The sequence below is a fragment of the Neolamprologus brichardi genome, chromosome 22 (assembly GCF_056152115.1).
Source record: "Neolamprologus brichardi isolate AB-2024 chromosome 22, ASM5615211v1, whole genome shotgun sequence".
In the NCBI taxonomy this organism is placed as follows: Eukaryota; Metazoa; Chordata; class Actinopteri; order Cichliformes; family Cichlidae; genus Neolamprologus; species Neolamprologus brichardi.
In genome coordinates, this window is record NC_142124.1 from 8,768,987 (window position 1) to 8,896,455 (window position 127,469).

Sequence of the window (127,469 nt, forward strand, 5' to 3'; positions counted from 1 at the left end):
GTTCTAAAATGTTTTTGCAGTACTTGCAGTGGGATGCAAAAGTTTGGGCAACCTTGTTAATAGTCATTATTTTCCTGTATAAATCGTCTGTTGTTACAATAAAAAATTGTCAGTTAAATATATCATATAGGAGACACACACAGTGATATTTGAGAAGTGAAATGAAGTTTATTGGATTTACAGAAAGTGTGCAATAATAAAAAAACAAAATCAGGCAGGTGCATAAATTTGGGCACCACAAAAAAAAGAAATGAAATCAATACTTAGTAGATCTGCCTTTTGCAGAAATTTCAGCCTCTAAATGCTTCCTGTAGGTTCCAATGAGAGTCTGGATTGTGGTTGAAGGTATTTTGGACCATTTGTCTTTACAAAACGTCTCTAGTTCATTCAGGTTTGATGGCTTCCGAGCATGGACAGCTCTCTTTAACTCACACCACAGATTTTCAATAATATTCAGGTCTGGACTGAGATGGCCGTTCCAGAACATTGTACTTGTTCCTCTGCATGAATGCCTTAGTGGATTTTGAGCAGTGTTTCGGGTCGTTGTCTTGTTGAAAGATCCAGCCCCGGCGCAGCTTCAGCTTTGTCACTGATTCCTGGACATTTGTCTCCAGAATCTGCTAATACTGAGTGGAATCCATGTGTCCCTCAACTTTGACAAGATTCCCAGTCCCTGCACTGGCCACACAGCCCCACAGCATGATGGAACCACCACCATATTTTACTGTAGGTAGCAGGTGTTTTTCTTGGAATGCTGTGTTCTTTTTCCTCCATGCATGACGCCCCTTGTTATGCCCAAATAACTCAATCTTTGTTTCATCAGTCCACAGCACCTTATTCCAGAATGAAGCTGGCTTGTCCAAATGTGCGTTAGCAAACCTCAAGCAGCTCTGTTTGCGCTGTGGGCAGAGAAAAGGCTTCCTCTGCATCAGTCTCACATACAGCATCTTCTTGTGTGCACCGAATGGTTGAACGACTTCATCTGCTGCAAGATGATGTTGTAGGTCTTTGGTGCTGGTCTGTGGGTCGACTCTGACTGTTCTCAACATTCGTCGCTCCTGTCTATCTGAGATTTTTCTTGGTCTGCCACTTCGAGCCTTAACTTGAACTGTGACAGCTTAAATCTCTGAGACAGCTTTCTGTGTCCTTCCCCTAAACCATGATGGTGAACAATCTTTGTCTTCAGGTCATTTGAGAGTTGTTTTGCGACCCCCATGTTGCTACTGTTCAGACAAAATTAAAAGAGGAGGGAAACTTACAAGTGACCCCCTTAAATACTCTTTCTCATTATTGGATTCACCTGTGTATGTAGGTCAGGGGTCACTGAGGTTACCAAGCCAATTTGAGTTCCAATAATTAGTTCTACAGGTTTTGGAATCAATAAAATTACAACAGTGCCCAAATTTATGCACCTGCCTGATTTTGTTTAAACAATTATTGCACACTTTCTGTAAATCCAACAAACTTCATTTCACTTCTCAAATATCACTGTGTGCGTCTCCTATATGATATATTTAACTGACATTTTTTATTGTAACAACCAACAATTTATACAGGAAAATAATGACTATTAACAAGGCTGCCCAAACTTTTGCATCCCACTGTATATCCATGACTTACAGCTGTGTTCTCATCAGATCTGAACTATCAGATGGACAATTTGTAGACACCTGTCTTAGTTAATTGTATAAATATCCTAAAACGTTTTCAAATGCTATAAAGAATGAGAAGTGCTCTTTCTGACGTGCACAATAACAAACTAAACCCAAGTAAATGAGGAAAAACTGAGAAGAACTATTTGATGAAAGTGCACCAGACGTGATTTGTGTGGCCAGTAGTTTAAAAAGAAAATCAATATTCTCACATTAATGTGATCATTTCTAAACACATTCTTTTCCCTGACCGCTTTTTTTAACCTTCAGAAGCACTTTAATGTTTTCTGTGCTTACTTCTGTACATTTGAACAGAGCGGAGCACTTAGGCTCTTCTGTCTCCGTTTATATAAGGAGATGTTTATTTATCAACCAATGACTTACAGCACTTCAGCTCTCTTGTTCCTGCCTCACTCGGGAGCAAATTTTGAGCTTCTAGGTGTTTAGCTGATGCTTGCTACTGTCACTGTGCTAAAAAGGTGCTCCATTTTTTGTTTCTCTTTTCTTTTTGCATTGCTAGATGACACATGACCAGTTGTGTTAAATATTACTCAGTGCTAGGCAACTAATAACTTACCCAAGTTACATAGCAGTAGTTTTGTTGTACCTCGATTGAAGTGACTGATATTGAAACAGATTGATCTGATGTGTCGTTGGAGTTTTTCTAAAAGAAAAAAAAGCATTGGATGATTACCTGTATGCTCAAACTATGCTTGTTTTATTGGTGAACCTGTGCCTTTGGACCGCGATTAACAAACCCCTGGTGGTCTGAAGCCAACACACAAGTGCATTAAACCTGCAGTCTTTCTAATGGCCACTAGGGGGTGAAGCGTCTGGTTGCTAAAGGAAGTTTACTGAATAACAGACTATGAGGAAAATCTCATTCATTCATTCGATACACATTTTTCTGATGAGTTTATGGTCTCGGTTGCTAGTTTCAGGTGAATATAACGTGTTGTTCATTTTACGTGAGGGTGAGTGTTCATGTTTCTAAGTCATATTCAGTTTAAAAACACAATGCTGCTTTTCTTGAGGCTTCACAACACGACCTCAGTAACCATGGGTGATGGCACGCTGTCTGTCTTTTATATAAAGTCTAATTCCAGCTAAGTCGAAATCACAGTTTCTGTAACACAAATACATTTAAAACCACTTTAAAGGTGTTTTTCTTTTGGTTTTTTAAGAAACAAAAATTCTAATTCTTTTATTTTTTTCCCATAAAACAAACAAACAAACAAACAGTAACTGTACCATTACTCAGTTTCATCAAGAACACAAATGAATCCAAGAAATCTGCAGCGGTTCTCCTTTTAGTACAATAAATCATTAGTCCCACGAGCATTATCCGGTCCATCAAAGCTCCTTGTGCAGCACATTAACTCTCTGCTTTTGCTGGTCTGGGAAACAAACCACAATAACTCTTTCATAAATGTTGCAAGAAGAGTAAAACACAACCTGCAGTGCAGCACTTCTTCCCCTCCCCACAAAGTGAAAAGCGTGAGATGAAAGAACTTTTCTTAACATGTCGAAGTCATCAGACCATCACATTCATCACTGGGTCACCCTCCATCAGCAAAGTACTTCCTGCTCCATGGGGAGAAAAATTGATAGCACATTGTCTGTTTGCTCAATGGCTGCCTTAGATTACATGGTAAAACATATAGTTTCTTTTAAAGAGTCATTAAAGCTTCCTCCATGCGGCTCACATTTAAAAGCACCGACTGCACTTTCGTTTCCTCTTGTTGTACATAGAGTAGAGTAGATATTTCTCAGGTGAGGGATATTTTAATACAAAAATGGAAACATGGGCCAATTACAGGTTTGGGTGCTTGAAGTGATTTAAAACATGCATGTAATTCATCTTAGGTAGTCTGAAACTTTAGCATCAACACTGATGAAAATGGCTTAAATAAGTTAAATAATTGCTAAAATTCGAATGCATAAAATGTTTTGCTGGTTTGAAAAGGTTCATAAACGATTCTACAACTACATGTGGCGACATAAGTGAAGGATTCCAAACTTCACACTTAATTTTTCTAAATAATTTATTTAACATGAACATTTCTTAGCAGTGAGGCGAATCGCTTAATTGTCTAAACTTAAACTAAATGCTCCAGTCCCTTTGTATATAATTAATGGACAGGCGTTTAATTTTGCCAACAGACCAACATTTCAACACTACTGTGTCTTCAGATGATTGAAATGTTGCACAATTAAAAAGCTGTGACCTCATATGTGCGCCCTTGTCCCTTCTTTCCTTAAGTTTGGTAATATCCAGCTGAGATGCACCTGATACACTTTGGTGGAATACAGCTTTAGTTTAATAATAATTTGATTGGATAGGAGTTTTTGAAAATTCTGGTCACAGATTTTAAATCATTTTTCATCATTTGAGCCTCAGAAACAAATAAATGCTATTTGCAATCTGTTACAGAAACGTTGTTTTGTTTTTAAATGTAAACACCTAAGGTTCAACACTCAAGTTCATACATGACTGAAACTCATTTGCTCTCCAGTATTTAGTCTCTGTCTCCATCTAGTGGCCAGATGGTAAACCTAACAATGAATATATATCCTTGGCTGCCTCTGGTTTCTGTTAGAAAAATCCAAACAGGAACACTTTTAGTATTCATTGTCTTTTTATTACTCCTTAATCAATACCAGTTTTTATAAATAACAGACATACGGTTAGAAATTGCTGTGTCAGCCATGGAAAGAAAGATCATAAGAAATTCGACAGAAAACAGGAATCAACAACTGGAATTGCAGCTTGTAAGAATGAAAATCACAATTTCAAACATTCAATGCAATTTGCATCAAAGTATTTTTCCCCCAAAGAACTACAATGATAAAACTCATTCCTCCTTAAAAAGGGATGAATGTCAAAGTCCACTGCAGGTCAAAGTCAAACAGGAGCAAAAGAGTCAAATTGTCAATAAAGCCCTAAAAGCTTTCAGCCAGCAGAGTTTAATCAGGGCCCTTATTATAGTTTGCCATCACGAAAAAACTTGTTCTCCAAGAAAAGCAGCAGGATTCAAGTACAGATATGGCTGTGGAGGCAAAAAAAAAAAAACGAACAGGAACCTAAACCTCTGAGATGCAGATTGAATACATGAACATCATAATGAGGCACAGAGCTGCCACGCTGACAGGAGGACTGACGGCCACAGACGCACACAAGTGTGAAATGATACAATCAAAGCCAAACATGGAAACATTTAGGAGTTCTGATTTTACACTACAAAGACTACAGATTGATGTCTTAAAAATGTAAAGTTCACTTCAAAGCCAGTCCCAGGAAGCTTTGGCCCTCAACACATCAACAGCATTTTCTCTCGAATGATTTTTGGTTAATGCACGTCTGTATGAGATTGAAACACAGCGAGTTTTACATTAAGTCCAGTAACAATCAAAGCTGCATGTAAAGACTTTATTTACAGTAACACAAGAAACCAGCGAATCATCCTTTTCTCTCTTACTGCAGCTCGACACTGTTCAAACACACCGCCCAGCAACTGTAATTAATACCATTAATAAAAAAAGGTGACACCTATAATAAAAAAGTTTCCAAACGCCACATATAAAAATCTAAACACTGAAAGTAATGCATCCGAACTGTATAAAATGACGAGCTGATGTATTTAAATGCTTTAAAACAAAAGAAGGCAGGTCGACCCCCTTTGGGAAAAAGTGGGGTCAAGTGTTTCGGGCCTTCCAAGTGCAGTCACTTATACCACGTCCCTCTCCACGCCTGTACCCCTCCTCTGACCGTCTTTTATTATGTGCTCAATCTTTTCAAGTAATTCCATGTATCAGTGGCAAACCCCCCCCTCAAAAAAAACCCAACAACTTTGTTTCAGTTTTTTTTTTTTTGATTGTTCCAGTGTTTCCTCTGTCCATCACTGAGGACCAGTGTGTACAAAAAGTGCGAAAATTACAAAGCTCATTGCTGCACAGAACTACAAACCTAACAAAAACATAATCCCAGTTTGGCTCATGAGGAGAGCTTGGAGTAGCTTGGTGGTGAAAATTTGCGCTTCAGGTATTTGATTATGTAGAGAGGAAGACAGCTGACGAGTGTGATGGCGGACACCTTCCACAGGAAAGGCCAAGTCGTGATGAAGGACAAGTCTGGGAGAAGGAAAGAGGACAATCGTCAGAGTTCTGTCATAACTCCACAGGAAATTAGGAAAGGGTAAAGACTTTATTACAGCGACATGATCGCGCTCTAAAATTATGTTGGTGATTGCGTACTGGTCAAAGCATGAAAATAAAAACGTAAACACGTGAGATGAAAACGACCCACACGACAAAATAAACCCAAGAACATAAGATGATGCAAACATACAGATGCAAGACCAGATATATAATATCAGAGAAAGATGAAGGAGAAAGAAGTGAATTCACAGGCTGTACACCTACCAAGAAAAGCTCCCAACGACACCCTGCCTATGCCTGTTGCCGACACATAGAAGCAAAAGAAGTGCAGCAGAAACAGTGAGTGCAGTGCAAAAAGGTTAGCAGTGAAGACAGAAATAAAAATAGGACAGACAGAGAGAGAAGAAAAAGACTGAGGAGGGAATAAAAGCACAGAGCTGAGGGTTTAAACAACAGCGCAACACTTGGGTGCCAAGTAGTGTTACATCAAACTAAAAAGAGCGGGCACAGCGAAGAAGAAGGTGGTTCCTTGAAGTACTCAGACCAATCAATACTGGACGTATCAAACCAAAAGTAAAAGCCTCACACCGACTGTTAAAGCTGTTCACAAGCAGGTTAGTTGACTGTTTAGCAACTGAAAAATAGCATATTTGCATCACTCTTCATGGTTGTTCAGACTAAGGTTCAATTCAGCAGATTAAAGTACAACAATAAGTTCTCTACAACCTTTCATGTAACTATTTGATAGGATTTTTAAATATAAAGATATTCTATTATCTCCTAAAACCTTAAATGTTTAAAAGCTCAGTAAACCAGTAGTGAAAAACTCAGAGGAAAAGTATACCTACCAAAGTACTCGTTGAGGAAGGCGAGTGAGGCGAGGTAGCAGCCCAGGCTGAAGAACTCAGCCACCACCATGAGCCAGTGCCAAGTGCGGATCGTCAGCGCCACCATCAGCAGCTCAGTCAGGATGAGCGCCGTGAAGGAGATGGCAACCACGTGAACAAACTCCGACTCAAACAGCACCAGCGCGCCGTACATGAGGATGCCCCCTGGTGGCGCCAAAGGAAACATGCGGACTTTAAAAACTTTTTTGCGCGATTAGGTCTGGTCTAAGTGTCTGGGCTTAACTAAAATTACATTACTCATTATTCATTCAGGGCTTGCTGTGCACCAGATCTCCCTTTAAGAAATCACGATTGTTTTCTAAAGATTAACTGGCCCAGTCTATCAGTTTCATCAACAGTGGTCTGGGACACTGAGTTAAGGATTATGGTGTCTGCAGATAAGGACTGATTCAATAACATTATTTATGAGGCTGAAGGATCCACAATGACTTCCAGTGTGTCTCACTCTTGAGTGTCCAGACACACACTCATCCTTGGGCGCCTGCTGTATCTTGATAGCCTTTCATTTTATCATAACACTACACAAATTGAGCTTAATAGCCTATAACTGATCACGTAATTGCTTTTTCATATTGTCTTAATACAGCGCATTCCACCGACTCAAAGTCTGCAATAAATTATGCCCGATCAGTTCCTAATATTTTCTTCCTTTCATATTGCTTTTTTTCCCTCTCCACATACCGAGTATTGGCCTTTAATTAAAAACCTCGAGCTGTCAGGAAGTCACGCTTGAGCAAGAACATAGATCTTTCTCACTCGCTGCATGGCTTAGCGATTACAGAAATATCGATTTACTGGACAGACAAAAGCTTGCATGTAAAAGCGGATGGCAGTTGGAAACCTTAGATACTGAGAAACGGACTGTGCAAGGGTTTGAAGGGGCCCTGGGACTGTGCTACTAAACAATGCACAAATGATGAAATGGTGGCTGAAGAGTTGCTCTGACAGTTTAAAGATAGAATCACGCTGTAGATGGTTCTGCTATAACTTGAAAGTTGATTTTAGGAAGCAAACGTGAGTGAATGATAAGGAAAAACACACCTTGATAGACACTGATCAAAACCCAAATGAGGAAAGTCTTGAAAGACAATGAACGTCCCTGAAAGAGAGAAAAACATGTTTTTACTTGTTTAAATTCTAATGAAGGAAAGCTGTCAAAAACAAAGATTAAAAAAAATGGGATTAAACCTTAGTGAGGTCCTTATAAAGCTCTGGGTAGAGCAGGGCCATTTCTGGCTTCACATCTTGGTCCAGGACCAGGGAGAATACAGGAAACATGGTGTAGATAGTCGCATACCTACACACAAAGTAAAAAAAAAAGAAAGAAATGAGAGATGAAGACAGGAGACGCAACAAAACTGAAGGTTATATGATCGAATACTGTAGAAGCTTGCATCAGGGTTATGCTGTTGTGAAGCCGTCCTTACACTGGCCCCATGAGACTTCAGGTACTCACCCGACCATGAGGAAACCCTGGTACAGAGGCACGGAGGCAAAGTAGAAGATGGAGGAGAAGACGGCCTGAGGACAGGACACAAAACTGGTGTCATAAAGTCACCGAATGAGGAATTTTAATGCCCCCGCTGTGGGGAATTTGTAATTTCGTTTTAACCGCAAAACAACTTTCATGATAAACTCATTAGGAACAATCAAAAGCAAAATATAGGCTCAAAATATGTAACAAGAACCATACAGCATTTGTAGTGTTTTGTCTGTGTTTTAATTTAACTATCGCTGTACCTGCATGGTGGAGATGATCATGCCCCTGTGCATGACAAACTGGCCAAGCGCTGCAGAACGCTTGTAGCTGTTCCTGCCGTGAACCATGAGCAGGCGGCCAATGTGCTTAAACTGAGTGATGGAGAAGTCTGCAGCCAGCGACGCCTGCTTCCCTTCCTATGTGAAAAAAACAGAATAAAGATGCTAAGCTAAAGTAGAACAAGTAGAACTGTTTTTTTAAATTTCTTTTTTCTTCACATTTAAAGACATGCCACTTCGTTTTACCAGTTTTATAACTGAGGGATCTGAGTCAAGGTTTTTAGAGTTTTTATGACCAAATTAAGTTACTGGACCTAATCCAGGATAAGACACACAAGGTCTGAATGAAATGTGCAGCAGGCTTTACCTTTCCTTCAATCCCGATGCCACAGTCTGCAGCCTGGATCATACTGACATCATTTCCTCCGTCACCTGCCACAAAATTACAAATTACATGATGCAGTTTCTAGAAGTAGCAGCTGGAATGGGCACTTTTAAATCAGTGAGTTTTCACTGCCATCTTGTGGACACATGCAGTACAATACATGAATCTTTCTCTAACCCAACTAAAATCAGTGATGTTAAACGGTCACATCTGGGATGCGAAGGTTAAGGGACTGTGAAATTATGTTTTTCTCTGAAGCACTTTACAAACCAGTTCAGCTTTTATCCCAAACACGAGTATGAAATCGGTCTGGTTTAATTTGTCTGTTCACCAGAGTTTTATAAATGGTAAACACTTTCCACTCGAAAGGATGGGACTGAATTCACACAGATATTTTCTCCCGCTAACAGATTTTCCCAGGCTGTCTGTGGATCGTAGCCAAATGCCTTGTGGGCAAGCAGGTCTGCCGCCCCTATATCTGTCAACGCTTACCTATGGCGCAGGTTCTGTTGGCTGTGTGCTGTTGGAGGAGTCTGACGATCTGAGCTTTCTGAGTTGGAGAGCAGCGACAGCAGACCACCGCTGGACACTGACATGCCAGCTCCACAAACTCGTGCTCATAGTACCTCAGACACACCTGTAGCACCACAAAGGAAGTAGCATACATTAAAAAGAAAACTAACAAAAACAAAACAAAAAAACAAAGGTTGTGTGACATAAATTAACTTGTTGACCAGAAGAATGAAAACAGTGAGTGGAAATGTTAAATTCTTGCTTAACTTCTTTTTTCTTTTTTTTTAATTTAGCTCAATGTTCCAGTTGTTTTTATTATCTTTCCCTCTCCAACTCCTCCACTTCTTGGGTGAACTCCAAAGTGTTCGTTTTGGCTAAGAAGTACACCCTCAACATCATCGGCTGAGCAAGCGTCACTGCACTGTGCTGTAGTACCTCTAAGGAGTCTCCTGAGATGACCAGAGCACAGTCATGTTTCCTTCTGAAGGCGTTCAGCTCCAGATGGGCCTCTCCTCTGTTTGAGACCTGCTCGAGAGCCACACAATACAATTATCCACAAGATCATTTAGGCTTTTTGTTATCGCACATTTAATCTTAGTGAACAGCTATCTGTTTTGGAAAATGCAAAGTGGACAAGATGTTCGCTGCCATAAGTTTTCCATTTACTCTTTGAAGTTTACTTATAGACCCATTTCTACTAATCAGGCAGGCTTCTCTTACATGCAGGTAGACAGTCTGTATAGAGGCAAAATGCAATCGTGAAATGAAGAGCTAACATAATATATATGCTTTTAGAAAAGTGGATAGAAAAGTAGTTTTTAATACAGCCATACACACCTGCCCACTCCCTTAGGTCTGCCAATCAGCAGCTCTTTAAGGTGCCGAACACCAAGGGTAAATTTAGAGGTGACCGTGCTTTTGCTGTAGCTGCTCCAAAGTTGTAGCATGATCGGCCCTTGCACGTTAGGCAGACCTCTTCTCTTTCTGAGTTTAAATCTCTTCTTAAAACATATTTATTTGCTGAAGCCTTTGGCACATTTTAAGAGATGGACTATTTGTTTTACTATTTTTTCTAATTCTCTAATTTTTAACATGTTTTATTGTTTATGCTATTTGTATATGTGGTTCAGGGGCTTTGGAAGCTCATCTTGTAACCGGAAGGTTGCCGGTTCGATCCCCAGCTCTGTCTGTCCTGGTTGTTGTGTCCCTGGGCAAGACACTTCACCTACCGCCTACTGGTGTTGGCCAGAGGGGCCGATATGGCAGCCTCGCCTCTGTCAGTCTGCCCCAGGGCAGCTGTGGCTACAACTGTAGTTTGCCTCCACCAGTGTGTGAATGTGAGAGTGAACGAATAGTCGAATTGTAATGTTAAGCACTTTGAGGGTCTCGAAAAGCGCTATATAAATGCAATCCATTATTATTATTAACGCGATTTAAAACAGTAGTTTTATTTTAAACTTCTTTAAAAATAAAGGTGGTATGGTAACCATAATCTCTTATCCACCCTCCCTGAAAAACAGAGTTACACCCAGAGTGTGAAGCAGCCAACTAGCCGACAGGTCCTTTTATGCAAACACTTTATGTTTTCAAATAAAACAGCGTACCGGTCTGAAGACGTGGATGTCTTGGTTCCTGGAAACCAAATGAGAGCTTTTAGCGATGCACGTAGCCGTCTCAAGCTTGTCCCCAGTCAGCATCCAGATCTGAGAAGAAAACAACATGAAGAAACACAAAGTGTTACAGAAACAGCACAAAAATGGAGTAAAATTAAACAAATAAGATCTTCAGTTATCGCCAACACTTTATGGTTAATTAACATGAAAATACATCAAATTCTGATTAGGTGTAATATTATAGTTTTCCTGCTTTTTATCCCTCCTGAAGTAATTATTAAGCAACTTTCCTTCAAGGCATCAATATTGTTGTTTAAACATAATGCTAGCAAGCAGCAAAATTAATTTTTTCTTCAGTCTTGATTGAGAAAAATTAAGTGGATAAATCCAAAGCATGTTTTAATCTTTTAATTATTTCTTCCACCTTTTTCTTTTACTCCCTTGCATTAACACTACCATGTCACTATTACTTTAATACTTTTGTTGGACTGCAACAAAGTAAATAAATCAAAGTGGAGATGATCTGACCAAAAAAAGAAAAAAGCATCGGTCTGGCGTCCAGTTTTATTTCTGCACCGACCTTGATGCCAGCATTTCTAAGCAGCTCCAGCGTGGGCCTGACGTCCGCTTGTAGCTGGTCTTCCACACCAGTCAGACACAGAAGCTCCATCTCTCGCTCGAGACTCTCCACCACTGCTGCGACCTTCAGGGTTCGATCATGGATACTCAGTTTCGCTTGATTGTAGCGATTCTGCACAAAAAAAGGAGAAAGAACAAAAATAACGAATAAAATCATGAAGCAATTCAGAGTTTCAGAACAGCAAATAGTGGACACGCCTGTTATTCTCCCTTTAGAGTAGTGTGAACTGCAGAGACTACAAAACCAATAAATGTATTTACAGGCAAACATGAAAGTGATCTGAGGATTATGATGGGTTTGTGGTTGTTTACTAATGTCAAAGAATTCTTTTTTTATGAGTTACTTAAACATTTGTTTCATCTACTCTTCTTTCATTATTTTGTTTATGACAGTTATATCAGTAAGTGTGAGTTAAAAGTCCAGAGGAGCCACGAACTTCACCCTCAAAAATGACCGTACAGTGAAAACACACATTTAGATTTTCATTTGGAGGGCTGTCAAAGGAGACTATATTAGATTTAAAGACGTACACATTGTTCCTTATAAACCAACAACTGATAAACCCGCATACCTCAAAGTCCTGATACTGCTCCTCAGATAAACACTTCTTCGCCACCACCAGAGTCCTCAGGCCCTCTCTGGCCATGTTCCCACACTGAAAGGAAGGAGATCAGAGATCTACTTCAGTCAAGAGCGATGAAGCTTTTGAAAGATACTTGAGACTGAAACACCCCTGAAATAGAAGATGTTGTGTATTTACAATAAATGTTTGCGTATGTTTCCCTGAGATGAATTTCAATCAAATCTAGGGCAGATAAGTTCTTCTATTAGAGCAGCTGCTGTGCAAGTACACCATGCAGACACTACTGTCAATAACAGCATATTGTTACCAACACCAAAAGAAATCAATATTGAATAACATCCCCTGTGGTGAAATTCAGAGGACACAGTAAAACAAAGGGATGGATGGCAGTTTATTTTTGATATGAAACACCAATAGGGGCAATCTGTCCACTTGATTGGTTATTGACAAGCTGAGTAACTGCAGCGCGTTGATCTGACAACGGGATATTACGGCCAACAGGACATCATTAGCACCATTGTTCAAGAATATGACATACTGTAATTACTTCAACTTTATCTAGGTCACTAATTAAATCAAAAGCTGCCCCCGGTGCTAAATGACTCAATAATGCCAATATAATTATGAACATATGCGCACAAGACCTTCGACCACCAAACTGGTGTAGGTGGCCTGTTGATCTTTTGATGAAATGTCCCCATTAATAGAGATGCCATAAGCAGCTAAGCTCTCGTATATTTGTTATTCATGTTGGTTATTTTATTACTTTGCCAGTATTTTTCTCATTTGTTTCTACTTATGTAGAGTTCCCACATGTGACAATGTTTAAGACACTTAAACAGTAGATTCAACATGTATCATCTTTATTATAGAAAGACTACATTTAGTATACATTAAATCAACATGCCTTTTTAAGACATGAAATTGCATAACATATTTTTAAAGCAGGTGTTTTTCAGCATAACTTTTATTTATTTAGTTTGAGTTCAACAACTGTATTTAAAATCTTTTATATTTAAAGCTCCGCAATCCCTTAACTATTATGTTATGTGAGAACAGCATGCGTCAACAGTTCACACAAAAATGTTTTGAGGATGCACACAGACTGATTAGAGCACAATGTTTCTTGTCCCTGCTCCAAAACCTGTAATTATGCTGTCTGCCCATCATTTTACATAGACTGTAATTACAAGTAGCCAAGAAGAAAAACTGGTTACATCAGCCCTAACTCCAATTCTGAGTAAGAGATATTGAGAATTTCGGGCAGTGACAATCTAAAAGATCTACAAATCGGGGACCTATCTGGGAGTCAGTTAAACCAGGTTCCTTCAGCATAAGCAAAGTTATATTCAAGACCTTTTTAATGGTGTTTAGAATGAAACTGAATCTTAGAAAGACCAATCAGGTAACAGGCTTCATCTGGCAGCTGTCGCACTGCACCAATCCAAGCGTGCTGCCTTACAGTAACTGTGTGCAAACACATGGACCACCTAAGAGTGCAGGAATAGTGTAACCAACTCATCCTGCTCAGTTTAGGGTACATCATGTACAAAATAACAACCAAAATTTAACTAAATAACTTTAATGGAATTTGCGCTTCTTTGATCCAGTTCTGTCCAAACTATATTTAAAGGAAGCATCCAGTAAAATCTTTGATACGACTCAAATTTGTACCTCTTCTTCCAACCAGTCGTTATACTGGACGATGCTCGCCATGGCAACATCAGCACCCTTCATGTAGAAAGTGATATCCCCCGTTGACTCCTCCTAAATAGTTGGAAAATAAAAATAGCTACGTTTCTTCTAAATTTGAAGGCATTACTGTGGAAACTAAGCTAAACAGAAGCAACAATAAACAGAATTACACGATTAGGTTCAAACCTATCTTAAAAATTAGCCTTCATTATGTGCAGGAATATCAGAAACAGGCATGACTCAGACCACACAACAAGGAGGATATCATTATACACACCCGAACAATGATGCCCATCCTTTTGCTCTCAGAGGTGAAGGGGAAGATCTGCAGGATGTAAAAGGAGAGAATCTGTCCAGAGGGAGTCTTCAGCTGCAGGGAGGTCAGGTCTCTGTTCACCAGGGTCAAACCAACGCTTTCTGTCCACCGCACCAGCGCCACCTGAGGAAGATTCGATGCTTTGATTATAATAAAACATCAAGATACAGACAAGATATACTTGTTCACAATGTTTGAGGATCAAATGAAAATACTTAAAATCTTTATTTTAGGATGAATGTTTACTAAAACTAATAGGTTAATGAGAAAATCACTTTATGTAGGAAAGAAAATGATGAAAGTTGACAACATGTAAGCTGATTAAATGTACTTTCACATGCACTTAAAGGATGAGAGAGTGTTACGGCATCTCCAGAGCTGCTGAGCTCTTCCCATTCAGCTCCACATAAGTGTTTTTCTGTTTCTCTTTCCTCTTTTTCCCCTCAGCAGGAACTGCGGCCCCCGAGTGAGTGTTCAGCTGCACACGACTCAATCCTCAATGGGTTCATTTTCAATTTGCTCACTCAAAGGTTGTTATTATACTCTGACCTACAAATTAGAACTTCCTGTTAATACCCCATCATTTCTCCTGCTCCCCCTTTGAGCTCCGTAAAAAGGCTGCCTATATTTACTTAACACACATCTGTGTGCCATTATCCTGTGTGTGTGTGTGTTCACATAGCTGCACATGGACACACATGAATTGACACACAACATGTGCTGACATTAAACAGAGTCCTTTTAATCTACTTTATCAGCTCTACAAAAACTATTTAAAGCTTTGTCAACTTTGATACAAATTGCATGTGATTCAAACTGCGTGTGTTACAACATTACTAAAAAAACGACTGCTGCTGACTAGTTTACTGCAATGGCAGACGTTCTTAAACAACACGATCAATCATTTCAACTGTGTTCACAGTGTTTTAGCAGCCATGTAAATCACAATAGCGGCAAGTGGACTCTTAACAGTTAAATTATTTTTTCTGCTGTAATGTCACTGGCAACATAAAAGGGTGCACCCTCAAGAGCTCAATTTATTTTGGGATCATTTGACAAGCTTTAGATTTGAAAGAGTATCTCAATGGTCTCAAGACAGAGCAGAAATTGTGCATCTGGATTCATGAGAAACTTCTGTTGGTAACTTGTTTATCCCAAATACAAAACTATAAATAGTCTAGTTTGCGTCTTCTTTTTGCATTTGAGTAAAAGTTCTTGCATAACCAGTTTAACAAACCTTCACAGCCGTCCTGTTATTAAGCACACAGGGACACATGCAAACTTGTAGGGAAAGAAAAGTATATTTACTTGATTATCATTGTGGTGTAATCGACACAATTTAATTAGCGAGGAAGCATTGCAGTTTGGTGATTTTAGAACTGAATGAATTGAACCTAAATTATTTTTTGTAACTTTGGGAATTGGATTTACCTGAGAATCTGCAAAGCTAAATTAAAAAGCATTGTCCCAGCATGTTCATATTGTTTACATAATGTATCTCATCTTTTTTTGACACCGAGTTATCTTCACAAAGCTTTTGATTTTAGCTCCAAATAAAAATTATCAACACTATGACAGAGTCTAAGAAGTCAAATATTAATAGCCAGTGACCACCAGCTCAGCTGCTTTTCAACTGCAGGAACTGAATGGATCCAACCTGGTGTTTCCCATGACATGAACCTTAGGGGGAATTTCACAAGGATTTCTCTTGTTCTTGGCTTTTCAACAGCATTTTGCAAACTTGGAAGGATCAGGCACTGTCAAATTGACGTGCCTTGCATGTATGCCATTAAAAAAGAAGTAGCAAAGAAATATTTTTTATAAAGGAGAATATTAAATGTGAAATAGCAGCTGCTGTAATGCTTTTCTTTTCTTGTATTGGAGATGAAGTGACACAGTTTTCCTGATCTTGACAGCTGAATAATAATGGTCAACAGACTTCTCAATCCAGAAAGACCAAGTGAGTAATTTAATACGAGCTCCTGAAAGGTGACAAAATGTAGGAAAGAAAAAAAAGCCACACACATTTAAAGGCTACACTCAAATATTTTTTTCTAATCAGACCACAGGTCGGACGACCTTTGTTCTGATCCCAGTAGCTTCCACTTTATAATGACTGCTTATGATATCTGAAAATGATGAGCAGGCCAAACAAACTAAGAGAAGTATAGCGGCTGAGATCGGATGCTGCACTCAATGAGACGAAGGATTCAAAAGAAGAGGGAAATGAAAGGACAGAGAAAGAACAAAGGAGAGAGTGAAAGGGGAAGGGACAGTTCTACCAACAATCACAGATCTACACCTCTCATCCTCTCAGTGAGAAAATTAAATATTGATCAATCCAAGCAGTGTGAGACAATAGAGGGAGGAGAGACAGAGCAGAAAGGGGGGATATAAATAAATATACCCATCAACTTGGAGGGAGGTAGTGCAGGTAAAACAGAAAAATGAGATTTATCTTTTAATACACTTTTATCTTTATTTTGATTGCCAAAGGTGGCAGGGGGTAAAAAGAAACCAGTCTCACATAGGCTTTACGAACCTTCACATGTCAGTGGTGATAAACATGCCAATAATGCTGCAGTGGGCCTTTAAGGGTAGATTAGCTCTCCTCCAATCTGCATTAAATTACTATTAAAAAAACAAAACAAAACAAAAGCCTGACTTTTTTTGTTGCGTTTTATGTGTTCTCCGTGTAATCCAGCTCTCGTGTTACATGGAGAAAGAAAACACTGAGGATCCTCGTGGGGACCGGGCTGCATTCTTCCTTCAGTTACAGCAGTAAATTCTCAGGCAGCTAATATAGACAATTAAAAAGCTTAACCTCTAAAAAGAGTTCATGACCTTTGACTTTCTGCCAGTGAAATGATAATTATGACTAAGCAGGATTATTTAGGATGGCTAATAAATGACACAGAAAGAGATTAGAAATATTTTTACAATGACTGTTTCAAAAGCAAAATCTCCTTTTTCCGCATCCTTTTGTTTAGTATATGCATGTTTTCTCCCACAAAAATATTAAAAGGTGCTAAAATAAAGATTTAAGATGACTTTAAAATATATTATGGGTTTTCCCAAAGACTCTGAATGAGGTGGGAATCACCCAGAAACGTCACCCATGACAAGGGCGGTATTGTGACAATTTGTCACACACAGATTATTTAAACACATCTGTGTGACTGTAGAAAAAATGGACTCTAAAAAGGTAAAGAAAATAATTTTATGTAGTGCACTGTAATGTGTTCAATTCAGACAGTTATTCAATCTTAACAATGTGCTGATTTAATTCATTAGCTTTCTATTTTACGCTCCCTGCCAGCTTCCAACTCCAAATGTAATCTGCATCACAACAACTTAACCTCTGTTAACCCAAAGTAGTCATAAAATATTGTTTTTGACAAGTGAGGAAAACTGTGACCCACCCAAATTAGATAAGTCTGCTAAATATGAGGTGGAAATATAGCTATAATCTAATCTTTGACGACCAGGATAACCACTGCGCTTTATATCTACCTCATCTGGGCTGGAGGCTTGATACGTGCGGTTGTCATCACTGAAGTCCTGGTCGGCTTCTGCAGATTCAGTCTCCCCGTTTACTCCGGCATGCGACTCGTACACCGGTGTGACGTTGTGGCACAGGGCGATGGCTTTCACGGCCTCGTGGATCCGGCTGCTAACGCTCTTACGAACCTTTGGGCCTGATGCCTGGGTCTTCCGCGATGGCGTGGCACCAGTGGCACTACCACTGGGTGGCTGGGAAGTTGCCTGAAACAAGAACAAACAGTCTGCAGCTGACAACAGTTTCTGTCCAGACTTGTATTAAATATTTAGTTTTTTAAAAGAACTTCATAGATTTGGGCTCAGCTGTTCCTGTGTTATGGCACTGAGTAATGGAACAATGGCCAGCATAGTGTTGCACAGTTACATGAACCTTTGAGCTGTTGTATACAAAATGTCATCGCTTTTTTTATCCTTTTAAACATTTTTGTGAAATATTGAAATATGTGTTTGCAAGGTACCAGATTCAGTGCCTAAAATAACTGAATCTGGAGTATATTTATATGTCTATTTGTGTATATTTATCCCTGCAGACACAGTAAGAAACAGCTAGTTCTTATCAATCTGACACACCTCTTCAAGCTAGATGACACAGCGAGGGAGAGGACTGCAGCACAGTCTCTATCTTGTTATATTTGGTTTGAGGGCTTTTACATTTTCGTCTCTTTTGACAACAACCATCAGTTTAAGTGTGCGATTACTGAGCATGACAACAGTCCACAGAGCCAGCTGTAGTTGACAGGAAGACTGCACTCTACTGAGCATTAGACTTTGGCTTATTATTAGACTTGAGTCCTGCTGAGCAGAGAAAGGAGCTGACAGGAGTACAGTAAGTGCACAAACTTTATACAGGGAGAGATTATTATGTCATTCAGCCAGATAAACATAGTGTCACAGATATAAATGGAGGATTTCTTCTAAATGTACAACAGATACTTGTAGGCAAAAGTTATGATTAAATTAAGACCTTTAGGCGGGCTTTTTCAGACTATATTATAAATGATCCTCTTTAAATTTTACACATCACTGTGACAGTACAGTACAGAAAAAAGTATTGTATAGCACAAATGAGAGAGGCACTGCTGATCAGCACTGCTTCAGCTGTTCTGCGCTAAAAAGACTAGTCATTTTTCATTAGCTGAGATTAGACATGAGGGTGCGGGGCAGATGGTTTCAGCCTCGACCAGCTGTTTGGAGCTGGCTGAGAGCGAACAATATAATTCTGTCAAGACTGCAGCCAGATCTGAGCCACCCAGTGAGGAAACACTTGCTTACAGTACAGGGAGTCTCTCAGGGACGCTGCATGATGAATGGACAATATGGGCTTCTTTCCTGGAAAACTTATTCTTAGCTCAATATAAAAATTGATTAAACTGATCCGCAGAGAGGGGCAGGAATAAGCGGGAAAACACTGAGGGGAAAAAAAGTATTAATTTTAACTGGATACGCTCCCATACTGGGCACAAATTTTCAAAAGTCAAGTAAATTGTGCACCCAGTGTCCATCGTTAGACATATATGTTATAGTTTTAAAGGAATACTGAGCGAACACTCACACTAAACAATCATTATTCTGAAATTTACAAAAAAAAAAAAAAAGTATTTTTTTTATAATATGGATGCTAAAAAAAATTAGTGCTAAAAAAATGTTACATAGATTTTATTTTTAGTGAATTAAAATATTGGACGGTATTTTCATATACACAAATACACTCACACCAATTAATGCACACAAACAAATCAGCATGGAGGTGAGCTGAAGGCAACCAGACTTCTTTTTTAGGTTCATGAAGAGATTTCACCTCTAATCCAAAAGGCTTTTTTGGTTGCAAAAGCTGAAGCTTTCCAAAAAAAAAAAAAAAAAAAAGTCCAGATGCCTTTAACTCAGGTGCTTAAGACATACACAGACTAACAGTAGCTGGGTTTTCTCAACCACACGTCATTAAGGTTGCTCACCTGTGCGTATGACTGGACTATATGGCTTTGGATCTCATCCATGGTGTCTGTGCCATAGGATACTGTTCCCAGGTGGAGTCGCTTGAATATCATTTCGTTTTGTGTCAGAGTGCCTGCAGTTCAGAAGATTATTTAGACATTACCATATAAAACAAACAGAACATCCACTGCACCTGAATCACAATTCAACAAACTCTCAAAAGATAATGTTTAAGACCCATCGCAAGTGTAGAATATCAGTACTGTGTTTACTATCATTATATCATGTGTTTTAACAAGACAAGACATAAATAACATTTTCGGTACAAATCCGCAGTCTTTGTTATTGCTGCTCACAACTGTGATGAAATTCTCCCTGAGAGAAACTGAGCAGCTCCTAATTTGGCATCTCTGAACTCCGGCTTCTTGTATCATCTTACATATACACAGATACCCATCAAGCTACAACAGTATCAGATGCCTTATTTATTGTGCAAGCTCTAATCGCTTCCCAAAATTAATAGCTAAAATCGTCCTTGCTTTAAATGTGCAAGCAATCCTCTTCAAGGTTGACACCTTGCAAAGTTTGGATCACCACCCAGATCTTCAGAGTCAGGTCTGTGTCTACAGCACAGAAGACAATCGGTTTATTTGACTATGCTTCTAAGAACTTTATGCTATGTTTGTGCTCTATATAAATAAACCATGTCTCCACCTTATATCATCCAGAGTTTCTTATTACACAACTGCATACAATAGCAAAATTAAGAGAGATTCAGCCTTTCTGAAAACACACACACAGCACAGTGGTCGTCTTCATAAGACCGTTTCCAATATATCATGGGACCTGCAGGGTAGTGCATTTGCCTTCTCACTGACCTAATCTCATTACCAGTATGGACTGCGTGTCCTTTCTAACTATCAGACAAGACACAAGACTGCATACAAAAAGACTGAGCGAATGTTCAGACACTAAAAGCAAAAGAAAAAAGAAAAATCCTTGAAAATGGGGGCAATGGCCTTGTTTAATGGATGTTGGTTGCCAGAATGTGTGCTGATAGAGCGTAAAGCTGATTAGAGGGCATCTAACTTCCAAAAACATTAGAGGCACAGAGTTAACCAATTCTAATGGATTGATTGTTTGTTCTTTTTTCCATGTACTTTAACTACCAACCTGGATAAATAGGCTCTAAAGCTAATCTATTCCTACCTAGATCAGTGGGGGAAGACAAAGAAGCATATTAGGACCCCAGCAGGAGTTTATCACTCTGACACACCGTCTAGAATTAGAAAAGAGCAGCCATTTGTTTATTAGTGAAACACGCCACAATAGGGAAATAAGAAAACTTGAGGACTCCTGAGAAGCACCTGAAAACGCTGGATTTTTCCTCAGTTCTCCGTTTTAACTCACACATGCCCACAGTGTCAAATGTTTCTACTTCAGTTATCATCAAATGTGCTTAATTCATAAAGGAAAAATTAATGTGGCTGCATTAAAGACTCATTCTCAGTTTTTTTTGTTTTTGTTTTTGGTTAATGTGCTTTGATCAGGTAACATCACTTTCTAATCTGCAAGTAGGGATCTAGACACCTTAAAAATGTTAACACTGAAAACCCATAAATGCTATAATACACACACGTGTCACACACTTGGTGTAGACCTTCCACCTTCTTTGATGGCATGATAAGGCTTCCACAGTCTCTCCCATTTGAAGATGCACTGCCTAAACCAGCATCCAAATCATTTCTCCTCTTGAAGCAAATCATTTCAGTCAAACTCGGATTGTCAGTAAAATCTTAAACACTACCTGTCTTGTCTGTCAGCAGATAGACAAGCCGGCCCAGTTCCTCGGGGATGGTGCTGGTCCTCACAACAGTGCCGGGGATGTTTTCATCTTTCATTATCATCCAACCGTAGGCCGACTTTCCCATGTCCAAGTTTACACGCAAACTAAACAAAAAAACGAAATTAAATAAAATGACTGTAATCCACCACCAGTAAAACAACAAAACTGTATTAAAGACCAAATAAAAAGAAATGGCTACAAACAAAAAACAAAAAAAAACAAAACAAAACAAAACAAAACAAAACAAGCAAAGAGAAAAAAAAGGGGGGAAACAGATTAAGAGTTTTAAGAGTATCTTTGTCTCACCAGTCACAGTAAGGCTACATAAATTAAGAAAAAAGAAAACGCTGGCTAATTCTTTTTTCTTCTTAAATAACTTGTCCTTTTGTCCACTGTTCACCAGTATTAGTAAACCTTAACTGAATTAAAAAGATAACACTTTGAATTCAACAACTGAAGCAAAATAAATTCAACATACAAAAATCTATTTAACTTTGAACACAAAGATTTGATAGGAAATCTGTTTTGAATGTACTGTAAGATCAAGCTTCAAAATATTATTTTTTCTAAAATAATATTATTAAAAATAATATCATTATTATAACTATTTTGGTAAGAACATTTACACCTGCCTGTGTGGGAGGATCGTCTTCTGAGGTTTGTATTTGAGACTTGACCAGTATCATTTTCAAAGATCGCATAGGTCGATTTTTTAATGATTTTTTTTACGTTCATACCACATGTTCCTGATGGAAAGAGCTATAATTATTTGATGAGAATTACACTGTACCTGATGGGGATGATGTAGGAGAAAAGCACAACAAATCGGAAGAGATTGCGGAACCAAGGACCCACAAACCCTTGCAGTGCAACCATCACCACAGAGAGAACCACCTGGGCCAGGAACAGGGCTTTGGTGAGACGGTTCAGCTCCAGGTCCAGCAGGCCAACCTTTGGGGAAAAGATAGAGGTCAAAATGGACCGATTACAACATAGCTGTCCTGCTTCATCGATTAGAGAGGAATTTCTGTAAAATCTGATTAAGTGTGACATTTGTTTTTAGCAATTATTCTCTACTGTAGGACACTTTTTCAATTAACTTGAAATACAACGCCAGATAAAACATCTTATTCCTTTTCTGGCAACTTAAAAAGAAAAGAAAAGAAAGGGGTCTTTGCTACTTTCCCATCTGCTACCAAAACCTTACAATATGCGACACATGGGCAAAAACAAAGCTCAGCTGCAGGTTTTTAACATGCAAACTGTGTATACAGCATAAGTAAGTTTATTGGTGCTGCCACTTTGTGCTAAACTTCAAATTGCATTATTGTCATGCTTATTGTCTTTCAGTGCAACAAATAGAAGGTCAAAAGGCCTCAAAAACAGAGAAAGTTCCCATATTGAGATGGCTCTCAAGAAAAACAGACAAAAAAGGGGGTCAGAATTGTCTTTTATTTTTCGAGTGTATCTCCCAGCCAATGAAGCATGTGGGAAAAAGATGTCAAATAAAGAAGCGCCCTTCCCCTTTCTGGCAGTGCTCGCAGCAAAGCCCTGTACACAGAGGGCTTTCATCTGACGCACCACGCTTACAAAAACAGCAGAACATAACATCTCTCCTCTCTCAAATAAAGGAACTGCTCTGAAAAGGAGGGGAGGGGGCAGGCATATATAAAAAGCAGCAAAATTCCTCCACTGCCTAAACCCCCACCAAAACCATTCCCCTGAGGACTGGGAGAGCTGGGAGACCAGTGTGACTGATTTATCAGTTGGTGTTAAACTCCCAGTAGCAGACTGGGGAAAGGGGAAGGGTAAGGGGTCCGAGTGAGCGGGTGGGCATCTCCCCACCCCAGTGCCTCACTACATGGTTCATGGTTGAGCTATTGAGAAAAATAGCGGGTTTGGGTGGATTAAAATGAAGAAAAATTAAGACAGAGAGAACAGTGCACGCCTGAAAAGCAAAGGATCGCCTTCTGCTTGAACAATGGCTAGTCTAAATTTTCCAAGCCTTGCCGGGGATCAGATGAAGTCATTATTCATTCAGTCAAGGGGGGAAAAAGGACTCAATTACCTCAACCTAAAGATGCTATCAATGAATAAAAGTGCATATTTTACTCCATTCATCTCCAAGCCATTAAAACTGAAAGGAATGATTCGATCTGCCTGTGTGGCTTGTATTTTAGCATGTGTGTGAAATCTGATGACGGACTGCAGACGTGGGACATGAATATTCATGAAATTAAACCCAAAGAATATCAGGGCTTCAGTCTTAGTGAACGGTTAAAGCTTAGAAATGTGGCCAAGAAGAAAGTCAAGAAAAATAAAATTGATCTTTGAGAGGTTAGTAAACAAGTTTAGGTTTCTATTTTTCCAGAGCAACTCGCCCTGAGAGACACACGAGGAGAGCTGAGTATTGGAACTTGGGATATAAACTTCAAAGAATCCTTATTGAGAAGTGGCCTCTTGTCAAATGACAATGTTCTGCCTCTTTACTCAGACAGGAGTTTGTAACTATACAGCAACAAAGAGTGAATCTACGCCTGACGTCCTGTCAGATTGATCAAGCGCGGGCATCGTCCTGGCCGGTGTCACAACAGATTATATGAGACCAAAACGTTCTTGTGACTTTAGCCGCACTGTATCGACTTTCTCCCCCAATCTCCAGTCTCCATATTGGCACTTCTGACATCATCTCCTTGAAATATTGAATTCCTCTCAGCTGTCGGGCTTACACAAAACACGGGCCGGCTGTTCGACCGGCCACATCAGCGTTCTAAATAAAAGACACTGGTGTCAAAATGGTGCTGCAGCAGGACGGGGTTATGTTATGCCACGGAGAGCTTTAGTAGGTGACAGCTGGAAGTGACAACTTTGTGTGTTAAAGTCACTGCATGGTAGATTCAGTTTAGCTAGAAAAGGAAAAAAAAAACCTCTGAGATCTTGTTTATTGCCTCTATCAGATGACCTCTGTCTATCTAGCCAAAACATCTTCCAGGTAAAATCGTATATTTAGCATAAAATTATTCGCTTCAATCCGGAGACAAAACGCTCAATGGGGATTCTCTGAGATTAACTTGGTGTTGAAAATGTCATTTAAATCCTCAGTTAGTTAATTTCCCTTTTGGTTAATTAGCAAATGGTACTGACCTTTCGCGCTGACAGGCCCAACTTTATCTAGAAAGTCAAGGTTAAAAAACCATCTTGTCGTAGTGATTGATTAGTGATCAGAGGTGAGAGGGAACGCGATGGCATGAGGAGAATTTGGGATAGACGATACTTTGTTTGAGGTGTTTTATCCACTAGAGCTTTTAAATGTTTATGATGGAAACACCACAAGGGGACTCCATGTTTCTGAGTTATACCTTGTAAGCTGTAAACCTATAGAGGATGTGTTTACAGGAACATTTTATTTTGTCCAAAATTCTGCCGACATCAGCAATGTGACTTTAAAAACAGCCAAAATAAATCATTATTTGATACAATACAGAAGGACTTAAAACAAAACTAGATGCAGCATTAAAAATTATGATTGTTTCTTCTGCTGCTTGTCTTAATTTTAGTGAGGTAACTAAATCAAATGGGGGAAACAGGAGGATCTTAAGCAAGTTTCACACATTTTTAACAATAAAGTGTTAATTGTAACAGTTTAAATATTTATAATTATATTTCTAGTATACCACTTCACATTATTTGTATAGGAAACTAGAAAAAAACCCTTAAAAAAAAAACAAAAAAAAAGCATTCACCTTGTTCTTGGCATAGGACGTGTTCAGTACGCTTCTGGTCTCTTTGCCTGTGTAGATCACCACCCCTATCACCGTGCCTGCCAAAGATAGAGACAAGGAAAGTAATGCTGCTCATTAACTGAACCTCACCCCCACCATCTCACACGCACACGGACACACAAACACGCACACAACACACACAAATATGCATGCACACACTCATCTTGGTCAAGTAAGATGAACTGCATGAGAGGAAACACAATAAGGCTGAGCTGAGGCAGTTTTGTCTCATTGCCACTCAAGCCAACAGACAGGAGTTTAATACGCTTAGACACTCGGGGCCTTCAGCCACCCTATGGAAGCTCATAAAAGCTGATCAATACTCTGCCATCTTTATTTGCCAATTCATTACAGTGGCCTTATTAAAAAGGATTAATGAGTCATTAATATTAAATGAGCTTAATGGCAGAGCAAAGACACTAATAAACCTAAATACAGGCTCTGAAATCCCCAAACTATAAAAATGGCAAGAAAGTTACAAATGGTTAAAAAAAAAAAAAAAAACACAAGGAAAGTAAAGTGCAGGCACAACAGAGACCAGCAGGATCAGAGGAGAAAGGTGATGAATTGCTCCTGTTGACTTCTAACTCCAGGAATATTGAGCGGTGTGACAAATGGTCTGTGTGGCTCAGCATGCAGAGGGGCTTCAATCTGAATATGCGAGCAACTAATTCTCCTGTCACAGCTGGACTGAGGCCCGTAACCGTGTGAATACACAGTGATCTGGGCCAGATCAAACGCCCTGAACGCTACTGTAGAGGAGAGAGGTGTCTGTCAGGAAGAGTCTTGTGAGGGACAATGACATTTCTAAGCAGAGATGATGTAACGAGTCTAAGTCAGGCTTTCTGTGCCACTGTGTGTGTTTGCTCTTCTGGTCAAGGTCAGAGGGGAGAGCAACACCACAGATCAATGCTGCGGCCATCGCTGGGAGCGTCACAAACACTCTCAACTGACACAACCATTTCTGCCAGGAATGGCTTGGCTGAACTGAAGGAGAACCACCTCCACCGTGGGTTTTATTAAGCAAATATCTATTAAATCAAACCGATTGCTCAAGGTTTAAACCCATGAATTCTCTTTGCAAAACTTGAGCACTGCACTCAGGAAGTGTGAGCAACAAATTTAGAAAATGCATAAAATAAGAAAAATGAAATATGAGTCAGTGCATGTTTCTGAAAACATTTACAGGACATGCATTCACATCTTTAGGTTGATGTTTAGCATGTTTAGCAACAATAAAAGGTGTCAGAAGGTGAAATTAAACTGGATGTTTTTAAAGCAATATTTTTGTGATTCACTTCAAATTAAAAAAATGAAAAGGCTACAATAGTTTTCATTTATTTACCAGATGCAACTACGGTGCTGGCCCAAAGAGTGTTTTCAATGCTGAGACTCTCATGGATCTGTGGGTCCGTGTCTTCCTGCAAATAAACAAATTGGCATAATTAGGACTTTAAATAACTTAACTGGTGGTTTGAAATTAAATTAAATTATATTTAGATACAAATTAAATTCTACATATTACTAGTACAAACTTAACATGCTTTTTGTTTCTTTCTTTTTGTGACACTTTGTTGTGTGTGAGAAAAAAACAAAGCAAACAAGAATCCTAAGACATGGAAAACTTCAACCAAAGAAGCTTCGAGCTTCAAAGAAATACCTCGACGCAGTGAATTTATTTCTGCAATTAGCCACCTTCTAATTAGTATTTCTCAGTGTGGCCCTCAGGCAAACAAACACAAAAGTAGCACCACAGATGAATTTCACTCCAGTGACTTTAATAGTAAAAGACAATTTACTGCAGTTAAACATTTTATTCTCACCAAAAATAAAATAATGAAGACAAATTTTATTTCAGCTTTTACAAACTGTAAAAAACATTAATCTGATTTCTAATGATTGAAATCTTTATTTTGTTTTGTGCAAGAGGCTCCAAGATCACCACCAGTGGGTCTACACTTTATTTTTTAATAATAATAATGATCTTAGCTTTATTACATAAAAGTGTGTACTATCTGATAACCATTATTTAATAAAATTGCAATGAAAAAACTACATTTCCCAATTGATTGATAGATTTTTCGACAATAATTAAAAGGAAAAAGCTGAAAAGTTTGTTTGGACAGAACAGAAATGGTTAAGAGACCCCAGCTCAGACGGTGCATAGCTTGACCAGGATGGCTGAGCTCTGCTGTGCCATTAATTTTCTCAAGCACCTTGCACAGTTGTGCCGACTATAGCAATACAGTAGTCCCCTTACCTATACTTTCACTAGATTTGGCATGGCGATAGAGGCTCCTTTTAAAAAACAGTATAGAGTGTTCAAGTAGATGAGATTTTAGTGATAAATAAGCCCCTTGAGAGCCTCTTGTTTCACCCTCCCCGTTTCACCCTTCTCTCTTAAATAAAGACAAATGCTGAAAATGGCTTGAGTCAGGAGTGCAGAGTCAAGGCTCCAGTTTCGGCTCAAATTGCCTGCCCGATATGATAATTATGATACCTAAGCACCCACATCCTGTCAATCCACTCAAACATGGGAAGAGGTGCATGAAAAATAAATGGCAGTTTGCAGAATGCTTGACCGCTCTGACATTGGCATCACAGTACGGTGTTCATAACTGCAGAGGGTCTCAATGAAGACCGCAGAAACAAAGCCACTATATCCGTCTCAAGAAAAGAAAAAAAAAAAGAAAGAAACTCTCATAAATAGGTAAGTTCATTTGCTGCGGATCTGTGGGAACCCATTTTTTTCCCATCCTGCTCAGACTAAAAGCACACGCTATGCAAAGGAAGGCCGTGGAGGATGAATGAGCGCAGGAAGTGCTCGCTCACTAAGCCTGGTGTGTGGCCAAGAGTGAAGACGGACCACAAAGCCCCCCTTTGTACTGGAGCTCTCCTCTCTGTGGGGGCTGCGCTAATCTGCTATTAATAAAAAAAAAAAAAAAAAGGAAAAAAAAAAAAATCACTGAGCAACAAGCAAGACAGGATGGATGGAGCTGGAGCTGCAAGAACCTGCCTGTGATGTAAGAGGCATGCCTGCTGGAGATAACAACAGGCCCAGATGGACACACAAGCCCCTATTGTTGTCACTTGTCAACACATTGCAGTGATACACATCTTCTATGTCAATCCACTTTCTATAGAAAAATCTGCATTTCTTTGAGATTTGTTTTACAGGTTATAAATATGTCAACGAGCTACTGTACCCTTGTGAAATTCCCCTCGAAACTGTGGATGTCCAGCTGAGGCTTCTGGGCGTAGACGTAGGCGCTGATAGAGAAGAGATCCTGAGACAAGAAGACACGACAGAGGTGCCATTTAATTAGTTTGAAAATGAGACACAGCCTCATTTAACTAGGTTATATGAGTGAGCGATTCCTCTGAAAACTACAAATGGAAAAGAGACCAGCTGTTTTCAAGGGAGAGTAAAAACTGTGTTAGCATTTCAGTATTTTACAGTCTGTTGCCCTCAAACTAAACACCTTATTTGGAAGATGTGAAAATATGTTAGAAAAATATACTTTAAATTTGAAAATAAAAGCCTCACTAATTCCTATTAGAGCAGAATAATTGGATATTGCAGCAAATATTGTTTAAAATAACATGTATTGCTGGAACTTAAATCTTTGTTAATATATACGTGATGTACTACAAAGTGTGTTGTGTAATAATAACTTTAGCACAGTTGCTCAAATAAATAAGACCGATCTTGCTACACGAGCAGAACCTTTAGTAGGATCTTTTGTTTCTTTGTTGATTCTCTGTTTGTTTTACTAAATCTTGCCAGAGTCAATGAAGGGAGTACTAAGATAACAGCACTTCCATAAATGTAGGATCTGGCTTATTAACAAAAGAAGGAAAGAACCTCAGGAAGTCACAACAATCACCACTGAATCACGACCATTCAATCATCTGTTCTCTCAGTCACCCTGACAAATAAGACTGCAGCCTAAGGCCTGTTAAGCACCCAATACCAGCCTTCCCCCCTCTTAGTGGAACAAAAATTGATTGTAAATATTAAATTATTCAGGCAGGAATGCAGCGCGTGGAGCCTGGGCAGCAGTTAGGCAGGCCTCAGCTGTGCTCAGATAGTGTTCTCCTAGCGAGAACATGGGCAGAGCAGTTAAAGAGGAGCAGGGAAGATTATTTTACTGAACCCCCAATGGAGAGTTATGTTGCTCCAGCATTTTAGAGACAAAAGCACAGAGTTGGTGCAGCGATGATTTAGAGATAGCAAGTGTGGATGGTGATGGAGGAACAATACATGACCCTGATGAAAGTCATTAGTATAAATATAGAAACAACAGCATAATTAGCAGATGTTTTGCTGGAGTTGTGAACATATAAACTATAATACCTTCTCAGTGGGTGTAGACATGATGATAATTTAGAGCTTATATTACAAAAGTTTCTACGTAGGATGGGGGACATACTTGATTAGTTAGGACCTCAACTATTCACAGTCAGCAACCCTTCTTGTTGTGAAAGCGCATCAAACCAATTTACTTTAGCTCCCAATATTCTCTGGCAAATGAACAATCTTTTAATGAAGTATAAAAGTGAGGCGTGTTAACAAGTCAAAAACTGGCTCAACTAAAGAAAGCTTGTGCCATCTTCGGGTGCCTTGAAACCCAATACAGAAGCCGTGGCTCAATCATCAAATGACTTGCTGAAACTTTAATTATCTGATTGCATTAAGTGGCAACAAAAAAACAAAAACTCAAATCTGAAGTGTTGGGTATCATCTCCAGTTAAAGGAAGCTGCTGTCAGGTTCAGACTGTTCCTGCTGTCTGTCATCAGTGATTAGGTTTCCATCACAGCACAGACATTCGATGAGCAGCGCTGTTAGTGATAACTCAACACTCATTCACAGACAGTTTGTTACCAGAGATTCACTAACGTATCCATACCCCTACTGCTGGCAGCCGTTGTGTGCAGCCAACGGCAACTTTCAGTTTCCAGTCTGTTTCTCCATCCAGCTGATCTGTTCGGATAAAACACGAACCTGGAAAAACACAAAAGCTCTCAAAGACTGCACAGTTGTTGTGATTGCATACTTTGCATTGCTCTTTCACACTGAAAGTGGGGTACAGATACTTATTCATGTAGCCATGCTTACTAGTTTGTTGTGTTAATTGACCTTCCCATATAAGACAAATAGATTATAACTCACATTTAATCCAAAAAGCTTTTCTTCTGAAAATGACAATTTTTCTGTGTTTTAACACACATTATAATGTTATTATGTATTAGCAATAGACTTTTTTAACATTTGCATTTTTAGAAACCTGACAGTGACCAAAGTTTAAAAAGTATATCCTGTGGATTAAACAATTAAAGGCCAAAATCATGAGACTGCTTTGTTGAACCAAAAAACATGCTTGAAAAGCATGCTTCCACATTACCATGTGCTAAAGAACGTAAACATATTCGCAGCACATAGAAATTGTCTTAATCTAATAACTTGAGCATTAATACAGAGCCTGTAGCACAACAGAACGCCTCTGCGGTTGCTGTGAACACCGCAAAGCCTGATAAAAATTGAGCAGTGGTGACCTGTATTGATCTGAGGCAATATTACATATGAAACTGATGGATGAGAGCAACTATCTGACAGAGAGGGTAAAAGGGCAACTATAAACCATCCCTGGAGGGTTAAGTATCATGGAAAACATTAACACAAGTGGGATGATTCATGCTTTCCCTCTGCAGTAATGGCAGGTCAGCTTGTCACGTGACACCACTGGGATGTGAGGGTGTATATGAGTATGTGAAAGACAAAATATACGAGCCTATGCGCGATAGAGAAATATGTTATTTTATGTGGATGTGTGTGGGTGTGTGAGTTAGAGACAAAGACATCAACAACTTCCTGCCAAGCTTATTGACATATCAAAGATTGATGGAAATGATGTCCTCTGAACATTTCCTCCTGATGCCACTCAGAAAAGAGCCAGGATCTGATGCAGTTCATTGATTAATTAGAATTTGCATTGTCAGTCACCTGAACAAATCATATAAATCACAGGGTGACTTGTCAAAGGATTAGAAGTGTAGGGAAAAGTCACATTTCTCACCTAAATACACTTGACTCAGCTGGCTGAACTGCCACAGAGAACACAAAAGTTCAACTGTAAGCATTCTTTGCACTACTTTTTTTGAAAACATACCGTTACAGGTGTGTACAGGTAATGCTGATCTACTTGCGTCTCCAACATATTTCCTGCTTTACAATGACTGATTTAAAAAACAAACAAACAAACAAAAAAAAAACAGACCCGGAGTTCATCTGCTCACCAGTTTTTTCAGATGTCCTCAGGAAAATCATATCTGCAGGAATCCTTTGGTTCTAGGAAAAGAAGAAGAAGAAGAAGAAAGGAAGAAAATGTTAAAGGTGGTGTGTCATTGAGCACTATGACAAAACCCCTCCAAATCGTCCTGAATAATTAAATATGGTCAATACCCTGACTTCACTTTATGTGAATCTAATGTACAGCAATGAAAATGTTAAAATGGACTTAGTGTGCTTTTCACCATTTTACTTCACATATATCACTTTAACAGTGGTGTATAGGAAAGGACCCAAAAGCACAAGTTTCACCCTAAACACTCTGTTTTAGACTGTTTTTTTTATACTCTTGGCTGTGTTTGATGTCAGTGAGAGAGGATTTCCCTCAGACAGTTATTTCAGGTGTTTTGGGGTTTTGAGCACAGAAACAAACTCCTAGTAAACAAACCAATTTGTTTGGGAATAGCAGCCAATCAGATGAAAGTGGTCTAGAAAGACAGGGTGGCATTAAAGGAAGAGAAGGAAAAAAAATATTAAGAGTCCAAGAATAAAAATTTGGAGCTGGAATTGACCTAGAACCAAACATCACAAATTGATCATTTTTAAAAAATAAAACACATTTCCCACCGTACTGTTTAAATCAAATCCATTAATCTGTTTTAGAATATCTGCCTGTTAGCAAAGATGCAAATGCTTATAAAATTAGCTCAAGCTAATGTTTTGAAGAATTTAGAACCTTTTTTGTGGTTGCTTTTACTTTTAAACAAACATCTTTTCATAGTATATGAAAATAAATTCCAAAAATGTTGGCTAAACTATCAAATTCCTATTTTATATATTTTAAATAGCTTAAAAATGAGTCAAATCAGCACCTATCAAGCAAATACACCTAACTGAATCCCTTCAGAATCCTTCCGTGCAGAGGCATCTAGAGGTAAAGACAGGAGAGATTTACCTTCTCCACGATGATCAGGTCTCCAACTTGTATGTCTGAACTTTTCACTTGAATTTTACCTAAGGAAAAGCACAGAAATTGTGAAAGACTCTAGACTTGTATTCTGAAACACCTTCAAACTAAATTATGTCATGAAATAAAATGCAGATATTGATTTTTGGCCCATGGAAATGATGCCGACTCTTAAAACCACAGCCCACTTTTTGCTATTGCTCTTTTTTCCCCCTCTCACCTTCTAATTGATTGATTATCTCCAGCTTGATAACGTAATACCCTTTTGTTTTCATCTCTGGTCAGAGTCAGACAAAAACAATGACATAGAAGGTCACTCTCAATTAAACCACCCCAATATCCGCTGAGAACCTTCCTCTTTCACTGCGCTTACATGCACAAACATGTACATATGTACACGGTGGCTGTGAAGTGCTACGATCAACACAAGGCACAGATCTTAGGCGTTTATAAATTTGAAGGAAAAAAAAAAGAGTCAATGCAATTACAGTGAGAAGAATGACTTCTGTTGCAAGTGTGAAGCCAGTGGAGAGCCATCTTTTAATTGCATGGAGCCTCAATCATTGGAATAAGAGTCTTCATAATGTCAGCAAACAGCTAGAAGAATAAGGTGGAAGGTGAATAGGTCTCTTTCAGTTGTCTTACTAACCTCTCACTGTCAGTTTGCTGTAGAGTTGAGAGTTCATCTCTTTGTCTCGCTGATAACGTCTCACTTCGTCCACAGCCTCCCGCACCATTGTGACAGCTAGCACAAAACCCTGATCGACAAAGGAGTGCTTTAAAAACTGACTTTTATCAATAATAAAATCCATTAATTTAAACTACACTGGCATTTGCTTAACATTAACAAATTGGGGCAGGTTCTCACTTAAAACTGTTGCAATAGTAAAAAGTGGAAAAATATGGGTTTATTCTCTTGCTGAATTCCAACAGTACGACTAATTTGGCTTCACTGTACATTTAATTTAGTTGCAAACAACTTGATAGATCAAAAATAAATAAATAAAAACATTTACCAGAGGTGCCCAATATGTGTACAAGTATCCAATTTTCAGTGATGGCACAAACTGTGAGCAGGCCACCACTAGAAAATAAAGATTGAGGAAGAACTTGAACTGCTGGTAGAGAACCTGAGAGGGGACAGAAGACAAAGATTCAGCGAGGTGAGTGAACATGTCAGCAAGGTGAGTCAAAGATGACGACAGCTGCAGACAAGATAAAAGAGGATGCAGCGGCAGAAACAAACCAGACGGGATGGGTTACTGTACACGTTCCAAGAGGGAACAAGATACATGTTAATGCTGTTAACTTTACATTAACCTAATGGAAACTCTGACACTTTGAGAACGTCTGTTTCAAATGGCACGCAGGGTGCAGATTTCACATGTAAGGGCAACTAGGTACGATGTCAGTGCCTAAAACTTTCAAGAATAATCCTGCACTGCGTGACCAAAGCTTCAAACGAAGGAGGAAAACAGGCGCATTGTGTTGATAAATCAACATGAGGTTGACTCAATCAGATACCATTTCAGGTGGAAATCACCAGAGACTCTCTTATATTACACATACCAAAGTAGCTCTTGTGAGCGGCTCAAGCTTCTTTGCTAATGTGCCATCTATCACCAAGGAGATCGCAGTATTCTAGTCATCTAAGGTCAAATTTTGAATAATGTTTGCAATAATGAGAGTCCAGTGTCTAGTCACAGATTATCAGAGACAATGAGATCAATGCACGACGCTCTACAGTTAATGAACCTCCTGACCTTTAGGGGAAAATGCAAACTGCTAACTCAATTCGTGTGTATTTAATAATTCAAAGTGGAGGGAAAAAAACAGCCATTTTGTTCACCGTCGACGAGAATATCTACGTCTCTAATAGACAGTTGACATTTAATGGCCAGGGCTGAAGGCAGCCCTCTTAATCAAGGAACCATTTGCTTTTTAATAAGTAACTCTGATGGATCTCTAATGTTCCCTACAGAGTAAACCCTTAACTTAATGACAGAATAGTTAACAATGAGATCCAGTGAATGCTCCTGTGCATTACAGTCTGTTAGTCAGTGAAAAAAAACGACTGATTTCAGCTGAAAGGATGAATTGATACTGTAGACACTATAAAGACTGGGAACATGGACTCGATAAAAGGAAAAACTGCTGCATTAAGAGCAAAGATCAGGGCACGAAATGCGAATTCGGTTACCAAAGCAAGACAGTTAATTTGAAACAGGCTACAGGTTGTGTGGGAGCTACTGCCACTCACCCCAGGCACAAAGGTGATGATGTTGTATTTCTGGTTTTTGATGGCATTTTTGGGGTACTTCTCTTCACACTTCTCAGGGCAGCCGAGCCAAACTGTCCTTGCCTTCAGCTCCTTCTTCCTCCGACATATATGAGCCAGACAGTCACAGCAGCTTACAAAAGAAGATGTCAATATGATTAAAAACAGACCAAAAAAAAGGCAAAAATTACAACAACAAGACAGCACTGCCTTTATGGCTTTTTGGGGATATTTATTTTTGTACCAGCGGAGTCAGAAAGTTCCACATTAGGTCACAAAATCAATTTAACAGATGATGAAAAGGAAACATCTTACATATATAAAACCGTTTATTTTTTCAGGTTTTAATGTTAGCATGTGGTGAGCTACAAACTGCTTCAAGGGCTTTTTGGAAACCATTCTGTATTTTTATAGAAACATACTGACTGTCAATATTTGTAATATAGCAACAAGTAATATGGGTTGTGGTAAAAGGATGAAGGAGAAGTAGGTGGTGCAAGAGAAGGGCATCCAAGTAATAGAATGTGCTGAAGTGACTTTATTAAAAAAAAAAAAAAAAAACAACAACAACAAAGGGAGCATAGGTAAGAGAAAAAAAATATGCAGCTTGAAAAAGATTAATTATTCTTAAACTTCTCCTTATTTTACTTTTTTACACTTTACTACAACTGCCTGACAGGTTTAGTAACATTTTAACAGATTACCAACCAGAACCTGCGCAGAATATGATTTTTTTCAAAATAAGAAAAAAAACAGAAAACATTTTTGAAAACCTAAAATTCAACTTAATATTTGTCATAGCAACCAGAGTCTAAAACTTATTTTCAGCCTTCTTACATTTCAGTAATCACTCTGTAACTGCGTGAGTTTGTTTTTAAATCATTATTGATGTCAAAAAGTCTCAGAATTTTCTCCAGACACAGAGCTTAAAATAATAAAGATAAAAATATAACCAATAAACAGAAAATACACGACTTTGAGGATCTCTGTAGAGTTTGCACAACACAGGATACAAATTTAAGCAAAACATAGAAAAAGCGATTAAAGCAAATCTGTGATTTTGCCCTTCCTTGCTTACAATGCTTAAACAGTGCCAGCTCTAGCACGGTGCAGTAACGTCACTAATAGCTCCCTACTAATTATATCAGTACATGTGGTAATCCATTGGGCTTTTGTAACTGGAGGTGGGGGTTTCCAAAGTAAAGCCAGCTTCTTTGTGGCAACAGTGGTGCACACTGAGTGAATATGTCTATTCAAACATGTTCATTTAAATGAGGGGGTTGTGCAATGGGAGAGGATGGTATGGCTGCTGCTGATACATCGAGGCAACACAACTGTCTTCCCTTAAAAATGAAACGAAAATTTACATTAGTAATATAAATGTGAGAGACAGAGAGACTCAACTAGCTCTATAAATATCAATAACTTACAATTCAACAACAACTGTGTGTGTAAACACATATAAAAATACTATATATAAAAGAAAAACAATTCTTATCCAAATTGCAAACATGAACCAAACAGCAGGCCATCTTATTCTCTTCATTTATATTCTGCAATAAATAAAGAAGCAGAAAAAGACATTTTTAGTTTTTCCTTAGATTCACCAGTTTTCTTGCATCTTTCACCAGTTTCCTGTTTTTCTGCAACTACAGTGACGCAACCGTGACGTCCACTTCAAATTGGTTTATTCATTCTCATTAACGTTCTCAGCTGTTAAACCATTAGTAGCCATGGAGCCTCACAGCTGTGTTCTGCTGCGTCCTACAGTACTGATGTGATTTATATTCCAGGTCTCATCAGTGTAAATTAGATCTTCAAGGCTTTTTTTTTGACCCACTTGTATAAAGAGGTCCTTTGCTTTTAACGCTATGAATCATCTAAAAAGGTTAGCATCTCTCCTGGTGGGAAATCCCTTGCTAATTATGTTAAAAGTCAGACAAGTTCAGAGCTGGATAATCAATTTAAGCTTAAGAGCCAAACATGTTGCATGTATACAACCAAACTACTGCATGAAATTGGTTGACACGCATTAGTTTTGTTAGTTTTACCCAAACAGCAACCTCTGAGGTTAAAAAGAAGGCAACATAAAAAAGCTAAAAACTGCAGTTCCACCAGTGGCCACTTGGGGCGGATTCAAAAAGTGAAACAATTCCCATGATATAAATGTTAAAATGCAAGTTTGCAATCTGATACAATTGGTAATTTCCTCCATCATAACAACTCCACACTGAATAATTTTTGGATACTATCAAGGCTTAAAAATAGTGGTGCGTTGCTTCGACTGAGACGCGTGCCCACAGGTGTGTGTCTGCTGAACGGGTGACAAATATTGTCCAAGAAGCCTGTGCCTTACTTTTACTGAACTTCCATTTTTAATATTTTACTAGTTTGGTACTGAGCACTGAGAAGCCGATATTTATGTTTATGTGTTGCACCTCCACAGTTAACAAACGCCAACACAGCAGCAGATGTAACAACTTTTATATGTAGTTTGTAGTTTTACCCCTAGTCCATTTCTGCTTTTATGCACTATCATTACCACCATATTATCAAAACTCAATAACGACAGACGGGTTCAGATCGACATTTACTTTTCAAAAAGTAAGTGACTTTCCATCAACCTGGTAATGACTACAATGGGGGCTTATCTCCCATATCTGATATCAAACGCAAACAGTGGCATAGTGTGCGGGTAAATTTCAATGAGAGCAGCGTGATCTGAGCATGACCTAAACTGGCACCTGGGGGGAAAGAGGGGAGAGTGTCAGTGTATACCGTCATGCTGAACGGCTTGGCTTTTCCACATTTTAAGCAACTTGGCAAAACATGAAACTAAATAAATCAACTTTGGTAAAAAGTCCTGTTTGTATTGGCCTCGACGTTCTCTGTCTCTGTGCACTCTGAGTCCAGATTCATAAGAGCGATTATTTGAGCAAATGAATGCTATTCAAATAATATGCCATTTGAACAGTCGGGGCTTATTCACTGTGAATTATTTGTGTTTTATAATCCCACACTATGCACACATAAAATTACTGGAAAGCATCAAACTGGTCAGCTGTGAAAAATCCGATTTGTTCATTAGTGGGGGGATGGGGAGGGGGATCAATATGCAGCTTCAATTGGACACGTACCACTACCAACAAAACTGAACTGAAAACCGAATATGCTATGAAATTGCAGCAGCGGTGAATGTTACATTTTGGGCACTGGAGTACTACACAAACAAGTGTTTATAAATGTACACAAACAAACAGTCCTCTTAGCCTGAAAGGAGCGTCGTTAGAGGGCAAAACCTGTCAAATAAATCATTAGTCGGATAAACCACCCTGTTCTGTTTGACCTGAAAATCTTTTTGGACTGATGGTGCGCATCGAGGAACCCGACCAAAAAACATGCCCTTATCCTCTCTTTGCACTTCATGCACAGCTACCAGTGCGTTTGAAATCCAAACTGATCATCACAAGCATGCTTGCTGACATTATACAATACGCTTGCATTTACAGAAAGACTGTCGGAAATGTTAAATGTCCAGTTGGACTACTCTAGTCTGTAGATTAAAAATAAGGCGACGTCAGTAAAGCATTTGGCAAAACATATCCGAGTATTTTGCTATGAAAATATGTTATTTAGCAAAGACTACTGGGCTACAAGCACAATCCATTTTATATCCCAGAGTGAACTTGCAATCTATTTTTTGTGTGTTTACAGATCTGTTATGGACAAGCTTCTATTACAAATATTATTCAAGTAGTCTAATTGCTAGAAAATTATATTACAGGTTCCTTTAAGTTTATTTAGAAAACATACAAGAAGGTGGTGCAGTGTTTGGCAGAAGGTAAAAAAATATGTGGTTGCAGCAGGGATCAGAAATAGAAACTTCACTGAAAACATAGTTAATCTATTTTTGCTTAAAAGGCTTTCATTGAATTTTCCTATTAAAAAATAGTAGGGCTTGAGTGAATAATCAGAAAACACCCAGATACATAACCCAAAATGTAAACAATCAATATTTTGCCTAAACCGTCACTATAAAAAATAATTATTAAATCAACATATTAACAACAATGGTGCAGAAGTACCTCCCACACAGGACTTTCCATCCTCCCAGGAGGAACCAGGCGAGGCCACTGTGTCTCTGATTGACTCTGGCCCGGGGTAGAGTCTGGTAGTCGCTCTCGTCATTCTCAAAGCCTTCCTCCGACATCATCAGGGGCATTTCATCCAAGTTAGAGGGCTCATCTTCTAAAGAGTATCTGAAAGAACAGTAAGCTGTGTTAGGAAGACTCAGTTACTTTGAACGAGGGTAAGTATGTGTGTTGGAGAACAATTTTAGAAACATGCTGAAATGGATAAACAATTTAAATATAAAATTATGACAACACGATAAAGCAACTCTTGTGCTTCATTCCTTTTTGTAACAGTGTTTTCATTTGTTTTAGTTGTAAATTCAGCATAACTGTGTCAACCACTGCACATGAAGTCTGATGTGTACAACTCAATCTGTGGTCTCTGACGTGAGTGGCAAAAAAAAAAAAAAACTTGTGTTCAGATTGTGTCCAAAAACACAAATTAATAAGGTCATAAGTATTCACATTCTCTGCTGAGACTGTACTAAAAATAAATAAATGAATACATTTTGAAAAAACTGTCAAAATTCACTTCACTAGTTTAAAAAAAGAAGAAAAAAGTACTCTATTCATTACATTAAACTCAACCTTTTTAATCTTAAATCGTAAAAACAGTATATCCAAGCAGTGTGAACAAGTAACAGCATCTATGATCAACTTTATACTTGGGCAAATCTCAAGGTAAAAAAATAAATAAATACTAAAAAAGCACTTCAAAGTACAAGATGTGCAAGATTCAGTGAGAAAAGCCAAGATTAAAGCTAGTTAGAAGGGTAGAGCCAACAGCACTTTCACATAATAAACACTAAAAACACCGTTGAGAAGATATACTACCTTATTCATGAGACGCCCTCTAATAAATGTCTAGATTCTTATAAGAAAAAAAAACAAACACATTGTGGTCACGTCAACTCTGCAATGACCTCGATAATATTTATAGTGACGTTGCCAGATTACGTGATGAAAATGTGGATGCCAATTAAATATAGCAGTAAAAGATTCAGAGACTCATATCAGCAACAGGGAAAATAAAGCTGAAAAAATTAATAACATTTTTCTGATCAATGTCACATACAAGTACTGATCTTCCATGTACTATACTGAGGTGGATGTTCTGAGCAAATAAAATTTACTGTACTAAAAATAATAATAAATAACCTAACAAACAAATCTGAATTTAATTCAAATTTAACATAATTCAGTTTTACCATTTGGGGATGGTTTGTGTTTTGCTTAGGTTTCTTTTTTTCTTACTTAAACTTCAAATCTCTTTTTAGAAACCAAAACTTATTTTTATCAAATACATTCAGAAAAAAAAACTACAATATAAGCAGACTGAAAGGTCACTCCACTGTACAAGAGTGTCTGTTATTGAAAATAAATAAATAAATGTGGACATGCGCGCAAGCAAACGTAGCATGAGCAGGATTAAGAGCTTAAGGTCCAAACTCACAGATGCAGCCCTCCCCAGCAGTAAAACATTTAGACGCCTGCTGTAGCCTGACTTTGTTTGAGCTGAGAGCGTCTGCAACTTTAGTTGAAGGACCGGAGATAATGCCACTTGGTTAAGAGGACTTTCTGCTACAAAACAAGCTGTTACCTATTTATAAACCATATGAAGAGAAACTCCCAAAGCTCTGTTTCTAAACAAGTGAAGAAGGTGTGCACCACTAGGCTTGGCTGGTTTATACATTCACTTCATTGTCTCCACAAAATCAACACCCTCTATGATGATGGTGTTTTCCGTAAAATACAACCCTATTAACACAATTCAGCCTCACCACAAATAGAAATAGAAATTTTACAGAAGTACAATTCATCATACAAATCATAAAACAAATATTTGTCATAATTATTTCTTGTGTAGCAACTACACTACATTTGAAAATGTATTTTCTGTCAAATAAAATTTGCTAGAACTAATCTTAAAGTTTGTTTCATTTATATGAGATTTTGAACAAAACAAAACAAAAAACAAAAAAACAAAAAATTGCAGCGCTTTTTTTTGTAAGTCGAACAACATCTGAGCCAAGAGAAACATGCCGGTAACAAATACTGTAACTTAGCCAAACAGGAATCTGTTCATGCTTATATCCTGTCATGATACACCCATATTTCTGCACAGCAAAGTGCTTATCAGATATAGTTTGGTACAAAAAATAAAGTTCCTCATACAACATCCTGATCATTTTCAAATAACTGAGTCACAATATTTAAGAAGACAGTTCTCCTGAGTTGTTCAAAGGTTTCTTTTGGCACTTTGAGCATCAAAAGGAGGTGCAATTTATTCTAAGGGACTACAACAGGGGGTTCCTGAATATGGCATTTACTTTTTTAAACGCCAAAACGAGTATCCTACTCTTTCTGTTAAATGAGGGTAAGCTAAATAACTCTGTCTCTATATAGTAATGAAGTTCAGCTGCAAGCAATTCATTTTTAATTGTCATATAAGAGTGTAACCCAGTTCATTTTTGTAGCAACAATTTACAGATGTCCACTAAAAACACACACACACACACACACACACACACACACGCACACTAAGTTATTATTTTGAAAGTCCAGTTACATGCATACACATACCAAATGTGTTTGAGTGATTACGGCTATTGAAAATATAAACTGCTTATTAAAATAACACAAGTGAGTGAAGGTATTTAGTATTGCAGGCCTGCTGATGGATGGATTAAATCCCTAAAGAAGTTTGATAAACTGTAACACCAATAAATGTCCTGGATTTGCAGCATGATCTCAGGAGCCTTTTTATAGCATGAGGCACTAAACTAAATACATTTATGTTCAGCTGTATTTGCAAGAACCAGTTTGAGTTTATTACTATCAGAAAGAACAAACCTAAGAAAAGAGTTTTTTTAGGGTTAAAATTTAAGATTCAAGTCAGGATTTTGGCATTTAGTTGTCATGTCCAAAATTAAGGTTCTGACACTTGGTAATGCAAGATTTTCATTCAATATCTTCACAAGCACAGTCAAACACATGGCTGGTGTCACTGTAGGGGAAATACTGACATTCAAGAACAACTTCTAGTGAGAAAAAAAGTAAGACCTGTTCATTCAAATGACTTTACACACTCAGCACTGCACTTCAGTGTCTTGTAAAGGTTCAGTATTGGTCCTACACAGAGCTTTGCAGACCAGTATCCGCATGTTGCATCAGTGTGTTGTCATCAATGGTTATGTCAAAAATACAACAACTACTACTGGCTACTTTTTGTTTGTTTTGGGTGTTTCTTTAGATTACAGAAGTGAAGAAAAGAAACCAAATGTTCAAAGCCACCAGAACAGTTCGCTCCAACCACCATTTGTACTTCTTTATTTTTGACCTTTGATTCTTTTCACACTTTTCCCCCTTCATGGTGAACTCTGCTGTCAATCCATTGTTTGTTCAAGCAAATCTTTCAATCAATCAGCACACATCCTGTGCATAGCATCACCACCTTCAGAGTAAGCAGCGTTTGTTTTTTGTTTTTTTAGAGGACTGTATCCAAGGACACTTGCATTGGTCACATACCCCAAATCCTTCACTTCATAGCCAAAGACCCAGCTTTGCCAAGTCTGAACCTGATGAGAAGAAGAGTCGATACAGATACACAGATTTCTCAAGTTATAACTAAACAAACACTGATTGAATGACAATATGCAGGGAGATGAACTGTTAAAGAGGATAAGAAAAAAACACTGTTTTAGACAGATCTATAAACATAAAGGTAGTAGTGTTAACCCTGTAAATATTGTGCTCAAAGCTTTGAGTCATATGATCTGGGAAATGTTTCAGTGTTACCAAAATGTGTGATATTTTACACACCATTCGAACTTGCTAAAAAAAGTGGATTATTAGCCACAGTGTTTCTTGCGATGGAACACCCACATCTGATTACATAATAGCTCAAGCCTGTGGGAAACGTGGGCTGCTTTGTAAAAATGTTTTCTGCCTCTCCGGTGCAGCGTTGACGGTGTTGCCAACAGTTGCTCAGAGTGTCAGTGGAAAAGCATTCTCCATCAGCTTCAGGACAAATGCTTTGGAACAGTTTGAGAAAATCAGTTCTCATCATTCCTCTACAGGGATCAATAAACTGCCACATTAATTTCATCACTATCATGAGAAACGAGTTCAGCGTGGAAGAGGATTTTCCCAGGAAGTCCAAGTTTAAATGTGCTTTTCGCCATAGTAGGAGATATAGTAAAATTGGACACAACTTACAGGTCTTAGAAACAAAGTGGGATTTATTGTCCTCTCCTGAATCCCTGCCCTCGTGGCAACATAGCTGTTTGCGTTTTTACACTGGTGTGCGCTGGTGTTTCTGCTTCGATGCACTTCAAGTGAAACTAAGCTCTTTATTTTAGACTTGGTGCTGACAAATTTAGAGAAATAGACTCAGTCTAACATGAACTGCCAGAGCTACGCTGGCAGAATACTAGCCATTTTATCGGCATAATACGCAAGGTAGATACAACTCTACCATCTTTCTTTCAGTGAGGTATCATCCCCTCACCGGATCTGATTGGTGGGGTTTTATTTGTAATATCATATGGTTTTTACCCTTGAATGTAAATGCCTTAAGGAGATTACTGTTGTGAACTACAACTACATAAAACTGAATACTTTTGCCTTTTAATATACTGCAGTTGAATTGCACATTACTACCACCCACTACAAAACACCTTTTACAGTTGCTGAGGTCTGTGATTTATGTGTGCACATGAGACCATACAATCCTTCTAAGATTGTGTCACCCGCCACGATAATATGGGGTACATATTTTTACATTATAAAAATGTTTCATCAATGTGATATCAAGGATAGAGCTGTGCCAGGTGTTTACAATACTTAGTGCGAACAACAACAAGTGTAGCCCAGACATCTCTGACAGCGAGAGCCACATATCAGCCTCTGACGACTATTTAGAAACAAACTACTTCAACAGCCTCCAAAAAAGCACAATGCTTTGCAGAATAAGCAAGAAAACTGTCTCTGCTAAAGGTGGAAACAAACTTGTTTCACCACTTGAAGCAAAAAACACACCATCCAGTATAACCAGGCTATGAAAGACGCGATAATAGCAGCTGGTGAGGAGTGACCCAAAAGTAAACAAATGACTCACTGGAGTACTCACTAGTTGCACTTCATATGACAGGAAGAGCTAATGCTGGGTGGAAATTACTGATACAGTTACGTAGTGGAAAAGTAGGGTTTTAAGCAACTGGCTGCAAAGTCTGACCCAAGACACAACATCCCCAAGTATAAAATATCTTTTAATTTCAATACTGTGGAGGCTCCTGAGAAGTTGCATGGTTCATTTGATTTAGTTATTGTTGAACTAAAGGATAAAGCAGTTATGTTATAGTTTGACTTAAAATCCCCATTAAAAACACTACCAAGGCTACTTTTTTTTGCTTACAGTTGATTTAAACTGTGTTGCTAAATATAATGTTTTGTCACTGTTATTGCATTGTAATGTTAGTGCTGCTGTTGGCACCTTGGAGCAACAAGTTTCAGACTTTGATTTAGGCAGTCTGTCATCAATGATTGAAGCTCACTGAAAAAGAAGGCTGGAAAATTCTGTTTACTTTGATGAATGATAAATTGACTGCCTTAACCTGTACCAGGGGCGACTCCCATTGAAATTTATACAGCCTATTTAAAATCTAAAAGAAAGAGGGGAACATGAGGAGAAAGTGCAAGGTCAGGAAGAACCAGGTAAGAAAACAGACAAGGAACAGTGACAGGCAAAACAGAAACTGTTAAACTGCTTGAGAGAGTTGACCACCAAAAGTATTTGCCAACTTCAAGGTGAGGCGACACAGGTTAAAATAAAAGAAATAAATCTGCAGAGCCATAGTAGTATCTACAGTAAAGATATTTTCATACATTGTACCATAGGCAAAGTTGCCTCCATTTCTATAATTTTTTTTTATCAATAATTTGTAGATTTCAAGGACTCTATTTTTGGAGTCTATTTTCATATATCTGTATTGTATTATACATACACATTAAAAGTGAATCTCTGTCCAAAAAATGCACCCAGTTTACTTTTTACTCACTATGATCACCATTCATCATTTTCCCCCAGTAAAGTAATTATGGTTAGGATGTGTGGGATTAGGATTTTTTTTTTTTTAAATTCCAATCCATTCTTCTTTTGCAGCATTTAAATAACCTTGATCATTTTTGATGGTTTTGTTACAGACTTTAAAAAAAAAAGTGTTTTGCTTTTCTTTCACAAATGTGGGGATTAAATTGTGTTACAATGTACAAAACAATGATGTCATGTTTTGTGACGAGGACCCAGGCACAGAGAGACTTGATGAATTTAAGAATCTTACGATTTAATAAAGAAATTTGCAGACTTGCATAGAGATGGTAAAATTATGATGACTGATAGCGGAGATGAAGACAACAGATGATGAGGCCAGGGAGGAACAGGCCAGAGGGAACTCAGGACAACTGGAGACATTTAAGGATGCAGGGACTGACAGAGACAGGGAAGAAGTCTCATCGTGACGAGTAAAGTTTGTCTTGCCCGGCTAAGCAGCTCTGGGTGCTCAGCACCCCCAAAGCTCTGATCCTAGAATCGCCCCTGACCTGTACCCTCAGTAAACACTTTACTGACCCATTTATGGTTTCACTTAAGTTTTAATCCTTTCCACCACAACTTGATGTTTTTTGTAAAATGTGGTCCCTATTAGTGTAAAAAAAAAAAAAAAAAGATAAAGAGAGCAGTCTTTTCTCTACAGCATACCTGTCTTGTATTAGCAAGCAGTACCTCTCTGTTTCTCAGCCCATAAGGAATCTTAAACTGCTAAACCATCATGTACTACTAGAAAACCTTTAGTTTAGCTTTAGATTTTTATACAAGTCCCTGTTTTGATTACTTGATTACAGTGGTGTACAGCACTCAAATCTACCATAGGAATTCAACTAAGTTGTAATCTTGTGTTATTGAAACTATAACATTCTAATACTCAAACTAACCAGCCAATCCTTGTGCCCTATGGCTGGAGGCATTGTCATCCTAAAGTAGATCACTAGATGTTTTTCACCACAGGAAGAAGAGAAATTTTTATTATTTTTGCCGTGACCAAAGGAGACAAGTGGACGTGAAACATACTAGGATATTTTCTACTTAAATCTTAACTTGGCCACCATATTCCAACCCTGCAGGGGTCGAGGTTTTACCTTCCACCTTTAATTAGCCACTTGCCTATACGTTAACATGACCCAAAGCTATTTGCTGTGGATGCTCTTGAACTACAAGTACCTTGTTATGCGCCTACTTCGCTTCCTGTCCATTCCTCACCCTGAGGACTGTGTTAGTTCATCTTCCTCCATTCTGAAAGATGAGCAAGATGGTGAATCATGACTACAGAAAGTAACTATCTTCATATATCATGTGACGTAGTACGCCAGCACAGCTATCATGTGACTTTAAATGAAAAGCCCGAGGGAACACAGCAGATAACTATTACTAACATATGCTACACTGACAGGCTGAATTATGGGACTTGTAAAAAAGCAAAAGTACATATTGCGCAGGTTTCTAGCTTTACCTGGGGCGGTGTGATAAAATCAAACAGCTGTTAAAGCAGAAACCGCTAATGAGCTGTCAACAGCACTACTAGCAAAACAAGCTAACAAGCACGACCCCCGTACACAGATCCGAGCCCCGGGAAGCAAAAGCAAAGCAAAAACACATAAACGTGTCAGACAACAAGACTGTCGCTTTAGTGCGAGACCGAAAAAACAGCTCAGCTACCCCGTCCATACCTTGAAAGCCTGGCTGAGTTGTAATACGGGATTCTCTTCGAGTTGTTCCGCACCGGATTTAACGGGATGCTGTCAGCCATCTTGGCTGGGCAGTACCTACGCGATGCCACGCAAAACGCGTAGGGATTTGTGCTGCATTCACGTGGCATTTAAAAATGTCGTAGTGATGCATGTCAAGCCAAGAAAAAATGGCTTTACTAATTTAAGATTAGAGAGCACAGACTGGGTGGGCGGGGGGTTCATCTCACGCAACACTTGTTTTGCGCAGCGTGTGTTCAAAAAAAATAAAATAAACAAAAATAAACAAAGTGGGCTTTTTCTGAATGTAGCAATACGAAAACTGCGCTTTCAAGATGTAACCGAAGGTTGCACGCGGATTCAATCAGTGTAGTGAAATAATAAATATAGCTTACGCTAAAATAAGACTTTGGAGGATGATACGAAACCTTTAATAGGTGGTATATTTTGCATTACGCACCATATGATTTTGAAATTACTTGAGAAGCAGCTGTTCTAATCCGAATTTATAGAAACTACTTACCAGAATATACGCCTTTATTTTGTTCCTAAAGCTTTGAGTTGAACCTGGCTGACATAGTCTCCCTTTATGAAATCTAGTGTTGACTGCTGACTTACTTTTCTGTTATTTTCTTTGATTTAAATAATTACAGATAACACAACTCATTGACTTGTTTAAATACTACAATTATTATTATTATTATTATTATTATTATTATTATTACTATTATTATTATTATTATTATTACTGATGGTTGTTTTTAGATTTAATTGAAAACTTCAGACGTAGCTTTACAGTTCTACTAAAATGATAAAATATAGTCAAGCTAAATAATCAATTTGTTAAAGCTGTTAGTTTATGAGGGCCATTTTATTGTTTGCCAAAAAAAAAAAAACCTTGCTGAAAGAGATAAAAGTAAATGAAAAAGCTTATTCTTGGCTGTGATTTCTAAGCAAAAAAAAAAGTGCTGTAATAACTAAGGAGTGTCAGTATAGATCTGAACATACAGGTGGTGTGTTCTGATTTTTATTCGGTCCGACTGTTGTTTAAGAAAGACAGTTTGTCACCATAACACTGACAACGTATCTTTTCAGTTCATAGATGTGGATGTTTACGAGCATATTTTGTGCTTTGCTCTCACTGTAGCAGCAGCGGGCAGGTGTCCGGAGGAGAAAGCAGACGCTTTGCATTATTGATTATCGAACATATGTTCCCTTCTTCAGAGCAACCGTACATCTAAGGAATTGTCAATTACAGTATGAGTTGAACAACTTCTTTACTGTGTAGAAAAACACATTCACAAATGACTGCAAAGTAAAATAGCAAAATGTGAATAACCTACTATTCTCTGTTGAGTCATAAAAAGTTCTTTTTCAAGTCTATATATAATACATAAGAACAAACAAGGTGTTTTACAAATATTTTAATGTCCATAATAACTTGCATAATTTCACAACGTTTGTCTTCTTTTTCAATTGATTCCAATTTCTTTACTGTCATCAATCAGCAGAGAAAAATGTCTGTTGTTTCCCAGGTCGATGCCTGTCTTGGTTAGACTGGTAATTGGACCTCCTGCGGTGCTCACTCTGTCCATGCCTGCCGAGAGGGGGTGAAGCTGAGGGATGCCTCTGTTCTGGATCACCGAGATCTCGTTGTTCTTCATGGCCAAGCTGTTGGTGATAGCTGTCGCGTAACGGTTCCAGAATCCTGGGTCTACATTCATGGCTCGAGCTGCCAGGTCCTTCTGAAACATCTCTCCAAACTTCACAGCCTCTCCACCCAGCAGGGCCATGGGGTTGTCCACAGAAAGCCGCCGGCCTCTCCTTGCCGGTGCATTGTTCCACATGTGAGTTCCCATATGAACCTGAAAATGGCATTTAAAGTGTTAGGTGGTAATCTTTTTCAAAATACAAACATAGTTATATATCACCTATAGGACAGCTGACAGTTTATTCATGTTAGATCTTTTAATTTTTTTCCAAACACACCCTGATGGTTCAAATAGATTTATTTAAACGTCATTTTTAGGCTCTGACAAAATAAAAGTTTGAACAGCAAGTTTGTATTGTTTGATCCGGACGATTTGTTGATTAATAATTAATCAGAAACCTTTCTGATTATTCAATACTGTAAAATATTTGTTTGTTTTTGGACAAAAACAAACATTATGAAGGTGCAATCTGGGGTTCTAAGGAATTCTAATGGGAATTACTTTTGATACTTCTTAACATTTAAGAAGTAAAAGTAATAATCAGTTATGATTTTTAAGATCCAAGTTGTGAATAATATGATGTTGCACTAAATGATGAACAAAGTTTTAAACCTACAGAAACCTGTATAGTCTAAGCAGTCTTTTATTTTGAAAGGTGCATGATTAAGCTTCCATCCATATGCTTCCTAATTCGCGTTAATGGATTCTTATAAGCAAAGATAGCATGTAGAGAAGAATATGTATGCTTGATAAATGTTCTGTTTTCGTTTAGTTCATCTGTCTCTGTTTTCAATATGGACTGTTTTACTTGGAGACACATTTGAACAAGAGATCCTCTGAATGCTTTGTTTCTCTAAACCTGAAACCAGGTTTTTGGTCTAAAGGATTCCCGTCTTGCAGGAAGTCTCGTCTTATCCAATATTCAACACAGTAAAATGAGTCCTGGTTCACCTACTGTGCACTTTTTAAAACTTAATAGCAATAGGGAACAGTTTTCCTTGATAAGGTCCTAACACAACACAACACAACAGAAAAAACATCCGTTTTTATCTACCTTCAGATTGCCTTTTGTGGTGAAAGCTCTACCACAGATCGAGCAGACAAACGGTTTCTCTCCGGTGTGAGTCCGCTCGTGGATCTGCAGGGCGCTGGCTGAGGAGAAGTTCTTCCCACAGACATTGCAGTTGTGCTGCTTTGGGGTTCGCCGAGGAGGCACAGGGCCTAGCAGGGAGGTCATACCTGGGCTACCAACCGACGGATACGCTGGGGTGATGTGGATGCTAAACGGAGGATGGTGCCCTTCCATCGGGGTGCTCGGTTGACTGTGACCATTCACCTCAGTTTTTATCAAGCCCGACGAAGTGCTGGTAATCAGGCTTGGAATACTTTGACCTGCAGCTGAAACAAAAGCATAGAGTATAAAGTTATCTTACAAAACTAAACGTTTTTTTAATGTTATCATAATAAATATTTACATGGCATTTTTAGCTTACCTCTCTCTCTGCTCAGCTGGAATGACATACTGTAAGGCATCTCCTCTTTCACACATAGTTTGCCGGGCTGTGTTCCTCTCGGCTCTTGGGCAGCTGCTGGTGCAGAGGCAGGAGACTCAAATTGCTCTCTCTTCACTGAGGCTGCCAAAGGCTCCTGGGATTCTGGCCTGCTGTTGTCAACTGCCGGTGATTTGATCGTCATGCTTTCTGAGTTGCTTTGAAAGGGAGACGCTGATACACAAGGCGAACAGGAGGACTCGGACACATGTGGGCTGTTTTCACTACAGTTCTCCACCCTTTTCTCTGATAAAGCACCTTCAATATTGAGCTGGCTGCTGTCTTTAAAACCATTAGTTAGGGGTTTTGTACCAAATGACTGGTTTAGGCTTACAGCAGAGTCAATCATTCTCATTTGTCTCTCCAGAGCTGCTATACTTGACACAATGGCTAAAGACTTGGGGGGAGAATTACAATCAGAGATTAAGGGTTTAGACATATATATGCCTTCCTCCATATTTTCCACTTCCTCTTCACCATCCTCATTATCCTCTTCCATTGAAATATCATCAATGAGGTCATTGCCATTGCTGCTCAGGCTGTCAAAGTTATTCTCATTGAAAGACACGTTGCTGTCCACCTCCTGCAGCCCGTCCACCGCGGCCGACTCTGAAATCTGCCCAACCATGTGCATGCGGATGTGCTGCTGAAGAACAACAGCGTTGGTGAACTTCTTCTGACAAATGGGACACGAGTGTTGCACCTGCACTGGGAGATTTTCTCGGTGAACGCCAATGTGAGTCTTCAGGTTTCCTTTGGTGGTGAAAGCCCTGCCACACACTTTGCATTTAAAGGGTCTTTCGCCTGTGTGGATGCGATAGTGCATCTTGAGCGCGCTCTGACAGCTGAGGACACGGTGACAGAGGACACACTGGTTGGGATCTGTAATCTTTTTGTCAATATTCTCCACCAGCTGCTGAAGCTTTGAGGTCTCAGATGTTTGCATAGAATCCAGGAGGCCACACGATGGGAGTTTGATTTCGTCTGAGTTTAATGAGAGAGAAGGAGAGTTGGAGGCAGGAGATGCTGAGGCGATGGGTTCAGGTGTGGTGGTCACAGATGGGATGGTGGTGCTGGTTGTTTCGGAGGCAAGGTTGGGTCTCAGATTACTGGTGCAGTTCTGGGGCAGGTGCACCCCCTCTGTTTTCAGCACACTGGAGGCTTCTAAAACGGGAGAGAAACGAGCCTCGCTGCCTCTGTGGTTAGGTGACACAGATACACATTCACCAGGAGCTGGCTCATAGGAAGATTTAACAGATGGTGTTACACTTACAGGGTCATTTGAGCCTCCGATACTAGTAATAGTGGAGGAAAGCGGAAGACCCAGAGTGGCTGGCAGAGTTGCTACAACCGGCTTGCTGTCCAGCCAGGAGGAGACAGGTTTTTCTGGAGGGACGGACATTCCATAGGGAATCCCAGAACTTGTTGGCACATTATCCAGATATTCTGGCACTGGGAAGGGGTTCATCTGAATATGAGGATACTTCTCTTTGTGCCGTTGAAAGTGCACCTTTAAGTTCCCCTTTGTAGAAAATCGGTTGCCGCAGATGTTGCATTTGAAGGGCCGCTCTCCTGTATGGGAGCGCAGGTGGATCTGCAGAGCACTGTCGCTGCCAAACACTTTGGCACAGAACCTGCATTTATGCTTGAAGAAGGGCTCCTCTGGGCTGGGCTTCGTTTCGAACAAGGACACATTAGGCAGTTTCGCTTTCCTGTGCTTCATCAAGGCTGCGAGAGGGTCAAGTGCATTAGCTGTGGCGGCGATGCTAGCCAGGGGATTGGGAAAAATGACGCTGCTGGGGGGGCTCTGAGGTAGAAATGGCAGGCTAGAAGAAGAGCTGAGTAGACTGCTCTGTGCCAGCGAAAGTGGGCTGGAGGAGCTCAGTGTCTGAGTACTGCTAACGCTGCTGGTGTGTGAGCCTGTGTAAGGAGGCAGCAACGTGGAGATGCTGCTGCTGCAGCTGGAGAGAGATGGGGTGGTGTTTTCTGAGGAGGCTGAGGTACATGTGACATCCTTAAATGTGGGCTGTCCACATATAGTTTGTGAGGGCAGGGTTTGCGACTTTTCAAGCACAGAAGACAAAGAAACAGCCGCCTGTCCGTTAATGGCGGAGGGAATCGTTCCTGACAGTGGCAGGACGGGGGGAGGGATGATGCCTTGTGAGGGGAAAGGGTTAGGAGCCAAAGACAGGGACCTGGAGACTGGGTTTAATGCTGCTTGTGTTGGTTGTCTGTTCATGACAGCTACCTGGCTGCAGATCTGCTCTATAAGCTGCAGCTGGTGGACCTGTTGTTGCTGCAGAGCTAGCAGGTGTTCCAGGATCACCGGGATAGCTGCTGAAGCGGCCTTCCCTCCTGGACCGCTGCTATTGATCCCCTGGGAAAACTGGGCAACAGCCACCCTGGTGCTGTGAAGGATCTCAAGTGTCACGTTGGTGCTCGGCATGCTGTAGCTGGCAGCTGCAGACATCTGGGAAGGAGTGGACTCAGCTGAATCCGGGGGACGGGGGCTAGGCGTTGTAGTGTATTTGTCCTGTGGGCAATGTTCAAGCTCCATAGCTTCATCCCGCTCCCTCCCTTCCTCCAAATTATCCAGACTGTCGTTGTCATTCACCAGTGTTTCTCCCAGCTCAAAGCCGCCATCCGTGGACTCTGCAGCAGATGAGTCACTGGACGCTACGCTGGGAACTGGAGACGGCCCGACAGGAGATTCCTCCGGTGCAGGCATCCCCTCGCTGTCCTTCACTATCAGCACCAAAGGATCCTCAGTGCAGACTTTGTGGTGCTCTAACAGTTCGGTCCAAGTGAAGAACTGAGCACAGCATTTATCACAGATGTGTGTTTCCTCACTGTCTTCATTGGCCTTCTCTCGCTCCATGCCAGCCAAAATCCCTGAGAAGGAAAAAAAACAAGAGTATAATGGGAAACTGATCACTGAATGTCCCGATGTTTCGTCAGTGGGACGAATTTTCTCTATATCACCTTTCACCTATGGTCCCTTCCCCCTCTCACTCGTGCGCGCACGCACACACACACACACACACACACACAGCGGTGAGTCCATCTTTCCAATCTCGTGTTGTGTGGACAACCATTGTTTAACTCCACTGAACGTTGAAATGCACAAGACACCCTGCAGCGTCCAAAGATAACAAACATGTCAAGCTGAAACGGGACGGTTTGTCAAGGAATTATCTAAAACAAATTTAGATTACACTGCATATGTGCTGTAAACGTTATGCACACACGTACATTTGTATGTGAGAACAAATTATGAACCACGGGAGGAAAGGTTTGGGGGAATTTTAAGGTTTATTTTTAATATAAAAAACGGCATTGTAGAAGCAAAGACCATGCTCAGCTACTTCAAAGTTTACAGCTGTGGAGTGTGTGTTCAGTTTTAATGAGACGTGACTCTAAAAGACTTAATTCAACCGGCTTTGTAAAAAAATTGCTTTTAAGTGTCTGACAGAAGTTTTCAACTCACATTTAAAGTAAAAATAAAAGTAAAGAGTGTGTGAAAACACATATTTGTCAAAATTTCTATTTGGAAAAAGTGAAGTGAATTAACCTAAACTTAAAAAAACTGTTGTAACATTTAATAATCTACACAACCTGAAACACATGTTATACCCTGATTGTTATTAAAACATCGTGTTCGCTCTCAGGGTCTGATAAATTTAATTGTCTTCTGAAATCTCTACAGGAACACAGCTGTGAATCTGCATCAGCAACACATATCTCTTTTTTTATTTTTGTATTTCATGCATCTAAATACCAAAAAATACAAAATACATATAAAAATAAAAATACTAAAAAATACCCGGACGTGAACAGGACGTAAGAGCGTGCCTTGTCGTCCTCGTTTCCAGACTTTTCCTGATGTATTTTCTCATATCTTAGCACAATTCTTTATTTTGAAATCTTCATTTCATTTTGCCCCGTTTCAGTAGCTGATACGTGACATTCCTTATGACAGGATTTCACACTTTATGATCACTGTTGCATCTGTTCAGGTTTTGCCCCATTAGGAAACAGACAGTAATGCCAGATGGGAAGTTTTGGGGAAATCACTACTGAATTATTGCACATATATCCGGGCATTGCTACACTAATTTAAGGATAACAATTTTTAAAAGCTGACTATTTAGATGGATGGATATTTTCAGGGATTAGGAACGACTGTAATTGGATTTTGTTAACTGAGTATCTTTACAAACTTCCATTCTTGTAAGCATCACACGTTAAAGACACGTTCCCAGAGGCTGTCAGCGTTTTTTCCTTAAGCAAACTAAATGTGAATTTTAAATAATTTTAGATTGAAAGATGTGTGTTTGTGCTAAATTTGACACGAACGTGTGTCTGTGTGGCCCCATGTGTGCACATAATTCGTGTGTATGTGCACACGCGTGTGTGTTTGTGTTTCCGACTTAAATCAATAAACTCCAATTATCACATTTCACCACCTAAAAGAATTACTCCCAGTGTGCTGGAGCTAAAAGCAGCCGGAGACGTCTGTTATATTTACAATTACACGAACACACTGAACAAATCCTCACGCAAACACGCAGAACAATGTCTGAATTAAGGAGGAAATTAGTTCACTAACCTATTATAGACATGTAGCTCCAAATGTGGCACGTCAGAGATTTTATAAAAAGAATTTTTTTACAGACTTTTTTTTCAGTTTAAGAAGTAAGAGTGTAACCAGAGCAGAGTAGAAAAAATCTATTTGAAAGTCAAACTTGTCATGGGTAAATAATCAGAGTCCTTGCCTCACAAAGTGGGTGGTCTGAGGATCACCAGGGCGATTCAGCAAACACAGGAGTGAAAACACTTCCACTGTTTTAGCACAGGATTTTGTCTGCTCTCTGTAAGATTTACTTCCAATGAAAACAAAGAAAAGATCGGATTTGATTTAAACCTTTAAATATATTTCCAAATGTAATAACACGTGATGGGAATTTATTTAAAAATGTCACCCTCACTCAATACATAATGTCAGGAACAGTAAACAGATTTATGTTGGTTTCTTGTGTGGTTTGGCGATGAGAGGAGAGAGGGGAAAAAAAAATCATGAAGCTGCAGCTGAAAAGCAAACAGATTCGCAGCCCAGCATTAATGCTTCTGTGACTCTCTGCGCGACCTCTGGGTCGCAGAGGTCAATGGTTCAGATGTACTAATTGTATTGTGATCCAGACATGGACCACTTGCCCCTCTCAGGGTGAGGCTGCCAAAGGTTAAGTCAGCAGGCTCAATCAAAGCCCAGCTCATAGTGGCGGAGCCCCCTGCTTGGCTGGAGGGCGGTGGGAGGGCCCGAGTCAGGAGGGCCTCTTCCACACTCGACACCTTTTCACAGCCACGCATAAAAACAAAGTCACATATAATTCAATGAAAAATACGCAACAAAAACGCCGATGATGATAAAAATTGCAATTCCACCGGTGAAGCTGATTTTTTTCATTTACAGGCCTTTTCCTTTTCAGGGTTATGCAAATAATAATAAAAAACCCTCCATCAACATTAACATAATTAAAATAAGTCAAATGAATGATATTACATCAGCATTATTTGGATGAATTTATATTTACGACCCTGGTGGATTGTAAAAGTATTTCATCTGATTCTGCACCAAATTGAGAGGCCAAAGATCAATTTTAAAATTCTGTTAAATTTCTGTAAACATTTTGGCCTCTTCCAGCAGTTTAAAGGTTGATTTACACTTAAAATATTAATGCTGATACAATTTAATGCTCAGCTTCTTTGTTGATTAAAAGGTTGAATGAGGATTTCCTGTAAGCACACTAGATTAAATCCTGACATTGAAGATATACAAAATAAGACTTGTAGTGTACTCTAACATGGGATGGTCATATGTTTTAATGATTTTGTTCTGTTTACAAATGATATGAAATGCGCTGATAATCCCTAGTCATTATTTTATTCATGGACTGCCCTAATGTTATAATTAAAAACTTTAAATGAATATACATATATATTTAAAAAAGGGTCTTGACTTACTTAAACGTCTTACTTTATTAAGAAGCTTCTTTTAAGACTATTTCTATTTGATTTATAATATAAATGTTTATCATTAAAAGTTTAATAGTTGGCAGGAGGACTTTGCCCCCCAAATTAAAAAAATACAATAAAATAAAATAGGAACATAATGTGAAACAAAATATAAGATTTCTGCTGTTTCCGTGCGTTTCTTGCTTCATATGGGGGTTTTGTTTCGGCGCAGTCTTGCACAGCAGGTCCTGTTTCTTCAACATTTAAACACCAAGCAAATAAACTATTACATTAAACTTGGTTCATAAAGAAAAATGTTAAAAGATTTCAGTCTACAGTTGCCACTCCATATTGTGTCAACATATTCTCCAGCTGTTAAATCTCGACCTGCACGAGTCAAAGTAAAGTTAAAACTAAATGAAAAAAGCTTCCTTGTGATCAAATTATGAACTTTTTCGGATTTTATCTTTAAAAAGTTTCCCTAATGAGACTTGAAAGCTAAAAAGTGTGATACGGAAATGATGCTAAAATAATAGGTGTGTTTCCGCAGAAAATGGTAAGTAAAATTGTTTAAATTAATTTGCACTCTATTTTATTTTACAAATTGCCTAAAAAGTTTTTTTTGTAACAGAATAAATCATTTTGAATAAACCGTCTAAGACGACAGTTCTTCTTCACGCAGCAGCCTAAAACCCCCCTGAAAAGTCGTCCAAAGCTCCTCGGACACTTACCATTATTGCAGAGCAGTCCGGTCTGTATCGCCTCCTCATCTGACTTGAGGTGCTGCGGCTTGGCTTGCTTTCGCCGGGACATGTTGATCTGTTTGTGCGCCTCGCTGCTGCCTTTCGCCGAATCATCTACAAGCAGCGAATGGGACGCTTCGTGGAGAGCGGGTTCGGTGAAATAAGAGATCGGAGGATGGTGTTGATGCCCGAGTGCAGATTGCGCATGTCAGTGTAATTATGATGGAGGAAGGATAATGCTTTTACGACTCTAGCTGCCTTTCGATGGGTGATTGGCTGCCGTCCAGCCTACTCACGGTAGATATGGAAATGAGGGATGGTGTTTAATAATAATTAGTTCACTTCCTGTCCGGTGTGCGGCTGTTTTTACGCACATCTCCGAGCAGCCAACATGGTTTAGTCCGATCTGAACTCCTGAGAGTCTTAAGCGTTTTGGAACGGTCTTGGTTTTAACTCTGTGGTCAAATGCTGCATCTTTAGATAGTCCGTTTGAGTCTAAGATTGTTTTATTTCCTTTCTCAGCTCTTGGATTGGCTTAGACATTCCACTTTGAGTTGACTCCTCGGGAGGTGGATGGCTCGATGTCCCAGCTGAATCCCTCACACACACTCGAGGCAAAAGCGTAACACTAGCAGGAGCACCCTCAGAGAAAATAGGCTGAACACCTAAAACTGCCTCAAGCCCAGAATCAACGCGACGGAAGAGGTAACTCCCTAACAGATCAGATTTCGCAGGATTGGATACGTGCGTAAAGTCAAACTTTGTGCGTAAAAATCTCGCTCAGGTCGCACGCAGATCCGATCTTAAACTGGTGACTGTCGGAAGTGAGACTCCCTGGTTTATCCGAGCTACCGGCGCTCTCCTTGTTGCCTCCGCCTCCGGTCCATCATTAGATGCCCTTCAGCCGCCTGCGATAGGCTACTGCCAGGATACCACAGGAGGTGTTGGAGCCCTTGCTTCATTTGTTACGACCTCCCACAATTTGGCGCCATAATAGACCGAAAAATGTGTCGGAGAAGAAATCCTCCCTCGAGTGAGCATCAGGGAAGTGTGTAAGATAAACCCAGATGAGCTCAGTTTGAAAATAAAACTAGGCTGAATACACCTTTCTTGTAGCTCGTATATGTTTTACCGGTTGGTTGACATAATAGCAGCCAATACAGACCAGAGTTTAAACTTAAATCCAGCTCAGTTATCGATAAATTAAAAAATCCTTTAAAAAAGAAAGTATGCAAGAGTATGAGGTGTATAATAAAATGTGTTTGAATCCCTTCCACAGACTGTAGCTATTTCAAAGCCGAGAGAAGAATGAAGCATACTTCAGCAAAGCTGTAATCCCCCTTTCACCAGACATTGTCCCCAAACTTGTAATTATGTGGTATTAAAAGATGCAGCTGGGGGACGACAGAATCAGCTGTTGATAATTGCAAGTACTACACAACAGCCTGGTATTGATCGGCATGTCTCCTATTCCCCTGCTATAGAGAGATAAGGAGGCCCCACTCTTGCTCGAATATAATTTCTTCTGACCTATCAGGTTTCTACAGACTTATGATGAATAGCCAGAGTGGCCGAGAACGCTTATCTAGAAACTCAACCCTCCTTGATTCGATATTGATTCTTTGTAACCAGCGTCAGCACACAAAATCAAACTAGCAACTACTTGACCATGATCTCTTCCAGATTCTAACTTGGCCTCCACCCGTGCAGACTCCACTCTATGCCCGAAGCACCACTTGATTTTAATCATTGTGAACATCTGTTAGACAAACAAATGTATCAGTTTATATTGTTTAATATGACGAGGAAAGGTAATCCAGCTGAGCCACTTAAATAAATTCTATTCATTAATAAATAAGTGCTGAAAGTAAAGTAAAGCAATTACACTAAAAAATACACAAATCACTTAATTAATAATGAAACAAAAAAGGCACTTGGGAGTTATTCATGATGCTATTTTGGCGACCTATGCTGCTAAAACTGCTTCGCTTTTTTCAGCAGGGCAGAAGAAGTCTCCAGTTAATTTTGGGGCAGCAGTAAGTGGAGTTGTGGTGTTAGATTGCAATACAAACACTGGCTGAAGCTATTACACAGGATTTCAGTAGAATTTTTGTTTTCAGTGGTTTTGTTGGAAAAACAACTGACCAGTAGTATTCCAGGCTATTTAATGAAAAGAAGTCTAAAAAAGAACTTTTAAAGCTGTAAATGCTGCAAAAATACAGCAATAGCATATAAGGATGGGTAAAGAAGAGAACAACATAAAGTACCTTTGTTTTGGTTTAGACCACAGCATGAGTGAGTACCTTTTAAAAATGACTTTAAAGGCCATATCACATGATTCACAACACTTTTAAGCCACTATTGATTCATGCGGATGAAGGCATTGTTGTTCTGGAAGAGAACACAGTTAAAAGTGATCTTTCAGAACAAGTATGTATTGATGTGCGCTCAACCTTAATTTCCTCCTGCATCCTTTTTTTCCACCAATCCAGTGCCAGTGCCAAATCTAGAACCAGCTGTTAGCATTTCCAGTAAAAAAAAAGAAAAAAAAGACCTGCGCTGGTGCCAAAAAGCTGGCACAAGTACTGCACCACAAAATTGCTGGGCCCAGATTTGGACCCATTGAAGTAAGTAACTAAGGGAGGGGTTATGGCAAGAAACTCACAGATGATTTGTAGATTTTGTCCACTATAATTTTCATCACATGGATCATGAACATGAAGTTTTGCCGCTTAATTCAGTGTTATACTCAGTTCTTAAACCTGCAGAAATGTGGGCTTGTACCAAAACCAGGCACCAGCATCACATCTGTAGAAACCAGGCATCATGGCACAAAGGACCCAAACCATTACCACCGGATGCCTCGCTGTCAGGGCCAGTGACTCATGGTTTTCTTTTTTTGTGTCATGCTTCCTTGTGTTGCATACTGTTCATTTTGTTGTACAAATCAAACCGTACCCGCCTATAATTATATGCCAAAATATCTGATATAAAGGAGGAAGAGGATTAAATTTCCAAACATGGGCTGTTATAGTCAGTAATAATCATTCTAGCCTGATATCCACTAACAGCTGAAAAAACACAGGAAATGTGATATCAGTGGCTACGGCATGAATAACATAGAAGGTATTTCTTTTCTTTCAGGAGCCTGGAAATGATAAATACCAACAAATCAACAAGCACATCTCCTAAAAACAACATCACATTTAATACAGATTACATTCATTCATGTTTTGTCCACGCCACAAGAACTTGGAAAAGATATCAATTAATATAACAAAGTGTTTGCGTGTCTGAAAATAGGTAAAATACACTATTATGTTTGAATTAATATAAAATGAAAGTTAAAATCTGTCATTTGTAATGTTTAAGTTCGTTGCACATTTGCGTATCAGTCATTTCTGAGCAAGAAATTGACAGTGAGGTCGACGTACTCGCCAAGAGTACAATTTGATGCTTCAGAATTGAGAAGCTTCTCTGCAGCCACATTTTGTCTGTATGAAAATTACAGTAGGCAGCGATTTACTAGCAGCTAAAAGGAGGAGCAGATACACCAGCGGCTCATCAGCCGGTGCCAACTGAGGAATGCGAAGGCTGCTGTACAGAGCATGAGGCCACAGATGGAGATATGACAAGCTAATGGCCCCTGAAGACAGTGATCAGCCACGAGAAAAATGCAAAACTTTCCAGAGATATATCAGGCTGAAAGACACGGCAAGACTTCGAAACTATCTATTCATACTGAGGTATTTACTGACTAACAGGAAAAGCCTCGCAGAGAATCTGCAGGGAATAATAAAAATGTTTATGCACAGATTTTTACCTAAAGAGCTTCAATGTGTTCACTGAAACTTGACTGGCCTACGTGGTGGTGATTGTGGAGCCAAAAACTGACTCTGTTACTGTTACTCTGACTCAGTGGAGCTGTTTTCATTGTCAGGCATTTGTATTTGCCTCCTGTCTTCTCTTACATCTGTTAGCCATGGCTCAGAGAAAAACATTAAAATGTGGTAATTACAAGGGAACTATTGTGTTAAAATAAAGCTTATGATGTTAAAAAAAACCAAAACTTGATGCCTACATAACTTTACATTATCCTCACCATACCAATGGGACAATTCCTTTAAAAACTCTAAAAAGTTAAAGCAGAAATGGACTGAAAAAATTGTGGTACAGTAGAAAACATCTTTTATTGTTCGAAATATTAGCTGGGGTCATAAACTACCTCACTGGGTCACTTGAAGGTTAAACATATCACAGCTGCCCAGCAAATACAGTGGAAAAATTGGACTGTACAGTTTCTGGAGAAATTGCTGTTGCATTGTTGCTACGCACAGAGATCATTGCTTTGTCTCCTGTAGGTTGAGGTTAAAATTTGGTAGGTGCATGTACCTAATAAAATGGCTCAGTAGACAGGTGTACCTAAAACGTGGCCAGGTACACAAGTGTGCCTAATAAAGTGGCCACGCACAGGTGTACCTAATTAAGTGGCTGACTCCGTTTTTAAGCACACGGTGTACCTAATAAAGTGACCACAATTGTAACTAATAAAGGGGACAGCCATTTAATTAGGCACATAAGTGTACCAAATAAAGCGGTCACAGATGCACCTAATTAAGTGGCCAGCCACCTTTTCAGGCATGCAGATGTACGTAGTAAAACGGTCAGCATCTTTACAGAGCTCCAGGATGTCACAGCATCGATACCTGACCCACAGATATGATTATGTTTGTTTCCCCGTGTGGTATGTACTCAAAATCACAAACAGCCAGGGACACTAACAGAAAAATAAATAGTAGCTTTAAATCGGTTCCTGTGTGAAAATGAAGGTTTAGTTTAAAAATTCATATTGGTCTTTGATTTTAAAAAAAAAAGACTTTTATTTTGAAATTTGACACACACACACACTTGTTCCCTGCTCTAAGTCCCTGTCAGGGTCTACGACTGTTGTCTGTTGTCCTTCTTTGTTAATTTTGTGAATGACAGTGTTTTCAGTGTATTTTGGAACAAGCAGCATTGTGCTGCAAGTAGTTAACGTATGACATCATGAAAATGTTTGTCCAAGCGGCTTATTTCACTCAATCATTGTCAGTTTTACAGCCTTCTTGCTGACAAAGTCATCGCATATGGCTCGCCATAGCACACTGAAGTAAGGTGGTTCAGCTCAGGAGGCATGCCAAAGAGTTTCTTTGATTTATGACTGTAGTGTTTCTTCACAGTGACAGCGCACTGACTCGGTGTGGAAATATTGTTCTTTACTTTTAAGGTTTTTGTTTTGTAAATGACAGATTTGTTAAATGTTTACGTTTTCAGATCACACTTGCACATCTTTAAACTAAAAGAAGGGGAAAAATTGGAGGTGTTTTGTAGGTAATTACGCAATGTTTTTACCCACGAGCGAGAATGAGTTTTAAAAGTATATTTTGGGAATGTAGTCAAGCTCATTAATAGGGCGGGATTTCTAAATTACCCACATTATCTAAGAGGTGCAATGTTGAAAGCCACAGGCAGCAGCCGCAGTTTGTAACTCATGACTGTGTAGAGCCAGCTGCTTCCTTTGATTTACTTTTCCTTGAAACCAACAGGATCATAACAATTTTTCTAGTTGAAAATATCTCTCCTGTGAGGGGCTTCAGGGTGGCAGTCTGTTTAGCCCTCCACCACTGCCACTGTGCTATAATATCTCTAAAAGAATTGCACTCACTCAGGCTCTGTTTCCTCATATAATCACACAAAGGGATTTTTCTAGAAAATGATCGTAAATCACAGGCTGGATCAATACAGCAAGCCCAGGCTGCACTAGCCTGATAACACAATCAATAGAGGTATTTGGATTTTAATTAATACATGACGGCACCTCAGCCCTGAAACAGTGAAATATGACCCCAAACCCTTTTGAAATACACCCTTCAGAGCGTCACATACAACCCTGATATCTGCTACAACTCATCAGTTGTCGATGTGATCTGGTACCTGAGGAGCTGAAGGAACAGAGGGCTGCGGGAAAGAGGGGATGGGGGTGAAAATACAAGTGGACACACAGGATTTGAAAAAGAAGCATGTAAAACCAAAGAAGTCAAGATAGTAGAGACAGGATTCAGGCCAAGTGATTCTTTTAAATGCTAACCATAGCATGACAGTAGATAAATAGGGTAATATGAAGGTAATTACATTACTAATGGCATTTCCCATTGGTTTGCATAGTGTTAGTCTTGTATAGTCTTTGTATAGTCTGACATTTTTGTCTTTTAGACATGCCATTAAAATCTGTGAAATAGCAGGTACAATGTTCATCACGTTTGCCGTCTTAGTATATCTTTAGGTGCTAGACCAGGGGTAGGCAACCTTTCTGATGGCGAGTGCCATTTAAAATTTTCTCAGAAGTCAGTGTGCCATATGATTGCATTAGCAATAAATTTAATAATGCTCTTTATGAACAGTTACACAATATATAGAACCACTTTATAGAATTATATTTGTTCGCAGATGCTGGCAGCTATCAGTGAATAGTTATCAGCTATTTTGAAACAAAAAAGGACACTTTAATCCATAACAAGAACAGCATGACAGCAAATGGACTGTACAAAAGAACAAATGCTATTTATGGTCTCCTCACAACAATGATAAGAAAAATAAACTGGGCCAATATGGCATGTCTGTTAATACAGAGACACACATGTTAATGTGATCTCTGGTCTCCCACTCAGAGACACAGGTCTCCGAGTGTCCAGCATTCAGACGGCTACCTGAGGACACTCATGTGAGAGAAAATCTGCTCACACAGATATGTAGAGCCAAATACTGTCAATAAGGCCTCTGCAATGTTCTGAAGACAGTTAAACATGTCAGGTAGTGATGTCCAGCAGGTGAAAATGTAAGCTCCATGAACACGCACAGCTGTGGATTCCAGTTGCTTCGATGTTGCATTAACTGGCATTAACTCAGCCAGTTAATGCGAGACAAATCTAGCTGCTCATTAAAGATTTCTGGTTTGATCAGAAAAGAAAACATTGGTCCACACACCTGAAAGTCCCAATTTGCGATGTGCACCGCTGGCATGGCCATTTATTTTCTGGTGCACCTTCTCAGATTAATTCACTGCGTGTTGTGCCCAGGGTTGGACTGGGACAAAAAATTGGGCATTTTGACTAAAGACCGGCCCACCAGGTATTAAAGCCATAAAGCCTTTGAATGAAAACAAACGCTGTTGTGACAGTGATGTACAGTCTTGTTGGTATATGTATGATTTCTATACATTTTACATCAGATAAAAACTTTGGTTGTAAACTTCAGATAATTATTTAATAACAGACAGACATTTTAAATGAGAATAGTAAAGTATTTCTTTGTGCCCCCCTTTCGCTGCTAATGCCCAGACCTGGCCCCCTGGAAAAACTTTGCTAGACCCGCCCCTGCACAGTTACCAGCTGTCAGCTACTTAGAAACAGATCCTGGTGTTATTTGTCTCTCAGGAACAGTTCATAACTTCCCTTCAACTCATTCCTGTCACCTAAAAGGTAAACCTGTTTCTCCATCACCTGTTCAGCTCTGATGATTCAGTAAGGACATCTCCTGGTTTCATCTTCATGTTTCCCTCTCACCACATATCCAAACGACATCATGACCAGCAGCTTTTACAGCTGTGGCTCCAGCAAACATCAGCTGATACTAGAAATTAATATTAAATAAATTCTAACAACAGCTGATCAAGCTTAAATGTGCTGCTGTTGTTTAGTGCGACATCCGGCGGTATATTCTTTCTGGCGCAAAGTGGGCGATAAACAAACGAGAGAGAAAAGCCGATCAGCTGATCATTGATCAGTTTCATGATTGAAGTAGCAACAGGAGAGAGAGGGGAGAGAATGAGAGAAGAAGAGGCAGCTGTGCAGCAAAGACAAAGAATAAATCCAGCTTTGTGTCTTTTTTTACATTCTAGCTGAAGTACAGGACAAACTGCGTCCGTTCTCAGCTCAACACGAAACGCGTGATATTTTCTCTGAATACGGGACGATTCCATCTTTTTACGGGACGGTTTTCAACTCTACTAACCTTATAAATAAAATAAAGTTCACTATCAGTAACATCATAGCACCCACCCAGCTGTATATAAACTCCATCATGCTAGCTAGCACGCAGTACGAGTTATTGTAACTGACGGTAAAAAGTCAGCACAACGAAAATAAACTGCACCTAAACTTGGTTTATATCTGACCCAGATAGACTGCAGGTCATAACTTCTTACCTGAAGTTCAGTTCACCTGACACTCGGACCGGCGGCTGCCTCGGGTCTCTCCTCCTCCTGCCTCCCCTTTCCCTCATCCACCTGCTGGCCTCCACCATTGCTAATGTTACTGAATCTGTGGAAGCTCCGCGATGCCACCACCAAAGAACTGAGGTATTTTTACACACCGGCCAGTATCTGGCTAATCCAACACCTTTCATTGTTTATACCTTTATAATAAAAAAATAAAAAATCATCGGGCCACCGAGCAAATGCCCAGTATGCCGGACGGCCAGTCCAGCTGTGGCCGTGCCATCAGTTAACCTTGGCACGCGAGCCTAGGGTTGCCGACCCCTGTGCTAGACTAAAGGTTGAGCAAAGTATGGAGTTCATCTCTGGTAGATATTTGTTCGTAAACCAAAGTAAACATTTTTTTGACAATGATGATGATGAGGAATTAATTTTTACAATTGATCCCAGTTTTTCCAAATGTATGAAAATATGTAATTCTTAGACCTCACCAGGAAATCGACAGTAATGGTCGAAAGTGGACGAAACCACAGCTGCTGACGTTGGAGATCTTTTGTATCATCTAACTCAACTCTCTTTCACCTTTATAATCCAGAATATGGAAACGATTGTTGTACACAGAAGGAATTTGTTTCCTAGACATAAACTATATATAAAAGATGGGCTTACAGTAGCTCATTTGACATAACCCATTAGTTTTTATTTTGCATTTTGAATACTCAGCGTTAAGCTTCACCCACACTGGAACCAACACGGCGACAGGAGACCACATAAAGTGAATGACATTCAGCAACTTCAAGCAACTATGGATGAAAACAACTGCAAGCGTTGGGGAAGTGGGCGGGACCTGAGATGACATTTTCTCAACTTCCCGTCCAACAACTAAAGTGACTGCCAATCAGAGCGAAGGATACCACTGACTGACATATGACCTGGCAGCAAATAGATTAGCAGTGTTGGGGAGTAACGGAATACATGTACCGCCGTTACATATTTAAAATACAAAATATGAGTAACTGTATTCCGTTACAGTTACCGTTTAAAAAGGTGGTATTTAGAATACAGTTACTTTGTTGAAATAAATGGATTACACGGCGGTACTTTCCTGTTTCATATTGTCGCGGGTCAGGACTGTTTGGGTTTTGTTTGACAGCTACGTTCTGTTGTTCCAGGCGGCAGCGTTACGGTTGCCATGGTTACAGGGTGACACTCTCTCTCTCTCTGCGTGTTTCCTGGGTGAGAGAGCGCGTGTTGTTGTTGTGCTAAGCTAATAGGCAGAATGCTACAGGTATAGCTCTAAAGAATGTAGCATCATAGGCAGTGTAGTCCGTGCTGCAGGGAGAATGGACTGCCATACCCGTTATGTGTCTGTGAGCGAGGGAGGGAGAAAACGGAAAAGTACGAGCTGTCATTGAGCAAAAACGGGCGCTGGAAGCATGTAAATATAATAATAACCACTGCAGCCAAGAAGAGAGCCTGACGAGCCCAGTTGTAAGTAAGCTATTAAGACTCGACTGTACACCGTGTTCGTGTTTTCCTCCAAAAGCAATAAGTTCTGTTGGAGCAGCCTTTCAACCTCTCTCTGTCTCTCGCTAGCAAAGTTGACCCAGACAACAAAGTAAAGCTAGTTTTCGGCTACGAGCCGACACAGAACCCACCGTATTAGCCAGAGGTCCCTTTACTACGGTTCGGAGCCGCGGACCTTCAGTAACAGTAATAAATCACACAGCAATAGTACATTCACGTAGTTGTAAACAGCATGATAATATATTAAGTAATCCAAAGTATTCAGAATATGTTACTCTCATTGAGTAACGTAACGGAATACGTTACAGAATACATTTTGGGGCATGTATTCTGTATTCTGTAATGGAATACATTTTAAAAGTAACCTTCCCAACACTGTAGATTAGAGGGTTACCAAGGCAACTGGAGCCTTGAATGTCTGCGAGCAAGCAGCCGTCAGCTTCAAAGTGATGCGCAACAAGCGAATTGCGTCCAGTGTTCAACAGCATTCGGCTATAACTCCTTGTGTTGGGACACCCTCGATTCAAATAGCCATGCCCCTTACTCTATTATCCCAATGGATGAGTAATTAATAAATTGACCCAATGACTATAAATATTAGTTTGTACCTGTAAACGTGCTCGTTTTAAGCTGTAAACTTGGGAATCTATGGAAGCTGACTAAAGTTTTAAGGGGTCGCGAGAGGAAGTGCAGAAAAATTCATTTCTGATTATTTTATTCCCTTATTTTTCACTGGAAATTTTTAATTTGTAAATCGTGGCACAATGTAGAGTAACTTAAAGCAGGATATCCTCCAGCCTGTGTTTCCCTGTGGCAGGCCTGATGTACCTCAATTTCTCAGTCATTCGTGAAGTTGGTTTTCTTGGTGCAAAGACAGTGACGCCAGATTGCTGAGGTCACAGTGGTTGTAGCCATCTTTTATATACAGTCTGAGTTTTTAACTTGACTAATATACAACCGATTTTTTTAAAACCCAAATCATGCTTTTCCTGAAGTATGTCATTGCATAAATGAATTAAACAGAAAATAAAAGTATTACTGTCAAATTACACAAAAACAATTCTTGGCCCCCATAAACAGAAATTCTACTGAAATATATACAATCATAGATTTATTCCATGAAAATGAATGGTTTACATTGTACTCATGTAGCAAAATTACATGAAAAATTAACACGTACTCAAAAAACTTAAAGTAACCATTTGTGTATTTTATATACTTTTGTGTATTTTAAAGTAAAGTCACAGTGGAGTCATTAGCAGTTAGCATGTTCTGGCGTTTAGATTCACCTAATTAAACATTTGCCAATCACAAATACTGATTCACACCAAATGGTGACAAGTGAGAAGCTAGCATGCGTATTTACTTTAGATTATGATGTTCGGTTCAGAACTTTATGGCAATCGCCTCAATAGTTCTTGAGATTTTTCAGTTTTTCAGTAAAACTGAATAAAGTCAGACATTCATGTTCCTCTGTGGTCCTCCATGAACGTCAGTGCAAAAGCTTTTTTCAATCCATCCAGTAGATGCTGAGAAATAGTCTTGTGGGATGACCAGCCAACTTGTTCTGCTTTAAAACAAGAGGCCCGATGACTCCACACGGTCACGTCCCTTAAGAGAAACCAGCAATCGTCAAAGCTGAGATGGAGACTCAGACCCAGACAGTCTCCCCTGCAATAGCCAAAACCTTCACTCAGCAGTTATTGTGGTTGAATGGGATCTGGTTCTTCATCCCAAAACACAAAGCAAACGGAGAATAGACCAAAAAGAAATCAAAAGCGAACAAAGAGGGATTGAACGGAGAGCGCAGAGTGACAGACAGCACCAAGGCAGGGCTGTTAGGTTATGTAGACTGAGGGCTGAGTGTCGGGGAAATTTCTGATCGCTTTAATTCACTACACCTAACTTGGCTCGGCTCTTTCCCCCCATTCTGCTTTTATCTAACACTGTGTTTCTGTATTGATTTTTTTTCTTTATCTTCAAGGCTGGATAAGAGGACACAGAAGTGCGGGAGTGAGAGTGAATGGAGAACTTTCCTGAAGATTGCTGCTATTCTCCGGCTTATTGCCTCCTGTCCTTCATGGTTTCACATGACGTCCCGGGTGTCAGGATCGCCTTCAAGCTGGAAATGAGGAAAGTGATGATACCAGTGGGCTGGGATCAGAAAAGAGGAAATTGGCTAAGGTAGAAAAAAAAATGACAAAATAAAGTTAAAGTGCAGAATGACATAAAATAGGTGTAAATATTTGTAAACTTTTGCTGTATGAGGAAACTCAAAGGGTGCTGCGATAACTCACCCATTTAGAGGAGGATGAGAGAAACAGGGACACAGAATAAAACATCCCCTCAGCTGCTGTTTTCTTACACATAAAAGCTTCATAATTATGTGTTTGGGGCTTTGTTGACATGAAAACCTACATGAAAAGCACCTAACGGCAAAAAAGCTGCAGATTTCAGGAAAAAAAAGGAAATCATTCCTTCTTAAAACTTGCATGCAGATTAGAACAAAGGAGGCAATAAAACAGAAGCTAATTACAACCTTCATGCACATAAAATCTAAGGCAGGTAAAAGGAAGACTCAGAGTACAATATGCCTTTCCTTTCCTTGTGTGTTTCCTTAAACGCACCGCCCTGTCGTAGGACAGAGAATCTTTTGTGGAATAAATAATTTCTTCGGTGAATTAAAGCTACAAGTGTTTGAATTGAAAGTGAAGAGAAAGGCAAAACCCCCTGGGTAATAGATTTCTTAAAAGAAAGAAGAGGAGGACTTAAACGTACCAGCAGGATGCCCTTTTCTTATCTCTGAAACAATTAAGCAACACAGTTGTTTAGAATAAGAATAGATTGTTTCAGATTCAGGTCTTTTCCCAGCTGAGTAACAAAGCAGGCTACCTACAGCTAAGCCTTTTGTTTCACCGAGCATCAGCAGAAATAGATTTTCACATCAGCTCTCTTACAAATAATCCAGTTAGCTCTCTCTTAATCTGAAAAACAAGTAAAGCTGGCCCTGCCCTCACCCCGCTTATTATTCTCCAGCTGAGTTCGAATTTCAGCTCTTGCAGCAATGACGAGTGTGCGGACTCAAATATGGATAAAATAATGCCGAGTAAACTGTAGAAAGTCAGCGACGCCTTTTTCTTTTCACTAAAATGAGGTCAAATGCATTATCCCCTGACGATTTACATTTTTAAACTCGTCCTGGTTACAAAAGAGGCCGACAAGTTAAAGACTACATCTAAATTAACTTAAAAAAAACATATTCAAAGACTTTTTGAACTATTTTGCTTCCATAACGTATCTTCTTGCACTAATGGAAAGAATACGTCCAAAATACACATTCCAGTTTCAGAAGTCCGTGTACGTCTAATGAGACTATGCCTCATTTGCATATCTATACATGCACTTTTATAAACTTGGCCCTATAACACAATACAAAAGATCATTCTCATAATGTAAGCAATTCCCTAAACAAGTGTCAGGGTCATCTCTGTTCGAACAGTATTGGAAAAGCAATGGAATTTAATAACACACATTAACAGAAGCTTTCTTAAAATGCATTAGTCTCATATTTGGAGCCAGAAATCCTCATTTAAGTAACACCTAACTCTCCATTTTTCTTCTTGTTTAGGATTTTACACAAGCGTTTGATATATATCACTCCAAACCTGTTTTATAGAAAGATTTAATCCTTAAAACATTACTACTGTAGGACGAATGATGACTGGAAACAAATCAAAATGGAATCAGTTCCAACCTTTTGCTTTAATGCAAAAATGAAAAATGAAGACTTTGTTTTAGTCAGTATTTACAACTGTGTTTTGACAAATATGCAAATAAGCATTAAATTAAAAACATTTGCATTCTAACAAATATGCAAATTTTCAATATGCAGCAATAAAACTTTCAGAAAACCTACAAAATTTAAACTTAGCACCAAATATTCAGCTGAGGAGGTTTGTTGGAATTTTAACCTGTAGTGTTTCTGCTAAATGTTGTTTAAGAAATTAAGAAAAATCCCAAAATCCCTAAAAATATATAAACGGAAAATTCTGAAAATTTTGAAGACACATTCTAATGAGCGCTTTAAAAACCTAAAAATCCCCCCAAGTACTCGTCTGTTTCCTTTTTTCCCGTAGTCTCTGCTCGGTACAAGTTACCCAAAGATAGATACAGATAACATACAACCATATGATTAGTTTGTAAAAGTGCGACACACTTGAGAAGTACATGATTTATCTCCGACTTCTTCATCTGCTTCCATATCAGTAACAAAACTGCATCATAAAGGAAGTATTTCAGTATTAGTATCATAACAGTTTTGACTTAAACTCACTTTCTTAATAAAGCTTTTAATCTAACACTTCTAGTCGTAATGGAGTACTTTCAGATCGCCGTATCACCTCCTTTTCTGATGTTAAAGATCTAAATACTTGTTCCACTGCTAGCAGAAACACATACTGAAGCAGTAAGAGGAGCCCTGCAGGCGACTTTCACACATTAAAGTAACATATGTGAAGATTTTCTAGCCTCCTCCTTCAGCGTGTCTCTCAGTGGGAGGCAGACAGTGGACAGAATAATTATTAGGAAACTCAACGTAAAGCACACCAGGAGTAACTCATGACTGTCCTCATAACTTAGACCAATAAATGCTCGTAGCCACAGCCTAAATCTTGCCATGCCACATCATCATTAGAGCACAAAACTGGACAAAAAAAGAAAAACATTTTCTCACGCAGTATTATATCAGCGTCAGAGGACTGCGTCACTGCTCTGAACTGTAATTCCCGTATAAACAAAAATTAATCATTTGACTTCTGTGTAATTGTAAATTAAAAGGTCTGGCTTACTCGTGTCCGTGAAAAGTTGCAGATCCTTGTGAAATTTGAAGGAAAACCTCACAAAGATCCTGCAAACAAATAAAGGTGTTGTCTCCCACCAAGTCAAACAGTAAAGCTCCTCAGCTCTCTGCACACAATGAAAAGGAGACGAGGAAAAAGAGAAAACTAAACTAAAAGGGCCCGGGCTGATTTTTATGTGAATGTTGACTAAGAATGGTCTCCATCTGTGCAAACCAACTCAAACAGTTACTTCCTGTGAGTCACAGTCTGAAGCCTGGAGCAAATCACTGATATTTATCATGCAAGATGGCACACATTACTTTCTGCTGCTGGTCTCACAGTCAGGCTCTGGCCTGCTGAGAGAGGCTACTTTTCAATCATGTGAGGAGCTGGTTTTTAAAGTTGCAGGTAAGATTGTCTTTATTGATCAAAGGCACACTGAACTTCTGTGACTTACTTCAGACGTTGTAGGGAACCGTTTTGGGTCTTAAGTATTGCGTAGCACCCGATTAGCAAAAAGGTTCCTGAACTCAGCTCAAGATGCTCGACCAGTAATGCTTTAGTGGCTGTTAGATGCCGTCGTATATAGAAATCAGGCAAGTTAATCAATTTTGTGGCTAGAAGGAGCCAAAAATTGGGAAATTTCACAAATATCAGCACATTGCTCACTTTTGACATCAAGCTTGTGCTACACCTGTTAGCAACATGCTAATGAAAGGAAGTAAGTATAAATATGAGCTATACACACTAAAATATCTCAATGATTTTTGGACATATTATTTGCTCTATACTTATCATGATATTTAGCAGGTTGCACACATGGAGGAGCAGGTTTTGATGAACATCCAATGATAATAAAACTGAACTGAAGTGATTTTTAGCTAATGTGAATCTGTACTGGGTAGTTCTTCTTTGCAATTACAATAATATTATATAATATTAATATTCATTAGTATACCCCCTGCACAGATTTTGTAGACACACTGCTCAAAACAATATTTGTGCCCACTATTCAGATTTTAACTGTGGAAATTTAGAACCCAGTAAAAACTTTCCACGAGTCTTTTCTTATGAGAAACACAAAATGCTTCCTTTGTTTCCCAAAGTAGCACTTTATGACGTTCTTCTGCAGTTATTATCGTCCTTAATTCTACCCAAACATACTCAAGAGGTAGCACTGAGGGTACAGCAGATATAAGCGAAAGGTAGCTGCCCTCCGCTGATATGAACTTTTTAGATTCCAAGGTTATTCTTTTGTCTTAGTTCCTTTAAAACTGTCTCGGAATGAAAACCACAGTTGAGCTCAAACATAAGGTCGATGGGAAACTTGTGATTTGTTTGCATTATTTTTGGTTTCCTCTGTTAAAGCTCTGACTTGCTCTCGTTTTGTCGCATTTCGGCACGTTTCATGTAAACCGCTCCATGCTGGGATTTTTCAGAGTTGCTGTCACCCTCAGTCGTCGACCCAACTCCCCCCAACTTTAATGATGCAATAAAAGGCAGGACAGGAGGAGTAAGTTACGGATAATTGCAAAGTCATGCTCCGTGGGGCTGGTGTGGTTTATTTGATTAACCTATAGTGACAGGTCAGATGCTGGGAATATGTTTTTCAGGCACATGATCATGGGTCATTTATGACCTCCTGCTGAAGGATAATCAATCGCTGGACAGACAGACAGCCAGGCAGCTGACAAAGTCTGTCATCAGGGTGATGTTTGTGTTATGTCTGCTTCTGAGGCAAAGTAACGGGCAATATCAAGATGCTACAGAGGCTCGTTGACACTTTCTGACGGGGATGGTGTTTATAGAGAAAAGGAAAGGGAGAAAGAGAGTCGAATTTTCTCACAACAGTGGTATTTAAACCCCGTAAATACTTCTGTTTCTATACATGCCACACACCCTTTTTCCTCTCACAGCAAAACCAAAATGGCAGCATGTGCGTCAAACAGCCTTTTCAAAGAGAGAGGCAAGGGGAGGGGACAACAGGAGGAGTGGGGAAAGAGAAAAACAAATGTCATGCAATGCAAACAGTAAAGAGAGCCCAGTCTTTACAACAGTTTTACAGCACATCCTGGGCCGAGCTTCAGCAGCTGCCTGCAGACAATCCTTCCCTGCTTGCTGCAGCCTCTGCAGCTCTCTGCTGTCCTCCCAACAGCAACTCTTTCAGAGCTCCTAGTGGCTGTAAGCAGATGCAATTTTGCATTTCCGGTAGTCTAGACATAACCGAGGCAGAGTGGCAGCACAGCTCATTTTGTCCAATGTGCAATAAAAGTTTTACAACAAATTTAAAAAAAGAAAAAAAAAGAAACAAAAAAGATTAATTACTAAGTTTATGTAAGAGAAGAATGTTAGTTAATTAAATAGTCACAGCAGGTAAAATACACAGAGTGTCTTTACACTTTAGATTACAGACTATATTTAAAGAGAACATGGTAAAAATCTATAAAAAAAATTGTAATCAATCTTTCAAAAAAATCCTAAATACATTTTTAAAAAAATGTAAAGATAAAATCAATTTAAAAAAAAACAAATCCTTTAAAATTCTCAATAAAAAAAATCCCCTTAAGTCTTTAATTTAAAATGAAAATAATTTTAAATAAGACTAGAAAAATTACTTTCTGCAAAACTAAATCAAACAAAAAAACAGAACCCCTCCATCCCAAAATATCCTGTCCATCAAAATTATAAACCCAAATATCCAACGATAAAAAAAAAAAAGTAAATATGCAAGTCCTCAGCAAGGTAAATACTAATATACTGTACTGTGTGAATCCCAGTAAGTGGACCTCTATTTTGATTTTGTCACACACGTTCTGAGCAGTCAAAGTTTAATGTGCGTTTTATTCTTTCCAACTCTTCTCGTTTTTCAACATAATCCCCAATTTACAATCCTTGAAGAGGCAATAATGCATTTTCCAGGCTTGTTTGTGGACAGTGAACGTGTCACGTCTTTGACATGCAGCCTGTGTAAATTATCCCTTTGCTGCTGAGACACCCCGGTCTGTTCTGCTGTGCAGCCAAACGAGAACGAATCAAAGAGCTTTCGCAGAGATGATCATTGATTTAATCACATCATCGACTGCAGCCACTTCAGGGCCAAAGTAGCTAATCCATAACCAGCCAAACAGATTCACGCCAACGCCTGCAATCATAGCTAAATGGGGATCAGAAGGTGTCACGCAGCATATCAGCTTCTATCACACCTCAGATGTGTTATGAAGTGTCTCAGTATTGATCAGGAATAACAACGACATGTCCATCGACCACGTAAGACATAACTGTATCGACATGAGAATTAGAGGGATAATTGTTCCTCTGTCATCTAACTCCAGCATGACTGCGCTTCCCTTTCTGTGTGTGAGCTGCTGTAACAAGAGTGACATCAAGACTTTGTTAAAGGGCCAAAACTGAGACGATGCTGCAAGAAAAGGACATAAAATGAACAAAACAGACAGAAATTATGACAGGAAAACCTGATTTGTATCATTTAGATTGTATAAGGAGGCTTTACTGCTCTGACCACTTTGTATATAGTTTTATAGTTTAGTCCAGTGTCTAAAATGGGAATAATGGTACCTCTGGGGGTACACCGTAGAACTACAGGGGCTATGCATTCATTTTTCCTTTTTTGTTTAAGTCAATAAAAACTTTTTCAGTCATGGATAATTTCCAAAATAATTAAAATACAACAACCTGGTGCAGTGAAAATGAACTGCATGGCAAAATCTGACATATATCCAGGATATTTAATGTTCACGGTCACTTTTTAATAAAATAAAAAGAAATGCAATTTTGATCAACTTTTTATTCCTGATTTTAATAAGGCTGTAAGCTTTCAACTGCTGTAAAGCCTCACCCCAACACATAACGGACTCATGTTAACTGCAAGTTTCTGATCTTTGAGGCAACCCCCCCCCAAAAAAACCATCAAAATAGTTTAAATTTAGCAGCAATACAAGTGAAAACTAAATATTCACAGAACAGTGATCCGCATATTCAGCCTAGGGCACTGATACAGATCGTGCCTGGAAACAGAAGTTTGATTACGGCACAGTCACAAAGATCCCCAGTGAGGCAGAAGCCCATGCTTCACATTTAATTTTAAATGCATCTTATCATTTATAGTCAGATCTTAGTTTCAGAAATTAGTGATGGATTATGAAACTTTGAACTTTAGCACCGAAGCATTTTCCAGCAATATGTTTGTTGTTAACAGATCAGACATTGACGCCTCAGTCCTGCGCTGCAGCCGCTTTTCTCTACCGAAAATGTTTTGTTCTGGGGGAGGCACTTGGCTGAAAAATGAGGGGTACATGCATTACTGAGAACTGCTGTTTTTTTTTCTTTGCTTTCATCACAGGGGTCTAATTCTTCAAAGGGGTCATAAGATTGTCTGATAACAGAGATTAAAAGAAGTTACATATGCATTAGTTTTGTTTTACTCGGCTCTGCTTTATTTCTTGTGAAAAACTTGATAGGTTTCAGCACTTTTGGCTGTTTCAGCGAAGTTTAAAGGGCAAGTGTCCCTTCAGCGTTGCTATTAACGATTCGGGAAGCCTCTGCGTAAGAGTTTGAGAGGCAAATAAGTGTGTGTGGGGGGGTTTCTGACAATTTGCCAGGCTTGTTGTGTGTTTTCTAATTTACGCTCTTGATTTAAAGATTAATTGTAGTCTTTAAATAAATGTAGTGTAATAAAAAAGTGCAATATTTGCCTTTAAACTGTTGCAAAGCACAAGAAAAGAAGTATCTTTAATTACTGACATGCAGTATTACCCCCGAGCACCACCGTGCTGCTTCCCCAAATCTCATTCTGAGCGTAAAGTGCCAAATATTATTGCTCTCGTTTAATTTCAAATGCTCGCTACTCATTAGTTTCTCAGGACGTCGCACAAAGCAAAATCAGGGAGAAAGAGCGTTTGAAGAGAAAGAATGCTACTTCCTTTTTATCTGATATCTGGTTCAGAAAAGACTTCTTTCGTTCCCCCTCTTGGGTGAAAATACAGCCCTGGGAAAGCTTTGGGTTATTATTGGATGTCCACTCTAAAAGTATTTCCAAACAATCCAATGTTGTGCTCTAATAGAAATCTATGAATGCTTCTCAGGGCCAGAGGACAAAGCTACAGCCGGCCTGTACATCTGTGAGTTTAGAAACAAAGCTTTGTTTGTGAGCCTCAATCACTTGTGCTCATGAAAGCAGACACTTACTTGAAAAACTTTCTTTTTCTTTCAGGGGAGGTGGGGGGGGGAGAACACTCTAAACCTACATCCTGGTATAAATTTGCAAAACGCAATACAGGCCTGATTGTGTGTGGAGCAGACGCAGGATGCATACAAATAGAATCCCTTCTGAAATGTCCTCTTCCTTGCATGGCTCAGTGGCTAATGTACAATAAATCAACAAAAGGGGGCTTTAATACCAGCAACGGGCAGGTCCAGGGTACTGTTATTTTATCTTTTTACAGTATTTAATTGGAAGTTTTCCCTGAAACATTACACCGCGCTTTCAAATGACTTTGCTCAAATCTAAGAGGAGATTGATAAGAATTTGTCTCCCTCCCTCAGCCCCTCTCCCTCCTCTCTTAAAGTTTTTTTTCTTTCTATCCCTTTGCCTTTCAGGAGAGAGCAAGTTTTTGCCGAAGGGAGACTAAAGTTACAAGTGTGTGGCATTTCGTGGAGGGAGAATGAAATTGGAGGCTTGGAGGGACGGATAAGGACAGGCTGGGAAAAAGGGAAGTTGGCAGTGGTAGCGGGTCAACAGCGCGCCTCAGAGCCTTACCCACTGCACCAGGTGTCCACTTAATTCAAATGATACTATTATTCATAGACAGAGGAAGAGTATTGAAACGACCCCCCCTCCAAATCATTTGCAACTGAATACAGATATAATCCTGGAAATATAAGTCTCCATTAAGGCTATCCCATTTAGCAAACAAGGATCCCATTGTGCAACATGTTGTGTGTATAAATCACCGTCTGAGAGAGAGAGAAAGAGAAAAAAAAAGAGACGAGGGGGAAAGTAAAACATTTAGTCCAAGACGAGATTTGAGAATGTCAACTAGTCACGCATGACAGCTCGGAGTGTGTTTAACTTTCTGATTTTAGGGTGGCCCTTTCAGTCCCTAATTTATCTCTTGTTTTATATGTTTTCAGAAGCTAGTAGGTAATCTCAGCTTTCTATCAACAGCAAGGAAATTGACAATAAAATGTATAATATATAAACTTGTATCACATGAATTCAACAGGTATAAAATGCCACGCAATTCCCTGACTTCTTGCGTTGTAAAACAGATCCGATTACAGCGTTTTGGCGCTCGTCGACGCCTTTGGGATGGAACCGTCGCACTCCAAAATAACAATCCTCCATCTCCTCCTGCATCTCATTTCTATATTGTTATCAACACACTTTGAGAAAAAAAAAAGCATCCCGTAAAGACGGTTCAAAGAGGTCACACGTGTTGGTTTTGCATTAAAAGCTTCTTAAAGCGCCGTAATAGAGCAGGAAAACCATGTTTTGACCTGTTTCACTCATAGCTGCGCTCCTTCAATATGCAGCTGTTGTTAATTAAATATAATTATTTTTTTATCTTATCTTTTTTTAAATAAACCAGGATGTACTCAGAAATTAGGCTTCGGGATTAAAACGTCACACAATTAAAATATCATTTGTCCACTGACTTGTCAAATGGGCTTTAAAAATCCCCGCGGGCCAAAGTGTCAGAGTTCGTGCAAACACAAACAGGCCGCGAAATTATACAAAAAAATACACATATATACTCAACTTACAGAATATTCTACAATCACTGTGCAGTTACACCCGCGTATTTCCTTTCTGGTTCCAAATCTGCAGCTGTGCGTCCTGCATGTCGACACTGTATTACATTTTAGAGTTTCCTTTTATTTTATTACATTAGACAGCTACGTGGACTCTTTGTCCTGGGGTCCTTAAAGACTTTTCCAGTTGAATTTCTTTATCTTTTAGTGCTAAATTCCATACGGTGGGTTTCTATTAAAATTGCTCTCTTTATCTAATTAGATTGTGTACTTATTGAAGAATTTGGCGTTAGGAAAAAATGGTAAATCACTTTTCTCCAGGATCAGATGCAAAGATAAATGCATTGCTGTTGACCTACTTCTGTCTGAAGCAACATTTTTCCTAATTTATGGAAAAATGTTGCTTTTTTTGTGTCATTTTATTTGAACTATTCATTAATCTTCTTCAGAAACTGACCACGTTATTTGGCTTTGCACCCTTGCTCTTGTACATCCGCTGTGAGGGTTAAAAAGGTGATAAAAGCAACTTAATGAAAAATAATCACAGAAAAAATGCTTACCCCTGCCCCCAAACCCACTTTACACTGCCTAAGAAGAGTAATTAATTTCAATTCAGTAGACAAACAAAAAAAGCCCCCACGATCCACTCCACTTTCCTCTTTTCTTTTTTTTGAAATGTTGTTCAGTACAGTACTGACACGAGGAGTTCGCCTCCCACTCAGTGGATCAATCTAATCCTTCAGAGAAGCGTGTGATGGACTGGTGCAATCATCCCAGACAATGGCCCCACAGAAGTCTATTCCCTTTGCCCACAAACTCAAAGGTGAAAAGAGAACAATATCGAGCTCCTGATAAACTTTCTTTTCTGATTTCAGGGGCCACAGAAAAAAAAAGCTTTCACTGATCCAGTTCAATCCCTAACTCAGATGTGAAAATATCCGGTCTTATTTTGACATCTTAAATAAACATACTGACGCGCTGGCAGACGACCAGCGTTCCTCCTTGTGGTTTCTCTCAAACGTCTCCTTTACTAAAACTTGAGCTCTGCTTCTAATGACTTGAAATATAACTTCAATTACGCTTGTTTTGATTTGTCGACCTTTGAGCAGTTTTTGCAGGCTCGACTGGAGACTCATACGAGCGAGCTGATCCTCTGGTTTTACTCTTGATTGTATTTTTCCTTCTCTGCAAACAGTGGTGACGTGGCCAGCGTGTACTCTGCCTCTCAGCCTATGAGAGCAGAGATAGGCTCTGGTAGGACTGACCGACAACCACCAGAATACCTCTCACTTTAAGCTATGTGAAAGTGTTTAAACTCTTGAGCTAGCATTCCCAAATACAATATAATGTGTGTGCAGTCAAAGGTCACCAGTCTATTATTTATTAATTATATGGCAAAGATCTTGAGATTTAATGGGTGTATGCAAAATAAATGTGTGAATAAAAGTAGTAATGATGTAACATGCATATAAATAACACAATAACATAAACAGGGATACATATAAGGACTCTCCCACCATTCCACCCCACACTTACTAAGTCTGTTGCATCTGTTTACTCAAATTCAGTAAGAAATATATTAAATAAATAGGCCATGAAACATTATGGCTAACACTGAGTCCACTTATATGCTAAAAAAAAAGGTAAACAAGAAGGTTTTCTACTCAGAATGATCCCCCTGGGTGTGACAAAATCAGTCCACGCGCACAAAGACGACAAGTCCTTCCAGCACAGTCCCCATACAGTTAGAAAAGCTATGAATTGAACAGTTTAAGAAGCTAATTCTTCACAGCTGAAGACTCTCTTGTAGTTTGTCATCAGTTTACAGCCATTCCTCTTGTCTGTCTCTGTGTGGCACTTTTTTATTTTAGAGTTTGGATCATTCAGTAAAACAAAAAGTGACTTTTAATGTCTCTTTCTCTTTTTTCTTTAAATTGATACAACATTAATTAACCAGAGTTTTCACTAACAGATGACTAACCACAAATTATATCGTGTTTAAATCATCAGTTGCTGCCAAATTTGTGCTTCTGTGTGTGTGTGTCTCTATTTTTGAAATATTTTTAAATACCTTTAAATGTTTAGGAACGTGAAGAAGAAGAAGGTAAATTTCAAATAAGCAGCTGACTGATTTCATTGAAAAATAAAGAGAAAAAAAATTGATTGACCTTAAAGCTAAAGGTAATGATGATCAGCCCTTATGCATTTAAGGTGCAATCTTGCTTTGACACTTTCACAGCAAAAACATCAAATTTGGTATAAATTTCAAATGAATATATGGATCCAAAAACTCTTATTTTGAAAATCTCACTTTAACCATTCCTCACTGTAGTGTGTTGTAATTTCTTACAAGTGTTATCTTAAACTGTTATGTTCATCGTAATAAAAAAGTGTAATATATAAGTAATATGAACGAGAAACAGTGAACTATTAAATGAAAGCTTTGCTTTCTAAAACTTTCTACACATTAAAGTTTTTTGTTACAAATAAAGATTTTAATCACTCCTCCACCTCAGCTCAGGTTGTGCCCATTTTTTTTAAATTTGCATTTTATAGCAAAATTGGGGCCATTTCTGATTAACATGAAAATGCTTGTCATATGTGAACCATATCCTTACATCCATATGCGTCCTTATAAATTTCTCATTTATTTTAGTCTTTTCATTATCAGGTTTCTCGACCTCTCTGCGTCTCTGTCTCCGTCGCTCTGTCTCGAAGCTGAAGTTCCCATGACCCGTCACAATACAGTGATGATGTATTCAAGCAGTGATGTATGAAATTCGGGCAAATAAAAACCTTTGTCCTCCCACACTGGCTAATTATTTGACAGATTGGAGCCCTGTTGTGTGTGGATACTGTGAAGGAGCCCTCCGTCGCCCATCCCCCACCCAATAAAGAGGCCACTTGCAGAAAAAAATTCCTCTATAGCCTCCCTTTTCTATTCTTTGTTAGAAGATTACATTTTTTCACCACATTTTGGAATGACAAAATGGGGGAGAACTGTGGGTTTTTTGGACCCTGTGGGGACCCTGTGTGCTCAGGCAGTGACAGAGGGGGCCAGGACAGCAGTCAGTGGCCGTTTAAAAAGATTTTCTCAAGCAGAAATATTTAATCTTCTCAGGGAAAATAAAGCGGAGAAAAAACAGAGGACAAAAAGAAGCTAATCATCCACAGGTCTCCCCTCCCCTCCACCTCTCCCCCCACTCCCTCCCTCCCCAGTTATCTGTAAAAAACAAAAAGGGGGAAAAAAAGAGAGAAAAAGATTATGTAAGAATGACAGAATAAATCTGCATGTATAATTATGGCGAGTTCCCACATTTGTGTTCTGTTTCGCTGTTTATGAGACAGCTTTTCTGTCAGTTTTACACTGACGTGAATCCAGAGAAAACACTCGAGATTAAACTGCCAAGAAAACAATTAATGAATAAAAAGTTTCGTCCGTGTGAAAAAAATAAATCATATACACATTAAAACTCCTCGTCCTTGCTCGTTGTGCTGTATTGGTTGCTTTAACTTGTCATTTTTCCTCTCCTTTTCTCCACAGCGACTACTTTCTGGGCAGAATCCTGTAACTGGCTAATTAGGAAAGCTGGAAACGTCCCATTACTCCCTTAACTGAGATCTGTTGTTGCATTTGTATGTGGAGAAGAAGCATAATTATATGCACACGTGCATATCACGTGCAGGTGCAAGACTATTGTAAAGAGCAACTGGTGAGAGGCTCAACACCTGCACTCGGATGCCATGCTACAAATTTAAAGAGGCATTTATATAGACTTTTTGATATCAGGTCTGCATTCGTCTGTGTGTTTTGACCTAAGATTTAGTGAAATGAGAAAATGTAAATAACTTGGGGGTGAAATTCATCTGTAGTTTTATTTGCATATGTATGCTTTTTTGTAAAGTCTGTTCTTTCTGAAAAATGAAACCAATGAATGAACAGTATCCCTCGAAGAGCCACGTGAGGTAAGCTGGAGTCACTGCCCCAGGTTACAGTGGCTCTATGGATAATTTTCCCATCAGTAACAACTCAGCGGGCAAATTAGGTCAAGCGTTTAAGTCACATGAGCGTTCAAAGCTACGCTTAACGACGGGCTTGTCTACTTTAAGGGACAGGTGGGTGCATTTTGTATTGTTCAGCGTATATTTGTTCAGTTTGTCTTTTTTGTTTCAAGCCTCGTTTTGTCACCCAAAGTAACCAAAATATAGGCACCCTTTGCTAGCCCAGCTAGCTTTTCATTGCTAGCATTAGCTTATTACTGCTCCCAGTTTTACTCTTGCTCAGATGTTTGAGAAGTTCAACAAAAAGCTAAACTGAAGATTTAAATTAAAGATAAATTCAAGGAAGCGGTGACTTTTTATCGCTGACTTTTTATATGACGTAGCTTAGCATGTGCTTATTTTATCTGAACATATTGCTAAAAGCAAAAATGTTCTGCTAAAGCAAAAATACATGTTTTAACATCCATGAAAGACTCATGCGAATACTTTAATGTAGGTTTTCAAATGTTAATATAAAAATCAGAGCAAGTATTGTTGTTTAATTTGCTGTTTGAGCTTTTTTCATAATAGCAAATTAAAATCTTTGTAATCTATTTACTAAGTACTCTAAAGTACTCTCTTGTGCTTTTTGTTTCACTGCAGAGGCCACTGTAGTTTTATTACCTAAAGTACATGTATTACAGTGTTAGTCACTTCAGTTGTTTTGCGCTGTGATTCAGATGTTGTTGAGGCAGAACACAATCATACATCATGCCTTCTCTGACTAATATCACAAGCTCGAGATTTGGACACAACCTTGATGTTGTGATACCGGAGTTTATCCTCTCGGCATCTGGCTGCGAGGTAGAGGGGACCGAGAGAAAGCATCTGTGGGGTCTCGTCCTCACCCCCCTTCCCAGAGACGAGCCGAGCAGCACTTGGCGCTGGCCCAGTGATGAGGTGGCTGGAGTATTAACTCCAACTTCCCCAAAGTGGAAGGTTAAAACCCTTTCACAGTGTCCTCCCTCCCTCCCACTGCAGCAGCAGCACAGAGCATATGGTCAACAACAAAATTTCTGCTCCTTTAAAAATGGAAATACTGAAAACGTTCCTTTTGAAGCAAATTCTGTGGATCTAAAGCTGCTTTAAGAAGTGATTAAAGGATCTGTTACCGGGCTGTAGCGATTTATCATGCACATATTGTCCCAATTAGCACGATTATGGTGATGGCGCAGGGTGCTTGACCTTCTAGCACCATCCTCATTTGTATCATGTCAACTCAAAAACAGCTCCTAAATCACTGCTCCTCACTCCCTGAACAAATTACCTCGCACTATTTAAATCTGCAATCCCAAAGACACCGAAAAGAGACATATTTAGGAGTGAACTTTCCGAAAAGTGATTTTTACCCTGCTACAGAGTAAGTATTGGATAATATGGGGGAGTATTAAGTAAGAAGAATAATTACTTTGGATTCTTTAAAATAGTAGCTTTTTTAAGGAAAAAAAATAAAGTATTATAAAGTTTTCCAGTTTATGTAGAATACTTTATGAGATGTAACAATTTTTTAAAGCAAGTGAAACCTTTTTAATCATAAAAGTACAAGAAAAAGTTTTAAATAAATACAATATTGAGTACTTTGAAAATGCCTGGAAACATGTGTAGATACAAATGAATAAAACATCCACACATATATTAAGTACAACATGGACACAAAGTAGCAGGAAATTCAAAAATAGATACAAAGTTAATACAGAGAAATTAGAACTTTTATACAAAGTAGTTACAAAATGAAGATTAAAGTATCACATATATACCAAATCAGTAGTAAAGGGCTAAAAGACGATATGATGTATGTCATACACAAAGTAGAACAACTATATGGTGCATGCACATTAGGAAGTAGATTTAAACTAGAATTAAAAAAGTATATACAGGGTATCTACTTTACCCTGCATATGCTATCTATCTATCTATCTATATATATATATATATATATATATATATATATATATAAGAACTGAGTTAAGTTGTTACAGGAAAAAACAAATGACATTTCCAATTTGCGACATTATTTTTTGATGATACAACAAGTTCAATATCCTCCGTGTGAACAGTAAGTGTGTACAGTACTCTATGTGTTGCTCTGCCCACGCCGTCGTCTGCAGGTGGAGAGCGAGAAGCGGGGACAATGACGCTCCTCAGGCCTGCCCATGTATTGAGCTGAATCTCTGGATGTTTTGTTTTGGCTCATGGCTGATGTGTCAGCTCGTATGTCTGTGTCACACCACTGGCCAAGGCAACCTCCCAACTGGGTTTTTGGGTGTACGTGTGTTGGTAACAGAGAGTATGGAGAAGCACAGATTCAGGAGGGGTGGAGTTGGGGGGGGTCAGTCTTCGAAGGGACCACATGGAAATGAGACCCATTCATCCCTCCACCCCGTAACCTCCCCAATTGGCATATGGCATGGCATTGTCCTTGGCCGCTGAGCCAGAAGTGATGCAATTTGTTGGCATGTCCTGTCATTTCACAAACTACCCATCCCATTGAGGCCTCCAGAAAACAACAACAGAAGACATGGAAGGGCAGCCAACAGCTCCGTTTCCACTGATGCCCTGCCAAACTCAGTCAAGAGGGAAATGAAAAATAACTTGAGTTCAAACACTCAAACATTTACCAATATTAATTTAGGCTTTCATATCGGAATGAACAAAAAAATTCAAATGCTGCTGGAAATTAGATGTTTGGAGAAGCTTTGGTATTTGTTACAACAGTAAAGCCATGAAAGCAGGCATTACAGTGATGTGACACTTGAATTAAAAAGTACTGAAAATGTCAAAGTACCGGTTAGAAGTTTTAGTTTAAAACAAGTTGAAGGAATTAAATATAGATGTGCTTAAGTGCAGAAAGTCGTTGTAGGTTTGGTTCACTGAAGGTGTTGAAGTGTCATAAGAATTCCAGGTGACTGAAGTGGAAGTCATTTTAAGAGCCATTGAAAGTGTGTAAACTAAAAGAAGCTGTTAGTATAAGTGTTGACTGGGATGTAAGGACAAGTAATGAATGTCTACAAGTCAAAGATATGAATGGAAAGATGTGTTAGACTATGTAGAATTTTATTTCAATATATTTTGAATTCACAGATATTCAAAGGTCAAAACCTGACAATTGAAAGTGTTTGAGGTGACAGCTGAAGGCAGTTAAAATGCATCAGAAGTTTCAGCTGTCAGAAAAAGTGATTAACATACTAATATACTGCTGGTTTTCCAGTTGAAATATCAGAAATACTTGAATACTGTTGTGATTAAAGTATAAAGACTGAAGTATCAGATTAAATAAAAGGGCTGAAAGTGGAAGATTACTATAAGCAGAAATTCAGAACCTGAGAGGAGTTGAAAGGTCACATAAATTGCAGGGGACGAATTCAGCTTGAATGATCAGCTGACACTGAAGGCCTGAAATAACCAAGTGGGAGTTTCTTGCATCAACTCAAAGGTTAAAGTTCAGCTTCAGGCCATCGAGTTTTAAGTAAGTCATGGTGCTATAATAATGATACTGAGCATTTATTTTTTTATCACAGTAGCACTCAGACGAGTTTAAGGATACGTTCAGAGCTGAAATGTCTGTAGAGGAAAAATAGGTGAATAGGTTCTAAGCTTTTCAAAACATTTACTGTTTCAGGAAATGTTTGTTTGTTTGTTTTTTATTTGGTTCTGTTGTTAGTACACAAAACATCTAGAAGCTGCATTTTATTAAAATAGCTGCAATCGGGCTTTAAAATTACTTCGTGCTTTCTTCACATCTCTTTAAGGGATCACTTTTTCTTAAAATAAACAAATGCAAGTCATCCTTAGAGCTCCAGCTGAGTATTGGATGTAGCTTCTTCTTTATAAAGCACGTTGTAACTTTTTATTTTTTTAATATATGAATTTCAAAAACACTGCCCTATTATTTCAAAAAAAAGGGAGAAAAAAATTAAACGATATTAAGGTGAGATTATGGGACGCTTTTATGGGAAAGTTTTTTTCCTTTTTCTTTTGAGCCTATGCTTGACCCCAAGCTGTCTAATGTTTAATTAACTCTCACAGACTTGACGAAGGGAGGAGGCAAAATCTTCAAAGAATATGACCAGTGCTTTGTGAAACATTAAATCCAGCTCCAGATCCTTTTGTGCAGAGTTTGCTCATAGTTGACCTCACCTTCTGTTGGGATATCCTGTTGAAAGACGCGGCCGGCATGGACCGCCCAAACAAAGAGGATTTCCCTCCAGGGGAACTCTGAGCCATCAGTGGGAGATGCTGCTGCTGCCGATGCTCTTGTCATCTGTCTGATCTGTTACTTATAAAGACCCAGGCTGTAAAGGATCAGCAAAAAGATCTGTTGTTGTTTTTCTGTCATGTGTTTGCTTGCAAATCTGTCAGACTCTTATTGTCGCTGCTGTAGTGACACAGATCCTCTCGTTTATTAACGAACATTCGAGTTTGTTGTATTCTGGCAGTAACTGTTTACAGAGTGAACACATTTCATTTGGATGTTAAAGTCTTTAATCACAAATGGGTTTGTTTCTGATAACCAGTAGATTTTCTTCTTCTGAGCTGGGGGTGAATCTCTGTCTGCTGCCTCTACTGGTGACAAATCCGTCTCACTGGCGGCAGATTTAATCTTGTCTGTGGCAACTGCACAACTGCCCTTCATCCCAGTATCCCGGATCATCTCAGATGTGCAGTGCATTCTTTTCTGTTTATGAGATGTTGGAGCAGGTCCCTGAAAACAGCAGTATGCATCGTTAGAATATTCACTGACAGATGTTCAACAGTAGTAAAATATGCTTTGCAATCGCCAAGACTACAATTATACTGGTGATTTGCTTTGACACTTGTTTGACAAATTGCTGCTGCCTTCAAAGGAGACAGTGAAAATAAATGTGTTACGCTGAACAAAGGAGAAAACTATTCAACTGGAATTGCTGCAATTAACTTTTAACCAGGATATCCTCTCAGTTTAATATCCAGTTTCCCAGTTAGTTTCACCATCATGGCTTTATTCTCTCTGTTAGAATTTAATTCAGTTGTACAGTGTAAAATCTGGAATGCTTGCCAACTTGTTGCCTCAAAAGAAGATTAAATATACAGGAAATCAACTTCAGAGAAGCTATTTTTTTATTTTGAGTTTGCAAAATTTATGAAAGATAAAGTCATGTAACTTCACAGTAAAGGAGCTGCACTTAATTTGAAATGTAATTGAATTTATACACCCTTAGATAAGAGCATTTTTCAGATAATTTGTAAGTGTGCAATATGCCCCACATACCACACACTGAACAACACTTTATACAACTATATACAATCTTATTCCAGCTATAATTAAAATAAAATGTAGGAAAATCACGTTGAATGTGCATATAGGGCGTAGTTTGTTTTTAGAAAGTAAAGAGATCTGAGACGTAACAAGAACACTTTATAACATTTAAACATCAACATTTTATACAACCTTACACGATTACATGAGTTTAGCAAATTTTACGATAAATTAGGAAAATATCACTTTGAATGGCCTAGATTTTTTCATGAAAGAGTCCATAGTAGTGGTTTTTAGCGGAACGAGATACAAATCCCACTGTGATGACCTGTTGTGAAATTCTTCGATCACAGAATTTGACACATTTCTCTGCCCAATACACTGCAAACTGACATTTCCCCCCCCCCCCCAAGATTTTAATAAGAAAGCTTCATACAACCTTAGATGGTCATGTTGTAAAATAAATTAAGAAATTACCACTTTTTTTTTTCTCCAAAAGATTAGAGGTATCAGTTTTTGGCACATTTTTTGTCACTTGTGTAGTGCATGCTTACCCAAATTAATAACAGAATAGTTCATAATATTAAATCAATCCAAATGGATAATTGGATAGAAGTTTGTAGCTTTGGCATCATCCATCATTTCAGCTGACCAAATAAATAACTCAAAGGTCAAAGAGGCAGAGGGGGGAGGTTTCTTCCCCTCCGATCGTCCAATCGTCAGATTACCGCTGGGTGAAGTTGAGGTGACAGTGTCCCAGCTGGAGATGAATGGTGAGGAGGTGTTCAGGATAAACCAGGAGAGCTGTTCTCCTGACAGCTGGGTCACAGCATGGCTAACAGCTTGTCATTTTTAAGGGTCAGCAGATTTGTATGAGATCCTTCCTTTTCTTTCCTTTCTTTTGTCCCTTCCGGATTCTTCTTTTAATTCCTGTTTCCTGCATTCCTGCTTTTTAAAACAAATTCCATTATCTTTGTGTTCATTCAGTTTACTTTCATTCTTCCTTCATTTTCATCCTTATTTGATGCTAAACTGCATTGTATTAATTGTTTCCTTCCACTTTCTTGTTCCCTAACTATTACTGTACAGTGCTGTAACTATGTCCAGCTGTGCACCCTGGTCTTTCTAATGCTTGTTTCCTTTCCTTTCCTTTCCTTCCCTTTCTTTTCCTTTCCTTTCCTTTTTCCTTTCCTTTTGTTCCTAAACTATTAGTGATTATTACTGTAAGTGTGTCCAGCTGTGTCCCTGGCTTTCTCTTATCCATCCTCTTTCTTCTTTCCTTTTCCATTCCTTTGATATGCCCTCCCTGCTTTCTCTTTCCGTTGCACTTCACATTCATTTTGAGCTAAATGCATGCCAAATATATGGCTAATTTACTCTCTTTTGTAAGCTTGAAAATGCATATTACATTATACCCTTCATTGCTCCCAGTTACTTGGATTTAACAAAATAATTTAAGCTAAGAGACAAAAATAAAATATCACTTCATGTTCCTGCTTAATGTAAAGACTTGTTCTTTTTTGGTCTTTTCTTTATAGTCTGCCGCTTGTCTTTCTTCATTAATTAGGAAATGTGTTGGCATCACAGGAAAAGAGTTGAGTAATGCTGATGATGTCATTGATAAAACCCACCGCTTACAAATCACAACAAAATCATAAATCATCTCACAGATGTCTCCTTCATTCGATTAACACAGTGTCCATATGGTTCGCTGTAGTATATCAATCAGCAGAAGATGCCAGCCGCTCGCTGGCCTCTCTTCAGGCGAGGCAGGCCTTAATGGAGAACACGTAGTAATACATAAAGCTCCTCAGGTTTTACAGTTTTCAAATGTTTGTTGATACCGTTGTAGCCGAGCTGTACCGTGTAGCCCGAGCTGTTAGTTTCCCCATGCAGACTGTCATCTTTTATTGGTGTCAAAGTGTTTGCCAGTTTTTCAACACTTCTTCTATTTTATTTTTATGAGAATCCAATTTGCAGACACAGCCATTTGCATTTCCCATAAAGTGAAGCTCTTAGCGACTGCTCAAAGCCTGATCTTTCAGGACTCTGAAGGTAGCACGAGTTTATGATAATTTCACACACAATAAGGCTGCTGCTGTGAGCTTTGTAACGCTAGCAGGCCTCAATGCTCCCTCTCTGCATATCAAAAACAAAACCGTTTATGCACCGCAACAGAACTCATCTCATCTCTCATCTGAAGACTCATCCGACCATTATAGTTTTGAAAAAGATCTCAGAAATGATGCAGACAATAATGAAGGGATTTCAGGCTGCAGATATGAGCTCGGTGCACTAATTATCACATTGTTGCAAATGTATTCCAGCGTGTTTCAAGCTCACTCTATTGATTTCAGCGTTGTTCTCTCTTAATAACATTTCTTTTATGTCTGTCAGACCTCATGCATTAGTCTGTGGGTCTCATTTACATTCAGGCCCAAAGCTCCACAAATGACACTTTAAATCCTTTGAAGTAAGTGAATATGATTTATTCATTTTAGCTTCTTTTTAGCTGACCTTTTTTTCCTAACCTGTCAGTGCTAATAAATTAAAGAGCATCGTTTTTAGGGGAAATTTGGCCAATGAGCCTCGTCTCATACTGCAAGTACCTGGAAGAAAGGATGTGGCAAAGACAAAGACACAAACAAAGAAAAGCAGATTATGGAGCTACTAGATGGTCACGACATCACGCCTTTCACTTCGCTATTGGTGTGGTCAAAAGAAATCCTGAAAGTGATATTACTGCAATATTTATTGAAACGTATTAAAGCAATCGGTTAAATGAGTCAGTATCGTGTTTTGTGTGCTGTTGTTTTCTGCAAATTTGTTGAACTCCTTACACCGAAGTCCTGCACTCTTTCTTGGTTACTGCTGAAAGATTTATCAATATTATTATTAAATTTCATTCTTTCATAAGTTCATAAGGGCAGCATTTCCACATTCTCATTTTACACAAACAGGAAATGCCATAGTCATGACAAAAGCCAATCAGGATTGGCCTGACTAATTAACACCATGCATACATGCGTATCAGTAGGCAACGGACGGCACTTCTATTGAGTTTATACTATTAACAAATCAAAAACAGAGGTACCACTTCTTAGGCATTTAGATGCGATGACATAAACAAGTCAATAAATACAAACAAATGTAAATTGCCACAGTTCATCAGCGAACATGTACAGCGACAGTTATCCAGTAAACTACACACTTGGGGCTAAAAGACAAAGAGACCAGTAGGACTACTGAGTGCAATCAATAACTAATAAAAGTAACCTTCAATATATACAGTACTAACCTAACAGGTCAAAGAAAAATAACCTTTTATGAGCTCTCTTATACTCACACCCCACGATTTCAGGTTAAAGTCTGGACTTTGACTGGTCCTTTGCAACAAAGGGTTTGCAGGGGACCATGGTCAACTCAATGACTGCAAGATTCCCAGGTCCTGTGACTGCAGAACAAGGCCAAATCATGAACCCTCCACCACCATGTTTGACAGCTGGTATGGAGCGTTCGTGCTGATATGCTGGGTTTGGTTCTCTCCAATAATGCATCTGTGCATTATGACCAACACCTCGACTTTGGCTTTGTTTGTGAAGAAGACATTGTTCCAGATGGAATTTTACGAACTTAAAATATGCTGCCGTGTTCTTTGTATGGAGAAGAGACTCGCTCCTTTGTGCGGGAACTTTAGCATTGAAAACTGTAAACCCACTGTAAGCCTGTAAAGTCTCAGATGCAACTTGTGGGGTTTTTGACCTTGCTCTGCCTTTAGGGTGCAGAAGGTTGCATCCACTCCTAAGAATATTGTTGCATTGACACACTCCTGAACTGCCAAACCTTCTGTATTACTAGAGGGGCTGATGATCACTTAATGATGCATTTGATTAGCACATTGGGCTGTTATTTAGCCTTGGATCCCTATGGAAGCAGTAAGGGTGTGCTTATAGTCCTGTGGAAACTTTTTTTAGGCCACATGACTGTATAAGGATGATCGGATATCGTCGTGTTGGTGTTGTTCCCAGATCATCATGAAAATGTTGTTCCAGGTTCAACATCGCAAGTCACCAATCACATTGTTGTGACGTTATTCTTTTGCGCGCCAAGCCATTCGTGCATTTATGAAATTCCAATGATCGGCGGACAGAGGCGGTTTCTCGCAGCTTAAATACAGTTTTTGGTTTTACGGTGTTTTTTCCCGAAGTCGCAAAAGTATGACGTCACAACATTCTGATTGGTCACTTGCAATGTTGATCCTGGAACAACATTTAGTATGATGATCTGGGAACAACACCACCACGATGATATCAGATCGTGCACTGTATAACCACTATATTGCCAAAAGTATTCGCTCATCCAATTATTGAATTCAGGTGTTCCAGTCACTTCCATGGTCACAGGTGTATAAAATCAAGGTATGCAGACTGCTTCTACAAACATTTGTGACTTTCTGGGGCTCAGTGAATTCCAGAGTGATAAGTGATGGGATGCCACCTGTGCAACAGTATTGTGTATTCATTATTAACTCACTATTGATATTTATATCTTAAATATAGCTGATAATAAGCTGCTACTGTGTCGCTAGTGCTAAAATTGATGGAAATCACATTTATGTATGTAAGAAAGCAGCAGGGAGATAAGAGACATGAAAAGTAAGCAAATAATTTGAAATGCTTTAAACTGTCAGCTATTGCAAATACAGGAAATACTACTTGTGTATCTTGTATTTGTTAATCTGTAATCTTTGAACTGATAGAACTTTTTTTTCCAGCCCAATTTCAATTTACAGAAAAATTCACATATTTCAAATAATGGTTTATCTGTGTTGTGAGAAGTATTTTTTTTAACCGTAGTGTAATTTTTAACTGTAGCTTATAGTTTACTTCTTTTTTTTTACCTTTAATTTGTGAACTCCTGTAATAAGATTGACCATGTTAGGACCCATTACCATTATTTCGGATTCTGATAGAGGAAAACAGGAAGTAAGCAGACCAAACCACCAACCACACAATGACATGCATTTCATTTAAAAGTTTTAGCAGAGGAAATTTAAGTAGATCATAGAGTATTTTGATAAACTATTTGCCCACTTCTTGATTTCTTATTATTTTCATATTTGTTAAACTTAAATGTTTGAAATCATCTGGTTCACATCATTGTGGAGGAATTTTTGCCTCTCTTCTTTCCAGAATTGTTTATTTCAAGCATGAACGGCTGTTTAACAGTTGATTGGGAGCAAAGACTCGTCCACAGATTGACTAGGCCACTCCAAAACGTAAGCTAAGGGTGCTTGAGCTTCAGGCCATGAACTGTTCCCTGGACATTGAGAGCAGAATTCATGATTCCATCATGAACTTAAACTGTCCTGAAGCAGCAAAGCAGCCTCAGACCATCACACTACCACCACCATGCTTGACTGTTGGGATGATGTTCTTTGCAAGAAATGCTTTGTTAGCTTACAGCAGATGTAAAGAGACTCAAACCTCCAAAAATTTCAATTGTTTTGTTCTTTTTGGTCCTGATTTTCTTCCCTGTGGATGCTATTTTTTGCCCCGTCTCTTTCTTATTGTTATATCATGAATTCTGACCTAAACTTTTGACCTCATGGATGAGTTGTTGACGCGCTCTTGGAATAATTTTGGCAGATTGGTCACCCCTGGGAAGGCTCAACACTGTTCCAAATTTACTCCATTGGTGGATAATGGTTCTCACTGTGGTTCACTGGAGTCCCAAAGCCTTAGAAATGGCTTTGTAATCCTTTCCCAGCTAGCAGTTATCAATGATGTTGCTTCTTAGCTGTTTCTTCAGATCGTGCCATTATCAGATCTTTCATCCTGTTTTGTCAGGCAGGTTCTATTTAAGTGATTTCTTGAATCAGCACTTCTGGTTAATCACAATCATAGGGAATATTTGGTTTGAACAAATTAATAAATAAAATCATCATTTGATTTTTTTTTTTTAAATTCATTTGGTTATCCTTGTCTAATATTAAAGTTTCACAATCTGAAATAGTTACGTATGACGAATGTAAAACTAAGAAATCTTGAAGGGGGCTCATGTACAATTATACATTCATTTATACCTTTTTCCTGCTGTTTCATTTGGTTTGCACATCAGCAGAAAGAGAATTCACTTTCCATCTGAATTCACTGGTGGATCCTCTCTCATTTTGGATTGAATAGCTCATATATACGCCTCATTGTCAATTGAGTGTTGTCTGGTGGGTACTTGAAAATGCATTAACCTACAAACCAGGGGGAATAAGCCAGAGAGGTTCCATGTAAAACCAGTGAACCCATTAAAAGGGCTGATCAGAGCGTTCTCTTTATGAGTGTCTCCACTTCATCCTAATGTAGCTTTTAGATGATGCTAATAGATCACAGGCCGTTGTGATCAGACAAGGTAATGGACCTTTGTCACAGCTTGCTGAGTATGGCTTCAGGCAAAACACGCACATACACACACATAGACATGCACACACGTATGCACGTGCACTGACAGACGCACAAACACATCTGCATACAAAGGGAACAGACACATGCATAAACACGGGCATGCAAGTACAAACACACTCCCATCCTCACTCACACACACACACACACACAGTAGAACAATGACCCTAATTAATAACGATTAGTCCTCTCTTAAACACACTCACAAAATGTGCAAATGGAACAATAAATATAGCTCTTAAACATGGCTTTTACAAGTGAGCTGAAACAATCTCCACTAATCATTAGCAAACATCGCCCCGATTTGTCATTATTACTCTGTGATGCGTGGAAAGGCAGATAAACCGGGGTTCAGCTCTGGCACAGAGCGCGGCTCGTCAAAGTTTAGAGTGAGAATCAAACAGCTCTGAAAGTGCAAATACAAACTCTGATCAGACAGAGAGGAGATTTAGTTTAGTGGTGGAGTTTTAAGTACCGCTCTTAGGGTAGAATTACATACATCTTTTATGTTTTATACCTCTACCCCACTAAATTTCCAGGTACTGTGGAGTTTTACATGTATCTCACAGCTAAAGGTTCAGTTACTTTGTAGCCTTTTAGATTAAGATTTTAAAGAAAAAATTATATATGAATATCATCTTGCAATCAAATACTTGATGTTTCAACCGCTTGAAGCACGTCTGTTTTGGTTAACATTTATAGTATATTAATTTCATTATCATCTTAGTTGAAATTACAGATCCACTTTGCAGACTCAAAACAGGCACTTTAACTCTGTGATGTCTAAGTCATGGCCTCCAATCATAATGACCACGTAACCCTAACCTCGACCCAAACTCTGTATTTGGAGAAAAACAGAACGGGACTGTTTTGTTTAAATAACGTGAGCTGATGAAGATTTTATTAATAATTAATAAAATTATTATTTATTGGCACATTTTTTATTTTGTCAAAATTACATTAAGATAAAGTCAACTGTTGCAAATAACAGCAAATATAACCCAAAGCCTGAAGTGAGTTCTGGTTAGTTCACCTCTCATTCCACACCAGCATATATTTATTTTTTGTAATTTTAAGACATGTAACCTTTAGATCTTAAGACATAACTGACATTACTTGAGGCACTGTATCCAAAGTGTCCTTTGATGTGTGTTCTGCACTGGATTATGAGTCACAGTGACTGATCACTCCCGATGAGCAGGATTACTGTTGATAAAGATAAAATGTTTTAACCCAAACCACAACCTTTTCATAGTCTTAACCTTAATTTGTTTTTGTTGCATAAACCTAACAAAGTACTTTTGATTAACATAATATAACCAAGTGGTTTTCAGGTTGTTGTTGTTGTTTTTTTCAAAACATTGACCAGACAGACAACAAAAGGTTTGAATTTTTGTACACGGGTCTATTTCGAAGCTGCAGTAGGATGAAATCAGGAAAAGGCAAAAGAAGTTAAGCTGTTCTTAGCCCCTCCCACCAGACGATTCGAACATAGACGTTATAAAAGACGGACGTAGCTTTGGATCTGAAAATTGAAACCAACACAGAAATGCCTTGGCCAGCAGGGGGCGACTCCCTCTGTGACGTCCTTACACTTTCCTGATGAGTTTATATCAGCTGAGTCGCTTCTTTCAGGTGATACTCAATAAAGCATGAAGTTGATTTTGTGAACTATGGTCAGGACTTCATTAACCACGGGGCGATGTCACATTAACTATGTCCATCTTTATATACAGTCTATGGATTCAAATCTTTTCTCCCATTGTCCATTCAATAAATTACACCAGTGGTCAGAAAGGAATAAATGCAGGAGGGTAGTTAATTTATAGACCACTTCAATTATAATATGCTGAAAGACTATTATGAGTTTATTTTGTCAAAAATATGTTGTCAGCACCAGACTCGAGCATATAATTCTGCAAAAAATGGCTTCAGCATTCCTGCAGGCCACTGCTCCTCATTCTCCTGCTCTCTTTCTGGTTTTGTCTCAGTCACTAGTGAAGGTAATAATATCAAAAAAGAATGAGATTATGATTATGAAAGAATGAGAATAAATTGTGCTGCAGTTTGGTTTTGTTTGTTAGAAAAATTTAAAATGTCATGACCGCAGTGGGTGATATTCCCCTTTGGGTTGACAGTATACTAAATAAGAAGGGATAATGGGACTTTTTGGGAGGCATTTAAATCTGTTCATTTATTTCTAAATGTAGTGTCATCCCTGCTTGTTCCAAATGTCTCTTTTGAGACTGCTTTACATGTTTTGTTTTTTTTTTATGAAATGCTAAATGGTTTTCAGCCTTCAGGCCTCTTCTGATCTTTCATCAATGACACAACCTAAACAAAGAAAAGTCTTCTTTGGACCCCACACGCCACATTATGAAACCAAAGACAGAGCATCAAATTCAGGTTCAATTCAACTCAGTTTTATTTATACAGCGCCAGTTCACAACAAGGCGCTTTATATTGCAAGGTAGACCCTACAATAACACCGCTGAAGGTATTAGTTAAAGAAGTAGAGGGTTAAATTGGATCAACATAACTCTCAGGTCAAGCAGTTTTTTCGCACTACAACCTGGTTTGCCTCTTACCTGTAATTATTTTTATTTTATTTAATAACTGTACAGTAATCTGTTTATAGTAACCATTGTCCTTAATGTAAATATGTAAGAAAAATTGTGTATGTTTCTGTTCTGTGTCCTGTGTACTGTTTGTTTGTATATTTGTCTTTTTGGCTGCTGTTACAACCAAATTTCCCCCTTGTGGGACAATTAAAGGATTATTCTACTCTATTCTATTCTATTCTATTATTCTTATAAATGTATTAATTGATCACATTTAGGTTTTTAGACTTTTGGTTGGACAAAACAAGCAACTTGCAGACATCACGTGTTGCCAATTTTTCTAAACTCTTTACACTTAAAAGTATTTACAACCAGTATATTTGTTATTTAAAGTTGTAGTTGTTTATGGGCTGATCTGATTTTTATAAACAAATGAATTGGATTCATTCATTCATTTATTGTTGCATTGTTTTTAAATAATGAAAATGTGTTTTATCTAAATATAACTGAATGTGCTCGTCTTTCCCCTCAGTATCATTTCCTCCATCAGTGACCCGTCCATCAGAGCATCACTTCTGACAAACAGCTTATTGTTTCAGTCCAGAGAGAGCAGAGATAGTGGTGATAGTGGTTAATAGAGGACATAAAAAATAATGATTAGCCTACTATGTAAATGGCAATTAAAGGACACTAAGTGCTGCAGGCGCTGTCCTTGCATTACGAGGCTGGTTTTGATAGGAACACACACAGCTGCTGAGAGCCGCTGGCCTCTGACACTCATTTGTCAAAATGAGACGGGGGTCGGGGGGGATCTGGCACTATGCGTTAAATCAATTAAGCATAATGGAAAAAAAGTGATCAGAGCGATTAGTCCACTCCCTCTGAACCATATGGATAAAAATGCTTTAATGTGTATGGGAAGTGCAAATAGAAGTGAACAACTAAACGAGAATCACTGGAGCTAAACACGTTTTGCTTTCTTACCCAAAAACGAAACATTTGAGCCCGTTTCATCAAAATCAAATCCTGAATGCCAGAAATGGTGACCAAACTGCTGTGGTGTGCTGCTGAAAATGAGCATCATTAGTTTTACTTTAACTCAAAGAGCTCTCAGTCTAATTGAAGGGGTGGGGGTCTGCGCGAAGCTGCTGCTCTGATGAAGAAGGCGAAGGGGCGAAGGAGCACAAAGGCAGAAGAATCAACTGCATCAAACAGCAACAGATGCACAGAGAGGTGGTGCAAATCCTCACTGATTTATCTCTTCAAGCACCGAGTGCAAACACAGCGCAGGGAAACTCCAAATGATTTGCATGCATAGAAGTGCACTGCCACCTAGTGAGAGTTTATATGCAAAACAACTGAAATGAGGAGAAATAAGAATAGCATTCACAATTCAGTAATAACTACGATAATAACAAAAACATTTATTTGTTTGGCAATAAAGTGACTAGTGAAGGTGATAAGAAAGAATAGAAAAAAAGGAACCTTGTCCAACTGGCTTTTAGAAATAAGCTTGTAGTGTGTTGTGGACTTAAAGGAAGTCTCAGAGGCAGCAGTGATTTTATTGGATAGTCAAAAGTTGCACTTGCAACTAGAAATACAACAAAGTTTTTCACCTTAAATGCAAAGTGCAAAGCTGTAACTCTGCCCCTCTGACTCTTTCAGTGGTAGCCTGGGAACAATCTACCAGCACTTTACTTGTTGTTACCCTTTCAGTCGGGCCCACTAAAAGAAGATTTTAGTTCCATCTACAGTCTTTTATTTTTGGTGGTGTCACTATGTTCTGAGACCTTTCTGCCCCTTCAGCGCACTTCCATGTGTTTTAAAGGAAATGGCACAGATGGGACTAAAGACGAATCAGAATGTTTAATCTGAAATAACATTAGTGAAACAAGCTTTTATTGGTTAATTGATCATTTTGAGCATATGCATACATATCTACAAAATAGAGCATATATACAGGAAGGAAAATACTATTCTCTAGTACTCCCACCTCTGTAACAAATTTGTAACGTATGTTTAATAGAAATCACAATTTTCGGGCTCGTGTGGAACTCTGTGTTCTATTTGAGATTAGTTATTTAAGTAGTGGTGTTGGCTATGCAAGAATTTAAACATAACACTGTGTGTTGGAGACTTGTTTTGCAAAGAGAAAAGTACCTTTTTCTTCAGTAAAAGTTACAATCCCACTTAAGCAGCTTAATAGTGCACATAACGTGTATTCAAAATATTTTTAAAATACCCAAAGTTGATGTACTTGATGTGGAATGAAACTTTTGAGAATCATATACATTTTATTACAGGGTTGCAAAGCAGCTTGCAGTTGGCCCTGCAGAAGACATCTGCTGATCTGCTGAGGTTGTGACTGAACCTCGAAGCTGAATTAACACTATGCTCAGTTTTACACAGCTTTTCCTTCTGTTCATGAAGGGAAACAATGAGATCTATTATTCTGTTACATTGTTGACACTTCAGCTCTCATAAATGTGAACATTAAGATTTGGTCAGTTTGAAAGTATAGTCAACAGTTGATACCTGGAGCCCCCTGTACTAGCACCACTTTTGAAGGTTTCCAAGCATGACATATTCAATGGAGAGGCCACCGACTAGTACCATGACTGAAATTGATGTAATATTTACTTTGAATCTATTTTTTGTGTAATCAAATTTAGTTGAGTATTTTTAAAGCAGATTTAATAAAATCGGCGTCACTGAGTCACAGTTTTAAGGCTATTATTTACTTTCTGATTCATAATTTCGATTGGGTAAAACTCAAACTGTCTGTATTCAATTAGATTATTCAATTTGGACTCTGGACTGTTTAAAATGTCTTCTATCCATAGAGCCAGAGGTTATTCATTTTAGCTTTTCAGGTGAAATTTGGGAATGTTTGGAAGCGTCACAGTAGTCTGATGGATTTAAAGTGATTATTGCTTATTGCTGCAACAAAGGCTTTAAACAGACGTATGCTTATGAGACTTCCTCGCCATATTTCAAAATCAATTCATTTGGTTTTCCAAAGGCTCAGAATATCTCAGACTTCAAAAATAGAAACCAGGAAGTGTGTATATGCAGCAATATGGGGGAAAACGGGGATGTACTGCAATAATGATTTTGTTTCATCAGTATAAAACAGAACAGCGTGTTTTTGTTTTCCTGCTTTGGATCCTTATAATCATTCTTCTCTATAATCTGTCTCATATCAACTCCAGAGTAATCAGTAGAAATGTTTTGTTGTACAGAAACACTGAGTTGATCTAGATTTGGGACAATGTGCCACAGATTCACAAAGGAAAGAGTTTATTAGAGCTCCTCTCTGATGACGTCCTTGTGGACAGGAGCAGCAATCAGGACCTGAAGTCACACTTCATTTCATTTTTCAGCACCGATGAGATCTCAGCTGTTATCTGATGAAACTGAACAACCATTACTAAGCGAATAAAGCCCTTTTGAGTGCCCCCTAACAGAAATCCAGCAGGCCCCTCTCTTTGTCCGCAGTTTTGAATTCATTGGCCCCCTCTCAACAAGATGATAGGAATAATCTCGCCGAGTGAGATTGACAGTTCATTTCAGAAATCAATATTTACAATTTACTTCTTTCAAAGTTCATTCTGGGAGAGGGCTCCATATTATCCACCTCCCAAATAAGCTGATCATATCTCCGCTGGCCCTGGAATGAGTTTCCTCCCCAAAATGTGTAGGTTTTTTTCCCCACCTCTCCTCTTCTCTCCCTCTCAGAAATCAATGTCTGCGTTTGTGTGCTTTAATCTGGCCTCTGATGACAGTAAATCTTTATCTGTTTCTGGGCGAGCAGCAGTGAGCGGCTGACACCATTTCCCATCAGAACAAAGAGCCAGGCCTGTGTGGACTCTGGGAGATACATGGGGCTCTAATGTGACTGGACATGTTTCAGCAGGGCCATTAATCAGAGACGGTGACAGCCAGGCCTGCCGCGGTCGTCTTCAGCCCGGAGCGCCGCATCTTTTCATCGGCCAAAGTGGGAAAACTGAAAAGTCCAGGACAGGTAGATAGAGATCAAACTTCAGGTCTGCCACAGCACTGGATGAGATATTTATATCCTAAAAACTGCTTTCACGAGAAGTTTTTACTCAAATAAACATTTCAACACTAGATCATAAGACCTTTCAGCAGTGGGGTATTCAATAACAAGAACAAGCTCTCAGTCTCTTACTCTTAAGGGTTTGAAATCCAGCATGCCTGTGTTTTTGCAAGGTGATATTTGTTAATTTAGAGTAATATAGTTCACAGCTCTGCTGAAAAACATCCACATGCATCTCTACAACACTTCTACACATCATAAAATTAATGTAGAAAGCAACTGGGAGATCAATATAAAAGGAAAGCATCAAATACTAAAAGAAAAACAATTATTTGATACCATGCATTGTGCAATGACTATGTGAAAAGCTCATATTTAAGCAGCTGCCATAGCAACTCTGCGACACTGCATGCCAGGTTAACATCTGCAAATTAACCTTTTCCTTAAAAGTAGAATTCACCATCTATGCTTAGCCTTTTAGCATCTGCTGATAAGCAGAAAATCACAGCCGATGTGCAGTTCTTTGGTCAATAGTATTGGTTAAAATGTGTTATAAACACTGGAATACTCAGAGCTACAAACACATAGGCGTTTTAACAAAATGTGGGATATTGGCAGTACATGTCAGTATGACTACGATTTAACATCTTGAGAGTAGCTGCACACCAAATCATACCCAGCTTTTCCCCAGAGATGTCTCTACTCCAGGACTTCAGCGTGCAAGAAGAGGAGTCAGAACGCAGCTTTAAGGCACATTGGTGTTGCTGTCCCCATCTTTTATATACAGTCTATAAACTAAACCACTACCCACTGTTAGCTTTGGTGTTTTCTGATCTATAGAGTTTATTTTTCCATAGGTACTTACACAGGTTTTCTAATCATTCTCTCTATTTATTCATTTAAAAAAGACAATTCAAGTTTTGAACTACGTTTTGACTCTTCTGTCCTCAAGACACATTAAGGCTCTTTTGTACACTGATTAATGTTCTCTCTGGAGCATAATCTTATACAACACAATGTATCAGTGAGATAAAGCAGGACCAAAATCTAGAATTTGAAGCTAACAGGAGTAAAAAATAATAATGATAATTTTAAAAATCCACAAAAACATTTTTTTAAAAAAAGAAGCAGGGAAATGATCACAAATTTTTAAGCTGGAGCCTAAAACCCTCTGGTGAAATCGTGAAATGATTCATATCCTCCTCTGTATTAAAACACCACCTACAGCAGTGAAAGAGCAGACTAAGGCAATATTTATTATTCGGGAGAATTATGACTCCAACTGCGACCCGTACTAAACAAGGCTGTAATGGCCCACCGCCCCATTCACCTGCTCCATGGAGGATTATTTGGAGGTAATCTATTGTTAAACAGCTTTTAGAGTGATGGATGAAAATGCCTGCGACCTATAGACGATCAATTCATATCTAATTAGCCCTTATTATTTATGACACATTCAATAGGCTGGGTGGGAGTCTCAGGGGAGGGATAGAGGAGTCAGCTGCCACAGAGGGGAAATGACAAATGGGAGAGGCTTCAGGAACTGATTAGCATACAAGATCTAGAAATGAATTTCCAACCAGCAGAGAAATTAAAGTTAATTTAGATGGAGGAGAAAGGAGAAAATACAAGTACCCACCAAAATAATCTGATTGATTGAAATTCTTAAATTATTATTTATCCCAAATGTTTAAAATTTGCTCTTTAAAAATCCAGAAATATTAAATTTAAACAGAGAATACTTTTGCAGAAGATGCAAATTAAACAGAGCAGAGAAAGAGAGGCTTGAATATCAACACTTGTGTAAGCCTGACCTCTGCTGTTCAACTGAGGTTAAAACAGCTTTTTAATTAACATCAGGAAAATCGGTTTTCTTACATTTTCCTTTACTAACGTGTCCGTTCATCCTCAGATTTTTTTAGACCTCAGATGCAGTCATTTTCTTCGGGGGATTAGGCTGAGATATATATTTTTTTCTTCACATAACTGAGGGACCTGCAGTTAAACCAGCTCTTCATCATCCTCCCTCACTGTGACGCTGCGCCTTTAACTCAGTTTTCAGCTAATGGAAAATAAGATGAGCATCATTTGAGCCTATTACATAACAGAGTCCATTATGAAAAAAACGATTAGAGTGAAATGAGTCATCAGACATGATGATTTGGGTCTGTATACTTTATGTTCTAGGTTATCTTCAGGAATAACACCACAGTAAAGAATATCAAATCATGAAAGAAGGAATAAAATTTACCATTTCGTGTTCGTATTTATGAGAATTACATGGGTAAGTCACAGTCAGGTGCTGCTAATCAAGTGCTTGATTGAAGATAAGCAAGTGTGACCACCACTAAAAAAGCAGAAGTGTTTGCACTTTGCTGGTCTGAAGTATTCAGCATTAACACAGCCCCGCAATCTAGGTCCAACAAATTCAAGCCAAGGTCAGACCCGCCAATGCTCCGAGATACTGCAAAAAACAAACAAAGTTCATGACAGCACAATTAGAAAAAGACTGAACCAAAAGTGACTCAGAGTGGAGATCAATTACAGTAAAAGTACCTCAAAATTATAGGAATCAAATAGGAGACCTCTTGGTTACCAAGTAAATGTGTTAACGACACTGTGGAGCCACAAAACTGTACAAAAGTAAATGATGTACTAAATACTGTAAAAATTTGTAATTATAAAAAGTAATTTTGTATTATTTTGTACAAAAATAATTTTGTATTTGTATACCTGAGAATTGGAAAATCCAAATTGCCACTAGGTGTGAATGTGCGAGTGAATGTGAGTGCGAATGGTTGTCTGTCCCTGTGTGTTGGCCCTGCGACAGACTGGCGACCTGTCCAGGGTGTACCCCGCCTCTCGCCCTATGACAGCTGGGATAGGCTCCAGCGCCCCCCGCGACCCTGAAAAGGATAAGCGGAAGCGAATGGATGGATGGATGGAATTTTGTATTTATTATTGATCAACCTTATAAAGTGAATGTTTCATTCAGTTGTTTATGGGAGCAGTCGACCACATGATGTAAGAGTTTTTATGAAATGAAATGAAACTAAATAAAATGGGATAAATATATTTAGATGTATTTATTGTTAAATTACTATAAATTTAGACTTGACAGTCACAAGTTTGTCATCTGTATTCTGAACAGTATTTGCTACTTGAAGTGTGTTCCTGCTTTAACTCGCAGTCACAGCAACAGGACATCATGTACACTGCAGAACAATAGAAGCAAAATTGTATAACTACCAATGAAGTGTTCACATTAAAGGAAACTGTCGCCAAAGGTGATCTATTTACTGGTTCTTTAAAGCAAATCCACTTTTTAGATCTAAAATCTCCTCATTCTCTGTGTGCATTGTTTGTATTTGTGTGCAAATGCTTTTTTATCTCTTTTCTAAGGCAGCACTTGAGTCTGCACTGCCCCAGTTTTCAGTGTAATAATGCCTGCAGAGGGCAGACAATACTGCAGAAAGGAGCATGCACAGTTACCTGTTTGCAAAAGTTAATCAAATTCAGCCCGGGGGATAAACAGGAAACGGCATGCAATCTGTGCAATAAAGAAGCCAGGTAAGCAAGTTCAGTGCTGCTCTGGTTATATCAGAGCAAATTCATGACATCAAACATGTTTCATGCACACATGAGCTATTAAAAAGAGTTTATTGGTTTGTAACATAAATTATTCATGTCTTTGCACAATCTGAACACACATACTGTATGTGTACACTTACACATTTTGGTTTTAGACATTTCTTTGCTTGCAGTTGGTGCACATAGTTTCCGCACATTCAGTGAAAACGCTTCACACAAAGACACTGCCTTTAAGTTCCCCCTAAACAAAAACAGACTACACAACAGGTAGACACACACACACACACACACACACACTGGATAATCCATTCAAAACACACAGGAAGCCACAGATTACAGAGAAACTTAAGGTCTGTGGCAGCTCAGGTGAGACTATATTTAACCTTCACCTTTGATCTTTGAGAGCAGAACTGTTATCTACAATGTGATTTAAATGATGCATTATTGCATTTGTGGTGGCTGTAGCTCAGGCGGTAGAGCAGGTCACCTACTCACCAGAAGGTTGGTGGTTCAATCCCAGTTCCTCCAGTCTACATGCCACATATCCTTGGGCAAGATATTAACCCCATGTTGCCCTCCGATGCATCCATCGGAGTGTGAATGCGAAGTGACTGGGTGAATGCATGAGTTGTATAAAGCGCTTTGGGTGCTCAGTGAGAGTAGAAAGCGCTATACAAGAACCAGTCCATTTACCATTATCACTTACGTGCATATATCTCTGGTATACCTGTACAGTTTGTACATTCCATTAGGCAGACAGAGTTAAATTGTAAACTAATCATCTAAAGCTGGGCAAAATAACAATTATCACTGGATCTTCCAGCAATATCTAGAAGCTTCTGTCCAACAGCTTTTGACTGATCCTGGTAAATATTCACAAGGCAGCCATCTCTGGGGCTGAAAATTAAGCCAATAGGAAGTGCCAAAAATGTAGTTCCTAAATTCGTGGGTGTATCAAAAAGCATCTTATAATTTCATGGTGCTTTAATCTTTGTTCACCAGTAACAATCGAAACACACACTGATAGAAAGAGGAGATTTGTGAGTTTCACACAGTTGCCAGTAGACATCATAACAACAGCAATGGCTGCAGTGACATCCTCACAAACGTACGGAACAAGTTTGACTCTCAGGACACTTTGAACACTTGTGAACATTGTAAGTTTGGTATGTAAAACTTTATATTCAACCATGCAAGTTTCTATATCCATTACTTAAAAAAAATATATTGCCTTTTGAAATTGAATGATTCTTTTAGATACACCCTGTATCATTGATGCTAAGTCCAGAAGTGATTCAGTCCCCATAAACTCCCATGTTCAAAATGTTCAGTAGTAGTAAAGAAAATAAAAGGTTAAAAAGTGGTATGAAATATAGCTTTGATCTCGATAATGTAATGGGAATGTTATTTTATAACTCAGCACATTTAACTTGAATTAAAGAACTATTAATTATGCAAAGAACCAGTCAGAGAAATCCATGCTGCTGTTGTGTTGAGTGAAGTTTTAGTATTATATTTGTATTTTGGTTAATTAGTACCAATTAGCAATAATCATTCTCTGTGCAACCAGTGCATTGATGCTAATCTTGCTAGCGTTACCTGATAACTTTACTCTTCACCATCCTGTACAAACGTATACTCACTTCTGGCATCATAAACACTGACAGTCACGATACTTACAACAAGTCTTCAAAATGAGATTTCACAAATCAGTGGGTGACATTTAGTCATGTTCATATTTTATATACAGACTATATATATTACACAGATTTTTTTTCCTCCTCTTGTAATCTGTTTGAGCAGGAAATGGGATAATATTTCCTGACATTTAAAATGATTACTTCTTGTGTATACATGAGATATGCAAATGTGCCACATTGAGGAATGAAGACCCAAATCAAACATGCTCTTTAAAGTCTTTCAAAATACAAATATAAGTCGATATATGAAACTCTGGACTTGGTTAAACTTTCATATCAGTAGTTTCAGCCTTTAAAAAATCCATTATCCGGCAGGCTGTACTCAGGATGCACCGCCAGTGTCATCAAAGCATTTTACTGATCTGAGAGTCGTGACCTTTATAAGACACGCTGACATTAGTGGAAGGTGCCGTCTCCATTCTGCTGCGGGGGTCTCTGTTTTCGTTCAGCGGACACTCACTGGGCGCCCGGCACCAGAAAACCTGCTTATACGAGTTCCTGAAGTTCTCAGACAGGAAGGCATAGATGATGGGATTAACAGAGGAGTTGCTGTAGGCCAAGCAGTGAGCCACCATCCTGAACACGAAGGAGGCCTGGTTCAGAGGGAAGGAGCCAAACTCCACCCACAGGTGGACGATGTGATGAGGCAGCCAGGACAGACAGAAGACAACAACCACCACGAGGACAGTCTGAGCAGTCTGTGGAAAAGAGATGATCACAGGTCACGTGTCACATAATGGTATGAACACATTTCCAAAAAAGTTGGAACATGTGTAAAATGTAAATAAAAGGTGAATATATTTATTAGACACTTAAACCCTATACTTATTTAAAAGTTTACAAGTGCAACCAATCAAGTGCCATTGCTTTTGCAAAACATCTGTTCATTTTAAACTTGATCCTAACAGAATCCCCTCTTCTTCTAACAACACTCTGTAGAGTTTACAGTGGGGCAAAAAAGTATTTAGTCAGCCACCGATTGTGCAAGTTCCCCCACTTAAAATGATGACAGAGGTCAGTAATTTGCACCAGAGGTACACTTCAACTGTGAGAGACAGAATGTGAAAAAAAAATCCATGAATTCACATGGTAGGATTTGTAAAGAATTTATTCATAAATCAGGGTGGAAAATAAGTATTTGGTCAATAACAAAAATACAACTCAATACTTTGTAACATAACCTTTGTTGGCAATAACAGAGGTCAAACGTTTACTATAGGTCTTTACCAGGTTTGCACACACAGTAGCTGGTATTTTGGCCCATTCCTCCATGCAGATCTTCTCAAGAGCAGTGATGTTTTGGGGCTGTCGCCGAGCAACACGGACTTTCAACTCCCGCCACAGATTTTCTATGGGGTTGAGGTCTGGAGACTGGCTAGGCCACTCCAGGACTTTCAAATGCTTCTTACGGAGCCACTCCTTTGTTGCCCGGGCGGTGTGTTTTGGATCATTGTCATGTTGGAAGACCCAGCCTCGTTTCATCTTCAAAGTTCTCACTGATGGAAGGAGGTTTTGGCTCAAAATCTCACGATACTTGGCCCCATTCATTCTGTCCTTAACACGGATCAGTCGTCCTGTCCCCTTGGCAGAAAAACAGCCCCATAGCATGATGTTTCCACCCCCATGCTTCACAGTAGGTATGGTGTTCTTGGGATGCAACTCAGTATTCTTCTTCCTCCAAACACGACGAGTTGAGTTTATACCAAAAAGTTCTACTTTGGTTTCATCTGACCACATGACATTCTCCCAATCCTCTGCTGTATCATCCATGTGCTCTCTGGCAAACTTCAGACGGGCCTGGACATGCACTGGCTTCAGCAGCGGAACACGTCTGGCACTGCGGGATTTGATTCCCTGCCGTTGTAGTGTGTTACTGATGGTGACCTTTGTTACTTTGGTCCCAGCTCTCTGCAGGTCATTCACCAGGTCCCCCCGTGTGGTTCTGGGATCTTTGCTCACCGGTCTCATGATCATTTTGACCCCATGGGATGAGATCTTGCGTGGAGCCCCAGATCGAGGGAGATTATCAGTGGTCTTGTATGTCTTCCATTTTCTGATGATTGCTCCCACAGTTGATTTTTTCACACCAAGCTGCTTGCCTATTGTAGATTCACTCTTCCCAGTCTGGTGCAGGTCTACAATTCTTTTCCTGGTGTCCTTCGAAAGCTCTTTGGTCTTGGCCATGGCGGAGTTTGGAGTCTGACTGGTTGAGGCTGTGGACAGGTGTCTTTTATACAGATGATGAGGTCAAACAGGTGCCATTCATACAGGTAACGAGTGGGGGACAGAAAAGCTTCTTACAGAAGACGTTACAGGTCTGTGAGAGCCAGGGATTTTCCTTGTTTGAGGTGACCAAATACTTATTTTCCACCCTGATTTACGAATAAATTCTTTACAAATCCTACCATGTGAATTCATGGATTTTTTTTTCACATTCTGTCTCTCACAGTTGAAGTGTACCTCAGGTGCAAATTACTGACCTCTGTCATCATTTTAAGTGGGGGAACTTGCACAATCGGTGGCTGACTAAATACTTTTTTGCCCCACTGTATATGCTTTACTATATACTGTCAGGTCTTTACTGCAGGCACTTTAAAACCCTAACTCTTATACTCAGAAGCAATTCTGTTTGAATATTCCCAAAACACAGTTTGGAATTTTTTCGCTGAAATAAGGCTTCAGGATGGAAGCTGTTGTCCTAGCGTTGTGTATCATTTAGCAATAATGGTGCCTTCATAGATGTTATCCATGCCATGTGAACTATCAGGAATGCTGTCTTTGAACTCTGACAAGCTGTTTGGTCTCTCTCCTCGTGACGTCCAAAAACTATTTAAAATTTTTATTGGTCAAACCACAAGAAAGTTTTCTAGTTTGCCTCACTGCACATTAAAAGCACATGACCCAGAGAGTCTATGGTGGACCAATACTGCCAAAATCAAACATAAATAAACAAATAACTTAATAAAAATATGTCTTTAAATGCATCAGACAGCAAAGCATCTTTCACCTGCTCCCCTATTCTGGTCATCACAGCAGATGGATCCACATGTTTGATTCTCTTCCTGATGCAATGCTTGCACGGGTTTGCCCCTTCTCACAGTCTCAAATTAAGGATCTTTTGCATATTAGGTGAATGTGGTGACCACTATGGAGCCACCCATTAATTGCATGAGATATAATACCAAATTAAACACAGGCACTGACTAATCTATCAGCTGTGAGACATATCGAGACTTCAGACATATATTTTTTTCTTTTTTTTTTCTTTTATATCTTTATTCAATCATTTTTTTTTTAAATTTTAAATTTTATTGCTAAATTCTTTGGTAGTTCCAGTCTTCCACACATTTGTTTCACCAAAAGTGTTGCTGAGCCAATGCAGTAAATTGAATATTTGTGTCAGTTTTTTACTACAGTGTCATCTAGACCAAAAGATCTAAGACAGCCTATAAAGATTTCTGAATAAATGCAGAAAATTTGCACATTGTTTTATTTAGATTTTATACATTTACTTTTTTGGAAGCAAGGTTGTATAAATTATTGGAAAAGAATTGTTAGTGGATAGCTTAGTGCCGAGTTTTGAGCCAAATGCAATAAAATGACACTTCACAGCATCACCAGAACCCCACTGGGCAATTTAGTCTAGATTTTTATGCTGACACATAAGTGATGTAAATGGAGTTCAAGAGTGCAGGCATTTTTATCTGTACCTAAAGAGCACATTAACCTCTCAGCCAGCGAACTGTTCAATCACGACTCGTAATTTAGTGAGAAATCAGAAGCAAAAGAAAATTGCTTCCACCAACCTTCTTTTTGGAGAGCTCGGATTTTTTTGAGACATTCTTGAGCTTTTTGTGCAGATGATTTAAAACCTGAAAACACAAAACGCACATGTGAATGTTTTCAAGGAGCTGCCAAATTATTTCACGTTTATTTATTTTCAGAAAGACATCTGGGCAGATGTTGAAGGACCACTTAAACCTTTTTTACAAACCAATCCATTGTTGTTAAAAAAAAAGAAGTATTTTTTACACTAAAAGAGAGAAATGCGATCTGAATAACAAGTTAACGCATTCATTTCTTCAACACTTTCAAAATTCGTTATTACACTGTATATTCATGGTCACATATTGACTCTGGTTCGTGCGCGCTCACCTTTGCATAGCAGACAGATATCAAAGTGAGAGGCAGAAGGTATCCAACCACAAAGGTGCACATCACGTAGACTTTCCTCTGGTGTTCCGGCCAGACCTCCCAGCAGAAGGTGTTGTTGTTCTCCCTCTCCACGATGCTCTGGTAGTGCGCAACGGGAGCTGCCATGACCACGGACAGTGTCCAGATCAGCACCACTCCGAGCATGGCATGCCTCTCCACCCGGATCGAGGAGGATTTTCTAGCGTGGACGATGGCCACGTAACGGTCCACGGACATTGCTGACAGAGTGAAAATACTGACCAGCATAGACACGGTAAAGAAATAGTGGATAAACTTGCAAATGAACGCTCCGAGCACCCACGTAGGCAGCATGTAGATGGTGGACTGGAAAGGTACGCAGAAGAGCAGGTAGGACAGATCAGCCACGCTCAGGTTGAGGATGAATATGTTGGTTGTGCTCCTCGGTTGTCCGGGTTTACTGCGCGCCAGCACGGTTATGACCAGTGTGTTCCCAAGCACACCAAGAATGAAAATGAGTCCAAATATTAGAAGAGAAATGAAGTTATCTACTCCCATTTCCAGGATGATTTTAGCTGGCAGCCTCATGGTGTTGGTGGCGAAAGGCTGACTTTGGTTTTCCACCTGTAGCTCCATGATTTTCCACCAGTGAAGAAAAGTTACATGTTTTTACGAAGGATGGATAACCTCTATGAGGCTCAAGCTGAAGATAGATTTCCTCTAGAGTAAAGACAGGACAGAGCTCATGTATTTGCAGGCTGACCCCCTCCCTACCTGCCTGCCTTCCCGAGAAACGTCACCCTACTGTACGCACCAATACCTTTTCACTTTTCAGCGGCATATAGCCAGTGAACCAGAACTAAAAAGAAACCAAGTGACTGCTTTAAGAATTCACGTTAACAAGCCACATCCGGAAGTATTTAGTACCACTTTATTAAACCAGGAAAATCCAAAAATAACACATGCTGGCACATGGAAGATGCTATATGAGAGGAAACAGATCATATACATGCATACATAAGTAATTTTTTTGTAAATATGGCATGTATTATCTCCCCCAGAAGCTCACTTCAAGCAAAAATAAATGGATTTAGGTATTTTCAGGGACAGATAGCATGACAATTTATTATGCTGCTCTGAGACTTTTTAAGTCTTTTCATAGATTCCTTATTCCTTTTTTCTTTATACTTTTATGAAGTGTCCATTGACAGAAGAAAACTCATGTTACAATGTAATAGAAACAGTCAAAAGTAAAAAACAAAATAAAACAGAGGTTTAATTAAATATTTTTGTCATTATCATTTGTAAAATTTTAATAAAGTATCTGATTTGTAATCCTTGCTTATCTATATTAGCGTGTACTATTTGTAACAGTTTCAGAACATTTACCAAACAGCTTTTTAGAGGGATGCAGGATCTGACTTGTCTTTCTTGGAGCTTTACCAGTGCAATGAAGGACATACTGTAGTTAGCTAACATAGACTGTATGTAAAAGATGGACATATGTGCTGTGACATCATCAATCCATGAATGACACACCCTAAATATAAGGGGTTTGTTTAGTTTTGTATTTTATTTGTTTTTTCTGGGGCTTGTTTTGTTTTGTTTTGATAGTATCGTTTTGTTTTTTCATAGCCAGAAGTGATTTTGGTGAATAATATGTCACCTCAGCTTTGATAGCTACCTCATGCATCCATAAACTATACAGGTGTAATGCAAAGTCATGGTGCAAAATTTAAGAATAGAAATCTGACTAAAACCTAAGCATAAACTTCTTGGACAGTCTGTTCCAAACAGCAAGCCATGTTATTTTTCAGATAATCTCATAAACAGTAATTCCAGAAAGCACAAACATTGGAAACATGGTAAAAAGGTCCCTTGATGGCAAATGAAGCCTAGCAGAAAGCTATCAGCTGCAGCACAACTGTTAAGTAAAGCTGCACATTAAGATCTACCAGTTAACAAATGGTTCATTTATTTGACCATCTACTAGCAAATAATTGTTGTTATGAAAGGTAAAACTATCCAAACTGTTTGTTCTAAACATGCTTTTTAAAGCTCTACAGTTTAGGATTTTACCACTGGAACCTATGGAGATCAACTCACTTTTACCATTAGCTATGAAGGCTGTTGCTAATTAGGAACATAAATTTAAGCAAGCTGACCACTGTGATATTAAAATGCTCCAAATGTCCAATAGCCAATAACAACCCAACAATGAGCAGGACACAAGCTGTACTCCCAGTGACAGTCCCAAGCCTGGATAAGTGGAATCATAAAGAAGATTTCCATAATGGATTGGTAGATGTCAGGGTTAACGACTGGCTCCAGTGCTGCTGGCCAAAAGGATGTTGGTACTGTTGGCTGAAGATAATGGAAAACGAAAGGGGGAAGGCATGTTAGGAGGCAGCGAGAGAGAAAAGAAATGCAGGAGTGAGAGTGGGGACTTTAAATAAACAGACTATGACTGGTCTATGATATTATAGCCAGTTACAAGCACTCAGACAACCAAGTAGAGAACATGACTTTAGCACTTTAGCACTCCACAATAAAGATCAAATCTAATTTGCTAGTAATCCTGGAGGTTAGGCCTGAAAATACCCAGGATTCATCCTGTGGGCACAATGAACTAACATTAACCTCCTAAGACCCAAACTCTTCCACGGCATGCATTTTTAATTTCTCTTTGATATTTTGGCTAATTGGGGCCCGATGAATGTAAAAACGAAGAATCACCAGATTTTTTTTACCTGATTTTTGTTTTTAAGAAAAATAAGAGCCACATATGAGGATATTCGTTTAAAATTTTGATAGAACAGTAGCAGTATAATGTCCTTGTAAGTGGATCTCAGGCCCTTGTAGAGCAAAATTGAGTATTTTGGTCTAAATAACCAAAAATGTGATGTCCACATATGTGGACGCCAGGTCCTAGAAGGTTAATTTCATCTGTGACGCCATCATAAAGTTGTCAAGATATTGTTAACAATACATAAAATAATCATCATCACTTTATCAAAAGCAGAACACCACGAGAATGTGCACAGTGTACGGTGAGACTGACCACCAGAAGAAAAAAAAGATCCTCAAATTAATGAAAATTCAACAAATCACTAGTTGGTTTCAGTTTTTTGTTGTTGTTGTTTTTAAATGATGAATAAAAATTTGAAAAAAAAAAACACCCAAAAGAGCACAGACTGCACTGGAAAAAGGGTTTTCATTGATCGTCGACTGTTTTCACTTATTGATCTACTCTGAGCAGGTCTCCAAGCAGCTTATTATCATTATACAAGCATGTGAGTATCAGCCAAATCTGCTTAGAGGGATACCATCTGGATATGACGACAGAGATGATGCACATGCTATGTAACCTGAGAACAGAGGCTGATGATATCTTATCCTCAGTTTATTGCCCATGACTGAAGCTGTTATTGTTTACATGTTTGGTTAATTTACTGGTGTTAATCATGTTGCTAAAACACAGAAACTTTACTCCTTTAGTCTCAAACATCTCAGGACTGTTATCGTCGATGGCAGTGATACTGATGTTAATGATGGCGGCAGATTCGATGATGAAGATGAAGACAAATGTTTGTGACCAATTCTCCCACTTAGCATTTTCTCACCATCAGTAGTAGTCATTATGTTTTTTTTTTTATTAAGGGGTTTTATTATACTTTTGGGAGCATAGCAGATGTTTTGTAATTGGTTTCTCAGCTCGTGTCCTGAAGCAGCCCCAAGTTTCCATGGTGACTCCTTACTCCAGCGACTGAGATGTTATCCCTTTCTCTGCTGGGAAAAAGAAAGTGATACTGAAGCCTCGGAAAAGCTGTAAAATGCAAAGTGTTTTGTTACATTCTTCAGTTCATCTCCTGTCAACCTGCAAAGCATGTCCAGTTTAGATGTCTAATATATGAATCTAAATTGTACCGTGTGCGTTTGTTTATTATCATCAAAAGCAAAAAAAATGGGCAAGGCGATTCTCAAGTGTAGGAAAGCTTTAATAATAATAATAATAATAATGATCATAGAAATGGAAATGCTCCTCTTGCACTCATTACTTTAGGACCTTTTTGTAGTGCATTGATTTTGATAGATGTGAACTGTTTTTAGTTTTAACTTTATAAAAATACTGTGCGTTTAAAACTAAATAAAGCCTTTTAACAATGTTTATAGTTAATGTTTTGTTTTGATTGTTTTATTAACCTAACCATACAAATAAATCAGGAGAAATAAAAGTTATTATAATATATTTACTTATTAAATTAGATAGTACAATAAAAGAAAGACAAACATTTACATCATAAGTCTGGGGTCTAATTTTTAAATGAACCGTTCATTCATCTACCTGCTGCCAATTTACAATCACCAACTAATCTAACATTGATCTAACTCCCAAAGTCATTGGATTTTGGGAGGAATTTTCTCTATATTAAAAAAAAATTACAAAGAACTTCCTTTTTCTAAGTGTTTACAAAAACTTATTTTTAAAACTTCCAGTTGATACCAATAACAAATACTTTTTATTCGTGTTTTCAGTATTGGTAAAGTAAAGTAAAAATTTAAAGTAGCTGTTTTAACCCTCTGTGATCTAAATTATCACCAGTGAGAAGCTCAACCCTAACTCCAACCATAGGTAATCAGATTACATCATCATCACCTTTATTTACAAAGCACTTTAAAACAACCACAGCTGACACAAAGTGCTGTACATTGGAACTATATAATAAAAAGATTACATAATGTTTGTACTTATTAAACTCTTCTTCCCAGTCTTTGTAGTCTTGAAACAAAAAAATCTATATAATTGATGTGCATTATAAACTATCCACATTTTCTTCTAAAAATTTGCTTTTTGGCCTTCAAGAAGATAGTTTTTTAAATTTTAAATCCCACATGTGGGAAACTTTGTGGTCCTCTGCATTCAACCCATTCACTCAGTGAAGCGGTGGGCAGCTACCAATCCAGTGTCCAGGGAGCAGTGTGTAGAGACGGTACCTTTCTCAAGGGTACCTCACGGTAGCCGTTTGGTGGATTCAAACATCCAACCTTCCGATCATGAGGCTACCTACCTCTGTTTAGGGTTATCATCAAGAGGGAGAGGGTTAAAATGCCTTTTCTCCAGGGAGAAGACTAACTGAGGGGCTGCACCGAGTACCAGTAAAATCTCTATAAGTTGTATTTTTTAAACTGCAAATGTTTCAAAGCTTCCAGCCCAATCCAAGAACAAAAATACAGTGGTGAAAACTGACCATAACAGGTTCCCTTTAAAGAGGTATTTCATAATGACCCTTAGAGGTAAACATCATTAATATGGTGATGTGATATACCCACTGCTGCACTTTCAATCATCAGCCAAACAGATCCAGAAATCAGCAAAGCCATGACCGTGGCCCTGAGGTGTAAGTCATTGTAGACCTCAGAGGGGTCATAACACATGTGTTCCAAGCACAAAAAGTAACTCTGACTGAGACTTAAACACCACAACAACAAGTCAAGTCAAATTTACTTATAAGCACATTCATAAACAACACAAAATAAAAAAAATTTGAAAAAAGGAAACAAAACATGCAAACATGAATAAAGTAGAACTGTTCAAAAGTAAATAAAAGAAAAACTCAGTCTGTTTTAAAAGAAAAAAAATGTGAAGGAGAAGTTGTTTCAGTCAGTGCAAAAACGCGACCTCCTCTGTTTGTTTGTTTTTTCAAGATAGCGTTTGTTCAGTAGATCGCAGGGATCGAATGGAAGTGTGCAAAATTCAAAGATCAGAGAGGTAAGAAGATGTGACCACAACAAAACAGCAAGAGAATTTCTTTTAATTACAGTTGGATGGATGTTATAGTTCAGAACAACACATAATCATATTTCCCAAGATGATCAGTCCTCCAAGTGTTACATGGGTTGTTTAGGGCAGTGCGGTGAAAAGGAGCTGGCACTGTTGCTTTAGAGCAAGAGGTCCTGGTTCAAACCCATCAGGGGGCGTTACAGTGTCAAGTTTACATATTCTCCAAGTGCTTAAAAGGCTTTTCTCCAGGTGCTCCAGCTTCTTCCCTCAGATAATATAGCTTGTCTGGTTAACTGATTAATCCTAACTGGCTATAGCTGTTAACCAGAGCGTGAGTGTCTGCCTCTCTGTGTCAGACTCAGTTGACACCCAGCATATTTTCCTTAATGAATAATTATTTGAATAAATAAACATTTGATTTCATATATTTCGGTTGCATTTTACTCAAAATTATTGCTTTGTGTTTATTGGAGGTGATTTTTTTGTGTAATGTCCCATATATCCTCAGCTATATTTGAAATAAATGTGTTTTCTTTGAAGTACTGTGACACTAATTTGTGACATTGTGTGAAATCTGTAAAGAAGGGACGTCACAAACAAACCATGTGAGCCTTTGTTTCAGTGCAGGAGTAATGGAGTCCTAAAGGGCACAATCATTAAGGTGTGATGCATGAAGTCCTCTGCCGCAGCTTTATCTCACAGCGATACCGTGATCTTATACAACATCGTCTCCCCTCCCACCTCTGTGATTTTCTTTACCAACCTTATTAGAGACATAAGGAGATAAGCTGCTTTCGACTCTGCTGCTTGCCCTCTCAGGTGGTTAGCCCTTTACCTCAGCTTGGGGTCAGACCTGTTGTTTCCATGACACTGAGCCATGAGAGGAGACCACAGCAACAGCACATCCATTTATACCAATAATTTGAAACAAGCTTACTTCTCCTGCTAACTAGTTGGGAGCCTCAGATTGTCATTTTGGTGATTTACTTTTCAAAGACCACAGTGTTTGTTGGGTTTTGTTTTGCCTTCATTTTTTTTTCTGGATAATGATAGGTCTTTCTGAGTCCCTGAAGATGCAGAGGATGATGATGTCAAAATCTGCTAGCCTTCCTCCTCAAACTAACATCAATTTTCAGTAAGATAAGACTGTTTTTTTTCTCAGGGAATAAAATAAAAACTCACCTTTTTTTCTTCAGTACTGATTTTTTCTTCTTCTTGTGGAATGACTAAATAAAGCATCCCCTTATAGAGAAAACTAAACATCCCTCAGATAATATAGCGCTCAGTTGTGGATACGTGAGAGTACATGTTATCTCCTGTCACATCCGTTTTGTTTTTATTATCTAGTTTCATGCTGTTGTGCATGTGTGCAAATAAAAAACCCAACATAAAGACGATTAAGAGCGTAATAAAAAAGACATTAGGTAGTAGAGCTTTAAAGTCTTCAATCAAAGCTTGAGGTCACTCTTTTAAAGTGATGACTATGTCAGCGGATGGTCTGAATGTGTCATATTCTTTTGGATGTCAGAGGTTGAGCATGTATGGTGGTGAGCTGTAGCTGAATAAATTGAAAAAAGGAGATGTGAGATATTTTCAAGGCTTTAACAGCAAAAACAAAACAATCTAAATAGTGGTTTTATATCATGAAAGATGCAACATGTTCTTGCCTCAGTGCAGTTTTGTCAGAAGCCGCCTACATCTCACAATTAAGGGTTTCTTTGACCATGGTCTTTGCAACAAAATGAAAGATGCTGAATGAAAACTGCTGAAAATAGTCCTGTTTCAAAGATCCACATTGTCCACATTAAGAGGCTTACATGGTGGTGGTAATAAGGTCCCTAGAATACATCGGGCGAGTGTGTTTGACCTCGATTTTCACTCCTGAATTGGTTCACAGGTTTTTTAATTTCCCTTGCTGGTTACAGTATATTTACCCAACACATGCATTACATAATACAACATAACAGTTGGCCCTTATAATGATCATAATTTACAAAATAAACTACATTTTTATTGGAATGAGTGAATGAGCCCATAAATCCATCAGGAAAGTGTTTACAAAGGCCATTTTCTCTCGGATTTTTATAAGGCCAAAGGATTTTGCAGTCACAGGTATTGCCCCCTGGTGGCTATTAAAAGGCACTTTTGAGTTTTCAAAACAGTCACAAAAATCATCTGTGCAGCTGTTTTTCTATATGCTATAATACAGCTCCGTATCAATGCGTCCACAGCAAAAAGTCGTGAGTCAGTCACGTGCTAAAGCTTCAGTCATGCAGGCGTAAGACCAGAACCACAGTAATTAGATGCTAGAGACAATACTCTGACTGGATGGAAAGTGGCTCGCGGTTGCAAGGAAGTATACAGGACTACACCAAAAACCTCCTTGCCAGTGCATTGGTTGCAAATTTGTGTGGTTGCCGTAGCTTGTAAAGATGTCAAATCATGACAAAACTCTTGCCAACTACTTGCTAAGGGGCAGTGAAACTGTGAAAAATGCAGCATAAACTGGGAACCTTAAGGTGACTTTTGTTGTGATTTGGTGCTATATAAATAAAATTGAATTGAATTGAATTGAATTGAATTGAATTGAATTGAATTGAATTGAATTGAATTGAATTGAATTGGAATAGAGACCGTTGACCTTCAAAGTAAAAATCGTGCCTTTTGAAATGTCTTGGTTTCAGTGGTAAGGCTCAACTTTTACCTTGAAGGTGAACATTCTCAAGAAGATCAAGATGATGACAAGTGTTTACTGACAAATCAGTGTCTTCCATGCAAACTAAAGATGACAACAATCTGGAATGATGAGAGCAGGTTTTCAGTGCAGTGACCTCTTTGACTAATTTCATATAGTGCCAGCCAGCAGCCTCCAGCAACCACTCATCAACCAATTCAATTGAATTTCATTTATAAAGCGCCAAATCACAACAACAATCACCTCAAGGTGTTTTATATTGTAAGGAAGAACCTACAATAATACACACAGAGAAAAAAAAACACCAATCATATGAACACCTATGAGCAAGCACTTTGGCGACAGTGGGAAGGAAAAACTCCTTTTTAACAGGAAGAAACCTCCGGCAGAACCAGGCTCAGGAAGGGACGACCATTTGCTGCTACCAGCTGGGGAAATACGCATTTTTCCCTACTGACCAGAGGTTGTGGCGTCTAGAGATACCTTGTAGCTAGCTGCAGAGCTATGCTAATATAAAGAGATTAGCTGTAAGATGTAGATTTTGGGATAAATTAAAATATTTTTGTTGATGACAGAAATTGTTAAAAGCTAAAAAGTGTTATTTTATTTTTAAAGTTAGCTTTTAAACCTACCTGTCATAAACAGTGCTAATAAATAGCTGTAGTAGCCTAGCATGACAGTTGAATAGCTTGTGGGATTAGTTCAGATAAAAAGTGGAAGCCCTCGGTTTTCAGCTGAGAACCTTTTGACTTTGTAGCAGGCACCCCATGATGGACTCTCCTTAATTAGGGTGGAAGCTAATTATCAGCCTGCTGACTGTGCTGAAAGGAATTCAAGCAAAAGTGATGTTTACGACTGACCGACCAGCTGCTGAGGCTCAACAGACTTGGAAATATTTTGGTAGCACTGGAATTCTTCATTTCCTCCCTGTATTAATATGTGGCAGGAATGTACATACCTTCGTTTCCCCTGCTTTATTTGTTCTTATATTTAGTTAGTTATTGCTTTATTAGTTTTACTGCTCTCTGGGTTTTATGCTACATTAGACTGGCACTTGTAGGTTTGCATTTAGCAGGCTTTGTACTAATTGCATATAATGAGGGTTGCTGTCTTCTGTATCAGGGCCTGTTATCCTGCTGAGACTAGACTAAGTATTTGTAGTGGTGTCCACGTTTGTCTGTGGCACTGAATGGTGTTTTGTTCAGTGAATTAAGGCTGTTTAAAGTGTACTGCATTGTCCTATACTATGTCAGGTTGGTTGTCCTTTTTATTTGATGTTTTCACTCAGTCATCTGTTTGACAGTGAGGACCCAACCTTCCAAACTTGAAGACAGCAAATTCTTCGAGTTGGGCGTTAAGGCGTCTGGGAAGGGATCTCTTGTCTCTACAGGATAAAGGTCACTCTTTCGAGGATGTCAATGTCTACATTTTGGACAGAGAAGACAGATGGTTTGAAAGAGGAGTAAAAGAGGCCATTTATGTCCACTGTGAGCAACCATCTTTGAACAGAGGCGGTGGTTTACGACACCAACTGTCTGCCATCTATAATCCAGTTTTCAGGTCCCTTCCCAGACGCCTTAATGCCCTCTCACATCCTGGGCCATCTGACCTCAGGAAATCACATGATAGGGTGGGGCCGGGTTTCACAATGAGCTCACCCGAAACCTTGACTGATTGTGACCTACACCCGTTTTCACACCTTGGCTCATGCTCATTATGTAGAGGGGTCCATTGTCCCTCTCGGGTTATACTCTCACAGGGCTTAAATCTGGGACTCTGCACCATTTGACCCTAGAACTGAAGAAGCTTCTCAGATGAGAGGTGAAACATCTTCAAGCAACAGATGCTTTTCTTTCCAAGGTCCTTAGACTAAAAGTCTGATGATGCATGTATAAATTCTTCTGCTGCAAAAAGCAGGTTTGCCACTGATTGTCTTAAGCAATGCTCACATACAATGAACTGTTTTTTGCAAAGACTTTCATAAATTAGCCAATTAATTGATGGTATCTAATTGCTCAACAGCATATTTTTAAAACTTAATAATGAAAAAATCCCTGCAGACACCGGCGTCCAGTGCATTTCAGAAAACATCTTAATGTACTATACCATCCTAGTTCTGATAAAACAGTATTTGGCACCCTTATCTGGACTCTGTTTTTTCAGTGGTTTACCTTATCCAACCTCATTATTCAGAAAGCAGTGATGAGTACTAAATTTTCTATTAGCGATAAAGCAGAATGCAGTGTGGTAGGCTGATATGTGAAATATATTCTTTAATTCTTCGTGTTTTTCTTGAGCCTCTGAGAAGGGTCATAGTAAATCTTACCATTTAATTAAATTAACACATTCTGACACTTAAGTAAGGCAAAATAAATATTCATCAAAGTCACAGTTCCTCACACCAGCAGCAGAGGGAGTGATCGAGGTTTGCCTCAGCAATCATGAGTGCCACTGTCAAGTGCAAAGTCAAACAGTCCTGTTGATTTATCTGGAGCCAGAGGAAATGTCTTTTTTAAGGCCTTGTTGGCTCAGATTATTTTGCATCCAGTGTCAGGAACCTGTGCAAATTTAATCACGATCACAGAAACACACCGAGACCCACGTGAGACCCGCTCAGCATGACCACAGCGTGCTGCTTCTGGTCATTGAGATGCACTGCTGGAGTAAACACAGATCAAAGTTGAGCATGCTCATTTCCATAGTGTTTACTGTACATGCAGCACACAGCAGGAAACAACAAGAAGTGTTAAGATAAACTATTAATTGCTACTGGGAACATGCTGTTTTAAGATCGTGCCATCTGAAGTTACTAGTTCTAAATTTCAAATATGGCTTCAGATTGATGATAAACATGAAGACTTGCAGCTGTGAAGACACGACTTGTTCTTTAATATGGCTGAGGGTATGGCACTTTGGGAGTTAGATCAGACATAACATGTCTGTTATGTCTGATCTGCAGTTGAGCTGTAGGTTTGACCAAATTTCTGAACCACACTTTTCAAATTGGAGTTTCATCTGCACAGCACTGTCACAAACAAGCACTGAAGAAAAAGGGATTAAGTGAATGAAACTAAGGAAATTCAGAAATAAATGCATGAAAGTCACAACACCAAAGGAACTTGTATCAGACAAAAGAAAACAAACAAGACACATCTCCAGGGAAGATGAAGCAAAATAAGAGGCACATGGAACTTTTCTTTCAGCTATTGGTAGCTACAAGTTGGAGATGCTGGAACAAGCAGCCGGAGTTCTGCTGTGAAAGGAGGCTGCGAAGATGAAGAGGGAGAAGGATAACAGTCGAAAGTAAAACATGAGGGAAAGCAGCATGGGGATTCACTGAAGGGAGAGAAACCTTCGGAATTGAGAGGTTTCAAAAGTGATATTAGGTTCACATTATTCCTGCTTGGTTTCAGGAAACAAAATCTTCTCGCAGTCTTTTCAAAAGTAACGGCAGGGTTGTGTGTTTTTACTGGCACTGAATCTAAAACAAAGGAAGACAAAAATAAAAGGCAAGAGATGCATTCAAATGTGGTGTTGAATCTGTGTTTACTCAGAATTAGGATTCCAGCTAATGCTGAACACAGTAAGCAGTTACCCATGTAAGAACCAGAAATGAACAGCTTGCTATATTCCAGCATTCAGGAATTCATGGCTGCAGCTGAAGGAAGGATTCCTGCAAAGTCTGTATGTTCTCTATAGTCCGAAGAGATCCATGTGAATGGTGATTTTAAAGGTGTGAATGGTTGCCTGTCTCTGTGTTAGCCCTGTGACAGACTGCTGAATTGTCCAAGATGACTTTATCAGCTGGGTTTCTTCTCTTCTGTGGCTCAAGCTACAGCTGAGGGTAAGAAAAAGGAGATTTTTCCTGTCTTATTTCTAAACCATAATATTTTTAAATCTATTCACTGAACACCTGAATATGTTTTTAGTAAAACCATAAGACTGTGACAGATGTTAGGATCTTGCAGATGCAGTTTGCATGTTGTTTTGAAATGAATGGAAACAGCAGGCAGCTGGCCCACTTGAGCCATCGCAGGCACAATGAGTGAAATCCGTAAAATCTTTTTTGGCACGGAAGTGGAAAATATTGCCACAGTATTATTATGATAACAACATGGCTGCGCTTCTTTCACGCCGTGCCAATCTCATGAATGCGTTAAATGGGACAAAAGCAGACCAGTGATAGATTGATCAATTCTGTTGATTACTCCAGAAAGATAAAACTGGGAAATTGTATTACACAGTCTGCAGTTCGTCCACTCCTGTGAAGTGTCTTGTTGTTTTCACTGACCTTCGCTGCCTACCAACATGTTTCTGTCACACTCCCACAGAGTGGAGTAAACTGGAATACATCGCTGTCAGAGTTTCTTTTATGTGATCAGCATGCAGCACTGAGAGACAGACTCACTGTTTTCATAATGAATGCAAAGATGGAGATTTACTGAAAACCAGCCGAATGGTCACCTGCTCTCTGTGGAGGAAACTAGGTGCATAACAGGCCGTCTTTACCCAGCACAGGAGATGTTTTTAACACATCAGTGGCTCCAATAAATACGAAGCAGAGTGCATAAACTTTATCTGTGTGTGGGGTAAGGCAGAAGGAAGAGAGATGAAATACTGTAAGGCAACACGTAGCAATATTTAAACAAATTTTAGGTGACATAAACATGAAACATTTACTGGGATAATGGTATCACCAATAAATAAATAAATTAATTAAGTGATTATATTTCAATGGCTGCAAAAACAAGGGCTGGCTGTGATATTTAAGATAGAAAACCTGCAAAGAAACATTTCCATCACAGACTTCTCTTCTGTTTCTATTTTGTCTCTGGTTGCAAAAATCCCCTTCGAGCGCAGTTAGCGGCGGTGGCTCAAAAAGATCCTCCAGGCTTCGGTTTGAAACAAGAGAGCACGATATTGTTGAGTCGCTAAACAAATGATCGCTTTATGCTGGAGCCCTGCGCTGTGGCTCCTGCCAAATGTTGATGGAATCATTGGCTTTCAACCACCAAGACATTTGCATTGAGTTGTTTACCAGCCAAAAGGATTGCTGCAAGGACGCACTGCGATTGGGGGGGGGGGGAGCATATCTTACAGCTGATCCAATTAGCTCAAACAATAGAAATGTTCAAAGACAGAAAAGAGACAAACTGCCTCAGAAAAATCAGCAAATCATTATCCCTTTAGTGATAATTGACTTAAAAGACTAAATCTTGAATTATGAAACGCTAGATGTAAAATGAAACACAATTATATTTACTTTAAAGTGCAGGAAGTGTTTTTTCTTTCTTTTTCAGCCAAGTGTCTGCTAAATGGCGACATCAGCTGCCGAGCCTCAAAGCAATGGTGTCATCTATGTGCATCTACAGGGAAGCCACTCGATACGAAGAGGTCATCCAGGGTGACGAAGAGACGCAGCAGCACAAAGGCTTTTCACTCTCGGGGCTTATTAGTGGATCACAGTTTATATGAGACAGAGTAACATCTCATTCTTCCTTTTTCTACCATGGCTATTGTCTTCCTCAGATTAAAGAGAAATGAAAAGAAAGTAATTTCAGACAAATTTGAATCTTCAAAGACTTATTTGAGGACAGAAATTGTCTGTGAACAAAACATAGATCCATCTCATTTCCAGGATGTCTAATTCTGCCGTTCTGTCAAAGCAGCTGGCATCAGGCAAGACGTGCTTTACAACAAACATAAGTACCGTGACACAGTTTATAGCAGGGGTGTCAAACTCAAATGCACAGTGGGCCAAAATTTAAAACTGGAACAAAGTCGCGGGCTAACATTAATATTTATTGAAAAAAAAAATCTTCCTCCAGATATAAGAATGAATCTTTTCTTATGGACTTAAACATGTTTTGCTGAAAAGTTGAATATGAAACAAGCAAAGCTTAATACTAAACAATATATATATTAGCTGTATAATACCAGTAGGCCAGCTCTAATAATAATTTGGTATGGCTTTGCGGGCCATAGTTTGACACCTATGGTTTATAGCAACACTAAGGCGGGTCTGTCACTTCCAATTCAATATAAACACTCTTTAAGGAGCGCTTGGGGTTTCATTTAAAGACAGTTCTTAAATGATGATTTCATTTATTAAGGGAAATATTTATCCAAACCTACCTGACCCTGTGTAAAAAAGTAATTTCAGATCTCTGCAGGAAGTTTGTACACAAGAAGGGACTTAAACTTAAACAGCTTATTTAAGGTCATTCCAAAGGGTTTCAATAAGATTTAAATTTTGACTTTGACAAGGCCACTCCAAAACCTTACTGTTTTGGACCAGTGAGGCCTGCAGTTCTTTAGATGTTTTGTGACCTCCTGGATGAGTCGCTGATGCGCTCTTGAAGTAATTTCGGTATATCGGCCACCCCAGTGAAGGTTCGTCACTGTTTTCTCTATTTGTGGATAATGGCTCTGACGGTGATTTACTGGAGTCACAAAGCCTTAGAAATGGCTTTGTAATCCTTTCCCAACTGATAGATGTCGGTGACTTTGTTCCTCAGCTGTTTCTTTAATTTATATCATCATGTGTTGCTTTTTGAGATGTTTTAGCCTGCTTCAGTTTTATAAGACAATTTCTATTTAAGTGAGTTCTTGATCCAACAAGTCTGCCAGTAAACAGGTGAACTTAGCTTCCCAAAAAAATGAGATTAATCCAGTTAATTCATGATTTAACAATAGTGCTAATTACTTTTTCACACAGTCACACCCACAGTAACCCACAATCACATACAGACTCAATACTTAGACCAAGTCCTTTGCATTACTTCCAAAAACTTTGCTCTAAATGTGTGCCTTTCTCATGTTTGTGTATATTCATCTAGTCTGTATATATCTATTCTATTCTATACTATTTGCAAAAACATACTAGACCTTAGGGGATATGAGTACCTAGGTTGGCTTTGACCTTAACCATCAATCTTAGTGTCCAGGGTCAAAGCTGACCTTGAGAAACAATTTCACAAAACTATATCAGGTACTCTATCACATGAAAGGGCACGGAGAGACTACACATTTTATTTTTTTTATATGTTACAATGATGCCAGGGGTTTGCACAATTACACTGTATTTGTATATCTTAAAATCTGAAGTTTTAGCCAAAGGCTTCAGCCCATTCTGCTCCAATAACATGGTTAAAGATAATAAAATGTGTAATTTTAGTATGCAATCTTTGAAGGACATAGGTCAAAGGTCAAACATCAGTGTGTTGCTATAAAAGCAGGCGGATGACAGCGTGTTGTAATAAAGACATCATAAAACATCAAAGTTTTGATATAGCACTTGCCCTTCGGGAAGCGTTGCCCTCTCTGAGTGTTTATATGTGCCTCCACCTGCTTTACTGCCTCTTAATGCAGACATTTTCTGCTCTTCAAAACAATTCAATTCAATTTTATTTATATAGCGCCAAATCACAACAACAGTCTATTGCAGCCTATGTCTATTGCAGCATAACTAAGGGAGGATTCAGGGCCACCTGGTCCAGCCCTAACTATATGCTTTAGCAAAAAGGAAAGTTTTAAGCCTAAACTTAAAAGTAGAGATAGTGTCTGTCTCCTGAATCCAAACTGGAAGCTGGTTCCACAGAAGAGGGGCCTGAAAACTGAAGGCTCTGCCTCCCATTCTACTTTTAAATACTCTAGGAACAACAAGTAGGCCTGCAGTGTGAGAGCGAAGTGCTCTAATAGGGTGATATGGTGCTACAAGGTCATTAAGATAAGATGGGGCCTGATTATTTAAGACCTTGTATGTGAGGAGCAGGATTTTGAATTCAATTCTGGATTTAACAGGAAGCCAATGAAGGGAAGCCAAAACAGGAGAAATCTGCTCTCTCTTTCTAGTCCCTGTCAGGACTCTTGCTGCAGTATTTTGGATTAGCTGAAGGCTTTTCAGGGAGTTTTTAGGACATCCTGATAATAATGAATTACAGTGGTCCAGCCTGGAAGTAATAAATGCGTGAACTAGTTTTTCAGCATCACTCTGAGACAAGATATTTCTAATTTTAGAGATGTTGCGCAAATGGAAGAAAGCAGTCTTACATATTTGTTTAATATGTGGATTGAAGGACATGTCTTGGTCAAAAATGACTCCAAGGTTCCTCACAGCGTTACTGGAGGCCAAGGTAATGCCATCCAGAGTAAGAATCTGGTTAGATGCCATATTTCTAAGATTTTCAGGGCCGAGTAAAATAACCTCAGTTTTATCTGAATTAAGAAGTAGAAAGTTAGCGGCCATCCAGGTCTTTATGTCTTTAAGACATTCCTGCAGTTTAACTTATTGGTGTGTGTTATCTGGCTTCATAGATAGATAGAGCTGGGTGTCATCTGCATAGCAGTGAAAATGTATGATATGTCTTCTAATGATATGGTCTAAGGGAAGCATGTATAATGTAAACAGAATTGGTCCTAGCACTGAACCCTGAAGAACTCCATAATTAACCTCAGCGTGTGAAGAGGACTCAACATTTACATGAATAAATTGGAGTCTATTAGATAGATATGATACAAACCACTGCAGCGCAGTAACTGTAATACCTACAGTGTGCTCTAATCACGGTAATAGAATATTATGATCAACATGGTATCGAACGCTGCACTAAGGTCTAGCAGGACAAGCACAGATGAATCCATAAAAAGATCATTTGTAACCTTCACTAAAGCTGTTTCTGTGCTGTGATGAGCTCTGAAACCTGACTGAAACTCTTCAAATAAGCCATTCCTCTGCAGATGATCTGTTAGCTGTTTGACAACTACTCTTTCAAGGATTTTTGATATGAAAGGAAGGTTGGAGATTGGCTTATAATTAGCTAAGACAGCTGGGTCAAGAGATGGCTTTTTAATTAAAGGTTTAACTACTGCCAGCTTGAAGGCCTGTGGTACATAGCTGATTATTAGAGATAGGTTGATCATATTTAAGGTTGAAGCATTAATTAATGGCAGGACTTCTTT

At 38.9% G+C, this 127,469-nt stretch overlaps 3 protein-coding genes across 5 annotated transcripts; all 3 read right to left on the minus strand.

Annotated features, from left to right (window-relative positions):
• Positions 1-4,272: 4,272 nt before the first annotated feature.
• Positions 4,273-46,941, minus strand: atp9b (ATPase phospholipid transporting 9B). 3 transcript variants are annotated; one of them, XM_087834686.1, is made up of 31 exons: positions 46,793-46,878; positions 46,287-46,358; positions 38,963-39,136; positions 34,860-35,010; positions 33,616-33,729; positions 33,249-33,357; positions 32,588-32,646; positions 31,641-31,692; positions 30,254-30,348; positions 28,549-28,629; positions 26,688-26,763; positions 25,304-25,380; positions 22,351-22,511; positions 21,522-21,664; positions 19,735-19,847; positions 17,735-17,986; positions 14,183-14,344; positions 13,885-13,977; positions 12,199-12,282; positions 11,568-11,738; positions 10,979-11,077; positions 9,810-9,899; positions 9,354-9,498; positions 8,844-8,908; positions 8,459-8,614; positions 8,175-8,239; positions 7,907-8,015; positions 7,760-7,817; positions 6,659-6,862; positions 6,075-6,107; positions 4,273-5,783 (listed from the first exon to the last, which is right to left on the minus strand). In XM_087834686.1, exons 2-31 carry the CDS (start codon positions 46,316-46,318, stop codon positions 5,647-5,649), a joined length of 3,360 nt encoding a protein of 1,119 aa, XP_087690812.1. In that variant the 5' UTR covers positions 46,319-46,358; positions 46,793-46,878; the 3' UTR covers positions 4,273-5,646. The 3 variants fall into 3 exon arrangements, with proteins under 3 accessions (XP_087690812.1, XP_087690810.1, XP_087690811.1); XM_087834684.1 differs by lacking the exon at positions 46,287-46,358 and having other exon boundaries at positions 46,793-46,941; XM_087834685.1 differs by lacking the exons at positions 6,075-6,107; positions 46,287-46,358 and having other exon boundaries at positions 46,793-46,941.
• An 897-nt stretch (positions 46,942-47,838) lies between these two features.
• Positions 47,839-57,725, minus strand: sall3b (spalt-like transcription factor 3b). The gene is made up of 4 exons (XM_006794405.3): positions 56,816-57,725; positions 50,016-52,964; positions 49,577-49,920; positions 47,839-48,675 (listed from the first exon to the last, which is right to left on the minus strand). Exons 1-4 carry the CDS (start codon positions 56,895-56,897, stop codon positions 48,283-48,285), a joined length of 3,768 nt encoding a protein of 1,255 aa, XP_006794468.2. The 5' UTR covers positions 56,898-57,725; the 3' UTR covers positions 47,839-48,282.
• Positions 57,726-106,202: 48,477 nt separating this feature from the next.
• galr1a (galanin receptor 1a) lies at positions 106,203-110,667 on the minus strand. Its single transcript, XM_006794489.2, has 3 exons — positions 110,014-110,667; positions 109,665-109,730; positions 106,203-106,556 (listed from the first exon to the last, which is right to left on the minus strand). Exons 1-3 carry the CDS (start codon positions 110,665-110,667, stop codon positions 106,203-106,205), a joined length of 1,074 nt encoding a protein of 357 aa, XP_006794552.2.
• Positions 110,668-127,469: the final 16,802 nt, after the last annotated feature.

Excerpts from the sequence above, each read along its gene's own strand:
- galr1a (XM_006794489.2), bottom strand. The coding sequence starts at position 110,667 with ATGGAGCTACAGGTGGAAAACCAAAGTCAGCCTTTCGCCACCAACACC. Across the intron at positions 109,731-110,013 it reads TATCTGTCTGCTATGCAAAG|GTTTTAAATCATCTGCACAA; the intron begins GTGAGCGCGCAC and ends TTGTGTTTTCAG. Across the intron at positions 106,557-109,664 it reads CCGAGCTCTCCAAAAAGAAG|ACTGCTCAGACTGTCCTCGT; the intron begins GTTGGTGGAAGC and ends TCTTTTCCACAG.
- atp9b (XM_087834684.1), bottom strand. The coding sequence starts at position 46,941 with ATGCCACGTGAATGCAGCACAAATCCCTACGCGTTTTGCGTGGCATCG. Across the intron at positions 30,349-31,640 it reads GAGGACATCTGAAAAAACTG|GTTCGTGTTTTATCCGAACA; the intron begins GTGAGCAGATGA and ends GTGTTTTTCCAG. Across the intron at positions 8,016-8,174 it reads CAGGGTTTCCTCATGGTCGG|GTATGCGACTATCTACACCA; the intron begins GTGAGTACCTGA and ends CTTTGTGTGTAG.
- sall3b (XM_006794405.3), bottom strand. The coding sequence starts at position 56,897 with ATGTCCCGGCGAAAGCAAGCCAAGCCGCAGCACCTCAAGTCAGATGAG. Across the intron at positions 52,965-56,815 it reads CGGACTGCTCTGCAATAATG|GGATTTTGGCTGGCATGGAG; the intron begins GTAAGTGTCCGA and ends TTTCCTTCTCAG. Across the intron at positions 49,921-50,015 it reads CCAGCTGAGCAGAGAGAGAG|CTGCAGGTCAAAGTATTCCA; the intron begins GTAAGCTAAAAA and ends CTTTTGTTTCAG.